General features: G+C 37.4%; 2 protein-coding genes across 4 annotated transcripts in view; one reads left to right on the forward strand and one right to left on the reverse strand.

The window, feature by feature from the left end:
* Nucleotides 1–17,509: 17,509 nt before the first annotated feature.
* Nucleotides 17,510–117,214, reverse strand: OTOG (otogelin). The gene is made up of 56 exons (XM_017807136.1): nucleotides 117,163–117,214; nucleotides 116,996–117,056; nucleotides 116,836–116,890; nucleotides 115,525–115,615; nucleotides 107,863–107,955; nucleotides 107,464–107,618; nucleotides 106,948–107,066; nucleotides 106,358–106,563; nucleotides 104,842–104,972; nucleotides 103,930–104,036; nucleotides 102,953–103,062; nucleotides 102,032–102,157; nucleotides 100,682–100,790; nucleotides 100,047–100,093; nucleotides 99,250–99,395; nucleotides 92,716–92,848; nucleotides 91,556–91,733; nucleotides 89,630–89,754; nucleotides 87,947–88,159; nucleotides 86,186–86,351; nucleotides 85,609–85,683; nucleotides 83,589–83,632; nucleotides 82,307–82,463; nucleotides 68,410–68,548; nucleotides 68,015–68,149; nucleotides 66,819–66,965; nucleotides 66,089–66,208; nucleotides 65,111–65,227; nucleotides 63,810–63,966; nucleotides 62,771–62,797; nucleotides 59,818–59,985; nucleotides 57,431–57,709; nucleotides 48,331–48,448; nucleotides 47,585–47,664; nucleotides 45,329–47,183; nucleotides 43,414–45,061; nucleotides 42,625–42,793; nucleotides 41,534–41,670; nucleotides 40,427–40,516; nucleotides 39,882–40,065; nucleotides 36,826–37,046; nucleotides 35,809–35,947; nucleotides 34,892–35,086; nucleotides 33,872–34,084; nucleotides 33,006–33,110; nucleotides 32,529–32,639; nucleotides 31,236–31,337; nucleotides 30,685–30,783; nucleotides 28,787–28,827; nucleotides 27,586–27,661; nucleotides 26,519–26,697; nucleotides 25,642–25,746; nucleotides 25,074–25,193; nucleotides 23,699–23,744; nucleotides 19,026–19,105; nucleotides 17,510–17,760 (listed from the first exon to the last, which is right to left on the reverse strand). Exons 1-56 carry the CDS (start codon nucleotides 117,212–117,214, stop codon nucleotides 17,560–17,562), a joined length of 10,302 nt encoding a protein of 3,433 aa, XP_017662625.1. The 3' UTR covers nucleotides 17,510–17,559.
* A 3,543-nt stretch (nucleotides 117,215–120,757) lies between these two features.
* The window catches only part of USH1C (USH1 protein network component harmonin), a 48,776-nt gene continuing 25,354 nt past the window's right edge, over nucleotides 120,758–144,179 (forward strand). For all 3 annotated transcript variants that reach the window (XM_017813296.1, XM_017813312.1, XM_017813305.1), the window contains exons 1-14: nucleotides 120,758–120,828; nucleotides 124,649–124,716; nucleotides 126,546–126,689; nucleotides 127,164–127,302; nucleotides 134,236–134,344; nucleotides 134,459–134,483; nucleotides 135,166–135,223; nucleotides 135,982–136,085; nucleotides 137,090–137,174; nucleotides 137,610–137,669; nucleotides 137,953–138,009; nucleotides 139,770–139,912; nucleotides 140,405–140,470; nucleotides 143,599–143,723. In XM_017813296.1, the coding sequence (XP_017668785.1) occupies nucleotides 120,793–120,828; nucleotides 124,649–124,716; nucleotides 126,546–126,689; nucleotides 127,164–127,302; nucleotides 134,236–134,344; nucleotides 134,459–134,483; nucleotides 135,166–135,223; nucleotides 135,982–136,085; nucleotides 137,090–137,174; nucleotides 137,610–137,669; nucleotides 137,953–138,009; nucleotides 139,770–139,912; nucleotides 140,405–140,470; nucleotides 143,599–143,723 (1,219 nt within the window). In that variant the 5' untranslated portion in view covers nucleotides 120,758–120,792. The remainder of the gene's footprint in view (nucleotides 120,829–124,648; nucleotides 124,717–126,545; nucleotides 126,690–127,163; nucleotides 127,303–134,235; nucleotides 134,345–134,458; nucleotides 134,484–135,165; nucleotides 135,224–135,981; nucleotides 136,086–137,089; nucleotides 137,175–137,609; nucleotides 137,670–137,952; nucleotides 138,010–139,769; nucleotides 139,913–140,404; nucleotides 140,471–143,598; nucleotides 143,724–144,179) is intronic.

The raw sequence follows: 144,179 nt of genomic DNA on the forward strand, positions 1-144,179 counted from the left end.
TTTACCCCTCAACCATCTTCAGGCCACTCAGACTTCTGTGAAATGCAACTTCTTCCTTCAGCTTTGTTAGATCAGGAGCAAGTTTGGCCTGTAGTTGTTAAGGACATTCTTTTCTATTTTTACTTTTACTTCTTTGTAGATAAAAGATATTTGTTCCAGAGATGTGGATCCTTCTCTTGATTAGCTAGATTTTTGTATATACTTTAATTGAGAATCAGTTCCCAGATCATAATTTTTAAACTAGCCACTGATGGGTGTCTGCAGCAACTCAACAGAGAAAGTATCTCCTTAAAACTACTGAGCTAAATTCACAGTGCCACAGAAGTATTTCTTGGCTAAAATATACTAATTACTATGGCTTGAACCACATGGAGCATATGAAAATTTCACCCAATACAGACTTTGTTGGGATTAAGCCAAGTATGAGCCACACCAGCACTAGGAGAGTAACCGTCACTTGATGCTGTATAGTGCAAGGATTGTAATGATTATACATTTTCTAATCCTGCTTCCTTCTGGCAAAACAATAGATTTACTATGACTTTATGGCCACTGTATGTCAATCACTTGGGTTTCTATCACCAGCATTCCTCCCTCACCGCTGACACGTTGCTTCCACTTGGCCATAAGCCGCACACTAAACCCTTTCGTGCCGTGGAGTTTGATTCAGGCAGGAGGAACAGCCCAGCTCACGTGCCCCTCTTGGAAGTGCAGAAGGCTGTGGTTGAACATCTTGTTTTTTCATTTGCTATAGACATTTGTTCTTGCAGCTGACCATGTGCAGGAGAATTTGCTCATGTTCCAGAAAAGGACAGCTGCACCACAAATTACCTTAAACCTCCTTGCTCCAGGGATTATCTGGGTACAGTGAAGTGTGTGTATCCTAGGGCAGGGGTCTTTTCTTACTATAAACAGAGTTATTAACCTCTTATTTACCAGAAGTGTTTATAAACTCAGTAATGGAAACAATTTTGATATCACTAGTCACTTCTTTCTGGTAATAATTTTTTTGGAGGGTTCATCCATTTGGACTCACAAGGTGGTTTCCTTGAATACTTCTTTTATAGTTTTCCCTCATGAATTACATCTTCTACTAGCTACCTGCCCTTAGGGGACAACATACACCTCTTGGGACTGTAGGCACGTGAGACTGAGGACTCCAGCCCCCCTTTCCCACACTCCCCTTTTTGGATCCTGCTACAGTAAGCTCTCTGAGGCCTTCCACCACCCTTATTGAGCAATCTCCACAGTAATTATGCCAAGCATCAGTCTTGGCTCTCAGCATAATTATCTTGGCATTTACAAGAACTGAAGGAGCATCATTAAAACCAAAGACAATCTAAAGAAACATTTCCATCTCTCAATTTGTAAGCATCACTCCAGAAACAATACAGCCACAGAAATAAATCTAAATGCAGGCAGTGAGCACCATCATCAGTTGAGTACTTGCTGTTCAGCATCAGGTGAAGAACCAGTCAACGGAAAGGAAAAGACAAAGATGTTGATACAGGTCCAATGAGACTACCAACTTTTCACAAATCTAAGTAATAATGAAAACATAGCTATATGGACCTTCAAGACATAACAGCATTCTGGCTATTTAAAATCAGTATCTTTAGTCTTCTACTTTTATATTTTCCATTAATGCAAATATTTTCAATGTAAAGAGGCTTCTTACATTTGCTTCATGTAAAACCATTTAGCCTCCCTCTGTCTGAAATCTGTTTACTACCTTTTCACTCCTTCTCTAAACCCAGTTCCCGCACTTTGACACTGCAGCAAATTCTCTGCTACTGCAAACAGCCCTGGTCATTTTCAACAGCAAAGGTCCTGGCTCACTCCCCTCAAAGTTCTTCTCTATTTAAAGCACCACAATAGATGAGAAGCTGACATATTTAACACATGCACAAACACACTCATTTTACAAAACATCTATCTAAAAGTAATGAAGATAAACCAAGAATTAAAGAATAGAAATGGAACTTAGTGAGACCCCCCCACAGAGAGTTCTCTGTTTTAGCATCAATGATGCATACATTTGTGCAACTAAAAAATGTATCTTCAGTCTAACTTCAAACAGGACTTAAGTGGAAATCTCATGCATTCTCCAACTTATCAACTGGGTGCCAATTAAGTAGTTTGGAAACACATGTGAATCAAAAACCTGGACCTTAAGAGATAGTGTGCAAATAAAAGAAAAAAACACAAGTAAAAACCAATGTGAAATGTAACTGCTTCCTCAAAATCATTTTTAAGAACTATTGTTTCATTAAACTCTGCTGTCCAGCTGCAGCAATGCTCCACCAAACACACCATTCATCAAGTTTAATAAGCCTGATGGAAGCATTCTCTAGTCATTGGCAGTTAACCAGCTACCTCAAGGCTTCAGCACACAGCTGAGCACTCAACAAGGTGCAGTTACCTTTCACTGCAGTTCCAAGGTTCTAAATCAATTTGCATCAGGCAGGGGACCTGACAAAATGGCAGAAGGCACCATGAACCCAAGGCCCTGACCTCATATGGCAGTGCTGGCTTGATGGCAATTCTAAAAACCTTTTAGAGCTTTCACCCAGGTTGATCCAAAATTGTCGTCCAAAATTTCTACAAGCTGCAAAATTGAACATAAGTTCATATCTGAGGCATCCCTCTTAGCATGCATATTAATCAGTCAGATTTTTTTTTCAAGACATCTTGAATCTCGTAAATAGATACCAACAGAGAGGCAAATACAGGATATGTTTAGGAAGACATTCTTTACATGCAGAAGGCACACTGGCAATATCCTCATCAAACTCAGAAATCAGATTTCAGCTGTCAAGGCAAAACTTAATAGCAGATTCTGTTAAACACAAAAAAACCAAAAAAATCCAAAATCAAACCCAAACCAACAGAAACAAACCTACTTAGCTTCTTACAAATGGCAAAAAGCTATCCAAAGTGGATTTCACCATTCTTAATCATAAGCTGCCCTGATAAAAATACTCATGACCCTCCATGTTCAATGGCACGATGTGATTTGGCAATATGTTGACTGTTCTGTGCAGAGCCAAACACTTTGTACATCCAGATAATCTTGTATTTAATTTTTAGGCCACTCCTCCATTCGTAAATCTCAGTAGGAATAACTTTGATTTATTTACATACAACTCATAGTTTCAAGATCTTATCCAATAAAAGTAAGGATATCACTACATAATAATACATCAAAGCTTTTGCAAGTACAAGCTGTAGCATCTTTCTAAGAAGTGTTTCCATTTGTTCCAAAACTTTCACTCTGATTCCAAGTGGCATTATCACTGTGATGCTTTTATCTAGGATGTATATTGTATTACACTTCTAGAAGTCAAAGGTTAGATATTGCTGGGAAAACTATGCAACACAAATTCCTGAAGTATACTGGCAGCTCACACCACATCAAGACCAGTCTAAAAATAAGTCAGTTTGCTCTGGTCCAGAAAGCAAAGTATCAACACTATCTCTTTGGAACAATCTTCCTTCCACTGTTACCAAACAAGCCAGAATCACTATATGTTAAAGAAGGAAGCACAAACCACTGCTCTTTGGTTAGTTCCTTATGAACTGGAAGGCATATTTGAAAATAAAATGTCAGTGGTGCCTCTGACATTAGATTTATCAGCCTGTTTTCATTTCACCACAAAGTCCTCCCTCTCAGCATCTGCGGTTGTCTGCAGTGTCTGTAGGCTACATACAAATCTCTTGAGTGATTACAAAAACTAATCCAAAAACAAGAAGGCCAGATCATTTCTTTGTCTCTCAAAAAAACTCCAAACCAAACCAAACCCCAAAATCAACCAACACCAAAACAAGCCACATTTGTACTAGTACTCCTTTGTATCCATATGAGCTAGAGAAAAATTTTGCAATTTTCTCATCACTGCTTCCACTTCAGCATTTAGAGAAGTCCAAGACACTGCCAGCCCTGTTAGCATTTTTTTTGTAGAAGTTTCCATTTTACTGGGAAGTATGGAACACTGGTATCTTCTGACCTGGAGCACACACACCCACTACCTTTGCCAAAACTGCCAGCTCCATTCTTCTACCAGCAGAGCACATCTACAAGGAGATCAAGTTGAATCTATTCTGCCTTTTACCTTTTTAAGCCTTTTTCTCCTCAGTGAAGTTTCATTGTTCTAACATGGATCAGCCATTGCTTTTCCACCAAAAAAAAAAAAGTCCAATCCTTACTGATTTAATACAAACCACCATCTGGGTATGGGGAGGAGAGATCTGCAATCCGGGAGTCCTTTCCTGGTGGATCAGACAATTCACAAAAAAAAGAAAACTAGTATCTTATAATGGGTACATTGAACTGGAATCAATAGGGACACCTAAAAAAAATCTACTTTTTACCATATATTTTCAGACTAAGTTTTTTTGGATACTGCACTCCCGTTTACGCTCATGCTAGAAACATTCATTGATCAGTCCACAGTTTTCCACAAGCCTTTGTGCGAGGAAGCAAACACATCTCTCATTCTGTCACAGCCTCAGTCTCCCTGTCCTCCTGTACAAGAAAGGGCTCCCCAAACAGTTGGCACAGACGCCCATTTCCAGATAACTGTGTTTCCATACAGGGTCTCAAAAGCAGCGAGAGGGATGGAATGCCCTCACATTCCTTCAAGAAAAAGGAAAAGAAGATAGCATTTCCTCCATCCAAACCAGAAAGGGAGATGAGACTTCAGCAGCTGAGGGGAAATCACTGTGCCTGAATGAGACTGGAAACCTAATGGAAATTTCCTTCCTAAGAAAGTTTGCTGGGGTGAGGAAGAGGGAAGAGAGATGGAGATTAATTTTATTTTTTTTTTGTTTCCTAGAAATTTTGGAGTTAAAAAAAACAGTTGGTGGATTGGGATGCCAAAGAGCCTGAAGTTCATGCTTTAGGTGCATTTATTCCATTAACAGGCAGTTCATATTTAAGAAGCAGAAGCTATAGAATGTATATTGACTTTTATTCCCAGGAAGGAGCCACATGACATTGGGATGTTTATGACCTTCACAAACAGCTCTGCTGGAAAGCAGTGATAGAGACTCTTTACATGCGCATCCACTGGGAGCAGAGCCCTGAGGTGGAGCCCCCCCACCCTCCAACTGGGGCAGCCAAGGGCAGAATTCACCCTTCTGATATCCTTGTGGTTATTGCATCTGTGTGATGCAGCAAAGCAGAAAAGGTAGCACTTGAAACTTCCGGAAAACCCACTTGAAGACAGCCTGAAGCATACTCCAAAGCCCATTTTGAAACATTCACCTTTTGAGATGCAGGCCCATCACTGCTACCAACATCAGTCAGTCCCCTCCTAACCAGAGGACCTTTGTGCAGAGCACACGAGATGCTGCCGGGCTGTTCAATGACAACAGGGCAACCCAAGCTCTCACAGTGTGTTTCACAGCACATCCAGTACATTTTAGCAAGACGGATTGATTTGGGTGGCTTTTCCACAAAAACTCAAAGAGTTAAACAAATCAAAGCCCATACTTCCATAGTGCTAATTACATTGTTCTGTGTTAAAACAATAAAATATGCTCCACTTGCTTTTTACATCCTTTCAGTCTTGCTTAACCTTCATTAGTTAAGGAAAGATAAGTGCTACTAAACTGACTGCAGTTTGTGTGCAAATAAGGAACAAAACCATCTCAACTTGGATATCTTTTCACCAACAGATATTAGAGCAAGTGTTGGTGTTTTCTAAAGCATCCTCATTTTTCACATGGCAAATAAAAAATGACAGCCAAGCATCAAGAAAGGTGGACAAAGTAAACTACAGTTTTCCTGGCATCTTATGTCAAGCTCCATATTGTCCAGTGACTGACCCACATTTGAAACTACAAAAGGTATTCCTATCTAAATAGCATCTCTCAGCTTTTATCTCTTTGTCTTCATTAGGTCTAAACCAAAGATCCATGTTTTAAGTGTTTAGATTCTCTTAAGAAAGAAAAATAGGACTGAAAGAGTTAAACAGTTTATTGTGCTTTTACACATTTTAAGAGATCATCTTTCAACAATGGCAGTAAAATCAGCATGTAGTCTTAATTTTCTATGGTTGAACCTTGAACGTGAATCATTATATTACAATGTATTTACTGATTTCAACAGGAAGAGGATTAAGCCCAGAAAATCAGGTTAGGAACCTGAAACTGGACTGAGGAAAATGGAATTTTTCTGGTACTAAAAACCTCTTATGTTATGTAAAATACATTAGAATTTTAAATATGAGATTTGGCCATTTGGAAAATATTCTTAACATCTTGAACTCAGCAGCAATGTGACAAGTCAGTGAACTGAAAATCCAATTAGTAACCAATGCTTTGAATAAAAAACCCTATTACTACCCATATTAGATGGTAATATCTGATTTTACCTACTTGCACAAGCACACATACATAAAATGGTGTTTTAATGGAATCTTCAACAGGTATAGAGAGAAAACATCCATGACCACTGGGTGCTGTTTATTGGCCACCAGTACCACATTACCATTGCATGCATGTATATGATATACACACATAGATTATACATAGTGTATATACATTTCAAATACAACCAGAACATCAAATAATTGAAATTTATTTTTCAGTTTTCCTGTTTTCAGTTATCTGTTTCTTGGAAGTACAAGGCTAACTTGACCACAGATGCTGGCACTTACTCCTGTTTGTTCTTCCCACCACAACTTACCTCCTTGGAGAGTAAGTAACACATTTCAGCTGCACATGCATTAATTCTCCATACATTATTGTTTGCTAGAGATGGTGGAAGCACCCCACCCCCTGAACAATTTACCCATAACCCTCTCTAGTAAAAATATTTAATTTGGAAGTTTACAGTTTAGACAAGCAAATAATTTGGATAGAAGTCTTCTGTAATGGACACAGTCCTCCATTAGTTTGCAATGTGTGCTACTGAAGTTCTCAGCTGAAAGAGTTATTTGCTTGTCTGCATAATTAGAATATGTATCTGTCTGTGATATGTCATCTGCCTGGGAGTTTCTGGTACTTACAATCTTTGGAAGAGAAACATGGAAAGGACCAGCCTGAGTGCAAAGATGGTCACTTTAGCCTGTAAAAATTCCCCCAGTTTGCCCAGACACAGTTGTTTCCACACACCCCTGTTCAGGCAATCCCAGCCCAGCCACACTCCACTATCCTGTACCTCATACATGTCAACTGGGCCATGAACAAAACAAACCACCTGAGAGGAAAAAGAAGGAAAGAGGCAGGCTTGTGGCAGACAGAAACAGAGCAAACTGGCAGTGCTAAGACAGGCTGCTCTGATTATTTAGGGCTTTTTTGTTACCATCTGTATTTCCACGGCTTTCAGATGACCCACAAAGGAGATTAAATAAAACATGATTAGAAAATATACCCATTTTAAATATGTGTCTGTGTGATGCCCCAATGTGTCACTCTGCCTTGTCTGTGCTCTTCTAACCTCTGCTGACAGTGGCAGTCCAGCCATGGGGGGACATGGCTTGCAGCATGAAAACCGGGAAGTGGCGTGAATGCTAGCACAGGCTGGTACCCTGACAGTCCCCAGGTACCTTTTATTCAAATGGTTTAGAAGAAATTTTGCTCGAATTCCACTTCCAACAGATATTTCTCCATTGCTCTGGATAAGGATTTTTCTACACAGAGAATAGCAGTATCTTAAGGAATATGCTGCAAAGATCTTCAACTGCTTTGAACTTCAAATGACCTGGTAACAAAAACAAGCTCTGTAAGCAATGAGCAAGACATGTAGGTCAGTGAGTGAGCACACAACTCACTGAAAAGTCCAGCTTATTACAAATTCTTTAATCAGAATTAGCTGTGCCAGAGAAGAGGGAAATTCATTCATTAAACTCTAGCAGGAAGACAGGGATGCTGATAGCACATTGGTGCAAATCACTCCTGTGGTACTTTCTCATTCTTATGTGAAGCAGTTTGGGGCAAACATGAAAGGCTGATAAAAATATTTTGAGCTGTGCAAGGTGATTTGAACCAGAATATGGAAGTACTGGAAGTGACAAAACTTTCATCAAGGAAAAGGAAAAAAATGCAGCAAGGATGGGAAATTAATCCAAATGCACAATCACAAGGTATCTCTCTCTATGTCCTCCCTCCCCAGCAGTCCCCAGCTACTGCACACTGGTGCTGTTTGCGATCATCGGTGAATCACAGAAACACAGAATGGTTTGGGTTAGAAGGGACTTTAATGATCATCTCGTTCCAACATCCCTGCCATGGACAGGGACACCTTTCACTGGACCCCTCCAGCCTGGCCTTGAAGACATCCACAACTTCCCTGGGCAACCTCTTCCAGTGCCTCACCACCCTCACAGTAAAGAATTTCTTTCTAATATCTAATCTAAACTTACTCTCAGTTTGAAGCCATTTCCCCTTGTCCTGTCACTACATGCCCTTGTAAATAGTCTCTCTCCATATTTCTTGTAGGTTCCCTTCAGGTACTGGAAGGCTGCAATTAGGTCACCCCAAAGCCTTCTCTCCTCCGGGCTGAACAATCCCAATTCTCTCAGCCTTTCCTCATAGGAGAGGTGCTCCTCCCTCTAATTATCTTTGTGGCCTTCATTGGACTCGCTCCAACAGGTTGATGTTCTTCCTGTGCTGGTGACTCCAGAGCTGGATGCAGCACTTGATGTAGGGTCTCACTAGAGCAGAGTAGAGGGGCAGAAGCACCTCCCTTGAGGTGCTGGTCACACTGCTTTTGATGCAGCCCAGGATATGGTTGGGTTTCTGGGCTATGAGCTCATGTTGCCAGCTCATGTCAAACCTCTCATCCAGCAGCACCCTCAAGTCCTTCTCGGCAGGTCTGCTCTCGATCTGTTTATCCCCTGGCCTGGATTGAAACTGGGTGTCACCCTCACCCATGTGCAGGACCCTGCACCTGGTCTTGTTAAACTGCATAAAACTCCCGTGCGTCCACTTCTCGAGCTTGTGCAGGTCTGGCATGGCATCCTGTCCTTCAGGTGTGTCAACAGTACCACCCAGCTTAGTTTCATCTGCAGATTTGCTGAGGATGCTTTGATCTGCCCGATGTAAGTCAGAGGCTCTTTTTCCCCACCATGACTTGGATCCAGCTAACCAGCTCTCTATCAGCTCTCACACAGAGGTAGAAAAAATTCTGTTCAATTCTGCCCAAGAAGTGCTTTGACAAATCAAGGGAAATAGATCTATGGGGTACATATTGCTTTAAAAAACACACCATGGAGGGTGGTGCAAGCCTAGAGAAAGCAATATTATCAGATTACTCCAAGTCACAAGACAAAAGGAAAATGTCTTGTTAAGCTGCAAAACTTGCCTTGTAAAAGAGCTGATGGCACAGACGGCATGAAGTTGTTTAGGATAAATTGCAGTCTAGGGTAAATCTGGACAAATACTTCAATTCTGGTTTTAATAATTCCATTTTTAATGGAGTTAAACGCATGGTCACTTGGTAATAAGCCCTTTGCACTGAACACAAAGGTTAAAAATTGCCATAAGGAAATAAGTAAACACTTCCACCAAGTAACTTTTCAAGCCTTTTCAAAGTTAAATTAACAACAAAACCAACGAAATCACAATTTTCTTTGGATTTTGGCTCTCCAAGCTTAATGTGACATGTTTCCAAAGCTCCAAGACACCATATCTCCCTAGGGAGCAGACACAGGGCAGGGCTGAAAGAACATCAGAGAAGGCAAGAGCCATGAGCACCCCAGCACCTCTGTGCTAGCTCCAATGTAGCCAGAATGGAGCAGGGTGTGGATCAGGAATGTTGATACCCAATTATTGTCAAAATGAAGCTTGGTGTAGAGAGTAGAATATTCAAGCTCCACAAAGGTATGGATAGGTTACACCCAGGGAACCTTGTCTTTGACCATAACCAGTGGCATGGCTTCCACTCAAGGTAAAAGGCAGCAATAACAGAGTTTGCCACCAATTACTCAGTCATGCATGAAGTGGAGCATCTGAAAAATGTTGCTTTCTGGAAAGATACTGCTCTTATTTGATATTGCTGTATAAGCATCGAACTATTTTGTTTTAAAAGCCATGGTAAATTTATGAATGAAACTGTGCAAGAGGGATTTAATGAGAGATCCATAGCAAGTGTTCAGTGGTCTGGATGTTGCCTGCCACCAGGGTAGCATGAAATCATTTGATAATTAGACCATGGCTATGCAGGATTAGCATACCTTAAAAATATAGGGCTGCATTATTTTTATTTATATAACAGATGGATATTTAAAAAGGTCGTGCATTTTTTAATGAATGCAACGTCACACCAGTGTTGACAGAAGATTTGGAAGTGCTACGATATGGCCAAATCTAAAGCTAAAAATGCTATTTTCCCTCCCCCCTCTGGTCACGGAGCTGAGAAACAAATGTGCAATAGTGCTGTGAATTTCCTTCCAGAAATCAGCTTAAGTAAAGTACTTACAGGGCACTAGGTTATATTTTCTTTCATTCCATTATAGGTAATTACAAGACTCCATTATTAGAGCTATCTGAAGACCCCACACTTCTCCTTTAGTCCCACAAGAAAGAAGAAGATAGGAGAGTAATTACTATTAAAAATATAATAACAATAATTTAAAAGTGATAAAACTTTATTTTTTAAGCAGAGCAGTATTTGCAATTTTTTTACCATTAAATACAGGCTTGCAGAATATTTCTTCTAATTTAAAAAATAAAGTATGTACCAGTTCCTAATACTGGAACAACACAGAAATCCTTGCATTAACTCTGGCCTACAACTCTTTATTTTGGTGTACAGCTCAAAGTTTCATGGCCAAGCTGCAACACAGAATGAACTTTGTGGTCTTGTGCAGCAGCTACATCTCCCTCAGTGCCTAAAGACAAGTCCCAAACTGCAGCCCTGAGAAAGCATGACAACACATCCCGAACTGAAAGAATTCTGAAAGCCAGAACGTTTCATCAAACATCCCATAGGCATTTGCTGGGAAAAACAGCAGCAATCTTCAGCCCCTGCCACGTCAGCTTGCTCTGACCTTATTGAGGCATCACCACAAAACACACAGACAGAGGGGCACTGGACACATGTGGAAAACCTGTACTAATACCACACCAAGGGCTGTACCCAAGCCCATTGCCATCAGTGTAACCACAGAATATGGTGGTTTCCATTCATTATCCAGGGAGGGGCTCTTTCCCCCTGCCACTCTAAAGCCAAAATTCACAATAGGTCCCCTCAGGTACTGAGTCCCACTTTCCTCTGTGTAACAACTTCAGGAGAATTGGGCTTGCCAGTCCAATTTGAAGAGAAAAATTTCTGAATGTTGTCATTAAAAATCTCATCCCTCATCTCCTTTCTATGCCTCTTCCAAAGCAGAAATGAAAGGATGAGAGTCAGGATATAAAATACTGGCATTTCAAAAGAATATTTGAAAATAAGGAGGTTTCCGGAAAAACATTTGTAATATTTTAGGGATTTTAATTAAAAGTGGAGGGTTTTTTCTATTCAAAGTTTTCCCAAGTAGATACAATAGGCATTTATTTATGTTTTAAGCCAGCCCTTTTGTTAGGCCTTCTTCTAAAAAGTTTTCATTCTTGGAATTCCAGGAAAATATATAAGCAGGAATACAATGTGAACTTGTCCTCCTTTTTCCACAGGGCTGGTCCTGCCCCGGGTGGAACTACTGTAATACTGTCAGCCCAATAGTGGAAAAATGCTTTTAAACAACCACTATTTTAAACAATAGCACAGGGAAAGGTCAAGCGGACGTCCAGCTGCAGAGCCTGAAACAAGCAGTGGTGAGGGGAAGCTATTTACCAAACAGCATCAACACTGCAACAGCAAAATCTGCTTCCAGTGCGCTCTTGGTGCTCGCAGACAACGTGGCCCTAAAAAGGGTTGTGGTGAACCTGTGCAAACAATAAATGGTACCAATAGCCAGGGCCCGTTCCCCTCCTGTGAACTGAAACCCTGTGAACTGTGAAACTGTGTATTTCTTCACAGCATCCAATTGGCCTGTGAAGTCATTTGCCACCAAAGATAACTGAAAGGGGTTTTTATGATTCATAAGACGTGGGAGACTTTGCTATTACAGTGTTGGACAGCCCATAGGTGTATTTGCTTAAAAATGAGGTTTCACAATGTAAAATTCTAAATCACTTTTTTTAATTCCAAAAACACTAATATAAAGTTTCCCTCTTCTTGCAGTTTCCTCAGGAACAAGAGGTCAGAAACCGAATGCTGGGCTGTACAAACTACCATTCTCATACAAAACCCTGATCTCTGTGTGCTACACACTGGGTTATCTGGGAACCCCTGGTCACTCCAGCAACATTTAACAAGAACACTTAACTTCAGTGGTTAATTTTTATACAGCTAACTTCTGCCTCTCACTGAAATAGCTTTGCTTGGGCAAAGTGGTTCTTTGGTGGTCGTGGGGAGGAAGAACATATATCACTGTCTTCTCTTGCTAAGAAATGAAAAGCATATTATTAGTGATGCTCCTGTCTTACAGACAAAGGACACCACTCTACATAGAGCCAGGTTAGAGATCAAGCCTATTAGTTGCATGCCCTTTTCTCAGACGGTCCTTTTCTGCCTTTCCCCTATTTAGTAAAATAAATGTGAAGTTCAATAAGGAATATTGGCCAGAAAAGACAGTTGAGGGATTAAGCACAGAGATCAAGAATGGGCATGGTCTTGGCATTAGGCATAACTCCAGCTATTCTGTCTTATATATTTCATGCTTAAGATTAGACTTCTGAATTTTTAATCAAAAAGAAATGTATTAAAGTGCTCTGCTATATTTTTTCCCAATAACTGACTACACAAGGCACATGCTGGACAAATTTCGCACATTCAATTCGTGAACTAATATCACTCCCGAGAAAAAACAAACACCAAATCTGATGCCTTTTCAAGTAGAGTAACTGAGGTCAGAATCTGCCCCTGGCCAATCGTATAGAAAACAGTTAGGAAAGGCCTGTGTATTGAAAAACCTCTCTGCTGCCCTAAACTCAACTCCAGACAATCTAAAGAGCTAAAACACAAAGATATTTCATATATCGGTTTCATCATTTTCTGAAGAATTGTATTACCTTAAAGATCTTGGAAGCCAAAAGCTTAGAAAGCAAGATCACAAATCACTTGCAAGACTCAAGCCAACATCTACACAATAAAACATCTATAAAACAGAAATATTCACTCACCTTACCAGCTAATATAGCATATTGTCATGGAAATAAACACATCCCATCTTTGCAAATTCAGCTGTACTTTCCATCTTGAAGATTTGGCTGATGACGATGTCTGTCTTCAGCTCTAGAGATACAGGGATAGTTTTATAGCTGTCACACAAAGTAAGTATACTTTAGGACACAAGGAAAAACCTTACAAGACAAATTAAATCCCATTCAGCTTCATACAAATCATCTATTACCATTAATCACCTCATATAAAGTGGTCAGATAAGACACGATTATTGCCATAATTGCTATCAGAGTAGCTGACTTTGAGCCTGTTGAGATATTTTTAACCATTAAAGGTGAACTTAATTCCAGCTAATTTTAATAACCCAAAAGTAAGGTGCCTAACCACATCTTGCCATCCAAGTTCTCTCCACAGTGAAAAAGAAAGATGATACATCTGGAGGATGATTCACCACATCGATCTTAGACATCTATTTTAGAATGGGATGAGTCACTCTTTGGATGCACATACCTTTCTTTGGTGATGGATGAAGTCTGGCCACCTGAGTTAATTCAGTTATCAATGTTTTAAACGGCTAATGTGAGCTGACATAGTCAAAGTCTTGGTCAAAAGTCCATAGAGAAAGGAGACCTGATGGCAATTTGTCAGGTACTATTTCTAAAGAGGTTACATGTCTTCATCACACTAAGAGGGGCTTTTTCCAAAAAAATCACCATCTGCATAGCAGTTGTTACCTCATTTTAATTATTCATAGCCGCTTGCACTGGGGAGAGAGATAATGGTGTGGGCAGAGATAAGAGTGAGAGCAAAATTTTTTGAATGATTTTGATCTGAGTTCATGGACTGCATACTTGAGGGCTATCTGAGGGGGTGTAAGTTAACTTGTGACTAAGAGTTCTCATTAAACTGCAGACCAGCAGATGCCAATATTTCAGATTAACTTACCAAACCACCAGGCAGTACTATCACTAATTAGAGAAAACATTACTCAAGAGACTGTTATCCTGAATCTAGATCATGTACTAATAAGCCAGACAGTGAGCATTTAGATAGCACAATTGATATAATTACATTTCTTTTTAAAGGCCTTTCTTAGGGGCCAATATACATAATACTCAAGACTTCAGCTGCCAAATTGCTTATATTTTCCTGCGAATCAAGGCTGGGTAAGCTTGCTTGAGGTAATGCAAATAAAGTGTTTTTTAAAGAAGATGACAATGAGCAATCGGCACCATAACAAACAAGAAATGTTTTCATATTTGTATACTAAATGTTTTATTTAAAGATGGGAAAAAACCCCCAGCATAAGAAAGGTTTTAAATCCTAGATTTAACAAGATACAAGCCTGTGATGTTTCTACATCTACATTAGGAATCACTTTTGGGGAGAAACTCCATGTATGCAAACATGTGTGGAGAAGATCGCCCTTGGGGTGGAGTAAAGTTCTGAGACTTGCAAAGAAATGTAAGAGGCCTCAGTTTCAAGAAGGTCAGTGCCAAGCAAAAGACAGAAGAAAGAATATAAACTTGTTTTAGGACTCAGTCACTGTTAACAGTCGCAGTACTTCCAGCATGGAAGGGTCAGATGAAATCCACATTGAGGTCCCTTTGGTTTCCAAAGATGTGGAATTACAAATAAGGCACAATCTTTTTCCAGCTGAGCTGCTTTCTGCAAATGCAGGGCAAGGTAAATACATGATAAGGGCCTGGGTGGCTTTGAACAACCACAGATAGGTTGAGGACATGTAAAGGAATTTAACACAGAGGCAGGGATAAAAGTAGCTTCCCCTATCAAGCCATAGGCAGTTTGAATCTTTCTCCTTGTTTCTCTCAGCATAAGCTTAAAGTTTAGAAAAATCAGAAGTAGGGACTTGACATAGTGCTTATTATTTTACTCCTGAAGTAGAAGCAGCAGCAGTGTTTGATTACAGTTACCGCATACGGCACAGCCTGCTTTCTACTCTCACTACCAGTACTAATTTTGCTCTTCAACCAGGAGCTGAAAGTTTCCATCTTGAATGGTTTTCAGAGTTACTGCCCTGAGCTGCTGGAAGCAATGAATTCTTTGCTCAAGTGACATGAGGAGGGACCATGCTGCAGCTGAGGGAAGCATGGTGGCTGGCCTAATTCCTGCTCTAATTCTGTCCTTTATGGCAGCTGGCACTTCACAGCAAATACTGTCTTGGTCGAGGGCAAAAGAAACAGTTCTTTTTATTAATTCCTACCCTCTAGGAAGGCATGTGCCAGCTGGCGAACTAAGGGAGGCTGAACTTTACCTTTACAAACGCCAAAGCTTGAATTTTAGGCATTTGGGTTCAAGGGTTTAGCTCTGTTCAATGTCTCGTAAACAGCACTTTTTTTCTGGTTTTCCAAAGGACGCACTCTTCCCAAATCCTGTCCTTTCTTGCTATGTAGAAGATGATTTTGACAAGGAACAGGTCCTGTGAAGTGGGTAGGGACTGCACCTACAAGTTAGATCTTAAGACTTATTTGGCCCTACGTACTGAAGGGTGATCATCACTACACAACAACTGTATTGTAACAAAATGCCTACTCAAAATACTGTCTACTGATTGCAGTCAACCCTGAGGGTCAGTTTAGGAAAAAAATGTGTAAAGGGAATGTGCAGAAATTTATCTTCTTCCCCCCCCACACTCTTTTTTCCAGGAGAGTCTATCTGACAATGTCAGATATGCATTGTTACACTTCCATTAACAAAGGTTTTCCAATTTTTGTTTTGAATCAAATGACATAATTGAATTTTGCACTTCTGAGGATGAAAGTGGTGATGGAATCAGAAAAATATGTAGATTTTCAAAACCCCCTATGCAGGTCTTCCTCCTGCTGTAGTACTACATCCTTCATGCTGTAGTATTCGATCATTAATATTAGTGATAGCAGCAAACCCTAAAACTACTTATGTGCACTGCAAAAAAAAAAAAAAGTAAACATTGTATGTTGCATCACATGACAGTAAATTGCTTGAACAATTATAGAAAAATTAATTGTAACAAAATAAGACTTCCTGTTGTTTATTAGATATTGTAAGAATGAAATGTACAGTATACAAAATTAATATCAAAAATGTTCACATGATTGATTTTTCTTTGGATTAACTGCAGACAAGCAGCTTTTAAAGACGTCATGCTGAGATCTATTTTCTACTAAAAGATCTCAGGTGTATCACTGCACGCTATCTACAGTTTTAATCTACAAAATGAAAGCTATTGAATTTTTGCTGAATCTCAGTGGCATTTTTTGAAAAAGAACAGAACAATAACATTAGCTTAGAGGAGAAAAAATAATGTTAATATTTCAAATTCATAAGCAAAATTGCTTTTGAAATTTCAAACCTTACAGTTGTACATTTTCAGTTTCAAGCACTTGCCATAAGAAGTTACATTCTACTATATAGGTGACAAAGATTTTGAATTTTGTTTTTCTTTGAGACAGATACATAATCCTCATTTTCTTTTTCCTAATGAATTTTCTTATCTTTAAAGTTAGTGTTAAACAACATTCATTCTCCTAAAGAAACAATTTAAGTATGGTTCATTTCATAAGCTGAAAGTTTTTATTTAAGGTATACCTATATAAAGGAATGTAAAATGGTTTTCATTTTTTTAAATCTGTGCATTTTCAGTTTATGTCATATTGTTTAGCAGAAAAATAAAGTAACTACTAATGACTAATCTAGATAACCTAAAATCAGCCGATCTGTTCCATAAAATACATGCTTGCCACAATGCTTTTCACTGCAATATAAAATACACTAGAAAAAACTGAAATTATTACCAGGGAATATTACATGGTTATCAGTATTGATAATGCTTCCCAGATTAAAAAAAAAAAAAAATCTTTACATGAATTTCTTATACATGGTCTACTTAGCAACAGGAATATGATTTAAACTGAAAATTCTTCTCGTATTGTCCAAACAATTTTTCTTGATAGACTCTGAATGTATTTGCACAATTGCAATGCATTCAAAATAGTGACCTACTGTCAGGTAAGTTGTCAATGATTTAAAACAGGAATGGGTGCCTGACAAAGAGTGGGCCAGCCTTCCAGAACAAAACAGATGGTGCTCTTTCTCTTGAGGTGTCGCTAACATAAATCACCTTTTAAATTGGCACATATCACAAGAACCCTTAAAACAATCCCTGTGAATGAAAATGAAGACAAATCACAATACAAAAGATGCAAAACCATTTTTCCAGAATTTAGGAGAGTCCAAAAGTATTTGTGCTCTCTTTTGCATTAAACTGGTGAAATTCAGTGGATTGGCTATTTTATTTTTAAGAGATAAACTATTAAAATCATCTTATGCTGGGAACAGCTGGGCTTGCTGTTTTCTTTCCTTTTATGAGGTTTGTTTTTTTTTTTTTTTTAAGACCATTGGCAAGAACAATCTGTGGGCTCTTGGATTGAATAGCTGACCCAGGTTGAGTTACTGGTGCAGTACAATTGCACAGTCCGTCTCTGCAGCCCGAGCTCCCTGCAGCATTTGCAGAACCTTGCATACGTGTTGATGTTGTAGTTGTAAATGCTTGCAGAAGGGCACTTCCCGTCGCATGAAACAATGTTCACCTGGTAACAAACATTATGAACAATCAGCAAACTGAAGCAGCTAGCTAGGAGTTCTCAAAGAAGTCCAAAAACATTAGGCATCCCAAATCCAATGGCAAAGCAATGAAAAATTTGGAGGTTTTTCCTCTAGCCCCTTATGAAATCCCACTACATCTCAAAATAAGCTCTGAAGTACATTGCCCAGACAGGTCTCAATTTTTATCTTACTGATATCAGTGATGACTTTTCTGTCCATTTCAGTAACAGGTTTTGGCTATTAACAGACACAAAGAAACAATTCTGGTTTTGAATTTTAAAGTATTCATAACAACCTTGGCTTGAACACAGCACCAAATGTTCTGTCTCCAACTCCCTGCAGTATTCATTTCAGTGATACACTGATGCAGTGTTGCTGTACTGGTTATCAGTAAGGAGGAATAAAAGAACCAATCCTTTGGAAAGCCAAGAGGAATTACTACTAATGACACCAAATCTGTAATACAGACTGTAAGAGAAATAGTCATAGAAACTGAATAATTTTTTCATATTTAATAGTTAAGATTCGTGTTTCTGTTCAATGAGACACTGAGACTAAATTTCCTGGCTGCTCAACAGCTTACTCTACAAAATATACTCTCAGAGTCATTTTAGAGGTTACAGCTGTTTCCCTACACTCTTTTATTACAGCTTTTCCAGGCGCTCTTACACATGAGACGTCTGTCTGCACCCTTGCTGCTGCTCACAGTCTTACTGCCCAGCAGGACATTGCTGGTGTCCTTCAACAGTAAATCCTTCGATAGTGCCTCATTCTTCCTTCACATTTTACAGCATGTTCATTCTGCTGTCTAAAAAAAGCTTTCAGGACCCAAGATTCCTTTCTTCATGAAGTTGGCATTTAAATACTTTCCCTGGGCAGATGGAAAATTATACACATCTGCAGCCGTTTTAAATGTAGAATATCAGGGGCAAGATTCAGTTATATTGAAGTTAATTTGCATATAATAATTGCATTATAGGGTGAAATGAGACTTTGGATTTGCACTAAATTAACATGCACCTAGATGCATGAAAAAAGCAGAAGTAACAGCCTCCTTTTTATTATTTGAGAAGATGATTGCTGAGAATGTAGGGAAACATTAAAACAGCTCTATGAAACAGAAATCCCCGTCTCTGTGACAGAGATGAAGACAATAGCCTTGTGGAATTTGGGTTCTTTTTCTTCCTTCATTTTATTTCTCATATTTTTTCCCTTCTACAAAAAGAAATTGTGATAGTTATCTACTTACTGGTGTGTTACTCCTGCAGTCGTTCTTGCGGATAGTCATCCTAACAGTCACCTTCTTACAGAATTTTCCATCTTCCTTACCTGCAAAATGGTCATAGATCAAAAAATATCAGCTCAAAATTCTAAACATTTCCGAGACGAGAACATTCCTGAACATTTTACTGGGTCAAGAGGTACAAAGAAGATACCCATCAGCTATATACTGAATCACTTTTAAAACTATTCTATTTCATGCATTAAAGTATCCATCTCATTATATCTTTAATAACAATTACAAAAGGTTCATTCTTCATTCAGAAGTTTTTTAAGAGTAAATCCACTGTGTTCAAAAAATTTTGCAAAACTGATCAACCACTCCTGTGAGAAGACCTGTTAATAAGGCGTAAAGTGCATTTTCTATTAAATACCTGCAACAAACTTTAATAGCAGTAATTGCATTCCAGTGGTATAAACAAAGTTTAAAATGAATACGCGACAGCAGAATCTGATGAAGAACAGGGATTCAGGGGGCTTTATATTTGGTTTTATTATGTTTTTATTAAATAAAAGAACACCAGTGAACAAATGAAATTTTTTATTTGCATTTCCATTATTTCCACAATTTTTCTCATAGAAGTATTTACAAAGTACATGAATAAAACACAAAAGATAACAAGAAATCACGGAATTAAATACGGAGTTAAGCTTCATTGAAGAAGGGAATCCTGAACATTTGAAGAAAAACAAAGATGTTCAGTATAAAGTTCAGTTGTAAGAGATCAGGAAGCACAGTGTCTTCTTAGGATGACCCTCTCTATGCTGGAGAAACCACATTGTACTGCAGATCTGTAAGAGAAATGAACAGCTCATTTTAATACAACAGCTTCCACTGTTTCACACTAGATTCTATGCGTCTTGATGCAGCCCCCCATGACATCTCCACAGAGATGTGTTTTCTTTCAGTCAAGAAACCCAAGGATGTTGACAGAAGGTGAATACTGTTAGCTCCAGAAAAGCAAGGGCACTAAAGGATTCATCAGTCTGACCAATACCCAATACTGAACTGGGACACAGTTTTATCACATCTTTATGAGCAGTATCCAGTTCCCTGTTCTAATCACTGTCAAACCAGTAATACTGCTTCTCAAAGAGAAACAATTTTTTGTTCTTTTTTTTTTTGGTTGGTTGGTGGTTCTGTTGTCTTTTTTTTCTTAAATTATCTAAGTCTCTTACTGTTCCTAGACACAACAGAGTTTTCTAGAATATGAAAGAAACTACCAGTAAATCTTCTTGGAAACAAATAAAAACCTGCAAACATAAACGGTTGGCTACTGCTTGGCTGCTGTTGAATTATATTTGCTTAGTAAAAAGTAAATTGAGAAACAAAGAAAAAATAAGTTGTTCTTGAAAATAAAAAACTCACCATTATTTCATGTTTTTCACAGTTCTTTTCACGGTTCTGTCTTCTTTTACATTATACATGGTGTTTAGGGTGGAGAATTCAGTGCAGCTGTGACTATGACTTCACCCAGGCTACAGTGAAAGTACATCATATCCCATAAAAAATAAATATATAATGTATTTCCACGCATGTACATTAATGTCCAGTGGCTTTTTATGAGCTTTACAACACAATATACTTTCCCATGAACAACCTTACAAAACGCGAGCGTTTTATACGTGTTGTATTATAGATTTTTTTTCACTGTCCGTATGGTTGAAAATCCTTGCTTGGTTTTTGGGTTGACTCATAGCACTGTTGTCACTTAAAGTGACACCAGTATGAAAGAGAAACATAGATTTCAGTTTAGTAGTCCTAGAGTCAGAAGCATAATTTAATGTAGGATGTGTCACTCAGTAATGCACAGAATTAGAGTCAACATAATTTCTCTGAGAGAAATATAGAGTTGTTTTCACAAAATAAATGCCAAAACAAATGCATTCATAATGTTACAATTCAAAGAATTAACATGCTCTATGAAAAAGAACAAAGATAATCTCCAATTTTCATGGAGTCAACACTGGATTGCTATTTTCGGTATACTGTTCTAACTATGGATGGGAAAGAAATTATTTGCTTCTACTGTATATGGCACAAAGCAAACCTGTATGATACATCACCTGCAAAAATGCTGCTTACACAGTAAAGCTTTAACAAGCAAAGCCATTATTCTCTATGTTCTACAGCACTGTAAACATGATAGTTTACTTTTTCAAACACAGCAATTTTACACATGCAGCAAGCTAAAGACTATGCAAGTGCTTACTACCAACAGTACATTGTTGGCTAACAACAATGCACCGCCCACACAGTGCAAAATGAAAAAACAAATCAAAACAAAAATGTGAGCCACTGAACCATGAGCAGTTACACTACACTGCAGCTTTTGGCATTACCGGGTAATGTGAGGTCTGATGATCCTAGCAGGGAGTACATTGTTGGAAATCAACAATGATGCTGTTTGGGTTGGTCCTACCTATTTGAGGAAAATGTACCTGTGTGACAGCCAGCATAGGCTGTAGGAGTGACTGGGCTAACAGGGAATGGGAGGAACACTGACACTGAAGAACCTGGTAAGAATATTACACATTGAACAGAGCACATGTTACAGAGGATTCCCTATAGTATGAAAACATTTGGGAATTATGACATTTTGGCATATTTGGAAACAGAATTCAACTTTAAAATGTTTGTATATCGCAGGATCACAGAATGGCTGAGGTTGGAAGGGACATTTGGTTCCTCCTTGCTTAAGCAGGGTACATTGTGGCAGCAGCTCAGGACCATGTCCAAGCATTACATGCATTGCTAAGCCTCATGTGAAAACCAGGAAGAATCTGATCTACATTGGTATAACTTAGCCAGTCTGCTATCCTGAATTTAATGTGCCCTTCGGGGCTACAACAAAGAAATAGTATAATTTCCTCTCAGCAGCATTTGTAATACCTCCAGGTTTTGATGGAACTCCTGGGTCTTAATTTTCAAATACCAATTAAAACTGAAAACAAAAATCACAATTGTTTCTAATGGTAAAGTACTTCAGAAGAAAATAAAAAACCCAATAATCCTTCTCATAAAATGTCTCACACAATTACAACTGACAGCTCTCATGACAGCAGATTTGTCTGGAGTCAGAATGAACTTACATGATTCACAGAATTAATGTGTTGTCTACCAACAGGTGTGAAATCAAAACTCTAGGACTCTACTTGTAAATGCGTCTCAAAAGTCACTGGGTTTTTCAAGGGTTTAATTTTACTTTGTTATGCATGCCACAGATCAATAATTTAATAATTTAAAGGGTGATTATGATGTTTCTCTACGCATAGTAGCAAGATCTTCTGCCCTGCTGAAAAGTAGCTTAATGGATGTTTAACTGTCTTACTAAATCTTTCAGAAGTGGCTTATTTACCTGCCAGGGCGTTGAAGGGTAATGTCAGATAATCAAAAACTGATGTCAGAGAGCCTATGGAGAATCAGTCATGGAACTAGGAAAAGTGCTTGAAACACAGGTCCACCAGAGTGAAAAAACATGAAGAGATACTACCATTCCCTTATAGTGGGAGCATAAAAAACTCCCCAGATAAATCTTCCACAGTTTCAATCAAGTTTTTAGTACCAAATACAATACAGATGAATCACACCAAAAGGTACCTCCCTGTTGGCAACATATATCCAGATCTGGTAGTCGTGACTGTGCAAGTTCCATCCCACCCAGCAAGAAATACCTGCACTTTTCTCCATCTTTCTCCCACACTTTTAGGTCACTATTTCAGCCACTTAAGCACACTGAGTCAGAATTTTGCATGTTTTTAAAGACAGCATGATACTGCCCAGTATAAAAATCTCCTTTTCAATTGCTTTTAACAGTCTCAACTTCAAGTATTTGAGTTTAAATTCATCTGGTTAGGTGTCTTCCTCAGGCTAAGTTCTTCATTAAATCAACCAAAACGTTTCAGCTATGTACCACTGTGTTAAGAAAATAAAATGTACCTAACTCCTTATTTCTATTAAGAAATAGTATATTTGGAACCTATTCCTTAGAGGATTTTTATTCTGTTTGGGTTTTTTTTCCCCAGAGAATCTTTATTGGCTCTCACAGATGTCCAAACCATATATGGGTAATTGAGTAAGGGGGAATTTTTTTATTGTAAAATCTTTTAAAAGGTACTGCCTGAATCCTTAATCTTCATTCACCAAGCCTAGCCATGATGATGACTGCCTGGAGGTTTCTGAATTATGTCTACTAATTTCTATATTACAATCTGTTTATTATTTACAAAATTAACTTACAAACTACTTGGATCAATCTTCATTTTTACCAAATATGAAGATATTTATGTAGATGAAGCATGTTTTAAGTTGCCTTCTAAAACACAGTACCTTTTATTATACTAAATGCAGTAACTAATATTTTGAGGAGTTTTACATGAGAACTACAAAATAAAGAGTATGAATTTTAATGACTCGACCAGCCAGAATCGCTGTCAGTGGAGTAATAGCATCAATGGTAAAGTATTTTCTTTTGATTTAACTCAAATAGTTTCAGTGTTATTCAAATGAGTAAAACTGGGAATAGCACAGCCTTTGAGATCAGTGAATCATGCTTTTATACAGGAAAGAATCCACCTTATTTCTAACGTAACAACAAATCAGACAGACTTGTGAGGCAGGCAGCATCATTAATTACTTACATGTTTTGCAGCATCCTTCTAAGAATGGCACAACGTAGCCTCCAACCTGACCAAGAGAAATAAAGGGGAAAAAAAACCTTGATTTTTTCAAACATTCATTCCCATATATCTTCACTCTTAGAAATATCCTCCAGATAAAGCTCTACATCATTATTCAGGCAAATGCAGCATTCTGGTTAATGGATGAAGATATGGCTGTAAATGATCTCACTTTACTGTTTTCACACAGGTAGCTTTCACCAAATGCCACTATACGTCACCAGCTACCCAAATAGCTCCCCCATTTGGAAAGAGAATGACTGTGTTAAGTCTGACTCCATCCCATGTTATTAGAGTGAAACCCTGACCTCTTGTAGAGGCTATACTGACAATCACAAAAACCTGAATCTGACTTCAGAGCAGGAAGAAATCTCATCTGAACGGGAAGCCAATGACTCCCCATAGTGGAGATTCATGTCTTAATGCTGAGCAATAAGCACTCCCCAGAATACTGTGGGAAGAATACCTACAGCTATATTAAAAGCTTTCTCAGGATTACATTGAAGGAGAGTTCAATTTTTGATGTCCAACTCAGCATCTCAAGCCATGCTAATCCCTCTCTCCGCCTTAACTTTTTAGTTTGCCTAGAACAGCAAAAAGCCTTTCACCAGCTATGTAACAGACTCTGCAAAACCAACCCATTGTTATCTGCAAGGAAAAACTACAGCCACCCAGTTCCTTCAGGACTCTTCCCCTCTTCTGTGACATCAGTTCATCAAGGAAAGTCTTCCCATCCACATGTAAATGTGGAATTACAGAGAGCGAGATCACTCCCTGCCTACATTTCCTGGCACTTAACCTAATCTCATTTTGCAAATTCAAATAGAACTTTTCTTCTTGCTCCACATAAAACTTTATGTGTCAGCACTTAAAAATTGTTCCTGATATTCAGACAATCTTTCCCTTTCTTCTATGTTTTTGACCATTGTGCTGAATCAAATCAGTTTGATACTGGATCAGTTTTCATACACAGAAAATCAGTCAGAAAGGACACACATCCACCTCAGAAAAGCATCCAAGTTCATGCAGCTGTATGAAGACTAGTTTGATATTACTAGTTTGATATTACAATTTATTTATATTATAAAAAAATAAAAATAAATGAATTCCGAGAATAAGAAGACATGACTCCAGCTGCGTAACTGGGCAGACTGGTGGTACATTATATGTGTATGGTTATAACTTTTTACCTTTAAATGGCCTGGCAAAAAGTGCAGGCATTGCAAGAATATATAATTTCTCCCTTCTTGAGGTAAAAAACATTTATTGTCAGTGTTAATCTTTTCACACCAACATAAACCACAGCTGGAATGCAAACAATGTATTGTACACTGACCTTCACACATTCAGATTCATTAAAGGGTGGGCAGCCAACTGCAGAGGAAACCAGAACTGGTCCTATTGCTGTGTTGGTGCATTCATATCTGATGCAGTTTGAAATCCAAACAGCACCAGGCTGTCAAAAATTGTAAAACAGAAATTTTACTGGGCAACTCAGCAAAAACAGTATTGCAAGTATGCCTAAAAACAGTTTCATTGAATGTGATCTTGCATGACTCAACAGTAATACTTACAACAAAATGCAATTCAGATGCATGTTAAAGTTCTGTTTAAGCAACAGATTTGAAAGTCCACCAAATACATAACGTTAAGCAGGTTCTAAAATAGTTGAGTTCATGATAATTCTCTGATATATATATATAAAAATCCCTGATACTTTTATTGACAGCTGTATGGTTGACTCTCCAAGAAATTAATGTTGTGTACATGCAAAACTACTCCTAGTATTTGGTCAAATAAAGCTCTTTTTGGCAAATTTTATATGGCAACATGCATACAGTATTTCAGAATTTTTTTTGTTTAATTATAAAGATTTTGAGGGAATAAAACACGTATAAACTCACCTTAAAATTGGAAACTGTGCCATTGCTGAAAGTGTGGAGACAAGACAAGTTCTTGCAGCTACCACAGCAAGTTGTTAAATCTTTTGGAGGTTGATAGACTTGGTTCTGCCAAAATCAAATAGATTACTCCTTGTATGAGACTATTTTGCAATTCAACTTTTTATTATTGTAACAGGCAGATTTTTTTTTTAGGTATCTGATTTTAGGGATATTTTTTAAATAACTTCCAAAACTGCACAGCTTACATTCACACACACTGTACATTCATGAAGCTTTCATGAAATACCTTTGTTCTTAACTGAAGTAAATGGGGAGAAGTTCCAACTGAGAGAATGAACTGGTCTATCTACCATTTTTCAAATGTAAAGTGACAGCTTACTTCAAGAACCACTGAAATTTTGACTTTTTACACATCTATATAATATTCCTATGGTAATGTATTATATTTTGTAAAAAGACAAAGTAACATTTGCTTATTTTATAAAGCTGTTTTCACGACTTTTAGAATTCTTATTCTATTTATGATTACTCTCTTCTCTACTCCTATTGAGATAATATCTGCCAGGAATTTGTACCAGTTTGCTCATAACGCAGCTGAAGTTCTGCAGGGTGCAAGGGGGCAGTATGCTATTAACCCAAGGAGGCAGTTTCTATATACATTAGTTTGTAAAAGATGTACATAGGGGAGAAAACAGTGAAGGGAGTGAGACTTTTTATAAACTTCTATTAGAAGTGTGGTAGCACATCATTAGAGAGAGATCTCCTGGTTACTCTTTCCAACTTGTTCCTCTGACTGTAATCTGCTCAACAAAACCCATCACAATGTAATTAAGACCACCAGTTAAAATATACATGTCTAAACTTCTGAATTTCTTACAGCTTTGCACTTGACAGCACAGTCTATCGAAGATGTGTTTATTTGGTAGTATTTAGTGGAGGGATCAATCACATTTGTACAATAAGAAATACGGCAAATGCCATCTGCACTGTGTTCCACGATTCTCTGTCCAGGAAGCAGCACACCTCTCTCATTACTCAGGCAAACTTTGTCTCTCACTACAGGAAAACACAAACAGCATGGTCAGGACAATCAGCTTGGTATGAAAACTCCATTAAAAATGTTTCAAACAGTAAAACCAGAATGGCAAAAGCTACTCCACCTAATTAAGAATTATGGATCACATTCTCAAACATGAATTGTTAGTAGGCTAATGCTTCCCTATAATCACCAAATTATTTCAAGTATAACCCTGCATGAAATCTAAATAAGCACATAATATTCTATTACCTGCACCACCCCAATGACAGTGCAGGCTTCTTCAACTGTTTTGTTTCTTAAGACTACTTCAGGATAATGTCTATTTCTCCCCACCGATTACTGAGGGCACAGAGCATAATCAGGTCAGAAGTATACATCTTTATTGTAGAAATCTAAGCAAGGACAATCCCAACTCTCTTGGCCAACTGGGTGCCCCACAGGAATTATTTTTTCTCCAAGTTTTCCCAGACACTATTTGCCACGCTTTAAGATGAACTCACATGGTGCTGAATGCTATTTCTGATCTTGTCAAGTGTGTAAGCATGTCTACCAGCTCCTGAGTAGTCTCATAAGGGTTAGTGGGACTTTTCCATATGTGGACATTGTGTGTGTGTTCTAGTTTCTTGCTGGAGTCCTTGCTTCTTAGCCAACACCACTCAACCATCCTAAAACTGTCCGTTATTTCCCTGCACAAACTTCTCACTGCAGGAACTAACAGAATACAAGGACAGGCCACAATCAAACAAATATTTAGTGAGGGGTTCTATTTTCTTGCCTTTTCTTTCACTATTTCTGTATTCTGACACATTTCTCCTTGTTGCCACGTTCAAAGTGAACACCTGATTCTTAATTTACCTTAGCACTTGAAAGGGTATTTCTTTGAATTAAATTATTTTCTGACTTACCACATTTGTACTTCACACAGTTACAGATATTTTCTGTACTGTTCTGAAACTGTTCATCTATCTGAAGTTTCTGCCCCTAAGAGTACAAAAGCAGAAAAAAAAAATGAAACTACAGTGTTTTCTTATCTGTATGATCTTTTTCTTTTAAACAACTTTTCTTCAGAACTTGGGTAGCAGTATCTCTTGCTCCTAGAAACCTATTTTGAATCCACTTTCATCACCCACAGAGACATTTAACTTACTAATAATAACCAAATGGGAATTTTTTTACACTCAGTACAGCAGACATTTAGGACACAAAAAAACTAAGACTGCTCAACAATGAAATGCAATGGCCTGCCTTTGCACAAAAGTCTCCACATGGTGTGGAGTGTATTCTTTCAGAGCATAACTTAATGGATGTAAACAGTATCACAATAGCACAGATGTACTTTTTAATTTTGCCTTTTATTGTTTCTGTGTAGGCACAGTATGATCTTTCTCCTATGTTTATGCAAGTTCTGATTCCTCATGCCCAAGTTTCTTCATCTAAGAAATGAAAGTACTAACAACAATCTCACCTTCCAAACCATATTGAATTTTCTCTATAAAAAAAATGAGTACTCTTTCCAATTTCTTCCTAGGACTCAAAATTATAATTTTTATAAATTATACCCACAGTAATATTATTTTCTGGATAAAACAGTGACAAGCAAAATCCAAGTACACCCAGTACTAACTGGGAATCTAGCCCAGGAATGCTAATAAGCACTTTTGTAATGCAGAACAAGTCACAATGAAATACAGTTTAAAGGTTCTGCTTAGTCAGCAGTCTAAGTTCATGATAAATGTTAACATATTCATCACAACAAATGATATTAACAAAACACTGATGCACTAACGCATTTAATTCTAACACTTTAAAATAAAAATTTTATCCTTGGGTGCACAAAGGCAGTTCTACTCTACTAATACTCTGGGGGAGGATATGGTAATAAACTCCAGAAATACCAGTGCTATACAATCATGTTATTCTACAAGGCATTCAAACTAAACTGGCTTCTTAAAAATGTATATATCTTATTATGGAGCAATTAAAAAACAAAACAAAGAATGATGTGGCATTTCATATTTCACTGACAAAACTATTAGTAAGATGCTGATAAACAGATTTATTAAGAAATTAATAAAAGAATACTGACAAAGAAGACAAATTTCATACCAGTTTGCACTGAGGTTTGGGGATTGTTTCACATGCACATTCTGAAACAAAACATAATAACAGAAACAGTAGTTTAGCAAGTTATATGCCCTTTGTGTAAAACAGACCATCAGAGAGAACAGAAATTCCAGATTTAAAAGTCATCACTGAAGAAGTTCTTGAAATATACCCACCTGGGGAATTCAGAATCGTGTTTGATGTCTATGCCATTCTGAAAACTAATAGCAGCTTCTCTGACCCCCTTTACTCATTACAACAGTCGACAGCAGAGTATCAACTGCAGTTCACCTGAACATATTAAAAAAATGATGGCCATTCTAGCTGCTGGCCTCCTTGAAGTGGTGACAATCATTACAATCAATATAAAGCAACTGAGAATTGTGTTTAAGGCATCATAAAGATTATGATATATATGCTACAGTCATTGTAAACTGGCAAATTCCTGACCTGTGAACCTAACTTCTTTTTTTGATAGACAAAAATAATTGACTAACTGTTGTGGGCTGACCCTGGCTAGATGCCAGGTGCCCAGCAAATCTGCCCTATCAGTCCCCTTCTCAAATAGACAGGGAAGAGAAAATATATCAAAAGGCTCGTGGGTCAAGATAAGGGCAGGGAGAGATCACTCACCAAATACCATCATGGGCAAACCAGTCTCACTTTGGGGAAATGAACTGAATTTATTACCATCTAAATCAGGATAGGATAATGATAAATAAACTCAGATTTTAAAACCACCTTCCCATCATCCCTCCCTTCTTCCTGTGCTTAACTTAACTTCTGATTTTTTCTACCTCCTCCCTGCCTGCTGTGCAGGGAGATGAGGAATGGGGGTTGCAGTGATTTCACTACATATTGTCTCTGTCATTACTTCCTCTTTAGGGGAAGGACTCCTCACTTTCTTCCCCTGCTCCAGCATGGGGCCCCTCCCATGGGAGACAGTTCTCCATGAACTTCTCCAGTGCGAGTCCTTCCCATGGGCTGCAGTTCCTCACAAACTGCTCCAGCATGGGTCCCTTCCATGGGGTGCAGTCCTTGAGGAACAAGCTGCTCCAGTGTGGATCCCTGATGGGGTCCACAAGTCCTGCCAGCAAACCTGCTCCAGCATGAGCTCCTCTCTCCATGGGTCCACAGGTCCTGCCAGGAGCCTGCTCCAGCACCGGCTTCCCATAGGGTCACAACCTCGTCAGGGATCCACCAGCTCCAGCATGGGGTCCTCCACAGGCTGCAGGTGGATCTCTGCATTCCCATGGGCCTCCATGGGCTGCAGGGGCACAGCTGCCTCACCACCATGGTCTGGATCACAGGCTGCAGGGGAATCTCTGCTCCAGCACCTGGAGCACCTCCTCCCCCCTCCTCCTGCACTGACCTTGGTGCCTGCAGGACTGTTTCTCTCACATATCTCTTTCTCTCACTCTTCTCTTTGGCTGCAATTGCTGTCATGTAGCAACTTTTCACACTATGCCAGAGGGGCTACCACCATTGCTGGTGGGCTCAGCCTCGGCCAGCAGTGGGTCCGGCTTGGAGCCAGCTGGCATTGGCTGTATTGGACATGGGGGAAGCTTTTGGCAGCTCCTCACAGAACCCGCCTCTGAAGCCTCCACCCCCACCAAAACCTTCCCATGCAAACCCAATACAAAATCCTACACTTTCAAGATGATAAATCACCCAGTTTGGACAGCAAATTCTACAGGATGCTATTCAACCTTTTGAAGCAAGAAAAATCAAAACAGGTAGATTAGGAAGTTCTGTACTGTGAAATGACTTTGCTACATCATTTGTCCATGAGCAGATCACAGTGGTATAGCTGGCTGAAACCAGACTCAAAACCAAGAGGCCAAAGCTGTTTGCAATATCTTATTGTCTAAGGCAACAATAATGAAAATCAGTGACTTTACCACATGTCCGAAAGGGGCAGCACTTCTCTGGGCTCCACACCTCCACCAAAGACATGCCCAGCATACATCTGAATTCAGGACAACGATGTATTTCACAAACTAGAAATAAAGAAGAGAAAGTTCAGTAAATACTAGGTTGTCATGTTTTGATGAATAGAAATATGAATCAAGATATAATAAATTACTTATAATAAATACCTTTAGAAAACATCTTATTCAAAAAGACTTACAACAGAAATTTAATTGTTAGATATCAGGTGATGGTAACACGGAGTACAAATACTCTAAGCAAATATTTAAATAGTTTTTAAATATCCTGAATTTGGGGCCTGAATTTACTCATTTTTCTCCATAATACAGATATTCAGATGATGCTTTACACACAAAGTTTTAGAAGTAAAGATTATTTGTTCAGGACTACAGATGATAGCATGCTTATATGCACAAGGGGAGCAGTATTTCTAATCCACAATTTTTGGCACTGAACCTCCGCATTACAAAATTGACATGCTCTCTATTATTTAGAATATCAAAATCAAGTCAAAACTTACTACATTGGTACATAGGGCAACACCTGTCAGTAGTGTTGCCATCCACAATAAGAACTTCTCCTTCTTGACATTTGGGTATTTGATCGGAGCAAGCCGGGCATGCTGAAGAAAACAATTATTTAAATTTAAAACATAGGAAGAAATTTTACTACTGCCTAAAAAACATTCCCATAAGTTTATCACAGACCCACATGAAAGAGAACAGAGGTGCTCTGCATTCATTCCTTACAGTCCCTATACAAGAGGCTAATTCACAGTGCAGCTTGCCTTTTCCTTTGTCCCCTGCTATAAAGAATGAATACATTGTGACCAAACATGATTTTCCCTCCCTTTTTTGCTATGAAAAATTTTGCTAGTTTTTCTCTCCTACTAGCTCATACTGTTGTTTTCTGAAATCTTTGATTCAAAATAAAGGGCATCTCCTGTGATCCCAGTGTTATCTTCCCACTTGAACACATATGAAAACCACAACATGTACTTTTCAACATGTACAGTATAAAGACTCATTATATCAAAAAAGAGTCAGAAGAATGCTCTGCAGATAGTGAGAAGAGCCAAACACTGCACATTGCTATCACATGATCAAAGTAATCCCCTGATTACTGTAAATAACAGAAGTGTAATTCATGTTTTTTATTAATGCCCAAATTTTTGCACATGGAAGTGCTAATCAAGGCAACTGGGCCTTTGAATCACAGATATCTGTGCAAACATAAACTCAATAGAACCTGATTATCACATTATTATGCAGAAGACAACTGTACAGTAATATCGGGGCTCTTATACTAATGCCAAAAGTGCAATTTTAATATTGAATTAAGTCATTAAAGGTCAAATCCCAAAAGACCTGAATAAATTTGCATATTACTCTCATATGGCATATTTTTCATTGATTAAGATGGACCATGGCTGATACAGCAGAATGTAGGGAGTAAAAGCATATATAACTTCAGTCTCCTTTCAGACAAAATATTCATGCAGCTAATTCACACCCTGTACATGGATCTCAAAAAGACCTGAATTCCTTCATTCCTCACCCATGGACTCCATTACCACTCCTCTTCATAACCCATGAATACTATTCAGTTGCACAAAGATGTTCTGTGACTTTTCAGGGTTGTTGCCATTTCTTATGTTTTGTAAACTTAATGCCCATTGTTTTAACCACTTTCAAGCCTTACTAGGTCAGGAGAGCTAAAGGAGGTACAAGAAGCCCTAATTTGCAAGATAATAATAAATAACGTTGCATATGCAAAAATACACTTATAATGTCAACCAGTCAGGCTACTGTACCACATATATAGGAAATGCAGCAGGTATGCTCCACCCGAGCAGCAATTAGTGTCTGATCATCCTGGCAGCTTGGTATCTCCTCCATTGGTTCACATTTTTCTGGATCACATTCTGAAAAAAGTACAACAAATGTATTTCTTTATATGAAGCTCAGAATTCCTCCTTTGTTATGCTATATTCCTAAGAAAGGCAGTGCAGAGCAGAGAGATACTACAAGCTGCTTTAGAAAAAACTTCTACCTTGTAACACAAGAGAGCAAAGACGTTCTTGCCTTATCAGTAAACACAAGACTACATCATATCTGCTCAAACTGAGGCACAGACCAACCCCAAGCTTTTAGACTAAAGCAAATTTTGTAAACGGCCAAACTAGCAATGGTATTTACACTAACTACCTTTGTGCATCCAAGTTGATCTATTTAGTTTACTGAATGTCTTTTACAGGGTGAACTTTTTTACCTTTTGAAAAGAAACTTACCACAAACATAGCTGGGACAACAGGATTCTTCCCTGTAGTAAGTGACCAACTTTTCCAAGGCATTACACTCAGGGATCAAGTGTTCACAGAGACTCTGATTACAAACTGTTACATACAGGGAAAGAAAAAAAAATAATTACCTTCTAAACTATGCATTTTTAAGTCAAGTAGATCAGTGACAAGCAGTATTTGCAGTTAGATATCCTAAATCTCCAAATAACAATATGCATATGAAACCACAATGAACTAGCAAAAAATCCCAAGGCAATATTAAGAAGTGTCCATCATTTGCAGCACTCTCCATGGAGGCAACACTAAACTAGAGTTTAGTAAGAATTGAAAACATAAAATTCTGTGGAAAACTCACTGCATCATATCAGGTGATCAAAACATGGGAACTGAAATTTGTTTTTGAAGATGGGCTTTCTAAACTGAGTAAGGATTAAAAAAAAAAAAAAACCAACACTTTTCTATCATTTTTTACTGCTCACTTCGTAAATTTGATAAACAATCACCAGAACACTTTTTCTCAGAATTACTTATATCTTTTGCTTGTATTCAGATGTTAAAAATAAAACAGTAACCTTTACAGCTGAGAGAAACACAATTCATATCCAAATAAACATAGTGCTCTTTTAGTCCTCTTAACCCTCATCTGTACCTCTGCCTCTACCCCAAAACCTACTGGATATTGAGCCAAACAGTAAAAAGTTTCTACAATTTTCTATGTAGTCTGTTAATTCAAACCAAAGTCATTTCCATTTGCTTCAAAAGTAAGATATGTAATGGGAAAAAAAAAACAACCACAGAGTAAAGATAGCTGCATATTTCAGTGGCAGTATTCATAATCATTAAGGAATACTTACTACAGATCTTCTGAGGACAACATGTCTGATCACCAGGAACATGCAAGGTCACTTCTGCAAACCGCTGACAGTCTAAATCGTGGGTATCTGAACAGTTGTACTCCACTGGAATAACAGTCTCACTGTCAACACATTTTTGCATACAGCACCCGCTCAAAGAAGTGTTCCAGATCTCACCCACTGCGTGAGGTGTTCCTGAGCTGTCTGTACAAGCTAGATCAGGACAACAGAAAACAGAAGTAATCCTTTTTTACTTCAAATTTTGACCACCATTTTCTATGAAGTCTAAAAATCCCAGAATTTTAAAGTCTTCACCCATTTCCATCACCCCACAAGAAAGTGAAAGAGCAGATAGTCTGAGACTGAGCTCCTGTGGGAAAGCAGGACACTCAGTATTCTCCAGAAGATCTGGGCCTCCACTTTGTTTTGTGTCTCCACACAAACTACTTCTGTATTTCACACATATCAAAACTATTACTAATTTACAGTGCTTTATGTTGTCTGATTTATCATAATAAATCTTAATAAATCTATATCTTTAAGGTTTGTGTTGTTAGGCATTGGTTTGCTATTTGGTGTGCTGAGGCAGAATTATAATAAAAATAAACATGAATGCTGGCAGAAAGAATATAGGACATATACATGTATTACTCAAAATGTGTAATTAACTGTTGCTGCATAACTTTTGAATGCCATTTAGTATTGAAAGGCTGGACCCTTGGCAAAGGGCTTAGGTAAAAAGGAGGCCAAAACTAACACGCTTAGAATACTAGAATGCATAAACAAAGACTTCCATTTTGAAGAGCACTCTTCAGCTGAGAGGTGAGCAAAATTGTATATCACAAGGATATTCCCTGCTTGCTCACCTGCAGAGTTAATGTCTGCTGAATATCTAGAATCCTCAACTGAATGACATATGCAAAACCCACACAACACCAAACCAGAACTCAACTTATTAATAATGAAGTATCTGACCACCAACTTGCAGATAATAAAGAAGAAAATCACATCCAAATATACCACATTTTTCTTCAGGAATACAGACAGCAGTATGAGTTCGGTGAAGGATGGTCCCTCCAGCACAGACACAGCCTTCTGTCAACACTGAGCAGGAGTGTGAATCCAGAGAAGCAACCTCATTATTCTGACAACTATCTGGAACCTCACAGGCAGCTATACAAGGCTGATAGGAGAAGTTTTCAGAGCAGGGGAAGGCTAGAAAGGAAATAAACAAATCACACATTCTGAAGCTGTAATCACATGAGGCAATATCTAAGAGAAGAAATTATTGTCTTGTCAACTTTCTGTGCTTGCCAATTCAGTCAGATCTACCAATCTGACACACCGATACAAACCAGTTACCTTCTACATGACAAATTCAATCAAAAGGTATTTTCAAGCACTTTTACTTCTCTTCTTGTAATAACATTTTCATCAGGCCTCGGTTTGCTTTTTGGCAGTAGAGATATCAAACCATGTCAACAGTGTTGACACAAAATAATTCAAACTTCAAAAACCTTTGCAAATAGTACACAGACCAGTGATATTGTTCAGAACTTATTTTTTTGTGGCTTCCTCCTTTCCGCAACCAATTCTGTTGTGTTTTGTTTTTATCACTGGGAAGTGGTTGAGAAACAAACACTACATTGCAAGAGAGAAGATTTAACTTCTGCATAAATGTACATAGTAAACCAGAGGCAGAATTGTGAGCAAAGTTCTTCCATTTACCTTTTCCATCTCTGAAATGGCTATAATGGTCCTGATTACTTTTGAACACTGCTTGGAGTGTATAGTAAAAAATGCTAAATTTATTATCTCAATAATAATTCCAAAGTACACAAAGACTCAATTGGCATTTTCAACTTACAGTAACTCTTGTACTAGGCAAGTTTTGTCTCTGTGAGCACTAGAGATGCACTTATATGCAGAATACTTACGGCAGTAATCAGAGCTCCTCCATTCTATACAAATATTAAATTTGTTGCACATTGCCACATAGGCAGCTAGGGAAATGCATGGATTTCGAATGTACTCAGTGTCCTGAACCCATATATCACAGAACAGCTCAGGTGGAACCTAACAAAGAAAAAAAAAAAAGATATGGTGCCTTCATAGAGACTATGCTAGGTGGGAAAAAGACCAACCTTTTAAAGTGCCAGCTACAAACAATGAAGCCAAAAGTTCTTGGTTTACAGTAAGCCTTCACTGGTGTACAGAGGCAATCTACTAGTATTTAAGAGTAAGACTTTCTGAATGTTGCCATACTTATATTCCTCAGTTTCATCTCTTATAAGTGACAACATAAGAGGTAATAGAGTTTTTCCAACAGAAGGCATAATTACTTGTTCTTTGTTCTTCCTTACCTCTATATTTTTACCTGGTTTTGGCTTCCTCTTCCTCAAACTCAACAATATACAAAAGGTCAAATGGCAATGCACTCATATGATCACAAATAATTTATTTGCACACTGTGAGTTTGTTATTTGCTTTAGGCTTGCTTTACAAGACCTGTTCTACCCTTTCACATGTCTGAGCTGGAACCGTCTCTAGAGCCTTTGAGAATGCAGGTTCTCAGATTACCTATTGCAAATTTGGGACTTGTTAAATTGCTGAAGGCTTAAGGATTAATTAGATTCTAAAACTATTTTCTTTTACTTTTCTCTACATCTTATAGATACAGTTGAATTAGCTGAGACTGGTTTATGAATTAGGTGTTATTTCAAAACTAACCGAGATGAAGTTCTGAAAGTGTTATTGCTAACTGCAACTCTCCTATCAAGCTGCCATACTCTTCAATTAGTTTTACCTTGCAACTGTAGATACAAGATAAAGTATACAACTCATTCAATAGATGTGTTTACATGCAGTCTCCCATTAATGAAATTATCAAGTATGCAAGATTATATCTGAACTGCAGCTCTCTCAAAATGTAAGCTTCGAAATAGTTAACATACATAAGGATGACAGCTGCTGAAGGTCTGGTTCAACACCATTCTTAAGCACTCTGAGCAGTCTGTGAGTGAGCAATTAGTTTCCTGATGCCTGTCTTCTCCAGCATACTTTAATGTGTCTGGCACTTGCCAGCTGTCTATAAAAGTCGATGGTGAACTGCTTTTGCTTAAAACTGTCCTGTTGGGTAGCATCAAGTCATTTTCCAAGGTTCTATCACAAAACCCTGTGAATCACCAGAAGGAAAAAAAAGGTTAACACCATGTGGTTCATTCAGAATGATGTTTGAAGTGGCACATTCAAATAAGTAAATAGCTTTATAAAATCTTATACAATATAACAGTATCACAACCTACAACAGATATAGAAAGGTAGAATCAAAACACACAAATTTCAGAAAAATTAAGAAAAACGAAAGCAAAGATGCATCTATGAGTGGAAATCTATTGCATATCAAAGAGCTGTTCAGAAAGTCCAGCTATGGCACAAAACTTCACCCCTCAGTTGCACAGGTACTAAACAAAAATCTATTTTAAAAAAGGTTACAAAGCACCTCTGTGTATAGCAACAAATTAAAACTGTAAATGTTGTAAGAAAAGGGAACTCCCATAAAATGCAAAGATGCTTATCTAATACTGTATTTCAGACTGTATCATACAGTATTTCATACTGTATCATTCTACTTATGGTTCTGAGCAATCTTAAGCATCTGTTGGCTGGAGAGCTACTATAGAAGTGTAGCTTTTGGCACTTCCAGGTATATCTATATTACCACACAGCAGGAGAAAAAAAAAATCCAACTTTTCTATATTTGCTTCCCAGAAGGCAGCATCACCTTCCCTCCCGCCCCCCCACCCCACCCCACCCCCCGTTTTAGCTAAGATAGCTGGCAATTTTGAAACACTTCGGAGCAAAAGAAGCAATGTAACATGGAGGGTGAGTTTGGTCAACACAGAACATCCAAGTATTACAGTAGCCTCCTCAGAAGGTCCTTTAAAAGATAGCAGGTAGAAAAAAAGCAGAATGATGGATGAGTCCCTGGTTCTTTCTTCCTAATCAGTTTCTGAAACTTTTGTATCAGACTTCTAGAATGTTTTTTTTCTGAAGTCTCCACAAACACAATCCTAAAAAAACTATTTGTGGATTTCACCCTTTTCTAAAGAACTGGTCTGTTTTACCACTTTTCACAATCCCTTATGACAAGAGCAAGTCACTGACAATCAGTGATACAGCAACAGGCATTCAAAGAGTAAAACAGCTTTTCAAATTGTAACCTTTATTTGATAAAAAATGTTTCTGGTTGAACCTTTTGAGGTTGTGAGTATATGCAACACAGATAGGAAGTACTTGATGGTTCTGAAAGACTTCAAAGGATTGCTGTCATGTCAGGGATATCTTTTTTTACTTCTCTTACACATTGACAAGGAGATTTAACATAGCAAAACTAAGGCTTCACATTTGTCTTGGTGGGATCTGGTTACAGCTAAAACTGACATTCTTGTACTCTCTTTCACCAGTTTTGCTGTAGAGATGTCAATGTTCCCTTCCCAAACCCCTCCTCTCCCCCACCAGCTCTTCACCAGCTGCCACATTTGGCCAATCCTTCTACTGTAAAACACACTTGTCTCTGACACGAATCCTTCCAAGGGAGGATTGTACCACAAAACTGCAATGGTGTCTTGAGTTTTAGCATTTCCATGAAGCTGAGAAATCAGGATCTACCAATACTGAAGTTCAGCTGAAAGACATCTGAGAAAGGTCAAATACAAATAGCAGAATTACACAGAAAGCACAGGAGATCGGAGTAGACTAATTTAGCCTGAAAAGATGCACCACAAGAAGCTCACTTAAAGCAGGCTCTCTAAGTTGCACCAGACAGCACAGTGCAGGCAGACCCATGCAGAGAATCCCAGTCATGGAGGAATACCAGAAATACACAGCACATTCTCTGAAGAAGTTGTACTCGCAACATCATCCACAGAAATGTGTTGTCATCTAGTCAAAATGCCTTGTAAACCAGGAATATAATGTTCTCAGTGCTCCCTATCACAGTAATCAAACACATAAAGGCAAAAGAGACTTTCTGGATAACTTGAATCAGGCTTACTAAAAAACCACAGTCTTTACTTTCTTGTTTCTGTTTGATCTAACCACAGTAACAACTAGACAAAGAGAGCAAGAATGGTTCTGTAAACAAAAGTTAGGGCAAATTACAGATAATAATCCAATTTCAAAATGGCACGAATTCAAACTTTGTGAGAAGCACATTACTGTCTTCATGACTTGAAACTGGACTGAGCTATCACTGGTATTTGATACTGAGCTCCAGGCATTTGCCCTTTCTGAAACTGGAAAGATATCCACTGCAATTATATGATCTCTTTAATCCCATTTTCCAGCTCCAATTTACAGCAGATAAATTTACAGATTCAGCTAACACAGTAGGGATTTACATCAACAAATACATGCTTGCAAAGGTTATAACACCCACAGCTTATTCAAGGCTATGCTTTTTAGAAAGAAAGAAAGTAGGCAAAACTATTGAACTGATCTAACAGAGGGCAACATGATGTTTATTTAACCTGTTACTATTAAGAAATTCCCTCTGAACTATTTCCTCCAACAGATAAACAAAGATTAGTTCTCTCAAGTTAACATTTCCTGAGAAATCTGACCTTTAGAAACTGAAAATAGTACATATCGCTTCCTATCAGATGGATATCAAACACTGTATCTGTAAAGGACCTATTTGACATTATGGACTTATACCTGTCTTATTTATTTGGGTTTAGTTACAGCAATCATGCCTGTGATTCAAACAGGTTACAGACAGGAGCAACACTATGGGCAAAAAGTGATTACAGGGATAGATGTCAGACATCATTTCAACAACTAAAAAAATTAATAACAGACTAATTTTAATAGTATCTTAAACTTTGCAATGATCTGCAATAACTCTTTTGGGACAGATCCTGAAATAAATAGTTTATATCATTAGGAAAATGTGTCTCCCTAGCAAAGCATCTGAATGCCTTTATTGCTTACACTCGTCTATACTTACCACACAGTCCCAAAGTGCTTGGTTCTCTGCTACTATTAAACTCAATAATCATCACACCTGTGTTGTGAAACCACTGAATTCTGATTTTTGATGGGGTCTCAACCGCATACTTGAAGCCTGAATCTTCAACTTTGTATCCATATTTTCTAACAGTAGGCCAAGCAGATCTTGAATTTACTGTTACCTAAAAGACAGGCAGAAGAGAGGTTAATTGTCAGGTAGAAGAACTAAGGCCAGATTCTCAGCAGCTTAGAAATCTAAATCATAACCAATTCCAAAAGAAGTCAGGCTCTCCTCAACAAAGATAATATAGGCACCAAAGGGACTAAGAGTTTATGTGACTTACTCTGTGACTTACCTCAGCAACTGTCCTTGTATGAGAGTTTGGCTCTTTGAATTTAGTAGGAGTTAACTAAATTACGAAATCAACAAGTTATATGAACTTTTTTGTTCTACATTAATCCTCAGTATCCATGTGAGAAGGCAGCTGATTACAGAAGTAAGATGCTATCTAAAAGGAAAAGAAAAAGCTTCATAATACTTACTTTTCTACTTAAACGATTGATAATAATTTGGTTTGATACATAGGTTAGATTCAATGTTGCCAGGCACAAAGAAGTTGAATTTGAATTACTCTGTGGAGAAAGCAAAAATATATTAACCATAGTCATGATGTGCGAAATCTTTCTACGTTAGCTGCTTACTCTTTTTAGGCACTGGGAAATTAAGGATTTTTGGGGGATATATTATTAAGAAAGGAAATCCATTGCTGATTACAGTTTCAAGTCAGGACTACAAAGTTTATCTGGATAGCATTCTTGTATCTCTTTGATATATGTACAGTACAGAAGTAATGGATCAGAAATACACGCATAATTCCTGAGTTAAAAGGCACTGAACAGAACAAAGTACTGAATGCAACAGGAAAGCAAATCTGAAAATCATAAACACATCTTTTTCAAATCAATCACATTGAACTCCTGAAATTAACTTGCATAAGGTACAACTTGGGACCAAACTTTGTAATGGACATTTATATGGATAACAAAATTACCTAGCTTTCATGGAAGAGACTGGAATTTAAAGAGTTTTGTAAAGGTTCATAAGAAATTAACTTTTCATGACAAAAGCCAATCCACACTACCCATTAGACAGGATGCCCACTAGGATTTCTCTCTTCCTCCCATGTCAGAAACTCAGAATGCACAGGGTGATCCAATTCAGTCTGGCATTCCTACAGTCTTTCATGGCTCTGAAGATTGGTGTTTTCAGTGTGAATTTCTCCACATGAACATAGTAAAAATCATGCATTGAAATACACTGGTGGTATTTGTTAGATGACAGCACTCACAGAAGTGACTGGTGCTGCGTATCCACTTAATCTCTCACCACCTTGTCTGTATTGCACATACAATGAAATAACATGGATCTACTTCTCATCTTCCAGCTGTCTCAGAAGGAACTATGCATAGGCAGTCAGGTGATAAAGTGTTATACAAACAGTGAGTGTTGTAAAATGCAAGTACAATTCATAGATATTGCACAGGAGTGAATAATAACCACAACTCTGTAGTATTACTATGCTCTTGCTTTTAAGATACATATTACTAGTAGTACCAAACACCTTCTGGTAGCTGATAAATGTTAGTTACCATTCTACAGTCAAGGACATGGATGGTTATAGTTTCATCTTGAGTTTGACTAACAATGTAGGATGCTTCTTTGAATAAAGCCAAATGATTTCCATCATAGGTTACAATGCTCAGATCAGAGAAAATGGTGCAACGACCTGAGGGAAAAAAAACAGTAAATTTTTTTCTAACTTATTTTAGAATTTCAGTAAGTATTACAAAATACGAAGATAAACAAGTAAATTTTAGAAGATTACCTTACTAGAGTTTCATATATGCAACATATATTTTCAGCTATATTTGATACTGTTTCATCTCTGTAAATGGACAGCAGAGTCAAATCCTGCATATTTCAGGGAACAACCTGCAGATCTCTGCAATTATCCTTACAGATCTTGCCAGCAAGGAATTGCAATTTTTACAAACGCTAAACTAGGAAAAATCATGAATGACAGTAGCTCCCACCAGATCCTTAGTTCCCTTCTAGTCTTGTTCCTAAGGTGGAGAGTTTCTATTTCCCAGTCTCATTGCTAAAGCTATTGTGTTTCAAAGGGCTTGAAGTTCTGCTCCGAGTTCATTCAAACTTTAGAGCACAACCAGAAATTCCAATTGCTTATCTCTGCATACTTTCCTTGCTGTTATGTACTAAATCAAACTGTCTTCAAGGTTTGGATTCCTTCTACCCAATTCCAGGTAACTGATGGGAGTGACTACTGTACAGAATCCCCAAACTGCAAACATAGATAGTTAACAGTCTGGGAAATCTTCTCATCCTCAAGTAGATATAAAATGAACCAAAGAATCCACTGGTTATATTGATTAAGTGTCCCCTGATTAGACCAATGACAAGATGGGTCTAAGTCAGACTTGGACATATTTACTGCAGATACCTAAAGCTGAGTAAGAGGAATATCCTAAATTAAAGGAGCATTTTGATTTAATTTCCCTGGATGTACAATTAGAATTATAACTTTCATTAGACAATGAGTAACCCCTACAGTGTGCATCTTCTATTTCTATGCTATGGTATAGAAGTGTCAGTTCTTAGCCTTCTTACACATGCATTAAATTGTTACCTAAATTCACTTCAAAGGTACATAATTAAAACTTACATGCACATTCCCACTTTGGGCAGCATTTGTCACCATTCATTTGAGTAGCAAATCCTAAAACTCCACAGCTGGGTTGAGTTGCATTGTATGGGCAGTTCTGGGACTTATTAACTTGGATCAGTTGTCCATCCAAGCAAATGTGTTTTATGCACTCATTCTCTGTGATTGGCTAAGGCACATTTAATAAAAGACACAGGTTACCATTCTTATCAATCTAGTATCACAATATTGTAAAGTTTTTGTTTAAAAAAGGGGTTCACATTCTTCAGGTACAGAATACTTGTCGATCCCTATGATGCTCATAGAAGCTACAAGTGAAGAGCATGTTGAAAACCTGACCATTCTGAGGACACATTAACACTGCTGTCTTGTTGTAAAGGTGAGAACAGCACTACTGAATTTTTAACTTTACTTTGAAAAAAGTTGAGAAGAAAAAATACAGAAGGGCACAAACAGGCATAATAACAGGGATCTCTGGAAAGATATATTTTAAGGAGAGCAATATGACAAAAGCATATAAAAACACCATTTTTGCCAAAAAACCCTTGTAATGGTCACACCTCAGAAAACTGAGGAATAAAACTGAGTACAGTATAGCATTTAGAAAAAAACATCATGCGCAATGAAATCATCCAAGGTTTCAGATACAATTGATAACATAATCGGGCTCCCTGTTTGATACAGATACTTTAAAATCTAAAGATCAAGGTATGGCTCACAATTTTTTTTTAACTCGGTGCGTAAAAGACATATTCCAAAACAGACAGATAAATATTTATAGCTACTCACTGTACAAGTTTGAAGAGTTGCTGTTTCTTGAGGCACCATAAAAGGTGATGCTGTGACTCCTGACACGGCTTCAGCTGTTGCCAGTCCATCAGAAAGTGTTGTAGTCAAGTCATGAAGTGGTTTGGTAGATAAATAGGTAAACGAGGAAACTGATGGAGTTGTTGTGTCATTTGGATGACCAGGTATCATTAGCAGTGAACTCACAGAAGGTGTTTGCATCTCAGATGATATTTCAGGTTTTGAACTTTGACTAGTACTGACTGATGATGCAGCTGTAGAAGAAAATGGTTTTGATTCAGAAGATGAATGTATAGTGGAGAGAACTGAAGTTTTGTTCGTGAAATATGGAGAGTAAAATGTCTGAGGTGTTTCTGGGGTAACAGTAACACCCTGAGTAAGAACAGGTTGGACTTGTGTTGGTAGTTGTGGCTCTTCAGATTTTACTGTGTCAAGGGGCACAGCTCCTTTTGCTTCTGAAGTAACAGAAGTGGGCTTCACAGCACTTGTGATGGGTTCTGTGACCGCTTCTGCTTTGCCTAAAGTTGCTGATGCAATACTAAGATTTTGCCCAGCACTGCTTATCACTGAAGAGGCTGAAGCTGCAGCTGTACTTGCTACAAAGGTGGAACTGAAGGTGGTGGCTGAAGGCGTGACCTGCTTAGGCAACACCACAGTTTTCTCTGTATCGCTTTTGCTTGTCGATGTGGATGGCCCACCCCCCATCACAATGGGAATTTCTGTTGTTTCTGGTAACAAAACCACTGAAGAGGCTGACTTAGGACCTGGTGAAGATGAGGTTGTTTCAAGTGTTTGTCTTGAATCAAGTGATTCAGAAAACAAGGCCTGGTGTGTGAATTTTAGATCTGTAGCTGCCTTTTGTGTGGAAAATGAAGGAAGTGGCTCCTTTTTAATTGTTGTTAAAGAGGAGGAAGACGCAAGCACTTTTGGTGAGAAAGAGGGAATTTTGGTGCCAAAAATAAAGTCAGCTGTTGTTCTAGTTGGGACTGTAGACTGCAAAACAGAAGTTCTTAAAACCTGTGGCTGCGTGACCGAATCAGTTAAACGCAAATATTTTTCAGTTGGTAAAATAACTTTTGTAGGACCTACTGAGGAAGGCAATATACTTGAATGAATGCCTTCCGGTAGCGAGGTCATTAAGGGGTATAAGGAAGGCAGTTTTGCTGTAGCTTCAGTTGTGCTAAAGACACGCTGTGGCTGACTGGTGGATTTTGTTAGTGTTTCTGCAGGATACTGGTAAGCTGGGGTAATGCTTTGGCTCATCGGGGAAGGTTCAGAAGTCCGATGATCAAGTTCCATAACCTTCTGAGTAGAAAAATGTGGTATAACCATGGTCTTTGTGGTCTGTACTGAAAGTTTATGTCCTGAAGATGTCTGCCAAGAGAAGGGGCCTGCTGAAGATGGAGGCAGGGATGGCGGAGCTGTAGCTGCTGTAAGTTTCACTGTATCTGTTATACTTTGGACTGTAGGTTTCAGTGCTGTAGAAACTGTTTTAGTTTCTATTGAATATTTTGGTGTGGTTGTTACTTCCGGTATCCGTTGTGTTAAAGAGGGTGAAGAAACTAATTTATCTCCCAGATACTGAGAGGCAGAGAAGGTGTAAGAAGACTTTGTTACTGGAAGTACAACAGAAGGGGACAGAGAGGGTTTTTCTTTGCCTGTCATTACTTTTGTGGTTCTTATGAGCTGGCTGCTAAATTCAGAGGATGGGGAGATTGTGGCATTAGTGATATTCAAAATGGCTTTGCCTGGTGATTTTTCATATGATTCCGTTGTTACTAGACTTGATTGTTCTGTTACAGTGGATAAAATAGAGAAAGTCAGGACTGGAGAGGTCTTTTCTGTCGTTAACATAGATTTTTCTATAGTTGTTCTTGGGTATAAAGAGATTGTTTCATGGGATGTATGCATGGAACTGAGAGTTGTCAGTGATACTTCTTTTCCATCTGAGGGTAGTGAAGGAAGAGAAATGTTTAAAGGGATTAGAGAACTTGATGGTGAGAAAGTCAAGGCAGATGGCTTTCTAGTTGAGATGGTAGTAATACTTTCCACTTGTGATTTATCAGGCTGTGTTGTCAACAATGTAGTTTCAGTCCCACTAAGGAGAGTAAGTGGAGATCCAGCGATGGATGTTCTTTGAGATGATTCTCTTTCTGTAGCTACAAAAGGAGTGGTGGTTTCTTTGATTTTCATTTCTGATGTGGTAACACTACCTGAATATGCTGAAGTGCTTGTCTTCGCTGTACTTGAAACCAGAGTTGACTTGTATTCAGTAGATGCTTTTCCAGAAAACGAAGTTGTCTTTGCTGCTAATTCAGGAGGAGATGTTATTCTGGATGTCTCCTTAACAGACAAAGGTGTCACTCTGATAGTCTCAGCCACAACAGGATACTTCGTGTATAATGTAGTCAGGAACTGTGTTGTATTTAGAACTGTGTATGAGGGGTAACCTGTAGTCAAAACAGTTTTAAATGTTTTTTTAAATTCACCTGAAGCTGGAGAAGCAGGAGTAGGAACAGACACTGAAGGTCTTTTTGTAGAAAGAGTGAAAGATTTTTCAGTTGTAGAACTAGGGTGTAGCGAATATGGAGGGAAATAGGAACTTGATGTATGCTCCACATGAGATGTTGTTTTGGGAATTTCCTTTATATGAGTTGCAAATGATAAAGTTGTTTCTGATGATCTCTCTTGAGTTTGTAGAGTTGTCTTCTTCGGACCTAGAGTTGTAGTGAAAGGTACCTCTGGAGTACCAGTCAGGTGTTGAACCATTACAAAAGGAGGTTCCATAGTTGTCTTTCCTAATGAAATAGATGGCATGGATGTTGGTGAAAATGTTGTCTTCACAGTTTGCTTGGTTAAAACAGCTGTTGCTGAAGACACTGGTTTTAATAAAGATGAAGTAGTGAGCATAGGAGAAACTGATGTTACTGTAACATTAGCTACTGTGATAAAAGACTGTTCTACACTGATTTTTGTCCCTTCCAAAGTTCCTGTTAAGTTTACTGGTGTTGTATATGAAGGCACATCCAGAGGTGGTGATCTGGAAAACTGTGGCACATATGGAGTAGTTTTATCTGTTATTGATTCAAATGAACTGGGTGTAAACCTTATAACTCCTTCTGGCTTTACTTGTGCTTCTTTTGTGGGATGTGTTCTTATGGCTATTTCTGATATTTCCATTGTTTTAGTTTTGACTGGCATTTCTGTTGTTCTAAGTATGAGTGGTGTCCCAGTAAAAACAGAAGTAGCAATTGGTTTGCTTTCTGATTCTGTGCTTGTAGTCACTGCATGTGTAGCAGTTAGTGTCTGAGGTTCTGTGGCCCTCAATAGTTTAGTGGAACCACTACTGATCACTTGTATCTTTGTGGAAGTTTCTGAACTGACAGCTGATGGAAACACAGGAGAAGTGTCAACAGAAGCAAACAAGCTTACACTAGATTTTGTTGTCCCAGATATTGCTGCAGTGCTTCCCCCAGATGTCATTTCTGTTGACTGTGATGAAACGTTTGATGATAAAGTTATTGTTGGAAGTGTTGTACTAGATGTAACAGCTGAAAATTCAGTTTTCCCTGTAGTTGCAGTGAGCTGCAATTTTGTAGCAAGTGTTGTTTCCACGTCCTTTGCTCCAGGTACAGGAAACGAAGTTAACGCTCCACCGATCGCTGCCAAACTTGCACTTGATGTTATGTGTGGAACTGCTGGTGTTTGAATGCTGGGAGGCAAAGGTGGAATATCATCTGCAGGTTCAATGCCTGAAATCAGACACAGGAAAACAGTCTGAAATTTATGAATAATTATAGTGATGAAGCTAGCTTAGTTACAGGTTAACTCATATAACCGATCTCTTCAATTGCCTTTAAACTTCTAAAGCTCGTAGAAAAATTAAAAATAAATTCATTAAATCATTTTCTTGAAATATAATGTTACTGAAATGTTTTGAAGCAAGAACATCTTTCTTAGTTTAAAATTTGTCTCATATTTTTGACGAATGAAATTATTTTAACAAAAGTGTATGTTTAGTGAGCTCAAGATTCATATAATTAAGGTCATAGTTACACAAATGTAGGCACCGATATTTTAAATTATGAGTAAAGAACTAAAAAATTAATAAGCTAAGTATAATACATAAAAAATATCATTTTTTCAGACATACAATCTTCAAAATACACGCATCTTTGTGTGATTTCATCCAGCAACATATTGAGAGGGCAGGCAGGGATACATCCTTCCACTCTAAAAGAAAAACAGTTATTATTAACTAGATGAACAGTATCTTCTGGATTGAGAATTTAATTTTAGAAAAATGGAATTTATACGTAAAGTATGTCTGGTTCACCTCAGTGTACTCCTTCAAAATGTCATTGCCATGACTTCCATTCTCACTCAGACCTAAGCTAAAGCATAAGCTCTGTGATACTCAGCCTTTGAAATTAACAGTCACAGGTTCAGTTCAGTAGTGAATACTATTGCTTAAGAGACACTAAACATTTTTACACACAAAAATCCAAATGCCAGTTTTATCAGGCTCAGCAAAAATTCCAACTGGGAAGAAAAAGCAAGTACAGATATGGCTGTTGCTATGAGATAATGGAAACAAAGGGGCACAACTATTTGAAACAAACTTGTAATAACCTTTCTTTATTAATACCACCCCCAGGCTGTACACATACAAATATACTAGTCATTCCAGAATCTGACGGTACGCTAATGACGGAAATGTCACTTTTATGTAGCTGCAGCGGCAGGTTTTATTCCATTTCTTTTCTCTTTGCCTTACCTCCTTATACAAGAACACAGTCCTGATATACTAAGCCTGTATCTGGTCACTTATATTCCTACTATCCTGCTTAAGTATATTGCCCAAATTACACACTCTTCCATAAAAATACAGATACTTACTTTGGTACTGTCTGACAGTTTTTTCCAAAAGGGTCTCTACATGTCTTGAAACAAGGGCTTGTACAGGCATCATAATGCCATTCACATGTAGAACGGGACAGAAATTTAAATTTGACATCTGAAAACCAACAAAGATCTGTTATTCTCATATATTTCTAGAAACACACAGAGAAACGTATCCCTAAAAGGCATGCTTTGCATTCACTGCAGCTGTAAGTCTGCTACTATTTCTACCTGTTTCCTCTACAAATAAAATGGGTAATATTTTTAACTACTAAGGTTTTTAAAATAGAAAACCAGTTTACATTTACGCAGTATGTATTAGAGTATGCTTGCTCTACAGTGTGTTTTACTCTTTACAGTATAAAAAAATCATTGAATTAGCCACATTTACTGTATATTACAATCATAGGAAAATTAAAACCAGACAAGTTAGAGCTGTTGCTTTTAAGTTTTAAAACTATATCAACAACAAAACTATATGTTTGGTTATTCAAACAAAGTGTAAAATTAAGATGATGATGTTTCTGTAAAATTACTGCTATTAGAATCAAAATTAAAAGCACTATTTGGATGCACTGATACACTTTATAGCATAGGCTATCATAACAATTGCTTCCTTCGTGCGTAAAATTTGCTGATATAACACAAAGGTGTACATAACTTGTACAGTACAATTGTATTTTAGAAACCAAAACAAAACGCCATTTCAAAGTAATCAGAAATTATGCCAACTAAGGCTCTTTAAAGCAGTATATCCTAACATTTGATCTTCTCAAAAGCCATACAAGATAGACACTCCAAGAGAAATTCATTCAAAGCCTCAAAATATTCTGAATCTGAAATTCTAACTGCTTCCATAATAAACAAAGTAACTCACTTAAGATGAAACACGTAGTCTTGCAAAGCTCAACACATATACTGCACCACACAAAATACCAGTACCAGTAAATGAAACTGCTACCAGTAATTAAACTCTATGGCAAATTTAAAAAAATATCCCAAACCTAACTCAACCAAAATACAACAAAAAACCACCCCAACCTGACTTCAGAGCATCTGTGCAGACGGTGCTTATTGAAAGATTTCCAAGTCACATAATGGGTACCCAAAGTACAAGTTCAGGTAGAGGAAGAGTTAAACTTCAAAGTGAGAATAAACAGAAATAAGGATCAGCTATACTTCCAGTACTTATTAAATTATGCAGAAACTTTACAAAATTAGTGTAAAGAAGAAACAGAGCGTAAAATCTGAGAGGAACAAATTTATGGCAATCATCGTGTGGGTGACACACACTTGTATGTTCAAATTCACTATTACACTTTCTTTTTCACTCCAGCCCTCCCCTTCTGCCTGCAGAACAGTTTCCCACACAATACCACATTAGTCCAGTGCTCTTCCAGCACCTGCAAGATTGACGCAATATATCTGGACTTCAGTACCTGAACTGTGACAGCCCACCCCAGCTCCTTCTAGTAGCAGTAGTGCAGGGCAGTGACCCTTCCCTACATTTTTGCCTCCAGAAGACACCATCATGATATATGGATCCCCTCTGAACTGGTAAACCTGAGCTTAGAGAAATGTTGTTCAGAGCCTACAAAGAGTAACTGCTCTTAATGTTTACATTAATCACCAGAAAGAAAATGCTAACTGCTTAGAGTTTCCATTTTTGATCTTTTGAAGTATTTTTTCTTTTAAGTTTTGCCGATCTTTGCTTGACTGAGATACAAAGAAAGTAGTTCTTTTATATCTTCTTGAAGACAGTCCATTTTTTCTGTGAAGATCTTAAGAAATTGTTCTTCCTGAAATTTAGGGACATCTGTACTTACAAGTAATTATCTCTCTGTCATTATTAACCATTAATGTCTTCTTCTAAAATACAAATAATTCTCTTAAAAATATAAGTCGAACTCAGACAAAAGGATGTGTATGTTGCCATCTAGTGTTACCCCTTTTACATCTCACTTTATCCACGGATGTAACTTGTCACTGCTTTTAAAAACATTATTCTTACGAGAGTAACAAATGCTTTTATGAAGTTATGTTCCCATAAGAAATTAAGTACATGTCATTGAATTCTTCTGTGACCCCTTTTTCTGAAATCAATTTTAGTTACTTAAATCTACTGGAGGGATCAAGAAATTATTTCCACACATTTTTCTGACTGATGTATAGGGTTTTGTATGCACTGACTGGTCAGAGTGATAAGGTTTATGAACAAAAGAAGATACATGACAGAAAGACAGAATACATTAGAAACCTGTTGGCAGAGGCAATCACCAACAATAGTAACAACCAGCAATAACAGAATAGCCTAGTGGAATCCAAGAAATCTCATTCATCAGTCTACCCTAGATTAAGTGCAGAGACCAATCCACAGGTTTTAACTTTTGCCACAAAACTCACCATTAACCACCGAATAAGTCTGAAACACAATAAAGGTACAAGCTTTGCAGAGGACATACTGTAACCCAAAGAAGAATAGTTTCTCAATTTAGCAGAACAGTGATCATGAACTAACACTTCCAAGTGCTGGGATTAACATACCATCTCCCATTCTCCAAATAAACTTTATGAAATTATAGCCATGCTTTCCTCAAGCTTTTTTACAGATTAAGTTCACAGAGTTTGGTGGTGTTGCACGCCTTGGTAGGAATTAGGGTGAATTTCTACATAAAGGCATAGCATTTGTCGAGTGGTTCATAAACACTGCTTTGAGTCAAGAATGAAGTCATGCTTGTCTGCAAATTTTGCCCCTACTTCTCCAGAAAGAACTATGGATAACAGATGAATTCATGAACCTGATCACAAAAATTGCTTTCAAAGAGCTGTAGAACCAGTTGACATTTTGTTTTCCAGTCAAGGGATTTAAGAGAATTGAGTATGCCAGTCCAAGCTGCATTAGCATGTATTAGTGTGTAAATTACATTACAGAGCACACCAAATCCCCACAGCAAGAGTTGAAGATATTGCATTGTTTTCTATTATCTCTGAAAGTTTTCAGTACGTCTCAGTAAACCCATGAGGTATAGTGAAATCTGTGCTTTGTTATGAATTATTAGAAAATGCCTTTCAAGCATTAGGAGAACTTCAGTCATTTATCATATTTAAAGTTTTTACTACTGTAAACATCACTTCTGAAATGCCTAAGCATCCCAAGGACCTAACACTGACTGCACAAGCCACTGTAAAACAAAACAAAACAAAAAACACAGCACAAAAACAACCTCTACTCTGCACTGGTACGGCCTCACCTTTAGACCACAATATATGATTAGAAAGTGTCCAAAGGAGGGCAATGAAGATGGTGAAGGGCCTTGAGGGGAAGCTGTATGAGGAGTGGCTGAGGGCACTTGGTCTGTTCAGCCTGGCAAAGAGGAGACTGAGCGGAGACCTCATTGTGAGGGGAAGAGGAGGGGCAGGCACTGACCTCTTCTTTGCAGTGACCAGCGACAGGATCCAAGGGAATGGTCTGAAGCTGTGTCAGAGGACATGTTAAACATAGGGAAAAGGTTCTTCCCCCAGAGGGTGGCTGGGCACTGGAACAGGCTCCCCAGGGAAGTGGTCACAGCACCAAGCCTGCCAGAGTTCAAGTGTTTGGACAACGCTTTCAGGCACATGGTGTGACTCTTGGGGTAGTCCTGTGAAGGACCAGGAGTTGGACTTCGATGACCCTTGTGTGTCTGTGTCCCTTCCAACTCAGGATATTCTATGATTCTATGAGGATGCAGTTCCTGCTTAAAAAGTTAAGATGAAGTAGAGATTAGACAGAAAATGCAAGGGAGGAGAAACAGAGGCACAGAGCCATGGTCTGAACTAACATGAAGTCAAGAACAAGCAAAGAGAACAATAAAGTACCTAGCTAAAATATAGGCTTTTGCTATATTTTGCTTTTCTCAGTAATCTATATATTAACTATGACCCCAATACCCACAATCATTTAATCTTTAACATATAAGGAAAAGCAGTAACAATGTGCTTTAAAGCCATTCAAGCACCTGTCTCCCTAAACTGAGGGAAATATTCCTTTCTGTCTCTGTATTGATTTTAGACATTACCTTCCACATCAGACCAGCCTCAGCTTTGTTGTTACTACAGTATTGCAATTCCCATGACTGAAACCACCACAGCACAGAAACTCTGGATTTTGCCAGTGTCATGGCATGAATTCTCTATGCTAGCCAGGATGCTAATCAGCCACCTCCACCACATGCTTTCCATTTTTTTTAATACTTAAATTCCCCCTCCAGCAACCATTAATACGAGATTACTGTACCCTATGTGACAGTAAAGTTCACTCACAACGAAAGAATGATACACAGTTTACAGACAATGAATCAAGCTTCTGGTATCAGGCATGTGTTCCTCAAAAGGATTCGTCATGGCATTTGAAAATATCCATGTGTCTCCTAGTGAAGTCTACCAGCATTTGTCTTCTGTTTGGTGACACAGCAAATCCTTTACAAAATAGTGAATTATGGCCTGGATGGCAGTTGCTGCAGTTGACACACCAACTGAGCCCACAGTTCTCCTACCTAACAGGAGCTGAGCATATCAACATATTACAGTACTGCAGAAAGCTTTTGTATGAATGCAGGTATACACACTGCCAAAGACTATATATTAAAAGATATTCCCCAACTCCATTGCTTTCTCACTTTCTTGGACATAAAAGGAGAGTTTTCTTCCCTTTAACTAAGGACTTTTTTTCTCTGTGGCTTTCAAAAATGGTACTGTGATAACAAGAACAGTTGCTACCATTTAATGAAAAATTTTAATTTTTTATCACTAACAGACTGTAGTATTCTGTTGAGTCACAACCACCTTTCTTAGTAGCTTGGCCACTTTTTTGGTGTTGACAATTCCTAAAGTTCACAAGTCCAGACTGCCTTGCTTTTCTATGCTTTTACCTCAGACAAAATTTGCCATTGTTAGAATCTGTATATTATGTTTAATTGCATGTTATGCCCCCAAGAATGGCAATTTACTTAAGAGTAAACCCTAAAAATTGAAACGTTCTAATGTTAATAAGAGGCTGTATTTAAAACCAGGGTTTAAAAAATAATGAAAAAAATTAAGTACTTGGATTTTCACTCTTACCTGATACTTTTTTCTGTTTTGTTACCTTTCCCCCAAACTCCAAAAAAATTTAATAGGTACAAAAATTGCTTTAGAATTAGTTCTATTTATAACGGTAGCAAAACTCTGCTTAGTAACTTAGATTGCCTATCTCCTCAGTTACAAGTTTAGAAACATGAAATCCTATCTACCCACTTAACGTACACAAACTACCAGCAAACTCTGCTCATGACTTCTAAGTTTCTTCAACAAGAAATGTAAGCAAACATCACTGGAAAAACTAAACTTCGTGCCCAGCCAAAACATCACTGAAAGAAAAGTGTAATTATCTACCTCTCAAATACTTAGGGTTCAGCTTACTATCACAATGTTAACTGTTTAATCTCCTCCTATTCAGTTGAAAATGGGAGGTAAAACGTTATTCTACAGTAACCTCAGTTTGATTCTGTGAGCTACCAAGCAGATGTGCTCAGTGATGTACTCTGGATTTGCAGCTTCAACAGCAGTTGCTCAGCATTATCCAGTCCCAGGGCCCATGTCATGATCTTCTGGGCCAACAAAGCACATGAGCTCAAGTTAAACTCAACAGCAACTCGTTATGAGTAAAACAGGACATTCTAGAAAATTAATTCTACTCATGGAACAGGATAAGAGTAAGTTGAAGTTAAAACAGTCAATGTTATTATGCATAAATCTTAATATGGCTTAAGGTGGAAAGATGGTTTTGCAAAAAAAGAAAAGGTTTTTCATTAAAATTTATTAAATTTTCAGTTTTGTACTGTGTTCCCAAATGTGATCCAGTTAATTAAGATACTAACATTAAAAGGAACCAAAAATGCTCTGTATCAAACTTAAACATTGAAAAATACCTCTGTGCAGTGTGCCTGTATCTTGAGCTTTTAATTTTAGCTGAAAACTCTCTAAAACAGGCCATATGTTTACAGCAAGTTAGCTATTAAAGCACATAACTAACATCATTAAGAACTTTGTTGCAAAATTTGTATAGGGCAACTCACATTTTTATAACATACATAAAAATAACCCATAGTGATCTTAAAGGGGTGATAATTATATGAAAGATAAAAAAACTAGCTTGAGCACATGATTTAAAAAAAAGGGAAGAAAACTGCAACTATATCCATAAAAAGATCATCAATTCCCTACATACACTGATTCCCCAACAATTTCAAATGTGAATCGATCACTCTTACATGACACCTCTGTGCTTGTCCATCTGGTAGGCCAAGTCCCTTCTTTCTTTTGACTGAATGCATACCAACCCATTTGCCAGTAAAAATTCCTGAATAGAATGCAAAAATGTATTTTCTTGTGAGTAAGTATAGGTTAGATATTAAAATTCAGTTATCAACTCAATTTCCTCAAATGTTTGTGGGAACAGGACAGCAGACAAATCTAAGTATAATGAACACAACTCAATTTAAAAGCTGAAGTGACTTCTCATGGAAAACACTTCACAGCCTTAGCCCATGTGCTATTATATAGTGCAATTTATAGCCAAAGTATTCCAATGCGACAATATTTATCACGATGAAACTGGAAAAAGTGACTCGTCAGCTGACTTTAAACAGATATGCATCTAATGCTGTAGTGATCAGGTCATTTAAAATTCTTCCTTTTGAATGTGCGTCACGGCATGAAGAAGTCTCATGAGGAACTTTCTGGCCAAGGGGATTTACTGGGCCTATTATTCTGCTCCCGATATTTATCCTCTGATTCCGCAGGAATAGCTGTTCCAGAGTTTCTGATCTAATATGTAAAGCATTTACAATAGTCAGCAGGAAACTCAATATGCTTTTGCCTGCGCACTCTGGAGCTGGTGTAACTTTTCCATTAACTTAAACAAATGCTGCTGTATTTTTAGACCATGTAATTACCCTACATCAGCAGCCTGGCCCTTGTGAAAGTACACTGGAGAAAGATTCGAGCCCTGTGTTTCTCTGCTTATAAAACTCTGAAACCCAAGCCCTCGGATGTGGCGATTAATGAAATACCTCTTGATCATTTGATCTGATCCTACTTGCTGAGGTAAATTGTTTTAGTTTTCCATTGGCATAGATAGGATTTTTTGGTATAATGACTGGAGGGTAAAGACTTCACACTTGAAAAGACATACCATTCTGTGTTAATGGATGACCACTGAGAATTGGAACATGTTTTAACCTTCTTCATTCCTCCCTCAAAGATAAAAGACCGAGGAGGTATTTTTGTTATGTCCAAAAAAAGTTCCTTGCTTGAAATGTTGTATGAACATCCTGGTAATAGCATTAGCTCTACAATTCTGCTGTCCAAAAACCTCAACAGCTCTGCGATTACAAGCATTTGTCAAGAGGCAACAGGCATTTGGCAATGACAAAATCTGTCATTTTTCTGAAGTTGGAGTGTGCCAGTCAACAGCTGCATTAGGCTGTCAGCATAATGTACTGCAAAACACCGGCAGATTCACAATGACACCATTAACACTTTAATTCAATGTTTTGATAACAAGAAGCTCCACGAGGCATACAGTTGGCCTCTTCTATCATAGAAGTCAGAGGCTGCTTCAGGTTTGTCTGTGCCAAGATTCAACATGGTCGCTGTAAAACACGGCCAGGCCATGCTTCATTTGATACAATATTTCATTTTCTTCCTTTGTTCATAAAACAATTTCAGTGTCAGAGAATGAAGAGATGATTTTTAAAAATGGTATTGCCAGGAGTACTTATTAAAATACTCCTGTTACCCAAATAAACAAATTGCTAATCTATTTAAAACTACAGCACAATAAAAAGCTTTAGAACATAAAAATAAATACTTGCAGTGCTCTTTGAAGTTTATATACCACACAATAGCCAGTGGATTCAGCAAGTAGTGGTTGTCGCTGAATTTCATAAACTGATATGAACACATCTGTTGTATCTGATACGTCAAGCCAAGCAGAAGCTAAAGTAAACATTGGTTTCTTGAATAATCTGCTTTGCTTTTTTTTATAGGTCAATATAACTTCTTGCATCTTTTTCTTGACCTCTAAGGCCATCTTCATGTCAGCACGTGGTTCCCAAGTGTTTAGGAATATGTAAAGACAGTTATTCCAATTATTTCTTTTCCTTAATAATCTAAAAAAGAAAGATCTTGATTGATTAATGATTTTTTTAATGTGTTTTCTTTATCAGTTCGTGTAGGAGCAAGCTCCTACAGTCAGCTCCTATGAATGGTCCTAGGAGTGAGTATCTCCTTCATTTCTCATCCTAAAGTCTCAGTGGAATGGAACTATTATGGGAATGGGAATCCCTCAAATAGGTAGAAACTCTCTCACAGCAGTCTGAGGTTTGTATTTAAGAGCTGTAGCTGCACAAGAAACATCAGGGAAATGGATATCAAGATCCTCAAGAAAAGGTGAATACCTCCAACTAGATGATGACTCAAATACTAGGGGTTAACATCCCAAAAGGCAGAGCATCTCTGAGTGTGTAGTGGATAAAAGTCAAGGTGTTTTTTACAGGAAACATGACTTCTGAGGAGGCCATAAAGCTTGGAATGAGAATGCACTGTACAGAAATATCTCTCTTGGCAGCAGGCAAAGGGAAAGGAGGAGAAAACATCATCGACAGACCTCAACTTTTAGAGATCCATTCCATTCTTTTCCCTTCATTAATCCATTATTCATGAGCACAAATTTTCTACTCCTTAAGAATTTTGTTACCATCTACAAGGCCAGTATTGCCCACAAACTGTACACCAAGACACGTATTTCCAAAACCAGTTGGCAAACAAAAAAAACCACTGTACATCAAGCTATTTACTGGCTTTTCACAAGAAAACAGAATCTCATCTTCGTTACAATGCTCAGGGACTTTAGAACCTTTTTAGATTTTGACCCTGCACATCATGGAGTACCCACAGGTCCCTGTGAGGTAGGGGATAAGTAAGCAATCTCATAACCTCCAAAAATATCAACACCATTTAGGCTGGATTTTCACAAGGAGCAAACTGCTGCTCATAATATTAAATTTTAATCACCTACCTACAAGTTTAAAAAGGGTTGACAGTCTGAATTCCTCTGAATGATGGTACTTCAAAAGCTCAACTGAAGAGGCTGAAATGTGGATGAAATATCCTGGTTTTGCAAATGACTCAAAGGAACTGTATCCTGAAAGCCATGTATTCTTGTGAATGATAAATGTAGACCTGTTGTGAAACTCTTCAGTTTTTTTCCATTTGGAAAGAACAAGAGTATTATTGGAGACCAACTGAAGAAAATAGTTTGGTCTCTCAGCTGTTTCAAATGAAATCAAGTTGGAATCTGAAAAACAAAATAATATACACAGAACTCATTTACTTGCTTATATGTGTATAATGAAGTAAGCTCATTCTGATGTACCACTACTGATATTAGTAGTGTGAGGAATGAAAACTGACTTAGGCCTTTCCAGTGAAAATAGCCTGAATCTTGTAAGCAAATACACTACAGAGTGCTAGACTGTGAAGGGTATTTACTTTTCTAAATACTCTACAGATTTCAAGAGGAATACAAGGAGATTAAGACATTTGCTCACCCCAGGATAAAGGAATATAGCCCTGCAGTCAAGCAGAACTTAATTTACAGTCTTTGCTAAACCATTTATTTAATAAAAATTTAAACTTCATTTGACTAGCTTTACAAGTAACATTTGCCATCAGGAATTTATAGCTTAAGAGCTCAGCGTTTCATTAAAAACAAATTATGAAAACATATTTTGCATTCATCTCCCTGCCCCTTCCTCTAAAAATGTTACAGCAAAGTCTGTTTTCTGGCAAATGTCCCCTCATGATACCTTACCCTGCAATCAGCACTGCTGATTTCAAGAAGCCTCTGTACAACCAACTGCAGAGCAGCAGACTTTGAGCCTGTTACAGGCATCTGTTGCTCACAGAATTACTTCATTCTATTTTGCTGTAAACTCTGCTATTCTCTTGAAAACAGTCATTAAACTACTGTAAAATCAATTAACACTCTAGGACTGGGCAGCATTACTCAAAAAAAAAAAAAAAGAAAAAAAGAAAGCATAGAAAACAAATATTTCTATTAAAAGGATACATTATCACATTCTGGTATAACATTTCTGGAAGATCACCTTGTTTTCTGACCATTTGAACTTCAATTAATCTGAAAAACCTAGCAGTACTAGTGAACGTCTTTTTATTATTTGCCTGTAGCAAGAAGCTATTAATTAAGTAACAATGGACAGTCAGAGTGATTTTTAACACCTGCTATGTAGCCAGTCAGTCCATCAATGCCCAAAACTCTCCATTGTCCACAAATGGCCTGAAACTGATAAAAGACCTGCATTTTTCTGATATATGCATAATATTGACTTGAATTTTCTATGAATCATATTGATCATACAAACTCCTCCATGACCAAACTATGAAATTCCATTTGTTCAAATTGGACTATAAAGCGCAAATTCTATTTGCCAGGTTAAATTTTGAGCAGAAGATTTTTATATGGGAATAGAGCAGTAGGACTGACCTTCCCTTTCCAAACAAAAATTGAATGCAATGTTTAAGTGCCTCAAAACTATGACTAATAAAAGAAATCTGGCCCTAGATATTCTGTTACATGAGCTCTTGTGTCAGTTCTACAGACAGCAGTATTAGTAATCAAATGCTTGTCATTTTTTCAACTGACCCATATCCCTCCTTTGCTTACACAAAGACAGCCACCTTCAGGCTGTCCAAAGAGCTGATCAGGGGACTCTGGGCAGTAAAACTCTACTGAAACTCAAGTGCTCTGTGGGCATTAAAGCTGTGCATGCAGACAACTCTAGCATTTAATTAATGTCACAAATGCTGAATATACTCTTCTAAGTTTTCTCCACCTGTCTGAAGGTGTGCAAGACACCTTTTGTCTGCTGAATAAGCACCAAGCTCCCTTAGGGGAAATCTAAGCCAGGACCTGAAGGAGACCAATTTGTAGTACTCAGCCTTACAAATCACAGGTTAGTGCCAGTGGGCATCTCTGTACAAGCAGGCAGACAATGAGCAATGGTGGCAAAGCGAGTGAAGGGAGCACTTTTCTTGCAACATTTCTCTCCTGTTCTTTCCCATGTCCCAGTTTTGGCAGAAGAAAGGTAAAGGGAGCACTTTACCAAGTGCTCCACATATCTGGAGCACTGGGCTACAATACCAGTTTGGAGCTTCTGAAGGTTGGGGGAGGCTGTTGCTTTTCAGCTAAAGGTATCTGTTTACAAAGCTGTGATCATCCAACTAAAACCAACCCAATGAAAATTTTGGCAGACATTGAGTGCACATTCAGCTGGCAGACAAAGAAAAGATTTTTTTGACCCAGGTCTATTCTTAAACATAAGTTCATATTCAAGGGCAGAATTTGCTCCGTCTTATTAAGATGCTAGGTTACTGTGACTTTACCATGTGCTTTGGGTTTATAAAGTCCTGAAGTCATCATAAAGCTCACTACATGTCCAGGAAGAGTATCGTCTTCTCTCACCGGGAAAACAACACCATCCATCGATTTCACTGCCATCAGAAATTTTCCATCCAAATAGCTGACCAGCTTGTATGGGCCCTTTCCCAGAGCTGTTGAGAGAAAAACCACAATTATCTTTCATGTCAAGTGTCACAGATGCTTGAGCTCTAAACATTAGGACAGAGCACATAATGAAAAACACATCTCACCACTCTGAAAATAGCTCTAGGTGTCATGGACTAAACTATAATGACAATCAAAATAAAGTCAAACTCTCTTAGAAAATACCTGTTCTGAAAACTGTCAAGAATACCTACCTTCAATTTTCAAGACTCATGATTAGGTTTTCTTTTTTGTCCCTCTCATCTGCTTTGGTTTCATAGTTACTTTATTAAAGTTAGATGACCCCTCCATTATTTGACTTAGAAGTAAGCAGTATGTCTATAGACCACCCTAGGATCTCTCTAAATTGTTTATTTGCATAGTCAAACTGATTATACACTTCTTACTATTCTTGAAAATCTACTTTATTAGTGTCTAATGTGTGAGCCATTTGGCAGGGAATAAAAGTTTGTTGTCATCAAGTATCAAACAGTGGAGATATAAACATAACCTCTGGGAAGCAAGACAGGAAGAAATTGGCATCATAAGCAAAGGAATGGTCATATTTTACCTACAAGTAAAAAATGTCATAAGCATGCAAAGTTATGACTTCACAAATCTTAAAATGTCACACCTTCTCATTTAGTTCACTGCAGAAAAATATTTTAAAGTTTATTTTTAAATGTTTGAAACTGTTTTTGTAAAGTTCTCTGTTAAAATCAGGCATTTTAGACCACACTTTAGCAATTCACCTCATTACAATTTTACTCACAAGCCAGGTAACCATACATCTCCCAGAACTTCTACCATTGACAACAACTACCATTGACCTTTAAAATCTGTTCAAAGAGGTTACAAGCTTGGACTGCAATTTGCAGCCTGCCTTCATATTCTGGTTTTCACTAATCTTAAAATTTATTAAGAATTTTGAAATCCTAAGGAGGTTGCACTACAACCAGAGTTTTAGATTCTAAAGCTTTAAAAAAGTAAGCAGTTAGGACAGAAGTCCATGCTCACCTAAACATGTACAATGATACCTCGTCACCTTCAGCACAGGGAGTTGAAAAACATTTTTAAAATTATTACTTAAAACATCCAGTGTTCTAGATATATTATTATATCTTTAATCTCATAACTCAGGCCCATCCAAAACCTGAGTGACCACAGCCACTAGCTGAGAATTTTCCCTTTCCAAAGACAATAGGTTCTGCTTCCTAGTAGGACTGGAACTATGTCAATATGGATTCATGACAAAGTTACACAGACAAAACATCTCTCTGGTCTAAGATGGTGCCTTAACCTTCCTCTCTCCAAAACTAAGTAATTCTAGGTAATGGTATAAGTGAGGTAGACAAGTAAATCTTCAGCATGGAGATGATTTGTTTTTTCCGCCACTGGCAGCTCTGAAACATCATACATTGAATACTGATGAGTTGGATTAGCAAACAAGATACAAAGTAAGAAGTATATGATAAACATGCTTATCACAAGGTTGGTCACATGCACAAACTCTCCACTCTTTCAACTAATTTCTATGAGTGAGAGTTCAGTAACAAATAAAACTAATAACACACCTTAAAAGTATGTGTTATCATCTAGCTTGATGATTACCACAGGTGTTAGAGGCACTGTACTTTCAATGTTAAAACTCCACTAAGATCATCTAGTATCAGACTAGATGTATTTCATTTATAAAACAAAACAAAAAACCCAAACCAAACAGGAAGTGTAAAACTTCAATCACCTCTTATGTTCAACTCTTCTTTAGTTAAATTAATTTAGAGGCTTAGATAGTGATCTAGATGAAATTCCCATGCATTAGCAATCTGACCCCATGGAAAATCTTTTCAGCAGTCAGTGCACTAGAAAATGCAGATTTCTTGGCCATATTGTTTGGGCCTGGAAAACTGCACAGGTCTCTTCTAATTTAAACTTGGTCCCTCTCTGAGATGTTTCTGGGGGTGAGCTGCTGCAATATTGAGTCTAAAAGAAGACCAAAATACCACAAACCATGTGGATAGATAAGCTTCCACATGAGCTTGATAAAAAGAGTTATAGAATAAATAGCAGAAGTCCTGACCATTCCTCACATCAGGCTGGCTTGCATGCCACGTCTAACTATGCAGACACTGGCAATGTAACTTTAAAATAGTCTGAAGATGGATTCCAGTGCTAACAGGGCATTACAGCAGCCAGTGCGGATTCAAGGTTTCCTCCAGCACCTTGTACAAATTTTGCACCCCTCACTGAGAGCCACTCTATGCAGCAGCAATGCTTGCTGCTTAGGAACTTAAGGATAGGTCAGACATACCTAAATTGAGAGTTATTCCCCATTTGGAGACAAAAAGTTGTCATACCTTAACAGCTACCTCCCTCTGGAGGCTGCACAGGAGACCATCAGTGATTTAACATACCCACTGGGGATTAGCTTTGAACCACATTATGTCTTAAGCAAGTAGTGCCCCTAGTACTATTTAGTTGAATAGTCTATTAATTACTTAATGATTTAGTTGTTTAATCATGGTCCATCACTGTAAAGAAAAATTAGCTAAACATATGCTCCTGGGAAAGGTCTAAAAATAAAAAAAATATTATGACACTAAAAGCCTTTGAAAAAGAAAAATAAACCAGTAAAACAGAATCTCAGCTACATAAGAAATAAAACATTCACAAATAAAACATTCATTATTATTTCACAAAAATAATTTGCTATTGTTTTTATACGAAGTTCTAAGGTTTATATAAAGAAACCAAAGATCCCAGTGACATTTTATCAACTCCTTTAGGACTTACCTTTGTTGAAATATTCACAATCATATGCTAAAAAAAAGAAAATAAACGCAGTTAACAGGCATTCTGCAGATAAACTGGTTTTCTATTACCCTTTACAATTAAGATGTAAGCTAAAAGCTTGACCAAATTAGATCATACACAAACATTTATTAAAAAATTACTGCCAAATATTTACTTCATTGCTTTAGGTAAAATACTAATTTAAACTACACTGATTTAAAGAAAGCATTGCTTCCTAGCAGGAAATACTAAGCTCACATACATACAGTTGTCTTTTTGTGACCTCTAGTGGCTAAGACTGAGCTGCGTTGTTTTTCCATGCTCTCACTGAAACACACAAACCTTTTCTATCAAAATTTAAGAGTAATCCGTTCACTCTGTGGCCAATTTGCTGTGCGACTCTGAGCAAGCTACATACTCTCTCTGTGCAACTGCAAAGTTAGAAAACTGCTTGTTTCCTCCCATTCTTTATATCCTGCCCTTTTTTATCACATCTTTGGGGAAATGACTGTCTCATATTAGGCATTTCCACTATACAGATAAAGGCCTTAGATTGTTTTACAACTTCTAAGCATTGTTGGATAAGGATACTAAGGTAATGCTTAAAACCTGCTGGTTTTCTTCAGAAGACCTTTATATTTCACACTTGATCTGGGGGGCTCTAGTAAGGCAGCTGTGTTTCCTAGACCTTAATGAGAAGTAAAGTCCTGCTGAAAACAGAAATCGCTTGAGCTGTTAACTTTGTCCCTTTGGTTTGGGGGATGCATGCTGTACCCTAATATAGACTTTCCATTACTTTTCCTTTCACATCATAGGGCAAAGAATTAAAAATAGAAAAGTACCGCTCACAAATACAGTGAGAAGAACATAATCCACCTAAAAGAAATCAGAGTGAGAGGCACCAACTCATCTTCCTACCAGTGTGGCTTAGTCATTCAATTCATGGCCCAGGTACTCTGATGTGATTGATTTTTCAGGTCTGTCTCTCACACATGCAGGCAGTAGCAGCCATGGGCAGTGCTGGTTTAAGTAAACTTACGACACACTCTAGGGGACCTCCAGTCCACTGCAACTCCGTGCTGGCAGCACTGATGGGCATATGCTGATACACTTGTACAGAAACACTCACAGTCACCTCCTTGGTTACAACCACACGTATCTGTCAAGCAGTTGGAATAAAACCAGGTGACGTCAATCTGGAAACGAAAATATCACTTATCAAAAATACTCATATAGACACTGCCAACCAACACCTTAATACAAAGCTATGACTCTTTCAGAAGTTAATATATCAAACTTGGAAGCAATAAACATTTTACTTTAAGTGCTTCCTGAAAGACAAGAAAAAAGGTTTATTAGAACACATCATCCTGTCCAGCACTTAATAACAGAATTAAATCAATAACCCATTAAGAACAGGCATGCTAAGATGTTGATGTGAGCTTGTGTTTTGTATGGTTTTTAATATTTAAGCCCTAACAAACTACAGAGAAACGTACAAAATAACAGATTTTCTAAGCTGATCACAAATCAATAAATCTCAGAAGCGTTGAGAAAGTTAGATACACATAAAATGTAAGAAATAATACAGTAGATGGACAACTCATGTGAGAGTGGTTCATTCTCTTCATATTATCAGACAATTTCACAAGAGAATTTGTCATTTTGCCCTTACAGTATTTTCAAGCTTTTAAGCCATGCACACAGTCTCAATACCTGAACATCTTGGGATGTGTAATTTTCCATGTAAGACCTACCACTGGAAAAGAGCTTCTCCTCCATGCTCCAACTGAACCTGAGATGACTGACCCCCACAACATGTTGAGTGGCTCATTTACTGCCTTAGGTGGTTGCCTGAGTGAGAAGACACATGCCCTTTTTTTTTTTCTAGGAGTGAGTTCTTCACATCTGATATTGCCTACCTAAATGTAAATTTATTTACATATGTGTGAAAAATGTGTGTGCTATATAATACATCTGAGGGAAATAAGGAAAATAATGCTTGTAATTAAAAAAAAAAAACCACCTCAAAATGGGTGTATTTTTGTCTGCATTAATTACAAAGGAGACTACTAGGACTACCCATATTGTAGAAGACTAAACTGGTGCCAAAGTCACTTCCTGCCTACATCAGCTAAGTGTAGACAGTCCAGTTTAACATTCACATTTTAGAATCAGAACAGGTATGGGTTAGACCTTCTTTGTGTTCTCTTCTGCTAGTCAAAATTACTATGAAATGGGAGACAAGAGGAAGATTTGAAGTGCTTCAAGTTTAAAAGTAACATTTTTCTCTACTGATATATTCACCTTCACTTGTTTCTATACATGACCACAACTCACCACTGGATGGCAAGCTTCAAATGCTTCACTTAATAGTATTCCACATTCCTTCTTGGCAAATGGCTCTCTAAGGGGATTCAAACTGCATGGATTTCGAATGTCAGAGCTGTCGACACACTTAACCAGAAAGCAAAATTAAGGTGAGAAACGTTTTTCGTAACCACTTTGTGTTTGAACTTGCAAAGCATAGTTCTATGGCTTTTTTTTTTTAAGAGATGTAAACCATGGAACAAATGTATTGCTTATGAAACTAAAGCAGGACAAAGATATACAATTAAAAGGTGATGCTAATCTGAAGAAAAGGAAAATTACACAAGCTGAAAAAATCGTTTTATTTATCTGAAGGCAGCAGAAAAACACACATGTACATGTAGGTCTAAGCAGAGCTGCCAGGCAGTCCCAACCTGCAGTCCTTACACCTGAACGGTCTCACTTACATAAATAACAAGGGTGACTTGGACAATGCACATTAGAAGAGCCAGAAATCAGATATTTTTACTCTAACTACTAGGAAGGGACATTTCTGTGAACACCACTAGACATGTGACGTAAAAAAAAAAAAGTTCAGTTTTTAACTTTACAGTGTAGGGAAAGAATTTTTTTCTTTCCATTGTTAGGTCTGCACAGTTAAATATTTCCCAGCTATGAAAGATCAGCTAAACTGACAACACAGTCTAAAGTGAACCCACAACTCCTCTATTAAGTAAAAAAATTACTACTTTACTGTTCAAATGTCTTAAAAAATGTTCAGAATATTGTACAGCATTTTTCTGTACACTATTGCACTGTGAAGGCAAAAAAAGGTAATTATTTTCTTTTCCTTAACAGATTATGGCATCTGTAAGAACCCCTGATATTGTCATTTGCATTGCTGCCTGACTAATACTTTCAGGAATGAATTTCTGATTTCATTCTAGATAAATTATATGACATAACAGCAAAAAATCTACAAGCAAACACATTCTATTTACTATGTACCTCTACAGCTGTCCAGCTGTTTCCAAACTCTTGTGAGTTTGTTAATTCAAAATTATCTGGAGTCCTCAATTCGTTTACTGTCTTCAAATCAAAATTTCCACATAATCCAGTCAATTCACCCTGGGGGAAAAAAAAAATACACACACATATATATATACACATATATAAAAACATTTTCACGTGACAAAATGCTACCACCCATAACAACTTTCAAAACTTTTGTTTTCAGTTACTTAATTATACATTTGTCAGGGTTTGATCCTTCTTTAGCTAAATTTTACCCAAAACAATTCAGTTTTTCGTGATAATAAAGCTATGGAGAATATTTTATTTTGACAATGCCAGTATTATTCCCTTTCAATTATGTATCCCCAAGCCTTTGAGAAAGGAGCTGATTTTTTGTTCAGAGAAGTGAGCTGTTAGCCAGTTACGTGCTTTTCTTTTGCTTCAGCAAAATAACACCTACTCCAGTCATGTAAGGAACTGAAGTACTGAAGGAGAATTTTTCCCCAAAGATATTTGTTTCTGTTGTTACAGCAGCTACACAGTAAAGAGTAACTAAAAAAAAACAACAATGAGAATAAATATTGTAATTGACAAGGTAGTTTGAATGTTTCTCTCCTTGATTTCTGACACATTGCCTATTCTCTGTATAATGATATATCTTATTTAATGAGATTTACATAAACACCTCAAAGAAATGGCAATAAGAACATTGACTTTCACCTACCTGCCACTGATGACCCATCTGGACATGAACTGTTGTTCTCTGATCCCAAAGAATGGTGATATGTTCATCAGGAAAATGAACAACAGTGAAAAATCCAGCTTTCCATAACTGCATTTTTTGTACGTGGTCTATGTAACTAGATAAGCTCTGTTCAAAATAAAACAAGGGAGCTTATAATGGAAGCAATGTCTTCATTCACTTCACAGGAAATGAAATGCCTAAATAAAATGAACTACATGGTTCTCAGATGTAAGTCCAAAAGCAGACAGAGGGACAAATGCTCAAGCAAAAGGGGTCTGGACTTTGTGAACCGCACTGTATTTTTATGACTTTCCTATTTTAAAAGTTGAATATCAAATTTACAGGATGGGTAACGGCAATTGGAGTGAAGGTTAAAATGTTAATGGTTCATCTGGGAGGTATAAGAGTAGTTTTAAGGTTCCTGATCATGATTTTCCCCTCAACTATACCTAATCAGTCTCAGCCACCTGCCTTTTTTTCTACTATGGATAGGTAATAAAGACGCATGGAACAACGTCCTGAAATAAGGAACTCTCCAAATATGTCCATAGATTACAATCTTATTTACATAAAGCTTTCTTCTCTTCATCCAATAACAATCAGATTCCAATTTATTTGTAGCATGGACTAAGATGTCTGGTTTAACTACACAGTATCTCAAACAGAGAGATTCAACTTCCTTTAAATAGTCAATCTATCAATTGTAAATAGTACCATTTATACTAAAAGTACTAGAAATACTAAATGCTTACAGCAATAGAATTTGCAGTTTGGCCAAAATAAAAATTACATTCAGGCTATAGAGTATACCAGGGGCTGTAATTTGGGTTTTTTTTAACTGTATAGAAATATTCCTCTTATATGTTCCAGAGCAGACTAAACTCTTAGTTATAGTGGACTTAAAATTCCCACTGACTTCAAAACATCTGGATTTTTCCTAAGATATTAAACAGGAATCAAGTCTAAACAAAGAGCTACAATATCTCAACTAACACTTTTGTCAAATACACACAAGATTTTGTTTAATATTTCCATTGAACAATACAGATATGATCAGCATTCACAGTAAAGATATTTACACCTTTGCTACTAAAGTGGCACAGTAAGTTTTTGGTAATGAAAGGAAGAAACACCCATACACTACTTTTTGATCAGTGGTAAAAGCTGAAACTTACTGGATTTCCTGTCTCATCATCAAATACTAAAAAAGATTTTCCAACATTAATGAAAATGTTTTTTCTGCAAATGATTCCAGTACTAAAGCAGTCAATATTCTCTATAATAACAGAAAGACTGGTTGAAGAAGTACCCTGAAAAAAAAAAAAAAGGAATGACGACTTTTAAATATACTAATATAAATATGTATATATACAAAGTCCGATTAGCAGAAACCTCAGTGTATATTTATTATACTATGTATGATTCAAATTCTAGACAACATCAGAAATGAAAAAATAGTATGTAGGACTCAACAGACTGTACAGATAGGAAATAAGTAGAATGGTAGATTTAAGAGATAGTTTTAAATCCAGTTTTAGAGAGGCTTTACAAAAAAAAAAAAAAATCTCACCTTAACTAGGTAAACCTTACAGGTTCCAACAAAGTCAAAAGTTAGTCCATCAAACGTTCTGTAATGCCGGTCCCCATATGCAGTACACATTGATGGGCAAGGATGGAAGGTGCACTGAAATGATCCGTGCTGGCAAATGCTGAAAAATGTATGACCAATAATGGTAATATCAGCTGCAAGCCCAGAAAAATTATTACAGCTATTACACTGAGAAGCAAAAAAATAAAAGCTATGCAAGTGTGATGAGTGTGACAGAAGCATTTTGAAATGTTGCCCAAAAGCAGCATACATAAATTGATTCTCTGGAAAAAAAATGTACATATTGAACTCATACTGTCTATGCTTCTTATTCTGCTAGAATTTATAGGCTCCAGAAAATACAGACATCAAAACAAGAAAAAAAAATATCATCCAAAGTAATACAATTTATTGGCACATCAATAACATGCCACAAGGACAAAGCTTTCTTTTTCAGTTTTTCACTGAACGTTTTTTCTGTACAAGTTGAATCTTAGAATCAAAAACTAACATGTCCTCTTACTCCAGTCTTTATGCATTCTCTGCTTGAATGAGAATTTCACGGAATTACAGAGGAAACATTTCAGTAGCATTATTTTGTTGCTTAGATTCTTTGAAAGAACCATGTTTTGGGCTGTTGGATTTATTTTTTTTCCTGATGTCTACATATTGTCACCCCCAAACCCTAGCCTAAGATCTTAGGGGCTTCCAGAACAGTTCAAGTTCTGTCTATGGTCATCTTAAGCATCAAAGGGCTTTCATCACACATATAAGTGATTGTTCAGACTTTCCTGAATTCCCTTTGCTTTGTAAGAGGCTTTGCAGCATTGGATATTATACCTCTTTCTGCATCACCCTCTTGCAATCTAAATTACATTTTCAGAAACTACTTAAGTTTTATAAATAGTGGATATAATTTTATTTCCTGTATCCACAAGTAATCTTTAAAATGTTATTTTTATGTTTTTAAATGAACTGGATACTTAAAGAACTCTCAATAAAGACAGCAGAGCTGGTGCCTCGATACAGCTTTACTACAGGTATATTTATAAATACAGGTTAAACTAAATACAGCATGTGGTGTAATTATGGTACCTAAGTTTACTTTTCAAAAAGAATTGATTTTTAATTTCCTCATTAAATGAATATTTCATATTTTACACCTAATGTATTAATCTGACTTACGGAAATAATGGATAAATTGCTAACATTTGGCATCTCATACTGAAGCACCAAGCAATATGAAGTTTTTTCTCAGTATAACTTTTTGTCATTATAATTTTTCCTTTTCTGTTTATATTGCTATCACAGGGTCAGAACACCACTGTTTTCAAAAGAGCAGCAAATATCTAGAAAATCTAGGCAGCTCCAAATACTAATATCGTCTTCCTCCTGTTCCCTTATCAGGTAACTTGCACCAACATGGAATCTTTGTCCAGATTTTTGAAGACTCTGCTTATCCCGTCATTGATTTGGCACCAGCACTTGTGTTTTGTATAGGTACATATATAAATACACTAAGCACATTGCTAAAAGAAGTTAAAAGTATGATATATGAAGTGTTTGCTGTACCAAAGCACAAGGAGACAGTAGCAAGGTTCGCCCAGCTAACCCTAGTCACCTTAAGGCAGCACCTAAGGCAGGAACCTAATCAAGGTGATCAAGAGAGGGGCAGATGGAAGGAATTATATTTGGACTGAAAGACTAAGTGCTGCTTCTCATGTTTTCTGTGAGACATTAGATTTTAATTTTACTCTTGGCTTATTCAAATCCTCCTCCACATGCCGATCTGTTAAGGACTCACGCAGAAACTTTTCTGAATATGTTAAGAGTAGGGAGCTCCTTTTCATACTTTCCTTTTTTCAGGAGTCTTAACATGTTTACAGTCAGAAGGGAGGGATTAAGAGGTACACAATGTCTTCAAAGTCCTCTGCACCAGGCTTGTTTCATACTAAGTGAACTAACATTTAGTTATCAGAATCTAGAGAGCCCTACTCGGAAAAGCAGAACTATCAGCATCTTCCAAACTTCAACGAGCTTTTTAAAAAAACATATTTCCAAGAAGTATTTGTTTAAGAACAGAAGGCCCAATTCAGCAGCCCATGGACAATAACCAGCAGTTGCTCAATGGTCTCAACATATGACAGCAAACCAGCACTGCACCACCCATCTTACCTTGCACAGCACAGCACCAAAACGCTGTCATACCCTCAGCATCAGAACCCTTTGTGTTAGAACCTTGACAGCACATGCTAAAAATTTCAGGCACTTGCACAAAAACCAAAAATCAGAAAACCTAGAACCACAGTTCAGTAAGATCCCAGAGCTTGAGTTGAAAGTTCCTGGCACTTCACTGGTAGTTTTGCCAACTTAGGAAATTATTTTTTTGCCATTTTACTGTTCAATAGATAAATCAGACTAATAGTCGTTTTTAATACTACATCTTATGTAAGTAAGATTATATTTAACATCAACATACACTGATTCTCTGCACTAAAAAACACCAAATTATAACTGCTATGAGTGCCTAAGTGGGTTTGTTTGCACGGAAGTATTCTCATGCTTTGAACATTTCCTTTAACATATCAGATACACCCCTGCATACACATACAGCAGACTCAAAGACTTCATATGTTTTGTATGAAGCAGAGCTTGTTGCAGACTCCCATCTGTCAGCAGACAACTGATTGCCAAAAAGCTATTATCACTTAATCTGTCTTTGCTTCTGGACATGGAAGACTAGAAAAACCATGACAGCCTTAAAGATCTGTACGTGAATTAATGAGCCTGGCCTGAGGAAAAAAAAAAAAAGAGAGAAAGCAAAATATCCAGTGTCTTTCTGCCTGCACTGCAGCTGCCTTTGGTGAAGTCTCATACAGATTAAATGGGATCTAATAAACTCTTTCTGATGCAAGCAATCCCACACCAGGTCCAAATGGAGAGGCCTTTGGAAATAAGGGGGTGAATAACCCGGTCGCTTTACCTGCCTGCCCAGTGGAGATGGCTTGTAAGTCGCTTCACCAGTCGACCAAAGGGCTACAAATCTCTTCTAGAGCAGATACTGAGGACCTGACGAGAGGCAGAGGTAGGCAGTCAGCACAAGGCTGGAGGGGGCAACGACATCCAGACAAGGCAGTGACTAGTGCTGACTGGAGAAGCCTTCACTGTGCCAGGTTACACTAAGCTGTGCAGGCCAGGAGCAGCAGTTCACCAGGTGACCCCAGTTACATGTTCCTGGTGAGCTACAAGAAGGGGACAAAAGGAAGGAACTGCTCTGCAGAGAATCTGGAGGCTACACCACTACCTCAGTATCTCCACGCTTGACAACTGATTTTTCTAGGGCTCTACTAAGACAAATAGCACTGCTCAGTGCCAGCTTGCAAGGTTCAGCTGTGGTCAGAGAAGAAAACAGATGGGGACCATCAAGAAAAAAGTTTGTTTCGGTATCATGCAGATGTGGAATATTGTCACACTTTTGTAAAGCTTATTAAAATGGTAATGTAACACATTCTACTGAGTGCTCAAGAAAACTTCACAGGGTAACATAGCTGTACCTGTATGCTGCATTTACAACACTGGATAGTAAAAGGAATAGGTTTTTGCATGTATTTGAGTGATCCTATCAAACCTTGCCTATTGGAACACCTCCTTTTAAAGCCAATTGATTCATCAGTTATCCACATATGCAGAATTAGCAATCAATTTATCTGCTACCATGCTCAGTACATGATGTTGCTCAGTACTCTCCTTAAATTATCATTGTAGTGGGTGTATACTTATGGCTACAGGGTTATATTTTGGTTGTTAGACTGCTCAGATTCAATGCTAAATGTGAAAATGAATAAATAAGAAGCTCTAACAAGTGTCACTAAGGTGTTATATAAGTACTTTTCCTCTACTTTAGGAACACTAGCCATTGAATATTAGTTTAGATGACCTTGACAACAAAAAACCCCAAACTTTTTTCTAAATCAAGCTTTTTTTAAAGGATAAGAATATCCCAAATAGCTATTATTTTGTTATGTTAAAAGCTCTTTGAAACAACAAACCCATAGCCAATGTCATTTTAATACCTCTTTGAAGAAATGTAAATACAAAATCAAAGTAGATGTTTTACCATAATCTGCTGTGAAATTTATGATTAAAACACATGAAGGAAAAATCGATCTACAAATAAATAACTAAAATGAAATAAGCACTTAAAGAGACCTCTGCTTACCAGGTATGACAGGAAGAAATTACTTTGTCCCCTGGAAAATATTCCTTTCCTTTCCATGAACATGGACATTCATCTGCATCCAAGCACACTTCCCCATGTTTAACAAGACTGCCAAAAAAAGAACAAAAATGCAAATTCAGCAGCAGCATAGATGCTATCTAGATACAACAGTATTTTCCTAAACTTTAAAATCACTAGCATTATTATCAGTGAAAAGCAAATAATATTTTAAAACTTCTGAAATTGAAAAGGCACAATTTTATTACTAATTATGTATGAGCAATTTGACACATTCCTTTCACAGGTACCTGAATATGTTATCTTTACTAAGTACCAGCACTTTGGGCACTAGCACTTCAATCACTAACCCTGTGAAGACTGATTCATTAATAAAAATTTTAAGTTCAGGGAAACTAAGAATTTCTAGAAATCCTCTAAATTTCTCCAAATTTCTTGTAAATAAGCCAAGTTAAATAACTTGTATTTAACTTAAGCCAAGAAATCACTCATGAGACATGGGAGCCAGCACGGCCCTTTGTTCTAGTGGTATATGCTCTCACTATCGAAAATTAGTGGCTTATTTAGTCTAAGAATTTTTAAATGAGGATTTCTTCTGGTTCTTTTATTTTCTCTATCAAATTTAAAGGGTTTTAATTTGCTGCACAGTTTTCCTGTAGCTGTAGTTACACCTCTTGCTCTGTGAATAATTCAATCAATACCAAAAGAGCTATCTTGGTTGCATGAAATTGAGTACGTATTTCTGTATGACAGGCACCTTCATGGAAGCAATTACAAATATACTCCATTTTATTGGCATAAATATCCTCCTAGTCTTTAAGGGAGATTTTCATTGAACATAGATAACCATATGCACAGCTATTTACAGTTCAAGACTAATGCTATAAATTTTTGCTTATAATCACAACTCCTAGAGTAACAGATTTAAAAAAAAAAAAAAACACAACTGTTAAAAAGATTGCTTTAATAGAGAAAGAACAGAGGAATTCTTGCCCAGCAAGACTAAATAAAGCAACTGGTCTAAATTTTAAAGTAAAATGTTTGTAGCTTTTAATAATAGCCAGAAAATCTGAAATATGAGAGCATGAAAGTTGAAGAGAGACCTCAAAATACACCAGAAGTATTGAATTATTTTATTAAAAAACTATATTTTCACTGAAGCCAAGAAAGTTGTGTTTCTTCTATTAAAAAAAAAAAATATATTGTAATGCTACTGGATAGGCAAAAAGACACTAATATAGGACCTAAAGTTCAATAACCAATAGAAGAACACCTGTTATCTAAAATCAATCTGCCAAATGACAGTTGTGAAACAAATCCTTGATAAGCTGCAGCAGCATCTTTCACTCCAACTGCTGTGGCTCCAGCTTGTTTTGATCCTGTACAGGATCCCACTTGATATAACATAATCAGCTGGAACAACCAACATGCCAGTGACATAGTAAAAGGATTCCTTACAGGCACCGTGCAATCTGTGATTATCCTTGTTTCTAACATCTGAAATGTATTTGTATTGAGAAATAAACAGTCCCTGAAAACAGTACTGTTGGGCTCATAAGATTTATTTTTTTTTCAAGGTGTGTTTAGAATTCCAGTACATTTCTATAGTAATGTAAGTTTTATACAGGTTTGCCTGTGTTCCTAACAGTTTTCTTAAGAACACAGATTTGGTGTTTCTGATGTGTAGCACTGTAATTTGGGCAAGAAATCATAGGTGTGAGGCACATGCGTGACAAACAGGATGACGATACTGTTTTGTTTCCCTGGTATCTAAAAGGAAAGACTTCATCATGGCACTTATCACGGAACATTTTACTTACTCATATTAATGAACTGGTATTTTGGATACTATGACTTAGACTTCTCTTCAGTGTCTTATTTATCAGACAGAAATTTACAACTCTGTAGTGCTTCTTAATGGGAACACACAGAACAACATAAACCCCCTCCCCGATTAAACTTAAAAATTGTTCTTTTCCTCCATGGTATGTAAATTGTTCTTTGTAATCCATATTTATTTCAAGTATTTTGTCACTTGGAGACAGTCAACTGTGAGACTGAAAAGCTCCCCAGAACTGAACAGGCCACATTCAGACACAAAGAGATCACACTGACAAGGTAACACTAAATGCAGTTTTCCCCTCATGTTATTACACTGGATTAAAAAAAAAAAAGATGTGATAACAGCTTTCTCTCTTGTAAAGCCAAGCAAATGGATAGATTTCAGTGATCTAAGAATTCACCACAAATACCCTACAGAGAGGCCTTGCACAGCTCCTCTTTGAAGTATTCGAAATTTTTCTTGATAGTTATACTTACTGCAAAGACACACAGCTATCACACTTCACCACACTGAATGTTCACTTCCATTATTATCTCATTGTTACCTGTAGCTTTCTTCACTCACACAAAGATATGTAAATAGTCTTGGAAATAATTATTGGCATCATTAGAAGCAACATGTCACCTGTGAATCACCAAACCCTTCTTTCCTTCTGCAAAGCACAGAGTTCTGGACCAAAACACGAAAAAATAACTCTCTCCCAGCTTCCAGCAGAGCAGTTCTCAACAGGTTATCTATTGCACAAGCTGCTTCCCTTCTCTCAGGCAACAGCCTACTGTCAACTGATTCTTGCAGCCACAAATACTTTTGCCCCAACAAGAAATTTGCTCTTTGAGGGTTTCACAAATCTTTCTACAAAGGTCTGTAAGACAGTTTAAGGGAAGTAAAAAAGAATGAAATAAGCAACAGGTAGCATTCCACCACCACCCCTGACTTACCTAACTAGAAAAAAGATGAACAAATTTTGAAAGAAAAGCAGATGTTAAGAACGTTATTGTAGCACCCAATGGCTTAACTGTTGTTCACTCACTGCCTGGACAGGGAGAGTTACTATAATCCAGCTGAGTGTTTTCTTTCTTGTTGGGGAGCTCTTTATAGTCCACCTCTTCTTCCCCTTTCTCCTAGCTTATTATACCAAAATATTAAGTAATTTTGTAGAATGTTTGGAAGGCTTTTAGTATCCTTGCTATATCCTTCAATGTTAATGACTGATTTTGATGCTTTAACTGACACTGCACTTGTGCAGCTTCGTCCTGTATTGGGAAACTCTCCTACAATCAGCTGTACCATCGGCACCATACTGGTGCTGAAGCAGTTTTCAACAAAGATGATTTAACCAGAGGTGGTGGGACAATGGACTTAATCATCACTGACAGAAAATAACACCACCTCTTTTTTTTTTTTTTTTTTTTTTTTTTTTTTTTTTTTTTACAATTAGACCAAGTATCTGCTGAAATTTTAGTGGAAATCAAAAATTAAACAAAACAAACCCCAAAAAGATGGCTTGACTGATTCAAAATCCTCAACTCCTCTCAAAGAAACTCACAAGAAGTGAAATACACTAATGGTTTTTTAGTATAACATTTTTCTGATTTAATTAACAAGTTCAGATAAATAACACATTTTTGTAATAAAAATAATTTCATAAAGTAACTACAAAGGTAACAGAAGTATTCCTTTCAAACCAAGTGACAGAGTTCAATGCTTCTCTTAAAAACAGAAGACAGAAGGTAATATGAAAAGGTGCTCAAGAATCTGAATTATGCTGGTGAAGTTTCACTGTTAATTGAATACAAGTACAGAAAAAAAACCTAAAGATCTGTTTGCAAATAGTGTAAACCAGAAAGTAAGCAACCAAGAGGGGTTTGGAAGTATTGAAAGTGGAAATAAGGAACACTGAAATGTATCAAAGAAAGCTGCAAGTCTGGCGAGAAGGAGAAGATGGAAAAGAACTGGGTTGTCTTGTGATGGCACTGCAATAGGTGTATTCTTTGGAAATGAGCTCCAATCCAGCACCTTTAGCATCCTGTGACTGTACGGTCATCAGAAATGGAAAACAGCATAAGATTCAGTGTGAATACTGAAGCACCCAAATACAGGAATGTTGATGTAGTCTTTGTAACAGAATTGTATTTTCCTGAGGAAATAGTGGAGTGCATAGCTATGATGGTATCCATGGAGGGATTTGCCTGGAAAACATTAAATCTTCCTGACAGACCTCTCCAAAACACTGCCTAAACCAGACGAAGCAAAATATTAAAAATACTTAGCCCAATAGCAACAACAGGGTCATCCAGAAGAGAGGTTTGAACAGAACACACTTTTTATTTTATACTAAAACCAATAAATTCTGAGTTTAAACTGAGGAGGAGTAGGCTTTTTGAAAAAGGATATTAAACACACACCAAAAGCACAGGACTTTGATTTCATCTACAGAGACATATTTGAAGACATAACACAATCAACATAATTACTTCAATAAAGATAGTTTTCTAAAATATTTGAAACTCAACTGCATTCTTCCCCCATTACTAGGTTTGTTTGTCCATTGGCATGTTTATAAGATGACAAAATTCATTGTTTCCTTTGTGAAAATTAGAAAGTGATGAGTTGTTGGGTTTTTTTTTAGAAAACCTTCCAAGAATGTATTTAAGCTCCTTATATGTTATTTGATACAGTACACCACCACAGAAATACTGTGATAATTTAGAGACATTTGGAAAGAAAACCTGGCATGATATGCCTTAGTTACAAAACTTCATTGCAATTACAGGATACCACAGCCTTAAATTTACTACCTTTTCATAGTTTTATGAGAGCAATAAGTGATTATGTTAAATTGCCCCAAATTTAGTAGAGTCCAGTTTCAGCACAAAAGATAACATTCTCTGTCAAAGTGATCACAGTTGTCTGCAGAGGTGGAGTGTTGTCCCACCACATCAGAGACTGTTGCCTTGTAACTCCACACCACTAATTCAGAAGAGAACCTGAGGCAGATACTGGAACACTAGAATCAAAACCTGGTCCCACAGATTTCAGTCTTAATGACTATAACTCAGTGTGCCAACAGTGAACTGTTTGGAAAGAAAACACTGCATAAATTGCATACAGTTTGGCATCAAGAAAATAAAAATCCCTGTTAACTTTTCCCATTTCGTGAACTGTCAACCACAAGCCACATCTGCAGAAATCCATGGGTGTAAAGTTGGTAAAATGAAATGTTTTTCTGGGAGGGGGCAGGGATAGAGGGATTGGTTTTGTTTTTCCAAAATATACATAAGAAAACAAAATTTTCAGAGATGCTGCTTAAAAAGGTGGTTCACACAGTTACAGGCAATTAAAGGATATAGTGGAGAGGAAAAAAAGAAAACTTTGATACAGCAATTCTGTCTAGTATTCTTGAGGTTCAAGCAGGCTCACAGACCATATAAATAAATCTACAAACTTGGAAAAATGGAGCACACTATTTCAAAATAGTATATAAGTGTTCCTTTCATACTTTGAATTGCAATCCCAAAATATTTGTTCTTGGTAATTGTAATGAATAATTGGTAATGATGTTGCTTTCTTTGTAAGGACAGTCTGTTGACACTCCATAAAATATCCAGTTGGGTATTGGATGTTGCTGAGCTGTGAGAAATTAAGTGACAGATAATCACTACTAGTAGCCAGCTGAGAATCCATTTTTTATTGTCTTGCACTACTAACATTGAGGGGGGAAAAAAGTCACTGAAACAAGGAGAAAATTACAGGCAGTTTTATAACTATGATTAGGAAGAGAAGTTGGTTATGAGTTAAAGTTCAAATGAAGTTAATCATGACAGCAATTTCCTTTGTTTCAAAATACTGAGAAGTTAGCAGAGACTCCTCTTTTTAGGTTAATTGTATAGCAGATGGTTTAATTAACATAGATTATAGAGGGGATAGAACCACAAAAGGGAAAAAATAAGGAAGATCTATTAGGTAGATGCAACAAAAGTAATAGAAAACATTACTGTGCATCTGAGACAATTTGTAGTGCAAGTTATTGACATAACTCTCAGAATTCTTATTTATTATTCATATTTAGGGCCTCTTGTTTTTTCCAACAAGGTGGCATTAATGTAAAATATAAATGGAAATTACTAAATATTTCAGTTAATGGAAATGTGTATGGATAACATGATCTAAAATATATACTAGTGTACATTACAAAACAATTCACGTGACTCAGTCCAAATAAAAGCATCTGTCTTCAAAAAGCCGACAGGGCTGCTCTTAGAGTCATAGAATCATTTAGGTTAGAAAAGCTCTCTAAGGTCATTGACTCCAGCTGTTATAATACCCACACAAAACTATACACCTTGTATCTAGAGTGCAGATTTTACACTGTACGCTTTATGAAGTATAGATCAGTTAAATCCAATTCACGCTTCAGTCAGAGGGTAAAATGATGTCAATGGGGGAAGTGAGAAAACACAAGTAATTCCTTCAGGAAAATGACTGTTTTTCATGGCAGCAACACTAAGAGCAGGCTATAAGGAACAATGCACAGAAGCTGGTTGTCTCAGAGATCATTATTGATCTGACTGGAGACCATGGAAAAGGAAAGGCACCAACCAGTATACATCCATTTGTGGTAAACATCACATAGTATGCAGAAATATAGGAAGATACTACTGTTTTTCCTCTCTTTTTTTTCACTCTGTCTTTGCTCTTTGTTTCTTCTTCAGTCTTATTATAAACCCTGTCCTCATGTCAAATCATGCACATTGTGTATAGTTAAGGAGGGCAAAATCACTTGAGTCATAGCAACCCAGAAGCAGAAAATGTAATTCAAAGATTGAACTTGAAAGATTATGAACTGTGCTGTAAACAGAGTATTAATTCTTTTTCTGAAATGCAGCACAGAAATATAGGAAATTTCCATCTAAATAGTGCCAGACGAAAAATAGTAAGAAAAAACAAATAAAATCTTAAAAATCATTAAATATGTCAAACAATGCAGGGTAGACCAACATTAGAAAGTAAACTCAACAACTTCTAAAACAGAGGGAAAGTGTATAATCATAATTTTTATACCATAAGAACTGTAACCCACAGAATGATCTCCTGTGAATTTAAATATTTACTTAAGCATGGTTAGTTGCATCTGATTTACTCACTACAGATTAGAAAGAAGGACAAATGAAGCACACTTGGAGACAACTGCTACTTTTCCCTGTGATCTACTTATTTTATATTTAATCTCCACTTTATGCAAGGACCATTAGAATGTATTCTGAGCACAAGAAAGAAGCAAAGCTAGAAATAGTGAAGTACTTGAAGGAATATTTCAGACTCCAGACACTAGAAAAATAAGACTGCAAAATAAAAATATTGTCTTCTTGAAATCCTAACACCTTTTCCGTAAAAAGAGGTTCTTTCCTTCTCTTTGTGTTAAGTACCTTTCATGCTATCATTGAAGAATAAGCAGCCCACTAAACAGATCAGAAAGGTCCTTCCTCATGAAAAAATGTAGTTTCCAATACAGATTTCTTAACTGTGACATATTCACTTTATTTCACTGATTTCATTAGTTTACCTAAATCAACTAATCAAATATACTAAACTGATTTCATTACTACTTAAGTCTGTTTAGCTTACAGGTAATGAATCAAGATAAACAGATACAAGATCTCAAAAAGGAGCAAAAGCATGAATAAAGGACTAAGATTAATTGTTTCAGGTAAAAAAACTAACACTAAGATCAAAGAAATTCTGTGGTTGTTTCACCCTTTTGAAGTGGACAGTGTCACCTCAGTTTTATGTTTCACCAGCAAGAACTGATTGCCTGGAAAGGTGATTTTAAAGTTGCACAAATTCACAGTGCATTTGAACTCTGAACTACTTGAACTGTTATCAACACAGGATAAGGTACTGTGTGAAGGCAATGGTATTTCATCTGTCTTTCTCTTCCAACAATTTAGATTTACCTTACTGCATTGCTCTGACTCAAACGTGGTCAATCTGCAGTATGGAGTATGCAGTATCATTGGAGTATGAATTCACTGACTGACTTAAAATGTTAGGGTTATTCAGTTCTAACAGATTCTATCCAAAAGCAGCTATTATTAAAATTCCTAAACCATTAGGATTCATTGTCTAAATAAAAAACCTGCACAGTTAAGGCATAGCAGAAGTCTCTCATGTTTCCAAAAGCACACCTACAAACATGCACCTTCAGGTTTTTTTTAGGAAAAATCTCAATTTTTCCTAAAGCAATCTCAAATAAAAACATAAAACATACCAGCAACATCAGACCACTAGAGCTGAATATTTAAGATATCAGTTTTGACAAGCTCCCAAATAACTTTGTCATTTCTACTTCTTCAGTACAGATTCTAGTTAAAACTCTAATTCAAATCCTAGGCTCCAAACACTGTTTCCTAGTTCTACCTTAAGAACTGAGGATAAAATCCTGAAAACCAAACAAACCTCTCCTTGTGTTTCCCCCACTCCCCCCCAAAAACCCCCAAAAAAGTTTATGTGAGTATCTTTACAGGCAGCGTACAGCCTTAGGAGAACAGAATTCAGTTTGCCAAAGTAAAGAAACTTTTTAATTTTCTATTTTTGTTCCTAGGAAATCATAAAACTCTACCTCCTTTAAATAAACAGCCATATTACCAGAGCTTTGGGATCACTAACACTTGACAGTGAGCCTTCCAACATTAAAAATAATTTTAATTGTTTAAATTCCAGAACTAACTTACACCAGGAAGCAGCAGAGAAGTTCACAACCTCATGGGTTATGCACAGCAGAATAGCAGAGAATAAGAAGTTTATATGATCTGAGTTGCCAGCCATATAGTGCTGCTGAAGGTAACCACTGGTTTTGAAGGGTATCTGCCAGGTCCAGGAGGGTGAGTTTTTGTGATTCTGAAAATACTCACCTCCAGGTAATTTCAAAATCTACCTCAGCACTGCACTTTTTCACCACGGTACCATATTGTGACTTGGATTAATTACAGGTTCCATTTCATGTGAACCATTTGACATTTCATGTTTCTGAATGATTAGGTAAAACCCCAGAATTCTGAGTAGCAACCTTTTATCATGACATAGAAATATCTACACATCAATCAGTACGAGTCCACAGACTTCAACTGAGCTATTTCAACCCAGGTAAAGTGAGGCTCTGGATTCTACTCTTTGTTTTGAGGTGGTTCACAAGGTATAAACAATAATTTTAAAGTGATAATTCTCAAAACCTTCAAGCTATGTGCTCAAGAAACTAAATCCCATCAAAAACAGCATAACTTAAAAACACTGTTATTTTTATACTCAAAAATCTCTCAACAATACAGTGCTTGATTCCAAAACACAACAGAAGTTCATCTGCACATTATCAACATAAATTCCCAAAGCTTTAAAGATCCTTTTGAGGGAGAGAATATTGAAAATTATGCCTATAAATGAAGAAACACGTTTCCCTCAGCAAAATAATCAAATAAGAGCTTAGATAACTGAAAAAAATATGTAGATAAACCCAGTTCTGCTGCACTACAGGGATTGAATCACATTTTGCTATTTTGGCTTTATTATTGTGAGGTATTAGACCTTTGGCTCCATTTGCCTCTTGGTTTAGCATTTATTATGACTTCAACTGACAAAATCGAGGTGTAAGCCGTCACAAGTTGGATGCTCACCCTTTGACAATTAACATTCTCCAAGCAGAATTCTGCTGAGCAGAAAACCTTAGCAGATTTAATTACTCAATCACTACTGAAGGTTATCATTTATTTTTGTGCACCAAAAGATGCACATCTGTCTGTACTCACCCTGGTGGGCAGACACAACCTGACACACAAGGAAGGTGTGCTGAGAAAGTGAGATTTAGCAGCTGATTTTCACAAGTTCTCTCTCTGCTGAGTTCAGGATCAACTTGTGGATTACTTGTGCAGTTAATATAAATCTGTCCAACTGGGCAGTTGTGTGCTGGGGGAAAAATTGACAAACACATTGATCTTCATAGTCGAAATTTTGTATCCAGTAATACTACTAAACATCCAATTGCCTCTCATTGCTAAACATAGTTAACTTCATAGAACATCTATAAGTCTCATATATAATACTGAAATTAATATATTCCTTTAGTAAGGGACATGACTTTCTAAATGGTTAGTCAGGAATCAGTCCAGACATGCAAAGTACTACGAACAGAGAAACATATTTCAACAGAAAGAAAAAGATACAAAGAATCTGAGAACTAGATATGACTTTCCATGCTGGAGCACTGACCATGAATAAAACAACTCTCTTGCAAAATTGCTGTAGGGCTGCACTGAGCATACTGTGTACACAAAACAGAAATGCCAGAAGTAGTCTCAGCATTTTAAATTGATTTTGGTTGGTTGCTGGGGTTTTGCTTACTTAATTATTTGTTAAGGAGAGAGGTCCTGGAAAATTGTAAAATTGGTAAAACCACCACCTTCAAGTGCATGGGGAATTTCTGGTCAAAGAGTTGGCAATTCCAGAATGGAAACCTCAAATAAATAAAAATGTTATTCCCAGTGAAGTAAAACACACGTCATAACACGAGTATGGACCATAATACTTAATGATATATAAAATATACTGTAATAGAAAAAGCGCTTGTAACATTGTATTGCAAAGTATGACAAAATATATTTTTTTTTCATATTTCTGTTACTCAGAGTTTGTGAAGAGAAAGAAAACATTTGTAAAAAATTAATGCCAGTATTCAATTCCTACACTCATGTTTTATGGGGCAAAGCAAATTTTTGTTTGCCCTGCTGAAAGTCTGCTGTTTATCATGCAGCTAAGCTTATCTGCATTAGCAATCTAAAAAATAAATATTTTAAAGCACTGGGGAATAAAGTTGCTCAGATTTAACAGTATTTTGAACAGTTATACTGCTGCTTTGCACCAGCCTTGTTTTCAAATACACAACCATATAATTTCTAAATTATGGATCCTCTCCTGGAAGTTATTAATTTGTACACATTGCACAATCTTCTACTACAGGCAAGAGGTTCCACAGGGATTGGAGAATATGTATTCATTGGACTTGAAGTATCTTTTACCTCTCTCTTCACTCACCTATTATGTTGTTATCACAATTCATTACTCCATCACTGCAATGGCTGCAATAAAAATATACAGAGATATAATGAGAGCCGGGAAGATCTGAAATATTAATGTTTTCTATTTAATAATGAAGCATGCAGTATAAGTCACTACAAATTAACTGTATAAATGTTTTCACTGAACATTAGAACTGTGGATAAAGTGTGCATTGCCTTAACACATGAAGAATATCAGTTACACTTCAAACTTTTGCTTTATACATAATGTTATTATGAGTTAAGATACCTGGCCTGACAAAAGAATATATACAGGAACATACCACTATACTGCTCCCTAAATATCAATGCAGTAATAATAAACCAAGCCACAAACTTAAAAAAATTGTTATTATCTGAAACAAAAATGCAAGGAGCAATAGCAACAAAACCAAACCCTAAACACATATATGCACAGGATACAGCAAGCTCTGGGTATGTACTCATATATGAACATTCTTAACACTCCATTTTTCTCACCATAATCATAGAACTCTGCTAAAAAGCAAGCTACTAGTTTAGGTGAAAATCTTGATGACACCAACAGTTCTTAAGTTATCCCACAGCTGAAGGCAAAACCACAATGTTGAATATAATAAAATCACAAGTTATTGTATCTGCAACAATATTTTGTACTAGAGCGACTTTTACCCAAGCACAACATAGTAACAGCAGATCGGTAACTTGTTCTTCTCTCAACCACTCCTAGCATGAATCACAAACAGGTATCTACCAGCAAATATCTGACAAGATCGTGGATTTCCATCTAATTTATAACAAAATGAATGTTTCAATTACTTTAGTGTTACTGCTTCACAGAAGGAAACAGTGAAGCAATTGCTAAATTTCATCCTCATGCTGTCTCAAAGTAATTTTGCTTCAGCAAAATGATAAGAATCTGAAATCACAGCCTACTGTGGCTATTATCAGAACCACCTGGAACTACAGTTCATAATCAGAACCCAAAAAATTTCAAACAATTCCAAGCTAATCAAATATTCAAAATAAAAATTTTCAGCTACTCTATCATAAAGTTGTAGCATGTTTACCCACTCACATACGCAAAATACCACACAGACAGGAACAGACGAAACATTTCTCCCCCTACGTGAAACAGTTCAACACTGCAGAAAACTCAACCCTACCAAGATACTCTATGCAGGGAAGCACCGAGAAACCTAACACTGACTGCTCCAAGCCAAAATGGTCCAGTACTTTTACAAAATGGTAGCAGCTCTGGTTGCAACTTGTTGTCAGGGAAAACTGAAGCAGTACTGGCTTCATTTCATGTCCTGTGCTTCACTAGAGAGCCTGAGCCCATGAACTCCAGCACTATTCTTCCATTCTTTGCAATGGCTGAGACATCCCCAGTGTCCTTACACTAGTCGGCAGATTCGGAATCAAATTCTGCATGTGCCACAGCCATTCTGTAAATACTTCTGGAGTTTTGTTTGGACCCCAAAGCCCTGCAGGGAAAGTTCTCGAGGACTCCACAGTATAACCCAGGCGACAGGCAAAGCAGTACCAAAGGCAACACTGCACCCAGCCTTTGCACAGCCCCATATGCAGAATGGCCTGCCTGACACTCTCCAGGAAATCTGCCCTAAGGTAAAAATCAGCCAACTTGATGATTAAGATATAGATTTATAATGATCAGTATTTATGAACTGCTGATAAAAGTGAAAATGAGTCTAAGTGCCCCTATTGCAATAGGTGTCCGAAAATACCAATCTCTTATATGGCCTTTACAACAAACCAAAGTATTATGCTGATAATACTTGTGATATCCATCATAGACATTATTTGTTCTGTTCTGCTTTTAGTTAAGTTCCAAAGAACCTCTGTCAAATATGCATAGAAAACAGGTGTACCTTTACTCTGTGTGTTTCCTTAAAAAAAATACCGAAAGAACAAAACCCAGCATTCTAGCCAGAATGATTTGACAGAACTCTTAAAGTGATACCATTTAGTCACGTGAAAACAGTTTTGTATCTTACCATTTGCCTAAAGATGTCATAACATTTTCTCCAGGGGGATAGTCAATTCCTTGAAAATAACATGGGCATTCATTTCTGGAGTAGAGAAAAAACATGAAACTGATTACCCAAACTGAAGAAAAAAAAAATTCCCACTGACATAATTGCTGTTCAAATTTCAATTGGTTGCTTTGTTGCTTTTGGTGAGGTTTTTTTTTTGTTGTTGTTGGCTGGGGGTTTTGCAGTTGGTTGGGTTTTTTTAAAAAACAAGAAATTGGTCTCAATACTGCCATATAACTCAAGCACATCCAAACCAAATCAGTAAGAAAGTAGAACCTTATGTTTCCTATCTTTCATATACCAAAAAATCAGACAAAATGTAACAACTAGTGTTGATGATGTTGGACGAGTGTCCATATTATAGAAAAACTATTTTTTAATCAATACAGACATCAGTTCTGTATCATTCTAAGACCCTGACAAGTTTACAGACGCATGTCATCTACAACATTACATGTTTATTAGCTTTTCACTCTGACTTGCAAATGCAGTGGTCTAAAAGAGCGAGTGTGACTATCGGAACCGCAGCTTTACCTACCTCTGTACACATCGTTCAGTCTTGGAATTCAAATACATTCCAGAGGGACAAGCACAGCCTTCAACACAATCACTGCTGCATGTCTCTGGCACAGACAGTGCTTGGCAGGTTCTGCCACAGGTAGATACACAAGTACTGTACTCCTTTGTATCTTCACATGAAAGAGCTGTCCAAATGAAATGAGTCTCTCAAATTACGGTGCAAGAGACTCAAGGACCTCCCAACACTTTTCTGATAAACATCTCCATTCTTTCACTCCCAATCACATTAAATTCCACTAAAATTGCTATCTTGGCACTATGTGGTGTAAACTACACAGATGTAAATCCACAGTAATAACAAGTGTGATGAGCCTGTGCAGTTAATCCAGATTTTCACTGGGGAAACTGAACAACTGAAGCCTTTTTACCTCTTAACTCTGAAAATGCTTAGCCCTTGTGCATGGGCTTTTGGAAACCCAAAGCATCTTAAATAAACTGTTGAAAGCAATACGTAAAATGTATATACTTTGCAGATGTTGCACAATACCATCTTAAAATTTCTTTTATATATCTTTATCTATCTGTATATATATGTCTCCTATGCTACTAGAAAAAAAAATCTGAAGTTCTTGAAATACTAAAAAGATTCACATATTTTAAACCTTAGAAGCATGAAGTTTAGAATATATTACAGGAAAACTATACTTGCTTCTAGAAAAGTAAAATAAAACCAAATGGTTCAAATGACCCATTCAGTCATAGTGGGCATGGCCATTCATGCCAAAATGAATGCAAGCAAGCCAGTTTTTCAGATATACATACAGAAACTTAAACTGGACCAACTTTCCTATATCATCTTTATCATGCATTACAACATGGATAATGTTGTGACATGTGTAATGATGTGACAACAACTGCTAAATCTTAAATTCTTGAATGTTCCTTAGAAAAGCCTTGTTAAACCTACTGAAACATCAGGGGTACAAATTTCATGTTGTTTTATAGGGTTTCCAATTCTATAATTTTTAAAAAATGTACATGAGGGCACTACATGTCCTATCAATATCTTTTGCATCACTAGAGGTTAATATAAATTAAAAAGCTTATTAATATTATCCCACTCCTCTACTTGTGAGGCTTTATAAAGCAGATACAATATGTCACCTTTGGCTATCTAACATTTATATTCTTCTACTCATTTTAAACTACACGTCAACAATACCAATTTTCAACACTTACTTAAGCACTCTGCGTATTTCAGCATCACTGACAGTAAGAGTATAAGCTAAGACAGACTGTCAGACAGCAGTCAGTTGGCAGTAATCCAACTAAAACTGCTGAATACATCACCATCGTTTGTCACCTCATTCATTTAAAGAATTAGATAAACCTAGCACCTCTGAGGAAACGAACAAATCTATATATGCAGCTCATGAATAATATCTACATGGTATGAAATACGCAATGGCATATAAGAGATTCAGACATATTTTTAATTCTGTGTACATTTCAAGCCCTCCAACTACTTAAAAATAAAATCTTTGCAATGTTTAACAAACCATGAACTAAAGGAAGTAAACTGTAAAGGAGCAATCCCCTAAGAACACTGGTATTAAATTCTGTCCGGACAAAAAAGAACCTTGTCCTGTGTGCAAAAGATCATGCTGGGATTAATCCTCTTCTCATTTAAAAGATTATATTAATTTATTTTATTTTCCAAATGTCATTCTAAAGTCCTCCAACAGTAACCATTTAAGACCAGAAGTGAAAGGAAACTCACCACATTCTGGGACAGCTCCTCTGAAATCTATTACAACTCCGAACCTTTGGCAATGATGAGCGTAATGGGCCAGAGCAGAGCAAAAACAAGTCTGTCCACATTTGCAAGTGTCTCTTCTGCACTGCTCAAAATAGGGAACAGGACTCAAATAGGGGTAGCATGGAGCAAAAAGATCTTTCGTAAGGATGCTACAAGCTTCCGCTGCATAAGAGGCTACACAAATAACAGATTAAACACTGTTTCAGTGAAGGAGTTTAAAAAGACTTGGAACAAAAAGTGTTTTCTATACAATGCAACTGGTCATGGTTATATACTTCTGCCATGTAATCTTTTTATCTCTGATATCTATACAACTGTACAGTAGAAAAAAAAAAGTTAGCTGCGCATAGTGTTGAGCTTGTTCTTGGTATGATTTTAAGGTGTTCAGAAAACTTTACAATACACAGATAGTGCCTACAGTCAAGTCTTCTACCTTTCAACTGATTCATGGAGGTGAGTTAGGCAACAGGTGCTATAAACTGACCAGTGCCTTTGGCAAACACATATTTCATTACACATCACTTTAGCTTAAGTCCATCACTTTAGCTTAAGTCATTCCCAATAAATACTTCAATAGGTCAGTATTGTAAAGAATTATCTATTACCCATTGCTTCAGTTGCATAAGGCTGCACCCAGCACCAGAGCTGCTGGTTTGTCACACAGGAGAGCAAGAGCAGTATCAAATAGCTATGTAAGAAGCTCCAAACACAGCACTCACCTGAATATCTCAATTCTGAATGAATCAAATAGTTGTGCAATAGTGGTAAAAATAAATAATATGCTATATTAGCATACCAATGAAGAGATAAATTTACCACCAAAAAGAGCATAATGTATAAACTAGGACTTCAAAATCCCTTTTCCAGAATTTCTGACTTCCTATACAGGCTAATTCTTTCCACATTCACGTCCAAACCCGTTACAAAGAATACAGCTTCTTAATACTGCCTACTGTATAAATACTCAAAAGACAGATGCTGTTGTAGCAAGAGGCATGATGATTCCCTAGCACTGCTGAAAGCACAGGTAAACCCTTAACATTTTACCTTTATGTCTCAACAAGTGTGTAGAGACGAAGATAAGATGTGGTAGGAACTGTGAAATGGATATAACTGATGATCTACAAAGTTCATCATTATTAAAGAATGACTTAGTGACCATCTGTGGTCCTCATGGCACCACCCACTAGCATATTTCCCCAACTGGACCCTTGTAGCTGAATCTAAAGACTGTCAGTGCATCAGCATTTTTCTCCTACTCATCCTCTTCAATGGTAGACAACTAAATCAAGTATTTAATTTTTGTAGTATTTTCAAAAGCTGCAATAGTTTTTAGTTTCCATCTTAACTAGCAGCATCACCAATACTAGACATACTATCAACCTTTAATGCATGTCTAACTTAATAAAGCATAACTGAAAACCAGAAATAAAAAGGGGGTATTTCAAGTGCCTCTGCAAGGATCCTTAAACAATACACACTATGATTTCTTAGAGGATTGAACTCAGCACATGCTACCTGTAAGTAATAATTATTTCAGTGGGTAGGACTGGTTATTCCTTTACCTGATCCAACTAGGAAAATGAGCACAGATGTACTAAGTAGAAAGTAATTTGCCAATAACAATTGGCCTTCACTGCCCACCTGCCTGCAGATGAATATCACAGGGATCCATTTGTGAACTATCATGCACAACAATGCACGCCGATGAAGTCTTCCACGTGTTTCCAAACAGCTCTGGAGTGCTTTCAGTTACTCCAACTGGAGATCTTTTACAAAACAGAGTTCAGTCAGAAAAGATACAATGAATGTACAAAATAGTCTCAGTTCTACCATGTCGATTCAAGCTCCCCTTGCACTGCTCCATATTCTCATGCTCTCTCCTCTAAAGCACTGTCAGCTTAAGCTTCAGGACTCTTCTTTCTTTCCAGGCAAAGGCCCAGGAAGGAAAGACAAGATGTGAACTAGAGCTGTTAAATACCTTTTAAGGAAGGAAAGATCAAAATAGACCAAGTTTTGTTCTTATAAGAGAGAAGGAGGATGCACCACTGTCCTGACAGTCTGCACTCTCTTATTCCTACTTTTGCTTTCCCAGTGATATCTGATCCATTTTTCTCTATCCTCTACCTATATTTTCCTGTCTGTTTCTGGGTAGCTGTATTTCCATGCTCTTTATTCTCTGCGAGGAAAAGGAAGGGAAAGAAATATAAGCATTCGGAAATATAACTGCAAAAGCAATTTAATAGATATCCATGAGGCCCAGGTAATTAGAGGGGCAATAGAAGCTGAATGATAAAGACTGTGATCAAAGTAACCAAGGCAGGTTGTACAGGGAGAATGATCAAAACTGTGCATTTAAATATGGGGTGTTTCATTCTAGGGAAAAGAGTGCCTTAGGCACACAATCAGTAGTATTTCTGCTGGTAAAATAGCTGGGTGTGGAGGTGTTGCAAAAGACACTACTGCCTATGGTAAGTCTCCCAAATCTGGTGTGGATCAGGGTTTTTTGTACACAAATCAAAATGCTTGTACACCATAGTCTGTGTCATGTCTCAGCACAATTCATAACTTCTCAAGTTTAAGGACTTTTTTCTGCAAATACCCAACTATTGAACAACTTCACACTTATATGAGAACAATCCAAAGACTGTCACCAAAAATACACTATCAAACTACTTGTCAAAGAGAAATATTTTAAGCAGTTTTACATAATCTCTTAATTGAGATCTTGTTTATATATTTCCTAGTCTCATTATAAATAATATTCTGATAATACTTTTTAATCAGTAAGATAGATTTGTTAAAAATTCCACTGGCATATTTGCGTGTGTATGTGTTTCCAAATGGGAACTATAACAAAGGTTTTTCATTTTTCAATTACTCTTGATTTAGAAAAAACCCAACTGTTTTGAGAGAAAAAAGTTCTCCTACTCTTTCTTTTCCTATACTGGTAAAAGAAATATTCTGTCATGCTCTATTTTCCTCTTCTTCTCCTAGTTCCACCTGGCTGCTCTAATCCCTCAGAAGCAAATTTGTTCTCTAGCATCTCTGAGAAATATGTTGCAAAGAAGCTGGACAAACAGTGATCTTGACTATAGTACTCAGGCAGCTCTGACCACCTTTCACTGCATCACAACCAAGAGGAGCTCAGGCAACAGCCAATTCCTGTTGCTGACCTGCAGGCACTGAACAATGGAGGCTCTGTCAGAGGCAGCAGGTTCGAAATTGCAACAGAAAATAGGAGCCGGAAAAAGAGAGGCTTGCAGGGAGGCAGAAAGTTCCTTATGTAGGCCACTTCATATTTTGGACAAAACCTTTTCGATAAATTAGCCCTCGAGCACTTTACATATTTCACTGTATTTTTATATTAAAATATTTTAAGCAAAACCTGGCTTGATATCATGCAGATTTTCTGTTAGCAAACTAAAGCCTACTATCTATCTCACTAATGGAAAACTGCAAAATAAATTATTCTTGGTATCTATCCATTCAGCTTCAGTACACATTTGATCTACCACTAACTGTACACATTCATATACTGGAAAATAGAAATCTTGCAGCTATTCATACAAAAAATCATCCTCTGTATTCCCATTGAAGGTCCCACAAAGGCCCGTGGTATCGTCCTTCCACCGTTCATCCACTTGAAGGTAAAGCCTCAGTCCTCCTCTGTCGTACAGGATCTGTAATCCAATGTGTGTCTTTACTTGCAGAAATACAGAGGACAGTTTCCGTATTTCAAATAATTCTGGTGAGTAAAAACAGATTGTTGAAAGGCAAAAGAAACCTGTTTGTAATTTACATTTTGTTTCTTGTCATTTCACTGGTTTTGGTTCATATAATTTTTATCTAGAGTTTCATTTTTTCTTATTAAGACCCTATTTTTCCCCAATCATTGATTTCTCATGCAAGGGTACACTGATTCAAACTTTTAAGAAGAAAATAAGAAACTTGTGAGTGTCACCACTTTTTTAAAATGCATCCAGAGTTCACTGAAATGTTCATGAAAGTAAACTAAATGAAATCAATTTAAAGATACAAACACTGCAGACCACTTCTTGTAGACAAAGTAATCCTAACACCAGGCACATGCTTCCTATATTAAAGTCTATACATCTTTGTGAAATTCACAAAGAGCCAAGGTCTTGCAGACATCAAATGTACTAATGATTTCATTAAAAAGCTCTCATTAAAGCTAAGGTTAAATCTCACAGAACACAGTCACATATTTTAAGTAGAATAACAGATATCTTGAGAGGGAGAGATTTAAAAGTTAAAAGGAAAAAAAAAAAAGGACCAAAATAAATTTTTTATCTGAAAATCTGTAGTTTATCTGTAAGGGGCAAGAGGGCTCCTTTCACCTACATTTCCTTGAGTTGCTTACCAAAAAGGGAAAAAGAGATTATTCAGTTCAAGAATCAGAGAAAATAATTCCCCCTCAGAAAAGAACTAACCAACCTTGCAAGTGTAAGGGGTGGCATGTGGACTTGTTAGAACAAACACAATCCTAACCTAAGAGTCATCAGCCCAACACCGCTAATGTACAACTCCTATTACGTAAAAAGTATGCCAGCAGTTAATTGGCAAAACATTCATAAAAAACTAACAACATTAATATTAAACTATGCCATTTAACTTCAGTATGTTAGCAATACTGACAGTAAACAAACGTCAATAAAATATTTCTTTAGTGTTTGATAAGAATTATATGCTTATATATCATTCCTTACCATCTGCATAAGGTAGGTTAATTTTGTATTGGTCATATATCAAAACATCTCCTGAATGAGTCAGAGTCACTTGCCTCTTGGGATCCTGCTTAAGAATAAGGCTGACTGATTGGATACATGATCCATCCTGGTTCTACAAGCAAGAGGAAAACAAACAAGTAAAGGTATACTTAGTGGGGATTAAAAATTTTAAGTTATACCTTGCTTCTTAGCAGAGTGCACTTGTAAAACATACAGTTTTATAGCTAAGTAAGAAAACTTAGTATTTTGAATGATTTCCCATATATGTTTAACAATAACTCTAACCTGCTATGCAAATACAGCTCGAAAGTGGGATATGTAAAGCGAAATGGAAACAATTCTCACATAGCTTAGTACCAAGACACCTGCAATTCATGGAACCCCCTGATTAAAGACCCACTGAGGCTGAATTACTGCTCACAAACAAGGCTGCATTATCTGTAGAGCAGTGCACCGAAATCCAAGTCTGTACTTTGAAGTGTTCTGATATACCCAGGTTCTTTTAAAGCATATTTAAGATACAAAATTCTTTTGAAGGCAAACAATAATGAAAGACAGAAGTATCTTGTGAATCATTATTTAAAACAGCATATAAGTTGATTATTTCTGAGAGGAGTTGTGCACTATGTTCATAAGCTCCATGGATGAATATTGGTAAAAGAAAGGCAGCATCGTGGAGCATACAATTTCACAACATCCAACAGGCTTGACTTGTTTATTGTTACTACCATTTACTACCATGCTTATTCTTATTTTCATTTCACTTCTCTAAGTCAAAATGAAACAGATATGAAAAGGAATACTGCATTGCAGTCCAGATAAAACATACTAAAAAAAACCCAAACAAACAAACAAAATCATCCTTATTAGGTATTTCTACATCCACCCTCTTCAGTGGAACCAATAGCAGCTAATTGACTGAAATTCTAAAAAACAGAAGTATTTAGTGTTATTTGCAAAAGTTTCACAACATAGAGAAGCTACATGCCCTACAGAAAGAAATTTCAGAACAGCTTAAAGACCAAGAATTGAATTCAAGTTAACTGCTTTCATCAAAACAAAAGTCACCTATTGTGTACTTACTCTAAGTTCTTTGGGTTGGGGTTTTTTTCACTCAGTCAAGTACTGAAACTGATGGGTACCTCAGTGAAGTCCCAAACTACTTAACTCTTACTATAGTCATCTTCAACTAGACATCACACCACATGTGGGAAGCAGCACAAGTCTGAGGGCTACTGAATATTGAACACTTGCAACACGCCACAGCAGCAAATACACTTTTACCAAACAACTTGGAAACAAGTTGGACAGATGACTAACACTAGTCAATTCAATAAAGTTTCCAGGACAGTACTTTCACCTTCCAGAGTAAATACAGGTACTTTGACCTTCAATGCCAATGTGGGAAGAAGGCTTGTTAAAGCATGTTTATCAAATCACAGTAGATTAACAGATTTTTCTTAAAAGAATTTGATCACTACTTAATTTTTTAAAAAGAAAAATGTTCTATCACAGAGAATCAGGCTCAGAGGTGGACTGAGAGATGACTTGAACTATACCATGTCAGCATTCTGTAATTGACTTTGCCACATGTTGAAAGACGACATAATCCCAGTCCACATTGTGCTTTCTCCTTGCTCGAGGAAAAAATTAGGTTTCTGCCACTCCTGCTACACTCAAATCTCTCTACTATAGCTTCTGAGACATCAGCTTATTTACACTGGCTTGGTGTAGCCGGATAAAGCTGAGAGACTGTCCACTCCCTGCCATCTACAGACGAAATGGGGAAGCACTCAACTGCTGTTTCTTCTGCTGAGCCTCCTTCCCTGCAAGACCTTGTAAACATTCAACAGGTATTCAAGAACAATGACAAAAATTGGGTCCAGTCACTTTGGTTACACTATTTGTTCATTTTACTCTCATCTCAATTATGCATCTTCAACATCTCATAATGTCATAACAAAAATATCTCTATTATTAACACCGTTTTCAGCACAACCCCCAAACAGTCTTATATACCAGAACATATACAGACATGTCTGAAACGACTTGGTCAAAGAGCACTCTAGGTCTCACTGCAGAAAATTTCCCATTGATTGGATCTGGAACGGTGCTGCAGTCCAGAAGTGTTCAGTACAGGTATGGGAGGCTGCACTGTTCAGCTCCACTGCCTTCAGTGAAGGCGTAACTAATGATGAAACCGTGAAATTTTAACAAATCTTCAGTGCTGAAAGAGGCACTGAAAAAGATACAGTTAAAATGACCTTTGGACAGTTGCACAAACAGCAGAATTACACAGTGAATAGCACCATTCACAGAGCAAAGAGATTACGATGCTCAGTTCACAGATTTACACTTTTATTCAACTCTGACTTTCACTGGGACTTGTCTAATACAGGGCAAATGTTGCCCTGCTTGATGAAAACCATTACTAGAGCTCAAGGATCTCTGAACACTACCATGTGGATTTCACAGATGCTGAACTAGCAAAGAGAGATCATTTGTCAGCTCTTCAAGTACCATGGACACATAAATACACACAATAGTATGCAAAGATTAAAAACCACATGCAGAATTTCCCTGTCTCTAGAGACTAATTCAACAGTGATCTTTCACCAACACCTGAAATGATAAAATGAAACTAGCAAATTAAAATAGCAAATTATAAAAATAACTAGAGATATTTCATCAGCTCAACCAGCTCCTCCAGACTGACAGTGAAGACAGACATCTGCCTTGTGAAGTAAAGCCTTGTAGCATATCTTGCTGTCTTGCCTCTTTACTTAAGAAATTAGGTTTCTGTGCATTTCATTCGGAAACAATGGCTATAAACTGATGACACTGTTGGCTTTTTAAGAAGCTGAAGATAAAAAAACGGCAGGTGACATGCATAGGAGACCAGAGCCAAGAAAACAACCCTCCATGGTATATACATTAGTACAGGATATCGACAAAAGCTTTATTATTCCTTCGTGCTGAAACTGAAGGAGAAATTCAGCCTGACAATTGTTCTCTGTTCCAATGAACTGTTTCTTTCACAGCACTGCCCCTGCCAGCTTTCAGCAGGTGTTTTCACAGGAATGGCCATTTCTCTCACTAGACACTTTAAAAAAAAAAAAAAATCTATATTCAGAAGACCTTCTCATCATACAAACTACAAAGCCAGCGAGGTTGTCACCTGAAACTCAGATAAGGTTAAGCTGTGCTGATCATTTGACTGATTCTCCTTCCAAAAAGTGCTTAAACAAAATTTCACATCATTTTCAAATAACTTGTTGCCTGATGACTGTTTATGTCACCAGCTCTAAGGCTTCAGATGACTGGATTCTTTGTGATTCAGAAAGCTAAAATCTCCCCAGGTATTTTCTTTCCACATTTTTTAATCTGCTTGAATAAGATAGGAGTGATAAGGCTTTTTTAAAGAAGCACATAAAATCTCAAACCATCAAGAAATATGAGATTCCACATTACAAATCTTTTAGCTTCCCATTTCAATTCATTAATTTTTATAAATGGGAAAAAAGATAATGGACGGTGCCTGGGGAACTGAAAAGCACTCCTCTGCCAAGTGGTACCAGTTAGTTGATAATTAGACACTCGAATAGCTGCACTGAAAAAAACCCACATTCTTGCCTTATACTACACAAACCGTTCTCACTACCCTCTTACCACTTGTACACTGATAACTAAGTTAGCCCTGGAATATATCACGTAATCCTCTGACCACTCACCTGACTGTTAACATCCAGAATGCTTCACTCAAACCTCTGTAAAGGCCTATACCTATTAGGGACTGATCAGGTTACCTTTGTTAAAGGCTATGTGAAGTATGAAGCCCCACATGTAGTAAAAGCCAAGAGAATCTGTTTTTTCACCTACAAACCATTTTGACGCAGAAACAACACTAAGCAGAGTTGCTAAGTCAGGGTGAAGAAGAAAGCAGGAGTTACTACAAAGCACTTTGCAGTCTCACCAGTGCTGCAGAAAGCCAACTAACTCAGTTTTCACTTTCCCCAGCAAAAAGTAACCACAACGACTAAACCAAAAGGCACAGTTCTGTCTGTTTTGCACACAGAATAACTGTTCTGTAGCACAAGGAATGAGACACATATTCATACCCTGCACATTACCACAACAGGTGTTTGCTCCAGACCTCTGTTGTTCACTGATGGGATTTTCAACAGGTCAGGCTGGAAGGTTCCTCACTGTGGGCTTCTGCAAGAAGTCATTCAGGCCTCAAGTCTCATTTGATAAAAGCGTTGCCCAGAGTGTTTCTCTGGAGATTTTCTTTGCTTTTCTTCAATGACATAGTACAGCTATACTATATACAACCACCTTTCTCAAGGTTCTTGGACTCCACAAAATTCTGAGAATATGACACTGACTGAACAGATTTATGGCTATGTTTATGTTTTGTTTCAAAGCTCTTATTTTTATTTTTTTTCTTCTAGATGACAGTAACTTAATCAGCTCCTCAGGATTCCAAACTTAGCCCAGAACAAAGCTACTTAAACTTATTTTATTAAAATAAAAACAAGCTAAGCCAAATATGCACTTGAAGTGGGGAATTGTAACACTAACCAAATATATTGTATCTTGAAACACTCTCAATCTTCCCATAAGCAGGAAATATTAGCAGGATCACTAGATTCTTCCCAATCCAAAGAACAATGCACACAGAGGTTAAAGCCTAGAAGTTCTTTTAACGTGCATGTCCTTGCCAAGATCTCATTTCACAGCCCCCACTGTAATGCTTCTACCTCAAAGAGCTAGAGACTATTAGAGCATTTTAAAGCAGCTGTATTTGCAACACAAGAATCCACTTTTTCAACAGTGGTAACTTCTAAGCCCTGTCACATACCTCACCTGGTGTCTTTAGACACTTCTCCTAGGAACCATAGAAGAGACATTTACTTGAGGATCATCTAGTTGTAAAATATATTTTGTCTCTATCCAGTTAAGCTATTTTTCTTGCCTCTCAACTTTTATCATTGAGATGAGGGAATTCCCTGCACTCAGTCTCCCATCTCTTACCTGGATCGCAAAGACATAATTTCTATTATAAAAAACTTGCCACTGCCACTTTCAATAAGAATTCTTTCTGCTTAAATGTATTTTCTGTCATACAGAGAAGTAGGATTTAGTGCAATGTGCCTTTAGAAAGTGTAGCATGACAACTTATATAACCATTTTTCTTCCCAAGGAAATCTCAAGTGCATGAACAATATAAGCTGCAGAGAAGAGTGACTGCAATCATTAATGTAAAAGGACTTGCAGGATCATATATTTATTTAGAACACAAAAGAAAATTAATACAATGAAACATAAGTAGCTACCTCCACAGAAGTACAAAGTAATAGCACTAAATCTGATTTTATGTGAATTATGTAACAATATAGGCCTAACACATAGTAAGTAGGTGGTCTAGAATTACAGCAATGTTATGTTTAAGGCGATATACACTTCAAATACCTGTACAGTTGCTTCTAAGTAAAAATCATTACAGACAGAAGAGAAATTTGGCCAAGATACGAAATCTTTTCCCTACTGCAAGTCCAGCAACTTAGTAAGTAGGCATCCACATTGGCATCATGACCCTAACACAAATGTGGGCCAAATTCTGCCCTTACAAACACATGTAGAACTCAGCCAGTGAGAAAAGCCTGATTCCAGAAAACGGCTCAACTCAATCAACTATGCTTCTCATCCTATCAAGACTGTAATGAAAATGTAGTCAAAAATCTTACCAGTGTTCCATACCTCACACATAGCTTTATAATACATGCTCAGAAATCCACATGCACAACAAAGGAAAGAGAACAGGTCTTGGATATAAGGCAGATGAAACATTTGGCAATTTCTGTGTACAGTACCTTCAAATATAAAGTAGGAGCACCCTTAATATCACCTTTAGTAGCACTGTTAGTATCAGCTACCTACACACGTGGATGCTTGGTTAAAAACAACTGTAAAGGCTACCAGCTTAGCAACAGTAAGACAAATGCATTTATATAAACAAATCTGAGAGAGCTGACCAAAAACCTAACCAAATGTTTTCATATCAACATAAGTAAAAGCAAATTTCAAGTTGCAAGAACAAAGACAAAAGAGAAATCTATATTGAAGACATAAAGCCATTCTTCCTTCAAGCAATAATAAGCAGCAGTCCTTGTACTGGCTGCAAGTTCAAAAAGATGTACTCAGAAAGCTCAAGAAAAGAAGTCATCATCCAGGGTGTGCTGCACGAACCCCCACATGTTACTGAATGACCTCAGTGAACAGTCAATCAGAACACTGGCATAATCTTTCCTATTGTCCCAAGCAAACATGAGAATTTATGTACAGACTTTCTCTGTTCTGTTGCTGTCCAACTACATCATTACAGAAAGTTGTTGCTACTATTTATTACATGCAGTTGCAGGTAGCTCGTTTGCCTTTTTTTTTTTAATGCTTTTTCCACAAAATAATAGACGCTTGAAGATATAAACACTATAAGAAAATTCTAAGACTTACCTGTCCACAAGGAGCATTTTGCAAGGATACGGTAAATGCTCCAGACGTACGGCTCTTGGCTAGAATGTACTGGCAGGGAGCTTGGAAAGTGTATTTGCGCCCATCAAAGGTCATGAAATGAGTGTCTCCTGAAACCGAGCATTCAGCTGACAAACACAATAAGTAATGCGTTTAAGTACGCACCAAAGACAGTGCACTCTCAACAAGTACTACTGCTGTAGGGTTTATACACTGTGATAATATTCCATAACTTATGAAATTATATTCATATTACAACCAGGCACTAGGAACATAGTTAAAGAGCTGAACCTTATCCTTGCTTTTGTAATGGGGTTTGTACCTGATGCCTGGCTGGGATACCTCAACATCTCTTCCCCCAAGAAGAAGCAAAAATGTGCGTAATCCTTACATTGTGGGTATTTGATTTGTGGCTCTTAAAACTGATTTTCAGAAACATTAAGCACTCCCACTGTTAACTGATAAGCCAGCAACACTGAGTAAAATAAATTAAACTTGCCATAATGATGTCAAGTGAGGGCTGCAGTGAAAAATTTGGTTGAAAAAAATAAATGACCAGGTAGTGTCATCTACCAGAGACATTATGGTGATGTATGGGCTGCACTAAGCTGAAAGGCAGATGCCTGCTATTTAGATCATTTTAATATTTAATCTACTTAGTCTGTAGATGCATTTATATGTAGATGGAAATAAAATGCAAATTATGTAGTGAAATATCATAATATTTTACCTGAAGAACTCAGTTATCAAAAAGTTAAGTATTCAAGACTTTCACATACCTGGACACGTAAGATTTGTACAGATCCACTTTCCTCCAATGCAGGTGCTGAAATCAAAAAAAAAAAAAGGTTTCATACTTTTATTTTGTGAATTACATACAGTTGTCCCTCAGTTGTTCTTCCTGGATTCCTTCCCTGTGAAATGAGCACGAAGTGTCTTGCATCTTACAAAAGGGTACAGAGATATCACAGTCATTAGAATGCCTGAAAGCTGTGGCAAGAACTTGTCATGAAGATACAATAAGCTGAAATTTCATCCATGCATCCAGTAACTTTCATTACTTTTTAGCTCCTTAATAACCATTAAAAAAGTTAAGGAGTAATAAAACTGAGAAGAAAAAACACAAGCAATTTGAATCCTATGACTTAAAAATAGAACTCTTGTGGAAAAAAAAGATGTGCATCTGCAAGCTCATCCATTTTCTTCAATAAAGGTGATCCAATGAAAGGCACTTTCTCTTCCTATGGATTTTTCTTTCAAATGTATAAAATTACCTTATAAATTCTAAAAAACATCAGTTTAGTGTCACATTTACATTAGGCTTGTTGTGTCCAACTGAAATAGGCCTTGAAGAAGTTGTCTCTTATGACCACGAAAGGATGAAGTCCACAGCATAAAAAGCAAAACTACTCACCAGTTATTACATTCCTCATAAACCACCGAACCCATTTCAAAGGAACTTCCATGGTAGTCACAAGGACAGTCCATAGGTTTGACACACAATTCATTTTCATAAATTAAGCCTAGAATAAATAAAATAACAAGAAAAAAAGAGAAATATCCCTACAAATGACTGACAGAGCACTACTAAGTATATGCAAGAACAACACAAATAGTCTTGCATGTAATATACTCTAGACTAATAGTTAGTAACTGTCACCAAAAAAAGGGTGCATTTGAATTATATTTAATAAATTATATTACATGGATCAAATCACTAAATTGCCTGAGATACACTAAATATAGTATGAATAATAAATATTTAATACTGGGTGAGAGGGGGAGGAAACCACACACACAAAAAAACCCCAAAACTAAATACACAAGCCACACTTCTTTGAGAACCTTTGGCTTATTTTTTAAACACATTTACAAATCTTTGCCCGTTTTAAGGTCCTTATTTTACTGAAACAGGTTTTTGCTTTGGTGTTTTCTGGTTGGTTTATTATTTTGTTATTAGAGAGCCAGAAGCTAAAAGGCTTTACAACCCATAAAAAGTAAAATGATTAATAAATAATAAAGATGATCAAACTTATAAATAATCAGGGTACATATAAGAGGCATGACTTGAAGATCCATGGCATAACTTCCTCTATCCTCTTTTATATAGAATTATGTACCCAAGAGAAGCCAGTAACTAGAGGAAAACTGGACATCAATGTCTGTTTTGGTGAAGAGGGTAAAGTTTTGCTATAGGCCACACTGTAAATATGTCACTTGCCAGAACCATACAACAGTGTAAGAATCTCAGTATGAAAACCTGTTTATGGCCACATGGATGAGTTTTACTTATGGCATGTTTTTGAGCTCTCCTAAGCTCTGTAATCTTGCAGGTAGTCTTCAGGAAAAAAATGCAGAAAAAAAAAAACAAAAAACCAAAAAACAACAAGCAAACAAAACAAACCCAAAACCCAACCCATCAAAATAATCCTCCCTCTCCTCAAAAACCAAGCAGCAACCACCACAATCAGGAGGATGGCTGTCCTGTAACAAGAGAGCAAACACCATTTTTCATTCAAACTGTGGGTCTGTACAGCTAGAATGGGTATCTGTGCTGAAATCTATTGCTACTTGTTAGAAGGAGGAAAGGGTTGTTGTCAGTAAGGAAAATAAGGTCATTCATCCACACACCATTGGAACATCATTTATAAAGAGCTCCCGGGAATGCTTTAATCTAGTCAGGCCATATAGAGACAAACTTGGGGAAGAACAACCTCAAAGTTACATGGAATTAAAGAATACGTATTTGAGAAGCAAAACTTACCATCTGGACAGTAGCATCCATCAACACAGGAAAGCTCACTGTCAATGCACTGTGATTGCTGATGACATGAAACAGGACAGCAGTTGATGCATTCATTGTAGGTCAAGGGTTCAGCACAGGTAATGACTAAAAAATAGAAACAGGTAGAGAAAAGGTATTGTGGTAATGCCTCAGGGCTTAAATAGATTGCTCATATTTCTTTCAGGTATCTACTTTTTGGCAAGTCAATTGAGTATCTGTTGTCTAGAAAAATGCCTTTCATAACACACACTCATGGAATTGATACATATTTATATATATTCACATTTTGTCCATTAAAGGTGCTTTAAGAAGGAATAATCTTAAATTACACCAAGGGAGACTCAGAAATTTTCTCACAGCAGAGCTATTCAGATACTCAGACCATCACAGTCAGAACATCCATTAACACAGATTTTTGGAATCATAGGGGAAATCTGTCCTGGATGACAAAGCAGTTTGGGTCCTGCGTTACAAGCAGGTGAACAAATCAGATAATCTCTTTCAAACTTACTTTACGTGACTTATATAATGAAGACTTATGCAAGTGTAATTTGAATTTATTTTTAAGACTCATGACACACATATCAGAAAGCCATGAAGATTTGGACATTTGAAAGAGTAGTTCTATGAAAATAAAAATATCTGATTTAGTAAGAAGGCTCCTAAATCACATTGTAATAAGCTTAGTACTTTAAATACATTCAGTACAAATTACACACATGAAAGAGAAATCCCATCTCATTTATGTAGCCTTGAAGGAGTTTCATTCACTCAACGGTTTCATTAAGAGCTATATGAATCCAAAATAAGAGGAAGGACAATAAAGTAAAACTATGAAGAGCATCCTTTTTAAAATACAGCTGATAAGCAGCGCTTCCAAGTACGAAAGCATCTACGTACCACACTGCTCAAAGTGCACACGCCATCCATGAAGTGGCTTTCCTGCTTGGGCACATGCTCTGGCATATTCAGTTAGTGCTCGACACCAAGTTGCATTATCAACTGCTGACCTTACACGAATAAAAATTGGCATATTATTTTCTACCTACATTCAAACATGCAATCATAACCTCATGAATGCTCCTGCATTGCGTACAACCATCTTGTTTGAACCTACTTTAAAACTGTACTGTGTTGGTGGTCTAGGTTAAAAGTCTTTAATGGATTAGACATTCTGCCACACTTGAAGACACATCGTCAGTATGAATATCAATATATTTGAGACCTCACACTAATTTCTTTAATAAATCCATGAAAGACAGACCTACAGCAGTATTAACAGACTTGAATAAAGATCTTGAGTTTTATTAAAGGGCTAACACCCTGCAGAAAATTCACAAGGAAGTGTAAGATTTCCAACAGTGAGTCACAGTGGTACTGCGAATGGAAATTACCTTCTGTCCTGCCTGTTGATTTAACTGGTAAAAACTGCTTGGGCAAGGAGCATAGCAGATAATGATATGTTAGCATAAGTTCAAATAGTAATCAAATTTCTCTTTACAGTGGATTACCATATGGCTTGCAGGTGCCAAAAATGACCTTTTCACTATTACTTTTCATTATAGTAATACTATACTAATACAAAGGATGTTGCACACTCAGAATCAAAACAGATGCCATATTCACAGGAGATACATTAACAAATTATGAAGATATCACAGCCTGACTTTGGTCACCCTTATATCAAAGAAAATAGGAACTCCACAGTGTTCCACTGCAGTAAAATAGAACAAATGAGCAAAGACAAAATAATAATGTTAGATAGAAACAAATATGCAGAAAAAGACACAAATCAGTTCCGCTAACATTTACAATTCATTCTCATGATAGAAGGACTTTTTTTTTATAACAGCTTTGTTACCAAAACATTCACTTACATGCAAAGATCATTTGTGCAGCTTGCCATAAAAGAAAGAGGACTCACATATTCATGACATTGTTTAAATGGGGGATGTAACAGGATATTACACAGAGCATATGTCCTCTGAAATGAAAGAGACAGTTGTTGTGAAGTTTGTAAAAAATAAACATAAGATGAATATTATAGAATACTACAGAAAATCACAACAGACATCTGTGACTAGGAATCACTTTCCTCTCACCAGCTAGAAGCAGTGTCTAGCAACATATTGCTCTACATGCCAGAGTATCCATAACCAGTATCATACCAGTGAAGTAAAACATATTCCTTCCCCAAGGAAACTACAACTAAGCCAAAATAACCTGAAAAAGGTCTTCATTTTAATTAAATTACACAGTAACAGGCAAGAGAAATAAACCATGCTTGTCATCAGCTTTAGTTTCAAAGTACTTCATTTAAGGGTTATATCCCGGAAATACTACTTAGAAGGAAAAATTACTTCCGTGTTATGGACAAAAGTAACAATAATTCGTTTTTAAACACTGACGAATTAACTGTGCTCTCATTCTAGTTTTGCGTCCCTGCTTCTTTCTATGCTTCCTGAGGGAAGGAATGGGAACTAGCTCTAGAACATAACCCTATTTTACAACTTTTCACTCATTTAGCTTCATATTCAAACACTTCTATTGGCTGCTATGCAGATAATATAATATTTGAAAAGATCAAGAAATACAGAAGAAAAGGGGAGGCAGGATGAGATGACAAGAGATGATCTGCTGCAGCAATCATTTTAATTCATCTCTCCAAAGAGCTTTGACTATTTCCAGTGAGATTGAATATTTCCAGTTTCCTTCAAAGCACTAAGTCAAACTCTTGCTCTAATTAGAATCACCAATTATTGTAATAATATTTTTGTGTTGATCCAAACCTGTAGAGATTCATGGGTTTGTGTCAGGCACGGTGGTTCATTGAGAAGAGATTTATCCCAGTTGGGTGTTCCTTGTGGAGGATTTTCCTGCCAACTCTCTACAAACTCAGTTACATCATCTGTCAGTTTTCCTAAACAAGACACACACATACAGTCACACAGTAACTTGGAAGAACAACAATGTTTCTATAGGATTTCCCAGGGAAACATCTCAATAATCAAAACACATTAAGAAGAGAACACCCAACCCTTCCTACTACTAAATGAATCAGCTGAAATCAATCTGGTACTTCCAAGAAGCAAAAAATACTTTTAAAAGGAACTACAGGAGGGGTTTTAGAATAGCAGAAGGCAGCTTACTCCAGCAATTTGGCAAGGAAGGGCTTTAAGTGAGGAGGGCTGTGCCTCCCTTAGGCCATCAATTGGAAAAAAAAAAAGAGCTTTAATAAACTGTATATATATAGGTCTATGCTTCTATTTTATATGAAACTCCTAACAGAGAGTGTAAAACCGAAGAAAGATGAGGCATTCATGGGTCATTGCAATAGTTCAAAATGATTGTCTGCATTAGCCAAGCAGGGTGTGACACTTTCACATAAGTAGAAGTGTTCACACTAGAGTGAAACTAGCTAATCATTATTACTATCATCCATCATGGACAAGTGGTGGCACTGATTACTGTTTGGATTACCCACAAATGCATGTCTTGCCATATCTTCATGGCAACTGCTCCCCAAGGTAACTGGATGAAGCTCATATGTAGTGTATTGACTTGTGAAACTGAGTGGCCTGTACAAACAACAGAGGAAACCTAGCACATCTACTCTGAGTTTTGGAGTAGAACTCTACAGAAACACCCTAATCTTAAAGGGGAGCAAAGAGCTAAACAGCCCAAAGCAATGATTTCCAGAAGTTTTTATAGCCTAACTTGAAATACCTTTCAAGAGACCTGTTCTTTTTTCCCCTGTTTATTTTATTGAGGTCTTCACTCAGTATTTACTGAAAGCCAAGACTCTTGGAAGTGTCTGAAGTTAATAATGAAGGATCACTAGTCAGTTCTGAGAGTGTTATCATAAATGAAATGCCAGATCAAAAAGGATTCGACAGTTTTCATTTATTTGATTTAGTAATTATTGATTTATTTCCAATATCAATATCTCAGGCTTCCACAGGCTGCACAATTGCTAAGAGAACAGCAAACATTTAAAACCAGATTTTACCTTTCAGGTCCCAGGAAACTGAAGTACAAATGCCATTGCAGGTAATTGAGCAAGACAGCTTTTTTAAGATGTTCCTTCCCAGAGCCCCAACTGTATTCAAACTGGTCCCCTTCACTAACAGTATCATCTACCAGAAGTATTTCCACATCGTATTTCCCATTACAAAAGTTGCTCATCCTAAATTCACTTAGCATTATAATTAAAAACTAAGCAAAGTAACATTTATTTCACCTGAAAAAAAAAAAACAACCACACATATTATACATTATACAACAGGAAGCATCTTAAATACTCACCATAACTAGTTTCAAGGTCATCCTGCAGAATAGCATTATTGTTTCCACACAGTCCATGTGTTTTGCCCAAGTACTCTGGTGCCATTTTGATGTACACTGCAGATGTACCATCCCATGCCAGAGTAAAGGCATACTGGTGCCTGACTAGGAAGTATCCAGCTAGTTTCTGGATGTGTAAGTTTCCAATAATATGAGGTAATCGTACTCTGAAATGACACAGAATCAAAAACAACATTACATTAGAAAATATAACCATTAAAAATAAATTATTTGCTGATGTAATGACTTCCTCACGCATCTGAAAATTCCTGATGTAAATACCGACTAACTCCACTAAACCAAATGAAGTTGCAAACAACAGCAAAAATCAAAGTATGAACATCAATGGTTATATTTCTTAATACTGTATACCACCAATTCAGGTATCACCTTCCTCAGACACCACTCTGTAGATGAGAAGTAATTATTGCATTTGTGATCTGGATACTTTTTCAAGCTACCAACAAATAAGTTTACATCTTTGCTATCAAAATGTTACCATGACATTAATTCTAATGTAACTAGAGCATCAGAAACATGATTGGACTTACCCAAAGCCTTTATAGGTGACTTCACTGCTCATCTTTATCTGTTCATCTCCAGAAAAGAATAAACTAATGGACCTTTTGCAGGAATAAGGAGAAGAACGGCATTCAGGATCATTATTCACCTGCCAAATAAAAACACTAGTGTCAAAATCAAGTTTTTAATCAAATTCTTTGTAATCCGCATGTCACACAACTAATACCCCCAATCCCACACTCAGCAGTGAACAAGTAGTTTGGTCCCACTCTAGCACAAAAAACTGAATGATGTTTTCATAGCCGTGGCCTTTTCGCAGCTTTGTGCAAACAAAGCAAGCTTTGGTAGTACACACATCAGTTTTATTCCAGTTGTTTATATTCTGTGCTGTGGTAACTGGCAGCCCACAACACGTTAGAATTACATCTACCTTACATTCTACAACCCCATAGTATCATCTCAAGTAATTTTTAATCTCTTAAAATTAATACATCATTAGCATGTCCAATAACATGTAAAAGGAATGTAGAAGCATGGTTCCCTACCTGTATGGAGAAGCTCTGTTCATCTACTTGAGCATGTCTCACAAGTGCGTATGAAGATTTCCCAGAAAAATAATAATAGAGTCCATCAAAAGTTTCAAAATTATACTGGCCCCATGTTCTGCATATATGATCTCTTTCAGCACCTGTGTTATATACTAACAAAAGGAGAGTCACTTTAGACATAGCACTGGGTTTTTTTTTTTTATTCATACTCAAGTTGACATGGTGTCGTATATGTGGCGTGCTGTGAAATATTATCACTTCGAATAGAGTGATAATATTTCGGAGAGAAAAACACTAGAGCACAAAGGAATCTTTAGGCAGAGGGTAGTCATTCTTGTAGCTGTGGGAACCCAAGTACAATCTCAGAATTGCAGTTAGTTTTCTCTTTTTACACACCTGTCTGGCATCTCGGTCCAGTTGCATTAAATCGACTGCAGTTGCACAGCTCTCTGTAGACACACTCACCTCCATTAAAACATGTAAATGAATCTGAGTGGAAAAAAACCAAGGCATATTAAAAATAAATAATGATAATTTTCTTTCTTAAGACCTAGTGCTTTCACCAAAGCTGAAATTCACTACATGAATGACAGGAGAGGCTGACTTAGCATTAAAGGGTCCTGCAGAATCCAACTGGCCTCCACAAAAAGGAAAAATACTGCGAAAGCCTTACCTCAAAACAGACATCCAGTTTAGCAAATACATTACAGATGTAGAGAAGCCAAATCAAAACGACTGTTCCATGTGTTAGTCTGACATGTTTTCAGTCCCCTAAGCGATGAATACATGAAGTGAACAAGTACTGCACCAAAAAAAAGCAGTGCCTATATCCTTACTTATACTAGTAACACCCTATGGGTAAGCTCTGCCGGGATGAGAGCAAATACAATACATTAGAAATACAAATGTTCAGATGCCAGCTGTATATCTTTCACCTGCCTCTCCTCCTTGTATCTTGCAGCTTCTAACTATGCGAACCACAAACACTTTCCATAAAGACACAGATCCCTGACTTGCAACTTGACAGGTTTGGGCTTGGGGCAGGGAGGTGCTGGGTTTTTTATTTTCCCTGGGAAGATCCCCATCAAAATATGACCAAACAAGTTTTCACAGTTTAAGGAAAGATGCGCACAAGCAGAAATAAAGTTTCTTGCTACTAAATTCAAACTTTGTGCTTGAATCTTTTTTTAACAATTATGATCTATTCACTTATTTTGCTAATACTTGTTCTTATAAAGTTTTATTAGGAAAGGATTTGAATTTTAATAATTGCCTATTATATAATTATGTAATTTTTGCACTTTAGAACACAAATTGAGATTGCATTTGCTGCAGACAAGTTGCTCAGAAGAAACTGTTTCAGGAAGAGACAAACTAAAGACTCAGCCTTCTTTATCTTTATAAACACATCATTCCTGAAAAATAATCATAGAACCATAGAGTGGTTTGCATTAGAAAGGACCTTTAAGATCATCTATTCCAATCCCCCTGCCATAGGCAGGCACACCTTGCACTAGACCAGGTCACTCAAAGCCCCATCCAGCCTAGCCTTGAACACTTCCAGGGATGGGGCATCCACAACTTCCTTGGGCAACCTGTTCCAGTACCTCACCATCCTCACAGTAAAGAATTTCATCTTAATATCTAATCTAAACCTACTCTCTTCCAATTTCAAGACATTATCATTACGTCATGCTAAATACCATAATGTTAGAATGAGGAAGACATCAAGAATATTACAGCAAAATACAATTAAAGAAAAATGCTTACGTGTTCATCTACTTAAAGCCATGTGATTTTTACAAAATACTATCTTCAGTTACAAGTTTACAGAACCCTTACTAAGTTTCGACAAAATTTGACAGTAGATTTCATTAGTGCTATTTCCATTTGCAATCATCTTAAAAATACTAATGAGTTACTTGAAGACTTTAAAAATATCCAAACCATTAATTTTGATACCTTTGTTTTCAACATGCACCCCACACATACACTGGGAAGAAAAAAAAAAAAAAAGAAAAAAAAAATAGAGGCCATGCTGAAAAGAACAAAGCAGGTAGACAAAGCAAAAGGCAATGCTCCTTTCCCTGTCTGGCCAACCCAAGTTCAATAAAAACTAATGCAAGCAGCATGTAGAAAGGTTCCTACTTACTCTGACTGAGCAGTCTCATTTACATACTCACAGTGACCAATCTTGTCAATAATGCAAAAGCCTTGTTCCTCTTGTCAAGAGAGGCAGACATTCTGCTCTTTCATCTTGAGCATTGTGAGACTTGAGTAACCAGAGCTCAGGCCTCCATTCTTTGCTTCTCTAAGATTCTGCCCTATTGCCTGTCCAGTTACAATGATGTGCAATTAGACTGCAAGTCATGTTCCTCTTGGCTGTAGAGGAAGTTAGCCCCCTTTTGATGTTTCAGGTTGAATGATTCCCCTCTAAGTGTGGCTCAGGTAACCTGCTTCAAGCCATGTATATTCAGATTGTGAACACAGTCAGCTGGCCTGGGGGCCCTTGTTGTCATCAGGAAGGATCTCCCTGGCTCTCTTTTAGAGAGAAAGGGAGTTAAATCTGAATTGGAGGTGAAATGACTCAGTGATGAGTGTTTTCTTCTTTACAAAGTTTTCTTCTGAGTATGTAAGATTCTAAGAAAATATAATAATCATAGCTCTTGTATTTCTTTATATCCCTGTTTACATCACTGTAAAGTATGTTTCCTTACACTGCATAGAAGAGCTGTGTGTGAAATAATAGTTATCCTTAGACATGTACTGAGAAAAGCAGCATTGTTTCAGATCACATTTAGTGCTCCTACTACTGTAAACAAAGTGGCCTCCTTCAATCATATAACTCCACTCAATTAACACAGAAATACTTCCTATCAGGAACAAATTCTGATCTTTGTCATTAAAGGAATATAAACTCCCTAAACAAGCTAATCCATATGACCATGTCAAATGGAAAAGTTTATGGAAAGGTTATGTCATGTCTGCCCCAGAGATGTGAGAAACATTTTAATATCTGCAGAAAAGGAAAAAACATCAAGACTAAATGAAAACTAGAAGTGGGAAAAGTTATGGAAGAATATTGTGGCTTTCATTTACCTGAAAGTGACACCTACTAAAAAGTTCTCAGCTCCTCTTTCCCCTTTGACATTATGCCAGTTGAGCGCATTGGGTTGGAATCTGAAACTGAAAACTTGTGAGACTTTTCTAGCAGAAAATGGTAGGCCTAAGTAATATGATTTGACTCACATAGGTAATTAAGGGATTTCTAACCTGTTGCCACTACAACCTGCAGAATATGACCACTGCAGTCATGAAGCTGCTCATCCCAAATTCCCTCTTAATTGAGCAGGATCATCTCGTAACACAGGCCTGAATTCTTCTCTCTCCTCACAGCTTAAATATTCTAATCTGGTAATTACTAAATAGGCTGCACAATATGCACATAGGGTTATATTAGTCCCTTGGGTGCATGAACCTCCTTTTCAGTTCATCCTCCTTTTAAATTCTTCAGTGTCGGGCAGTAAGAGCCTCGAGGCCAGTGCTGCCACTCTAGAAGCAGTAGCTGGATCTTAAATCCATTATTTATCAGAGCCTTTGAAAAAGTGTGACTGTAACGTCGGCTGTTTACACTTCACTGCAAGGGTTTCTGGAGATTAGTGTCCACCTTCACACAAGTGACTACTGCTTATGTTCTCTGAAAAGACATGCTTTAGGAGCATCAGGAAAACTGTCCAAAGCCATCTTGCATCTTCATCAAAATACACATTTATTTTGAAATATTATTATAGATACATGTATTGCACCTATGATATTGTGCACACAGTTTACTTTACTTTCTTGCATTACTTCTTCTCTAACGAGTACTTAAGACCTCTTGAATTTATTTCAGTTGCAAATGAACTCTATGTCCTGGCTTGCTTATCCATGATTTATTCTTCTGATCTAATGTCTACGAAGAATAAAATAAGCACAGCTCAGAGTAATTTATATAGTGTGAAGCCCTTCAGCATGAAGTGAGATACAGTCACTAAAGAACCACTCTTACCCCTCAGAGCACAAAGATCTAACTGCAAAGCAAGCATGTATATGTATTCCACACAAAAGTTAAGATACTAAATCAAAGAGCCATCTATTGCACTTTCATTCAAGAACACAACTGACTACTGAGATTACCATGCACATCAACTTTGAAATAGTTGATTTTGCTTTAACCGTCATGTGAATACAGATGCTCCAACTCAGTTTTGACCTCACTGTAATACACCTTTATCACCAGCACACCTAATTCTTGAAGAGTTATGGCTGAGGTGGACTTTCCTCTAGGTTATTTTTCTGTAAAACATTAAGTACTTACTAGTGTTGAAATTCTGTGTTTTGTTACTGGTTTTTAAGACACGGCATGAAAAAAAAAATTAGTTTAATGCAAAGCAATAGAAACAGGTTTCTCCTCAGAATATCGATTACTAGATTCACTTGGACAGAAAAGTTTAAGTATGAAAGACTAATTTAGAGATCTGAAAGTGATAAAGTTTTACTTAAGCAAGGTAAATACAAGGTCCAACCTATGCCCTCAGTTCATATGATTGTGCCTATACATCAACTTTGACCCAAACAGTTTTAGAGCCCCAGAGAGTCATTTACAGAAATAGACAAATAGAAAAAGAAATATTTTTCAGGATTCTTTAAAAAATGACATACATTAAAATTCCATGCAAGTGTAGAAGGGAGGGTTGTCTGAAGGTAAAATACTAAAATGATCAATTAATTAAAAATTTAATTTTATTCTGAAATGGAAAAGTGAAAAAGAAAAGCAGATCAGGATAAGAATTTTCAAGAAGCTTACGTTAGACCTAGAGTCACACATTAAAAAAAAAGTAAAGTTATGTTTAAAATGGAATATTTAAATTTTTGCTGTCAACATTCTGTAAATTTTATGTTTTGTAATTCTGCATAATTTCCATCACATACTTTCTCCAGGTGCAATCTTTCACTGCCTTTGACTGTGGAGAAATAACACAGCAAGTATTTCTTGCATTATCTTTTGCCTTTCAACTTCATAGTCTGTGAAAGCATCTGCCTGCAATATCTGCCTACAGTGGCAGGCAGATGGCACATGCTTCCACAGGATGCAATACAGCCCTGGGCCACGCTAGGATCTAAAATTTTCTTCGGGATTCTGAGGTGAATGAGTAGGATGCAATTTTAACCTTTCAATTCCAAGACCCTTCCAGTTAGCTGCAGATGTTCTGCTCCTGTGCATCTCCTCAAATCAGTCTTCAAGCACACATTGTAAGGGACAAGTATCTTCTATGGTAATAGTGACTCCTGCCTGCTACTGCATTTCAAGACAAGAAATTTGAAGTGTTTAACATACTATAAATTCCCAGCAGTAGTTTGAATACTTCCACAAATAATTTGTTTTGCCTGTCCCAGGTTCTTTATATGCTTATATATTAGCCCTGCAGTTTTCTGTTTGGGGTTTGGATTTTTCACTTCATTTATTGTTTTTTAACTTTGCACAAAGAACAGATTTGTGCCAAAAAAAGTTCAAACTTTAACAGCTATGTAAACTATGTGTTTGTCGATTATTATGATAAACATTTTAAATGCCATGCTCCCTAGGTAGAAGAAACTAACACAAGAATTTATCTCTTGGCATTTGTTTGTGCTGTAGCAACTTTTTTGTTTCATTGACAGATAAGACATGACCTCACTTTCTGAACTGCTTTCAGTTGACTAATATTACACAAAGGTAAAGAGATCTATTGCACAAATCATGCATTCATTCCACATAAAACATGTTGGTTTATCTCCATAGAGCAACTGAAAGCAAGAAAAAATATTCTTGCAAAAATAATTGCCTGTGATTATAATGAACTTATATTTCATTCTATTATAGTTTTATTTCAAAGATTATTTTGTTAGAGACATTGCTAAACTAGGGAGAGCAGCTGACAGCCTACCTTGCTGTTCTGTTTTGGGGTTTTTTTGGATTTGTTTCTTGTTCTGGGTTTTTTTGGTGTTTGGTGAGTTGTTTTTTCAACAAAAAAAAGCATTACTATTTCATACATCCTCAAATGGATGCAAATCCCAGTACATGGGCAGATTTATAGCAGCTTGCATCTCTTCAAATTGGAGAGGCCAAAATGAAACTATTTTTCTAAGTATTTGGAGCATGATACCTAAACTCTCGTATGAAGCAGATCAGGTTATTCTTTTGTTTTGTTTTTCAATATGTCTTTCACATGCAGACAACAATGGATTCCATTTCCCACACAGAGTTTACTGGAATTTAAAAAGGAAACTTCCAGGTCTGGGTATTACACTGTTTAAAAAGTTTAATAAGACTAATTTTATTTGCCTTCAAGTATGGGCAATCATTAATAACTTTTAAAGCAGGTCTTCAACAACATTGTCTTTCCAAAGCAAGTCCATCAGAAATGGAAAATCCACACGTAATATTTTTCCCTCATAGAAATAAGAGTTGGAAAAAAACAAAAAGGCTCTACTATTACATCTGCAGAGAGCAATGAAATCTATTTTTGCCATTGTAATTGCATCCTCCTTTAGAAGCTTAGACATGTGATGAGTTACCATGAGAAATTTTCTACCCATTTCATTCTCCCTTGTTCTAATTTTTTTCTCCCCTTTCTTAAATATTAGGCCTATTTAAGAGGCAATAAACTTGCACATAAACCTTTGCAAGAGTTTTTTAATAGAAGTCTTGCAAAGGGTTTATGTACATGTGTTTTATTGCACACTTGAATGGTAACATAACGTATCTTAAAAGGTTTTTTTCCCCAGCTGGTTGCTCTGAAGCAAAAAACGAAATCTACTAGTCCCATTAAAGGAGTTTTGACTAGAAAAAAATAAACCCAGGGAAACAAATGATTATTATGGCAGCAAAATTCTCAGCATGATTTGCTTATCTTCTCTTTGTAAGCTGCTTTATTTAGTTTTTAAAAAATGAAATCATAAGTACTTCTTGGTCAGTAAGCAAATGCAACCCTCAAAAAGAGGGAGTTTTACTAGTATAGAGTGCTATATTTGTAAAGCAACTTTATCATACGCAACATATATGACTTTTTCATATATTGGAGAGAGGTTCATAGGTAATAGTTCTTATTTGAGCAATACTATGTTTCTCTAAACTCTTGCACTGTTCCTCCACATCCAGCTGCACACTTCTCAAAAGCTTCTGCAAACAGTGTGTATTAAAGACATTAAAAGCTTTTGGAGATAACACAACCCTAACTACAATTGATGAGTCCATTCCACACATCTTGCCTTTTGTGCTATAAAGCTATGGGGTACAAATCCACACTATTCACTATCAGGTAGGTCCCACATCCAATGCAATCCATCAGGCTAACAGAAGAGAAACTAGAGGTTTCACATCACTAACTAAAACTACTAGGAATTATTTTGCCTCATACTTCTCCTCTGTACAGAACAAGCATAACATGGACCTTTCTGTACAGTTAACACAGAGGATCTTTACCCTTCAGCAAAGATATTTTAAGCCTGTCCACTTCATTCGTGAAAATAAGACGAACCAAAAAACCAACACACACATTCCTCAAGAAAATACCCACCACTGCAAGCTGGTGGCTAAGGCACCCTATCTTGCTAACCCATAGATTATACACACGAAGAGCATCCATAGATCACCTCAGCAAAAACATAGCAAACAAAAAACCTCCAAGCACAGCAAAGGTACAGGGCAGACAATTTAACGGCACCCAGCAGCAATCCACCTTTTTAGGTATATCACTACAAGAGCAGATTTCCCTAGTAAAAGCTTTTTATTAGAAAAACTGCAGTTAGAGACAGTCTTTCAAATGATCAAACCAGAACCAGGTATAAACCTAAAGTTAAGTTAAACCCCATAACAAATTATCCCACTTCTATGGAGCTTAGAGACTGATCAGAGCAGACCTCCTTTACCACAAAGACCTGTACTAGTTATTTTAGGGCTTTTTCTTTCTAAAAAATAATTAAATTATGCAGAAAATAAAGTTCAAGAGATTTCATGTGGAAACATAAATAACTTACTGGATGGTCCGCATTTCATACTGTGAAGTCTCCTGGTCCGAGACAGGGACATTGTAGTAGATGAGGTGTTATAAATTGCCATTTCAGACTCCTTTCAGAAAGAACAAATAAATCAGCAGCTATAACCAAGAAATTTAAAAATCTCTTCAGAGTCTATCAGTAAATTTACCAGTTTTAGTAAGCTCATTGCTTCATATTTGCTCACTACAACGTTATCAAAAAACTCAGTTGTGAAGTAAAAAGTACAGTCACTCTACTGAAGAGTGCAATAGTTCTTTTTTCTTTTTCCAGTCACCCAAACATATTTCTTACTGAAGATTCCTGCTCAGTAGGCTAACACAGAAGGAAACAAAGAGTCTATTGCTATTTCTTGAATTCTTAGGGGGAGAACCTCAATCTATTAGCATTTGCTGTTATTGATGGTTGATTTCATAACCTGTTTGCAGTTATGTGACTTTTTTTCTTTGCTGAACTTTTCCCAGAAAGAGCAGGAAGAAAGCAGAAAGAAAGGCAACTCCTCTGTGGAGCCACAAACAAGGACAACAAAGCAAACTTTCCTTTTCCCACCCTCAAACAAGGGAGTAGGAACCACACACCCTAATTACATTTCAGCAACGTGCCATGAGTGATATAGTCGAGTTGCCAAGATAAATCACATCCAAAAACCTGAGTGCTGAGCTGTAGTGATCTGATACTGCCAGCTCACTTACTTTTACTGAGAAGCAAAAAGGCTCCCACAAAGCAATTGTTGCTGGATGAGCCAGACCAGACCTCAGCTTTCCCTTGAGCAAGGATGCTTCCTACAAAAAACAGCTTTCTGAAGGAGCTGAAGCTCTAGATACAACCATACAGTTTTTCCTCATTGCTTAAACACTTAAAACCCCAAGTTTTCTTTCATTCATAAATGACGCTCCTCGTGAGTGGGATGAAATACACATTCGAGGACAAGTCTTTAAGAATTACAAAGAACAGCCACCAGAAATACTGATGGTATCACAGTAATGTACAGACGCATTCAAGCAAGATTTGAGAAGCACATTATCCTGATGACAGCCAGCACAGCCATCCCTCGATCTGACGCCACCTGCCCCCTCAGAGGGGTCTCGCCGGGCAAACCTGCCACCACCTGGGGCCACGAGCGACGGCACCGCATCACCTCATCAGCCCTGGTCGCATCGCGGTCGATGCTCTCCTCCCGGGGCTCCTCGGAGGGAAACTGCACATCCCAGCCTCTCCGAGGAGGTGCCGCAGCTCCCGGCCCCGCCGTGCCCGCCAGCTGCCCCATCACAGCTCCCTGCTCTCCCCCCATACCTGCATCGCCGCGGAGAGGCCCTCTCCTGTCCGAGGTCCCCCGGTGCTGCCTCGGCTGCGGGCAGAGAACAAGGCAGGGTTGGCTTGGCCCGGGCAGCCCACCCGGCCCGGCCCTCCCGCGGCGGGGAAGGAGCCCCGCTGTGCCCCGGCCAGCTCTTACCTGCGGAGCGGCACATCCCCGTCGGCAGGGAGCTGCGCCCAGGCGCCCCATGGAGACAAGGCTGGAAGGCAAAGGCGGTAGGTTAGCGATGGCCAGGACTGCCCTGTCCTCTCTGCCACCCTATCCCATCCCACCTCATCCCCGCGCCCTGCCCGGCAGGAGCTCACCCGACGGCAGCCAGGCGCACAGCAGCGCCCCAAGCACGAGCCGAGTCTCCATGCGGAACAGCTGGAGAACAGGTACAACTTCCCGGAGAGCTCCGGCCGCTACCTGCGCTTTGAGCTCATCCCGCCCTTCCGGGCGGGGCGGACTGGGGGTTTATCAGCCACCCGCCCTCCGCCCTGCCCTTCCCCAGCGCCCACCCCGGACACCGCCTCTCGCTGCGCAGCCCGGGGCTGGTTGTGTCCCTGCTGCCGAGCGGCCCCGCTATCGCTTCTCCCTTCTCCTGTCCGCCCGTGCCGCCGCTGACCTCGTCGCCTCCTCGAGTTTATTTCTACTTTTCCGCCTTTCTGGGCTTCCCTGCCAGGAGAGGCTTAGGTTGAATATTAGGAAAAAGTTTTTTACAGAGAGAGTAATCCGACGTTGGAATGGGCTCCCCAGGGAGGTGATGGATTTACCAGATGATACTGAATGTGGCACTTAGGGCCATGGTCTAGTAACCACGGCGGTGTTGGATCAAGGGTTGGACTTGATGATCTCGAGAGTCTTTTCCAACCCGGTTGATTCTATGATTCCGTGATTCAGGAAATGATTCGTGTCCCGGTGTCTGAGCGGGAGCCGGGACCCCCGCGGTGGGGTGCGGTTTAAGGCTGCGCCTCACCCCAGGGCGAGAGGAGCCGGGGCTGCTCCCGGAGCTCCTGGCAACGCGCACGGACCGAGCGCAGCCAGCCCGCGGGGAACCGCGTGCTCCCAGTGGGAAACGGCAAAGGTTGTCCGTGCTCAGCATGGAGCATTGGCCCCGACCCATTGAACCAGGTGTCAGGACTAGAGTAATGAAAGGCATGAGTAAAACATGAACTGAATGCAGCATGAAGCTAACCTGTATGGATGGTTTCCATAGCTTCTGATAAATTTTTTTTATTAGTATGAATTTACAATGTGGAGCCTTTTCCATATTTATTCCTCTTCTTTTTTCACTCTTTTTTTTTCCTTGTGATTAAAGTTGCTTCCTTACATTATGTTTCTTTGTTTTCTCTTCCCTCTTCCTATCACTGTTACCTTTTCTCTTTTCTTTTCCCTTTCCCATCTGCTGCTGTCTCTCTCCCCATCATTCTTCAGGTTTGCATATCTTATGTCAGAAGCTTTAGAAGCTGCCCATACCAGGTGAGAAACTGTCTCAGATGAAAAAGGGCCTTTTCTGACTGCTTTGAGAAGTCTGTTAACAGTAAGTCATTAAAAAGATCTCTTTTCTGCCTTTGTAATTTGTCCCTGTGTATTGTGTTTCTTGCTGCAACAAGGGTTTCATTTCTAATGAAATGATGGAAAACTAGCAATATTTTCACTGAGAATTCTGTTCTCTCCTGTAAGCGTTGGAGGGAAAATGCATATGAGAGAAAAGGAAGTGAGAAATAAAAGATATTCTTTAACACAGCCTCTTCCCAATAACTGCAAACAGATTTCTAGAATTATATGCTAGACTCTGCCTGCAGCAGAACCCATCTACTCTTGAGTGCCGCATGCACTTGGCTTTGGTGCACTTTCTCTGGTCCATGTTACATTAATGAAGTAGAGAAAGTAGATAAAAAGCCACAGGAATCAGGTTACTCAACACACACTTTAATGTATTTCTTTGCCTACTAAATGGGCTGCTCCTTTTATTCCTTTTCCCTTAATGCCACAACTAGCAAAGAAGAACTGAAACTAGTTTAAAGCCAATTTAGATGCAATTTAGTTTCTTCTTAGATAGGATTTAATTATCTAGAAATAATAAAGAGTCATAATTTTACCATCTTTTAATATTATATATTTGAAGTAATGAAGAGTTCAGAACCATGTTTAAAATTTACTGATTATGGAACTTACAGTTTTGGAGCATGGGATAGCTTTGTGGATTTGTTTCCTTTGTATTTATGCACAGTAAAACACAGGAATTCATGTAACAGCAGACCAACAGCCAATCATGTTTGTCATCCTTTCTGTGGTCTGTCCTTTACATGAGCATTCAGAGCACCTTTCACATCACCAGGTGAAGATTATTCCACAATCATTTACTACATGGAGGAGTTTCTGACTCCTGGAAAGTTCATCTGTATTGTAAAATCCAGTTGCTTTCTTTCAAATGTACATGACTTCAAGCTTGTGAAAGATCTATTCTTGTAAAGCCTTCTAGAAACAATTGGTAGATATCAGTACCGTTATAGTCTATATGTAAATTTAAAGGACATGTACAAGGGTTTTAATGTATCTTTTAGATTTCTTGTGTTTCCTTCTTTCTCTTTTCAAATATAAGACAATTTTGCTTTGCATATGCAGGGAAGTCCTATAGCAGTGTGTTTAATGCTTGGATAGAATAGCTTTTTGATATAATGTGGTACTTGAACTCAGGTAGGAGATGTGATTCATGTACTAGTAGTTGAAATTTTGAGAGAAAATTGTTTTCTGAAAACAATTGCATTTGTTTGTATGCAGGCTTAAAATGCATTCCTCCCTTATTCCTGACACCTGATATGAGAAAGAAGTAGTCTCCATCAAGTTTGAAATGTTCCAATACAGCAAAGCCATCTTCTGAAAGGGGTAAGAGCAATTTCTAAACAAGCTGGTATAGCTCACAAAAATTACCACACAGAAATAATAAAACAAAATTTGTATTTGACAGTGTAGGGGTATTTTTTATCATGCCTTTATATGTATTCCACTCTGTTGGAAGGAGGAGCAGGTAACCACCTGTGCTTAAACAAACCCTGTTCTCTCTGAAGTTATATAGGTAAAGGTGATTCTGCAGGGAGACAAAGGGACATACATTAGCAGGTGTCCTCATCTTGCTTCCAGTCCTGATTGCAGAAGTCTATAATTTTGTACAACAGTAGAATAAGCCCAGGGCAAAATAACATAAAAGGGATTAGTCTGAAATAGTCACCTTTTCAGGTGCTCCGAGTTTGATTCTTCTGCAGTTACTTACAGGGGCCGTGTCAGAGGCTCTATTTGTAAGCAACAATATTCTGTTAGTGGGAAAGGCTGGTGGAAATCAGAAAGTGCTACATTAGATTCGCCCTGCTTACGTTTAAAAAAATAGAAAAAAAATTTGAGGTTATTTACAATATGGTCATTTATTGAAGCAGATTTTTCTGTTTGCTTGGGCTTGGGTTTTGTTTGGATTTTGTGGGGGTTTTGTGGTTTTTTGTTTGTTTGGTTGGGTTTTTTTGGTTGGTTGGTTTGTTTTGGTTTGGGTTTTGTTTTTTTAATCCAGGTGTTAGTACGCTTTAAATTTCACATCTTGGTGCTTTTCTTAACTGCTAGGGTTAGTGACATACATACATACCTACAAATACAAGAGACAAGTCTGGATTGGGAGCTCCGTGCAGTACGAGAAGCACCGGTTGTAGAATCCACCCCAGGGAAAAGAGCAGGTAACGCTCCGCGGGGGGGTGCGTGTACGTGTATTATATTTTTTTTTTTTTTAATTTTACTTTCTCCGTCGTTTTGTCCTCAAACGGCCCCAGCCGGGGGCGGCAGGCAGATTACGATACCCCCGGAGCAGCGAGGCCGAGGATGCGGGAGGCGGCGGCGGGAGCGCGTCCCTCCCACCGCCCCGGGGCGCGGCCTCGCCGGCGCAGCCGCCCCGCCCGCACCCGCGCACGATGGAGCGCAGGGTCGCCCGAGAGTTCCGCCACAAGGTAAGGCAGCGGGGACGGCCGGGGTCGCCCCCCCGAGGCCAGCGGAGGCTGCGTGCAGAGCAGCCCCCCCTGGCCCGGGAGCGGCTCCCGGCACCGGGGCGGGCTGGCGGCGCTGCCGGAGGGAGTGGCGGGGAAGGGAGAAGTTCGGGGGACTTTGCGCGGAAAAGCGGGCGGCAGCCGCCTGTGAGAGGATAGTTAAAACCCCTAAAAAGGGAGGGAGAGAAAGGAAGAGCGTTTCCCAGCGCAGGAGCTTTTCCGGAGCTTGACTGAATGTGTTATGTTAATACCACGTCGCGCCCGGTCCAGCTCAGGGCAAGGCAGCAGCCCAGGTGCTGAAGTCCAGGCGCTGGCAGTGCCCATCCCAGCCCTGCGAGCACCCAGTTCCACCTTAACGTTCCCCAGTGCAATTGTGCATGTGCAGTCATGTGCAAATGCATTTGATACATGGAGCTACTCGGTCTGCCTGGCACGTCATTTTGTCATTTACCCAGTTAAATAAGTGCTCAGCAGAGCACAAAATTGTATGAGCAAAGGAAGCTCAAAAAGCTCTAATTAAGGAAAGGAGGAGGAAAATAGTTTGCATGTTTAAGAGATGTTTTTTGCGAAGCCATTTAGGACTCTCTCAGATTAAAATTTTTATTACTGCTTTGGGGGGTTGGGGTTTTGTTTGTTTGGGTTTTTTTGTTTGTTTGCTTGTTTTTATGAAAGAGGTTATAGTTGGTCTCGTTTGGTTTTTTTGTTTGAGTTTTCTTTTAGTCAGCTAGAAAACACAATTTCTTCAAAGTAACGTAATGTTATGTAGAAGTATCTGTCACCTGGTAATAAAGCATTAACTAAGAGATTGTTAGGTTGAAGTAGAGGGAATGCAAAAAACACTTTTACATCAAACTGAAGTTCAAAACCGTTAAGGACTGTAGCCATCTACCACATTATTTCTGCCTTGCTACCTATTACTGTATAACTCAGCAGTGGGTTGTGCAATGTATCTATACAGACTCTGTTTTCTAGGCAGATGGTTACCAGCTTGAACTTTAAACCTTTTCCCTTTCATTGGTGCTATAATTCATACATCATTCAAGTCCCACCCCGATAACGTAAGATGTATTTTCAGCTTTACTGCAAATAGGTAGGATGCAGATATAAGTGGAAACTTTATCTTAGTTAGAGGATACTGTAACAGATCTTTTCTTTAAATTAATTTGTATCATCCTGCTTCTAGTGGCCTCTGTTGCATCCAAAGGCTTGAATGCTTGCTTTTTCTATGACAAACCAGTAAAAATGTTCTGCCATAGGATCTGAATTTTCTTTGTCATTTTCTTTTTTCTTTTTCTTAGAAATTTTAATCAGTTTTCCCTATCAACGAAGTACCAGTGTAAAGTATGTAAGATATCCAAATATATTGACCAGCTCTTTCCTTTCTTTCAATAGTTTTTCAGTGTCTGTGTAGCTTAAATAGAAATGTATATTATTCTTTGAAAGCTGACAGATTATGCTTGTTCTACAGTAGTGCATTGTAATCTGAACTTTTTCCACACCAAAAAGTGCTTTTTACTCCCCACAACTTCTATTTTACTGAATAAACTTATGTAGACTTGTTGACAGATTCAATTTTTCTTTTTTATGTAAGTGCAGGTTTTGTGAACACTTCCTATTAATTTTTATGAAAAACAGTGCACATTCTGCAGTAATGCGTCAACAACTATTTATGTTCTAGGATTTTAAATAATTCTACTACAGTGAGGACTATTTAAATAATCACAGAAAGGCTGAGTTTGGAAGGGACCTCTGGAGGTCATGTGCTCCAACCCCATGCTCAAACACAGCCACCAGGAGCAGATTGCCCAGGGCTGTGTCCAGATGGGGTTTTTTTAATATCCTTGGTTTAAAAGGTGTGAAAATACCTATCCCGTGCCTCCACAGTTATTTTCTTCTGAAATAGAGATATACTGAAATATTTCTGTGATCCAAGTTATACCATGTCACCACTGTATTTTTTTTTTTTTTGAAGATGGGGCCCATGATTTTTTAGGATTTATGAAATTTGAGTCAGATTTTAGAAGCTGATGATAAGCCTAGGTAAAGCATATGTCTACAGTAAGTTTCTATCCCAAAGAATTTAAGAATTAGGAAAATGGTAAGAGATGCAGGTGGCTATGATGCAGTGATGGTGGAATAGAGGGCAGTGGGAGAAGAATGACTCATGTGGAGAGATGGCCCAGGAGGGTTAACCCAGCTGTAGCATTCTGAATATATAAGTCATTCGTGCATTTGTTTTTGTCCAGAGGATGAGGAAGTTGCTGATGCAGGGTGAGAAGTGCAGGAATCAAACAGCAAGACTGACCATTTTGTGAGAAGAAAGAGCAGAATTTAGATATGGATCTCCATTTCTGGAGAGGGAATGGGGACGTGTCCATCAGTTGGCATACCAGGAGAAAAATGGAATGTTGTTACTCCTTGCTTTTCCCATCAGGAGAAGAGATGGTGATGGTTTTGCCCTTAGCTGTGTAGGGTTGATGTGCTTAAACATTTAATATTCTTCGTGAGACACTGCTCATAAAGTACCTTAGCTAGCACTGGAAATTGAGTTCTGTATACCAGAGCCAAAACTGACTTATATGTTATATTTTTCCTGTTGGGGAAGTGAAAAATGGATGCTGGACTCAGTTTTACATGTATCACCTTGACTTGAGTCTGTGTACAGTATCGTGGCCCAGTCAGTTTTGATTACAACTGTTTCATTTCCTTTTAAGGCATACTTTATCCTCTATGTTTTGAAATTCACTGTGAATAAATTGGTTTGTTCACTAGTATTACTGTCAAGCAGTCTTGACCTGCATGTAGATTTTTGGCCTTTCGGTGTTTTGAAAGTTTTTTTCCAGAGGAGACAAGTAACAGAAAACCACCTGTATGTGAAGTCTTGCTGGCTTTAGAGAGCCAAGTGGGACAAAAGGAATGTAAAGCATGTATTGAGTTTAGAACATAATGCAAACCATTGGAAACCTAGAAAGAAAGTGCCTTTCTTTAAGTATGCAAATTGCTCCTCAGTCTTCACGTCACAGTAATATTAGCCTTTAGGTCAGATGTAAATTGTTTTCCTAAACATCAAGCTTCTTCAGATGTAAAACTACTGTGATGTGACCTCTTGCTGCAAATAAGATTAGTGGGGGTCTCACTATCACTGAATATAAATTGAACTCCTCATATAAGAATTTGGGGGTTTTTTTTGCTTTAATTTACTGTAATTATGCAAGAGCCAGCATAGTAACATGACACTGGTTTAAGTAAATGTACTATTGGTGGGGGAGGAAAGAATAACTAGCAAGTTCTATCAGTTAGGAGCTGGAGCAGAGAGGAACAGAGATGCAGCAGTTTGCATAATGTTATAAGTGAGATCCTGAAACTGGTGGTTTGGACAACAGAACATAAATTATATCAGTGTAGTGGTTTTATCTGTGACAGCATGTGCTACATTAATGAATGGCCCAAAAGGTTTCTGAAGACATTTATTCAACAGTACAGTGATTTTCAGGTAAGACAAATATTATAATATTGTAATGATATTACTGCTGCATAGATATATATCAGCATTTGCCACCTTGTCCAATTGTTGTAATACTAATTTCAGAAAGTCTTGTTATAAGTGTGACTTCGTGAGGTAATGCTCTGTTGCAAAAAGATATTTATCTTAAAAATAAGTCTTAAATAAGTCTTTCCTTGATGAAGTCCTTGCTCTATAGCTTAAGAATCTGCGAAACTCTCTTATGTTTAACATTTGTGGCTATTTAGTCAGAGATTTATGATAATGTCTTTGGGTTTTCAGGTTAATCTATTAATTGACAATGAAGCGGAGAAGGATTATCTTTATGATGTGCTGCGGATGTACCACCAGTAAGATCTAGTTTTTTATGTGTTTGTGTAGAATTTTACTAATATTTTTAAATTTAAAGAGTGAATATTCAAGATTTTAAGTTGTCTTTCTATATGCTACTAAAAAATTAGTCGAAGTAATAGTTTTTATCTTGTTTAATGACATCTTACGATTTCACAGTATAACCTGTAGGCACCTATAAAGTTACTTTGGTTTTTTGACTTGGTAGTTTTCTAAAAGAATTTGGTGGATTCATATGTGGGAGGTGTGTGGGGGGGAAGTACCTGGATGATAAAACTGTTCTTAGGAAACAAATAATGGTTACCTATTTGCTACAGAGGTTTCTGTTGATATTGCTTTGCAGAAATTTTTGCTAAGTATTCAGATAAAAAATTTGCAACTGTTTTTTCAGAAAGCTGAAAAAATTTTGTCTTGGACTCTGTTTATCATGTTTAATGACTGGCTTATTACAACACAGTGGTAAAAAACTGGTAAGGTGATAGGCCTATTATCAATCCTCTTGCTGAACTGATTTAAAGCACAGTTGCTTCAGACTTGTATCATTGCAAATTACATCAGTCTCTGATCCATTGTTTTTCAAAGAAGATGAGAATGTATTTTCCACTCATCATAGAGAAGTGGCTCTGATAGACACTGTTTCCATTCATATCGTAATTAATAGCATCTCAGCTGACTGAAATGTAGCCGTTTTCATCTGATGTTTGCCCTGAGCTATAGTTATGGGGGTATTCAGCTGCATATCTGATTCAGTTTCACTCAGGTCTGTCTAATTGCTTTTCCATTCATAAAGGCTGTTGTTTGGAAAGCTGGTTGATTCAGTAGCTCTGAATTATTTAAAATCTCCTTGCAGTTAGAAAATTAACAATGCATATAGCAACTTTTCTTTAATTTCCAAAATTGCAATGACTTGGGCAAAATTTTCAGTATGTCTGTGAGTGTACGTCTATGATGTGTCACTTTTTGGAAATACATGGTGAAATATTCCAGGGCAAAAATACATACAGTTGCTGTTGAAGACTTAATATATTCTTCATTATGAATACCATTTCCAGAAGTATTTGACCTCTAATCTGTAATACTGTATGCCAGGAAATGTAAATTATAAGAAAGGGAGCAGCAAATAATGCAGAATAAATTTAACTTGGTATTGTGTAGGAATAACTCCACTGAACCTTAGGGAGCTCCTCCACCTCTTGCAGCTGTACAACAAAGTATATTTTGTAGACGTATAACTATCACAGTGCTGACAGTTATCAGTAGGTTTTGTTTATTGGTTGATCGTCCTTCAAATTTGATTTGGAAAAAAAAATTAAAATTTAAGCCAAGTCTTTGCTCTAGCAATGGAGTATTGTGATTTTTTTTTTCCCCTGGATTGAAACAATTTTTCAGTCCCCTAAGTTCAGGAAAGAAAGGAGCCTGTAGCCTAGATTTACTTAAAAGGATTCCTAACTGGTAAGGAAACAAAAATCTAGTAGGCAGGTATATCTAATCTGGAAAATTATTTCTGAACAGTTCCATAAATCTTGTGGGGACTCTGAGAATGAAATTAAGGATGTCACCTATAAATGTGATGTGCATGATCTTAAAAGATAAAGTCAGCGTATAGAAGACTTCAGTTATTTTGGAGCAAGTAGTTGTTATTCTTCTTTACTTACAGAAGGCTTGCTTTCTGAGAGACAGTTTTGCTTTGGCTAAACCAATATCTGCATAAATAACTTTTTGAGTAGCTTGAAAGGACATGCAAATATTGAAGCCACATGTACAGTAACTTTTAAAACAATGCTTTGTGTTGTTTACCTGTGCTTGTTTTCTCACTGTGTTTTTGCAGATCTATGAATCTTCCGGTGCTTGTGGGGGACCTAAAACTCGTGATTAATGAGCCAAGCAGATTGCCTCTATTTGATGCTATCCGCCCACTTATCCCCTTAAAACACCAGGTGGAATATGATCAGCTGACACCCAAACGATCACGGTAAGAAAATGCAGAACAGTGCAGCTGACTTATATCAAGCAGGAAATAATGGGTTTCCAGGTAAGTTCAGAGTAAAATATTGGTTTAGTGTTGAGCTGGGCATAGTTATTTTACTGTTGATTTATTTGCTAGAAATACAACTACCTGAAATTGTCTGCCACCTGCTTTAATCTAGTAAAAGCAGGATAAAGGAGTAAAAAAAAATATTTTCTCGTTTTTCCTGCATTTGGTAATAAAAAAATTCTCATAGCTCTAGCCCTCTGGAAGCAGACACATTTAGTGGTTACAGATGTCTTTTTGTACGAATAATACTTGATGTCTTTAGCTAACACACATCCATCCAAACTTCAGTCAACTTGCTTTTTTAAATGCCTGAATCATATAGTAGGAAAAATAATGTCTAACTTCCGTATGAAGCATATTTGCCACAAGGTGTTACTCAGTTGAACAGTCAGGTATCTTCTGTTTTTGCAGAAAGCTGAAAGAGGTGAGATTGGATCGTTTGAATCCTGAAGGGCTTGGAATAAGTGTGAGAGGTGGACTGGAATTTGGCTGTGGCCTCTTCATCTCCCAGTTAGTTAAAGGAGGACAGGCAGACAATGCTGGACTTCAGGTAAGAGAATTATATTCATGTAATGTTAGGCACTAAGGATTGTTCTTTAACATTTAGAAGTTACTATTGCTAAGGAGCTCTTTGTCTCTTCTAATAAAATCCATAAGATATGTAAGTCAATGCCATAGCCAATACCATTATACAAGTGGTAACACTGTTCATTTCACCATTTTTAGTGATATGTAAACCTTTTTTTTTCCTTATTTGGGATATGATAATTTTTGAAGAGTAAAGATTTTTCTGGAATGTTTATACTTCATGAGTAGCAACAGTTAAATGTACGCAGATGGAAAGAAAGATCTCTAGGCTGTGTAAGAGTGGTTTACATTGCCAAATTCTGATTAAATGTAGAATAGATCTTATAAATACTAAAAGTGTTAGTTCCACTTTACACAGATATAATTTCTGTAATGGAATGTTTATTTGAAATCATGTATAAATTGTGGAGGTTTTGGTTTATGCAATAAAAGAAAGATGCTATTTTTAACTATTTCCAGTGTCCTTTGTACTGTATGGAATTGCACTTCTGTGATTACATTTTAGATACACAAACCTACCAACAAGGTTGGCGAAAATAATTATGTATAGAAACACTTTTTTTCTAAATCAGTACTTATGCAATTTGCATTCCTGAAGTTTTGAGTGTTTAGCTTCTCTTTGAATGTGGCATTGCTTAGTGAAGAGAGAAGTGAGCAATTGCTGTGGCAGATGTCTGCATCCTTCTATGACTTTGAATCTGATAAGGTGTATTAAAGGTCTGAGTTTGAGTGGAAGGACTAATTTTAATTTGTCGAGTCTGAATATTTACTGAAAGTATTGATGGTTAAGGATTATGTTTAATATTAGTACAAAATATATTAGGCTGGCATGACTCATTGCAGTTTAGTCCCATCTTCTGTCAGTCTGCTCTGGACTGATGCATGACTGGCTCCCTGGGTGCTTTAGAAACTCCTTTGTAGAACAAAACCATAAATTCTGTATGTAATTAGAACTGAGGGGGTGTTTTAGGACACGACAAACACTTTGCTGTATGTGTTGTCAGCCTACTTTTAAGCCTGGGATTTACCAACCAGTAACTCCAGAAAAGGGCATTAATGCACCGTCTCAGAGTTTGCACTGCACAAATTCATGGACCTCACCTACTATGTTAGACAGTGAGAATAGGAAGTATAGACAAGAGTTGTTCCTGGGTTGTGGTTAGCTCATCAGAGATATTCCAGCTGCATCCTTCTTCCATGCTAGAATACTGAGAAAAAGACAAAGACCAGTTGCTTGTATGACTTTTGAAAACATCTCCTGGAAAATACTGGAAGACATTAATGATGCTGAGCAATAAAGGACTTAATAGCCACTGTCTTAAATTGTCATGCTGATATGTACATCTTAATGCTGTTTTGCAGCTCTGCTTCTCAGCTTGTTTCAGGCTAATGTTTTGACACGGTCACTAGACAAAGAGTTAAGCTCAGTTGTGTTACTCTAAGGATGTCAGTTTTCCTGATTTCTCAGTACACAAAAAGGCTGTGACTGAGGTCATTGCACTACATGTTAGTGTCAATGAATGGGATTGTAAAGGATCTTAGGGCTGGGCTGTACAAGCTGTATTGCAACTCAGGACATGGTTAGAGTTTGCACGCATAGTAGGGACAATAAGGGGAAAGTATACTTGAGACTGACTGAATTTTTTAGGCTTAGATTATATGAATTAATATGAGCAGATGGTGCTTTGCAGCTCCTGCTTTGCAGCCTGATTTCTGTTTTTTGATATGTGGTGTTAAAGCTCAGCCTAAAGTGCCTGAATAATAGGCAGCACTAGGCACTTTCTGAACCTCACTGAATAACAAGACCTGACAGGCAGCCCATTGTTCTAAATTACTGTCTCACAGTAAAGCCAACTGCTTCTGAAATTTCACCTACCTGCTTTATTTAACTAAATCTCTACGCATTTTCTATCCTAAAAATGCTGTCTGAGAAAGGTATAATGATCTTCTATTATACTGTCAGTTTTACATCCTGCTGCTTTAAAAAAAAATCCAGTTAATTTTGCATGATTTCTCCTTGAAGTGCTTTCCAAGTTACATTGAAATGACTGAATAATCATGGAGGCTCACTGTGGCACTTGTAGTTTTGTCCCTTTTTTGACTACAGTTTCTCTAAAAGGCTGCAAGTGTTTTGTTCTTCCATGGAGAAATGTACTTCATTCTCCCCCCCCCGCTTTCTGATACTTATGTGTGTGGGGATTCTGGTGAATACAAAGAGATGGAGGTTGGTATGAGTGATGAAAGTTTCATCATATGAATGTTTCAAATGTGAAATTTGAAACAGTTGATATTATTATATAAACCCTTCAATTTTCTAGAAGCACTATATATTATATTTCTTATGTTAAAAGTTGCAAATAATAGGCATTTCTATTGGGAAAAGTTAGGTTTGCATCTTTTTATCTAAAAATTCTGTCATCTCCCTGTTTAATAGGGAAAGGAGAAACTGTGATATATAATACCAAAGTAATTGTTAGTGTTCTACTCTACTCAATCCTGCAGACTTTTGTCTCTACTGCTTCAAATTCATTAGACTGGTATACCAGTTCAAAAGTAACAAAATATATGAAAACAACTATTAATTACCCTAGTATTAGACAACTTTGTTCAGGAGAAGCTGTTCAAGTGTCCTAAAGAGAAGCAGTTTGTTTTGTGCCTATACATCTCCTATAGTTCAACCTACGTTGGGTTATTTCTAAAGCACCATCAGTAATTGTCAGTCAATAATACAAATATCATTAGGTTGAATGAAGAGTGCTGAGTTTCAGAAATTAAATGACAGTCTAGTAAAGAGGAGTATTAAAAATATCTGTATGGGGGAAGCTTGTTCCCATACTGGAGGGAAAAATAAAATATGCTCTTGTGTACATTTATAATTTTGTAAGTGTGTGCCTCTTAGGGAGATGATATAATACTAACAGATATGACTGGTTAGTGAATGATGACATCCTCAGAGCAGCACAAGTTCTGCTGATCCAGAAGCCCCATGATGGCACTGACATTTGCAGTCCTGAAACTGGGGTACTTCTGTGTGTTAGGGCATTACAGTTAAAAACATTGTTAGGTTATCCTTTTAAAGAGTTGAGTTTGTGCAAAGCCAGACTCCATGGTCTATTATAGCCTGCATGATGTGGAAGATGTGAGTAAATGAGGGATCTTGAACTAAACAAAAACCAAACAAAAAGAACCCCTCCCTCCAATACATAAGATCAAGAGAAAAGTTATACACAAAATTCCAGTACTTTTCCAAGTGACTAATCCAGAGAGAGGCCAGAGATGGGAGTGGAGAAAGTATTTTGAGCATTTTGTCACTAAGGAACTCTACCTTCCTTTGAAAAGCAGAGGTCACTTGCTTTCCTACTAGTGTAACCAGCAGAATCCTAAATAGGCTGAGAGTCTTTATGGTTTGTAGAGCTTATGAGTCTTTATACACAGTACCACAAGTCTGACTTGTCTCTGAGCCATTTTGCTTCCAGTTCTAATCCCAGTCCTAAAAACATGCTATTCACAGTGAGTTTCCTAAGTGTCAAGGGCAGTGAAACAGCTCTAGAGTAAATTTTTAGAACTGTAGAACATCCTAACTTGGAAGAGGCCCAAATGGATCATCGAAGTCCAGTTCCTGGCCCTGCACAGGACAGCCCCAAGAATCACACCATGTACCTGAGAGTGTTGTCCAAACACTTCTTTAGCTCTGGCAGGCTTGGGGCCATGACCATGTCCCTGGGGAGCCTGTTCCAGATAAACCCTCTTGGTTTTGGGGTGTGGAACTAGCTTAGAATTTAGTGGTGTATTTTCAGGAAAATGAGGACTGCAATTGCATGGCTACCAGGCTTGTGGGATGAATGGATGTGGTTTTGAACGTTTGGAACAAGTTGGTTGAGTGTTCTTTCATAGTGAGAGCTATCAGCTGTGCAACTCTAGACTGCAGATCCCATGTGCTTTTCCTTGTCAGATTCTGCATTTCTATTACAGTTTGAACGTTCAAAACCCTTCGTTACTGACCACTTTCTGCTCTTATTAGAGATAATTTTAAAAGTCTGGCTGGCTTAAAAACATTCAAACTCTTCAGAATGCAGGTCATTGCCCTGGGTGAGATTTTTTGGATGCCCAGCAGAGGGAGCGGATGTCCCACTGTCAGGGGCTGGAGTCAACAGTCCTCCTGTTTTGCCCCTGCCGTGAGTTCTCTCCTGCAGCACAGTCACATACTGTGTTTTCTGTGCTTTTGTAGCCTGCTGATGCTGTTTTGTGTCAGGTAAAAATCTTCATCTTCAGTGGAAAATGTGCTACATGAGCTATGATGGTAGATTGGATGTGTTGTTAATGTTTTGTGTAATATTGCAGAGCATGTGGCACTTCTCAGAAGAATTAGAAAAGCTTGTGAAACAAGTAAAGAAGATAAGTGGGTAGTTTATTGTTTTGTTGTTTATGGGGTTTTTTTTCAATTGAACAGATCACAGTAGGAAGATTCAGTAGTACTTATTACATATGAAAAAAGGCAGAAGGTGACAGCCCAATGTCCTGTCACGCAAGGGTAGACCTGTCACAGTGTGAGTTAATGTGACAATCTCTAAGACACAGGCTATATTGAGGAATTCCTACTCCCAGTTCCACTCATTCCTCTCACATAAATCTGGTGATGCAAATTTAGGCCTTCAGCACTGAGCTGTGCAGTGTCAAAGGAGGAATCTCCAACTATGGCCTTTTTCTTTTTCTTAAAACTGTTGCCAAGGTACAAGGAAGCTACCACCTAAACTGTGACTTCAAGTTTTTCAGTCACAGATACTCCCATCATCCTTGTGTGATGGAGAAAACAGTGGATACACTGTGTGATTTGGTCTGTACAGCCACAGTAGACCACTAAGACTGATGCCATTACCTCTGTCATTTCAGTGACAGTAAAGTTGGACTAGAAGTATCTGGCTCAAAAGAAAAAACCAAAACTGTTATGTTAAAAAAATAGGTCCTGGGGTTATCTAAGGTGGCACAGTCTTGACAAATGCATTAAAGATTACAATATTTATTGTAATACTCTCGTGAATTCTTTATGAAGTCCATTCTGTAAGCAGATAGCGGGGTTTGGGTTTTGCACAATGGCAATTTTTTTTGAGTGGTTAGGGCTGAACGAAACTTCTCATTTCTTCATGTTCCTGATGAGTCTCCTGTGCCTCTGGCATTCTGGAAGAGCCAGCTTTTCTGATCTTCTGCAGCAGCAGTTGAAAGTATGTTCACAACTGATCTTGGTACCAGGGACTGGTGCACTAGCAGTCCCAAAGCAAGCAGATGAAGGGGAGGTTCCCCCCAGATCAGAACTAGTATAGCCAGTCTTTATTCACTTTCATGAAGTGTGTTTTGATGAACCTGCCTCTTCCCCTAAACTTTTTAGTCAATAAAGATCTTCACTAAGACTGTAAAAATAGTAGTCTTAATTTGTAACATAAGGACCTTTTCCAGACCTAAAGTGAAAGCACAGAGCCTCGCAACAAAATAATTGTAGATATTTCTTTTTAACGAGCATGACAATGCATTCACCCAGATTTCTTGATTAAAATGAGTTGCTTTAGCTTTGCTGAAACTTGAAATCAGCCTGATGTAGATACCAGCATGGAAGACTTAAGCCTAAAAAGAAATTTGGGAGCTTGAAACTTGAGTCTTCAAATGGAACGTTTTAGGCAATCATTAACCAGCGGTAATGCTGCCATGAAAGCAGATGCATTTGTGAGGAGACACACAAAGTTTCATTGATTAAGAACAAAATCCTGTGCTGTTGACATTAATGAGAAAAGTCCCGTCAACTATCAGTGTGGCATTTTGATACATTTCACATAGTAAATATTCATAGTAGTTTAGAGGAAACGCTATGGGAGAGCAGTGAAGCCAAAGTATTTGACTTTGTCCTTGGAGAGATCAAAGTACAGAGGTATAAGAAGATACTGTTGGTGGTTTGTTAAAGTCGTTTCCTGGTAATTATTTGTATATCTTATTGTGCAGTGGATTGATTTGTGGTGCCTAGTGGAAGAAGTCGTGCTCTAGTTTTCATAGTGCCATGTCGCGTGGTTCATGTTAAGTAAAAGTCTTTGTTAGTAAAGGTCTAGCCAGGACCTGCATTTTTCAGTCTTATCTTGAGCAGCTCATAAGGTTCAACCTTAAATGGAGTGGGCAATGTTTCCATCACTGATTTCTTCTCAGCCTCCCTAGCTGAGGGAATCATTAGGCAGAATTTATAGAAACTTGGAAATTTCTAGTCTAGTCATCGTAGCATATCAAATTTGGATTTATACTAGAGGAAGGGAAACCTTTTGATTGTATTCTGATAAATAAAATTTGAAATTTTATAGAAGTGGCCACCCTGTCTATTCTACACGAGTAAATTGAACACTGCCAGGGAATGTTCTTGGGGTGCTGCCATTTGACTGCCAATAAAGGTTAGCATGGTCCCCAAAAAAAGACAAAGAGATGCATTTTCTGAATCCAGAATCGGGCAAGGTAATAAGACCAAGTGAAAGTTTCCTATTGAAGGAAGGTCTCTCAGAAAACGGATAGTAAAAGCAAAGTTAAACTGCTGAAGTGTAAAGGAAGAAAATCACTCCAAAATTATTTGAATTAACACATGGACCTTGTATTTAAGATAATCTATGGAGTACAAATCTGATGTGTAGAGACTAGATAGTATTTATAAAATTGTGATTTGGCCCCTAATCTGCCTTTTGGTGTTCAATATCAAGTCCAAACAAATATGGGTAAATCTGATCTAAACATTACCTGAAATTCAGAAAGTATTCAGGACTCAACAGTATCAAACCTTTGCATCAAAATTATTACCAGATTGTATTATTGCTTGCAAACCTTTTAAAATATTAATTCACAATTATTTTTTCTTCTCCCTTTCATTTTTGAGGTTGGAGATGAGATAGTTCGTATAAATGGATATTCCATTTCATCGTGCACACATGAAGAAGTCATAAACCTCATTCGTACAAAGAAAATAGTGTCCATAAAAGTAAGACGTAAGTAACTTGAAAAATCACCTCTATCACCAAAGATTATTAATAGATTACTGACTCTTATTAATAGATTGCTGATGATCTGTAGAAACTTAACAGAGGATTTTTCTTTTTCAGATGTTGGCATGATACCTGTCAAAAGGTAAGGGTATTTCACTTATTTTCACTTAGCCTTTTGTATCCAAAGAACCTGTGTTTATTATGAAAATGTTTTGAATGCTGATTAATATGTCATTTTCTTTGTAATAAATGGGCAGATGTGTTCTTTGATGAATCTGACTTTTTATGCCGGTTGTCTCCTTAACCCTTTTCTATTTCCTCGTTTTTCATGGATGTTTCCTGGAAATTTCATTATCAATGTACCTACCTTAACAGAGAGATCCACTGCTTCTTTATGTATGTAGCATCTAAGACTTGCTTCAGAGCTTGGAAAAATTTACAATTATTGTCCACTTGTAATTTTTGTTGAAAAGTTGAATCTTTAAGTGGAATGTTACAGAAATTTTAGTGATGGGAGATGTCTGTCTGCATAGACATTTATATAAGATGTTCGAGTTGTTATGGTTCTTTTTACAGTCTTTCTTAGAGTTTCCTAAAATTGTTTCACTTGAGGAGGTTTGATCAATTTTATATTTGACTAGTTTACTAGCTTAAATAATTGTACTGTTGTTTGATGTTTTATTTAAATTGATGACAAATAAACCAGTTGTTGTGAATAGTATCCAAAGAAAGTTGTGGATGCAAAATAGAAGACCACATTCAAAAGTAGTTTCTTGAGTACATTTTTATTTGTGCCATTATTTTAAATTGTTTTCTTCTTCCAGTTCAGCAGATGAACCCCTTAAATGGCAATATGTAGATCAGTTTGTGTCAGAATCTGGGGTAAGAGATCAATATTTTATTAACATATCTTCTGGGAAATCTGTAATGGTTCTGAAAGAGTTTCTCCTCTGACCTTATCATAGAAACTGTTGTTTGTATTTCTATGATGCAATATCTTATTACAAGTGTTCTGTTAGAAACATCTTTTGTGATATGAAATTATTCTGGAACCATTAGGTAAAAAAAGGGCAGGACACAAATGAAATAGCTTTTACTCATTAATTGGTGCTTTATTTTGCTTGAGCTTATTGACTTCCCAGCCTGTAGTTCTACTGTATAAATGTTTATCAGATTATTTTGCCTATATTAGGTGTATCAGTGGAGGAATGACAACTTTGAATGCAAAGGGTTGCAGCAGTGAAAAGAAATACCACAATTACTGTTCTTTCACTTTCAGGAAGAAAGACTTAGTTCAATAGCGAGCACTATCGTGTATTTCTCCAGCCCTATTGTCAGGGAACAGCTAAATGGTTATTTTGCCATATCACTTTCCTCTAATTTTTCTTCAGCCTTTTCTGAAGACCAAGTTTGACTATTTAAGTAATCTTCTCCAAATAGATAAGTTCAGTCTTTCACCTTAGCCGTGCAGATCCACTGAAATGACTCTAATTCACATTCATTTCCAGTAGCATAGGACCTTGGAGGAATCTTATCTTGATGTTGACAGGGTTTCATTTTGGCTATAGGAAATTTTATAGTAATCTTGATATGAATTCAAGACAGAGTAACATCTGCAACATTTTTTAATTCCTCTATAGGAAGCAAAGGGCAGTGTTGCTGGACTTGCTTCTTCTGGAGGGAGAGACAGTAAGGAGAAGAAAGTCTTCATTAGCTTGATAGGTACAAAAGGCATGGGATGCAGGTGCGTAGACATTTGTTATTTAATGTCACTGGTTTATTAAGTGAGACATTCAAGGCAGTTATTTCCATCCTTTGTTGCTATGATATCATGAAAATAAAAATCTATATTCAATCAAAAGGCAAACTGCAACAGCAGGATGTCTGTGGCACATATTACTTATTTTTAGACAAAGCATAAATACCTGTGTTAAAATTTCTGATATAAACAAAACAAAACAAAAACCATCATAAAGCTATATATCCAGTTCCTAAAATTAATGTTGAATCTGCAGGGGTTTTTTAGAAATATGATTCTCTGATTCTCAGACTCTTGTCCTCGCACTAGTTATGGAGGTTTTGGGGTAGAAGGGATATTGTAGAATTTTTTTATGTATTTAGGAATATGTAGTTGAAATTGCCAGGAGTTTTCTTTCATGTTATCTGGAGGATATAAAGACTTCTAAAAATTATTTACAGACCTGGAAGGGTGGTTCAACATCACTTGTTGCATATATAATCTACAAAAGTAGTTTCTGTGTTTGGGCCCAGCTTAGATGGCAGCTTAAAGTTTCCAAGCTAGATGTTCCTCTGGTTGAAACATCCTTCTTGCTTCTAATACAAAATCCTAAAAAAATAACACGGTTTTATACATAGAATATACTGCAGTTCAGTGAGTAAACATGCAATTAATAAGTAATTCTTCATTGGGTTGCTCGCTTTCAAATACTGTTGGTGTCCCTTAGAAGGTGTAGGTCAGTATACTGTGTTAGTTGCAACATCTGAGGCAAAATCTAGAAGCTTGAATATTTTTCTTTAACTTTTTCTTAAATAAGAGTTTTGTGGTGTAAAAAATAAAAAAGCAGGATGATAAACCTTTATGGTGTTTGTTTCAGAGTAGGCTCATGCCATAAATATTCTTTTCTTTTAAGTTATTTTTGATTAAACAACTAAAACTACTCACTGTATTACAATGTATTATTCTATAAGTATCATCCTATAAACGTTTTGGGTTTTTTACATTACCAGTATTTCCAGTGGTCCGACACAAAAACCAGGCATTTTTATCAGCAATGTTAAGCCGGGTTCTCTTTCAGCAGAGGTGGGCTTAGAGGTGAGTATGTCACCTTCCAAGGTAGGTACCACAAGGACCTCTTGTTTGGTATTTTTGACTTCAAGGATTCTGGATCACTGTAAAGTGACTAGCTGGGTTGTTTTTTGTTGTTTTGGGTTTTTTTTTTCCCATGCAAAAGGAATACCTTTTGCTATATTTCAAATGAAGCTAGTTTCCTAAAATTTTAAGAACATGAATGACCTGGATCAGACCAATATTCTGCCAAGCTCAGGATTTGATCTCAAGCGGTGGCAATAGGAAATGCCAGTATAGGAGGATGTGCAAGCCTGACCAGTTTCTGGTCTGTTCCCTTTGTGCTCTGCCAGTACCCATGATTATTGTATTAAGGATGTTAGAAAGCATATCTCTTTCTGTTTTTATTTAATCTATGTAGTAACTTAGCATCTGTACTAAAATTTGTATTAATTTCTTTAGGTTGGTGATCAGATTGTTGAGGTAAATGGAGTGGACTTTTCTAACGTGGATCATAAAGAGGTAAGATCAAGTCTTTCTAATTCCCTGAATTTGTAGTTGTCAGCTTATTAAACATCTCTCTGATTTTCCTGGCCACAAAAAATTGATTTTCATACTAGGCTACTAACTCATGGGGTTGAATTGAGCATGGGAATGTGGAGATTTGCATACCTACCACCCTGATTAGTTCAGGTGGGGCTTCTGGAAATTCCAACCTTGACAACCAGCATCTTCCATTGAATATATACTGGCCTTTTTTACCGCTTGTTTCAGGCTGATTTTTGCTTTTTTTTTTAATTTGCAGGCTGTCAGAGTGCTCAAAAGTAGTCGTACTTTGACTATCTCTGTGGTAGCAGGCGCTGTAAGTAGTATATTTGTAAAAGCAGAACGTTGGTGAAAATTCCTATGTCCTGTTTCTTTATAAGATCTGTACCACTAAATTCTGTCAAACCAGGGCAGTGTTGAATGGCTTTCTATTATTTCATGCCATCCAAAGTGTTCTCAAATGAAACTGTTTCATGATTGTGGGCCAATGCAAAACAGTTCCCTTTACAGTAGAAATTAAATTTACCGTAATGGCTTCTCGTGTTTGAGAGCTTCTGTTCAAATAGATATCTGCTTCTGCTGAAACATAAAAGGTAAATTGGATTGGAGTCAAATCCTGAATAGATGATGTCTTAGTCTTATTCCAAATTAATTCGTTGTGTAACTGTTTATCTGATCTATTTAGTGTATCAACACATTGAAAATTGTTCAGTTTTCCATTTCCACTGTTTTTAACAACACAACTTTAAGCCTTTGGGGCTTAATCTAAAGCCAGTTGAAATTAATTAAATCTTCTCTCTGACTTCAGTGTGACTTTTAATAAATGTTTGAATGTTTTTACTGCCTTAATTCTTCTTACTGCAAAGTGTGTAGTTATGTACAAGAGGATAATCAAGTTCCATAGACTAATCAAAGATGGTGTTTTCTAATTGTCTTGCAACTGAATTAAATAGGGGAAAAAAAGATGTAATAAATCACTTCAACTACTTCCTAAGGGTTGAGTGTTGCTACATTAAGGAATTAATGGTTTATTTAAACTGCTCCTATGGTAACAAAAGATGCAGTTTTCCAAAGACGTTGTAGACATTGTTTAAAAAAAATACTCCAGACCCAATTATTAAGATCCAGAAACTCAACATCCTAAGGACTTAGTTTCAACTTCCAGATATGTTACCAACTGTTAGAAAAGATGAGATCTACTCCAGCGTGCATCGCTGGGGTTCTGTCCTTAGAACAAACTGTTGCTGTGGAACTCTTCTGTTCCACATTGCGTGTCTCTCCTTTCCTCAGTACATGTCTTTGTACTGAAAAAGAGATAGCAAAAGGAAATAATTTCCCTACTCCTGGTTTTCATTAGCAAAGACCAGGGTGCAGAGGCATTCTTCAATGGCTGCTTTTGTTTAAGCTGTCTACTTTGAGCCTTAGAGACATGAAAAATCCTGCCTTCCTAATTAACGTGGGGTTTTAATTTCAGAAATGAAAATTAGATAAATGTTATCAATGCTCCTCTATGGAAATACCTTTCTTGAATAGGAAGTAGTGGTGTTGTCTTAGCTGTAAAGCAAATGAAACAGGAACAAAAACAACTGAAACACATCGACTATATAATGTTTTGGGAATGTGTGTTCCCTGTGTTTGGGTTCCCTGAATGACGGTACCTTTCAGCAGCAGCCAGGCATAAGAATATTAAAACACAGTAACTATGTAGTTGTCTTCACACTGGGAATCATTCAGTGTGCTGTTCTCTGACATTTCATTGCTCAGTTAGGTTTCAAGAAGGTATAATGTCAAGTTTTTTCTGGGTGACACACTGAGCAGGTATTTGACATTACCCCTACACTGTTGTTGCATGACTCCTGTGAGGTGTTAAGCACATCGTAACTTGGAGGATGAAATTGGAATAGCTCTTTGGAGTGAAGTGGTCAGATCTCTCAGGGTCTTTCAGAATGCATTCCTCAGAAAAAGTGAGGAAATGGCAGATGTGCTAGTATGTAGTTGATTTTTTAATTATTTCCTAAAAGAACTACATTCATGAGTTTTGCTCACAACTGATTTGGGTGGTGGTTGTGATTGCAGGGAAAGGAGCTATTCATGACTGAAGAAGAAAGACAAAGAGAAGCACGTCTCCGTGAGCAAGAACGCCAGGAGTTAATGCATCAGAAGCAGCTTGCGCTGGAGACTAACAAAATCATCAAAGAGCAGCAAGAGAAAGAGAGACTGTAAGGATTGTGTATAAGACAGTCTGAAAAACTTAGCTTGGGTTTGGAAAGGGCATGGGAAACAGGAGCACACTGTGATTTCTGTGACATTTCTCACAGAAGTGAGAAGATTCCCAACTTAGATTAACTTGATTTTGCTGTTGCAGAATCTCTGTTCATAAAATGCTTATCCTGTGGTGCTCTTGACATTCTGGGTTTTCAAAGGTGATGTCATTCAAACCCATCTCGAGTAGAAGGGTCACTTTGCTCCCCGACTGTCATACCTCTATGATTCAGTGTCCTTATTATCCAGATGGTCAGGAATCACCTCAGGGTTCCTATGAAAGCATTCTGAACCCTTGGTTAGCTTTAAGATGACTTTTAAAAATTTTCCCCAGTATGTTTGTATTTATTGTCTATATCTTTTACTAACTATATGCTGACACACTTTGTCCAAGCTCTTACTCAGAAAATACTATTTTTATCATGGTGTCCTAATTCCTCTTATTACAGAAGAAAACTGGAGATTTCCCAGAAGGCTGCAGAGGAAGAAGAGAGATATCGCAGAGAAATAGAGCAGTAAGTAGAAATCTGACATAGGTAGTATGCCACCTGAAAAAGAGTCCTTTTGTATTAGATCTGGGTAAAAACATTCTGCATGTTCCTTTCTAATAAAATTATGTAATGTTTCCATTTAGCTAAATGTAGGGTCCAATACGTATCAGTAAGTACACCACAGTTACAGAATAGGAAACTGATCTGAAAATCAGCACCTGGGAAAACATGAGGCTTATGACAATAATAAATTCAATGTGAAATTGAAGTTGAGCACTTATTTTTAAAATATGTTATTAACATATAGAGAAACTTAGGCTTAAGGAAGTTTTGTGTCTCTAAACTTGTTTACTCTGTTGTCTTCATTTAATTCTAATAGAAAAAAATTAGTACTGCTATGAAGCAGATCAGGTTAGAAACAGAGAAGAATCACTAAAGAGTTGGGAAACATGTGTATACTCGGGGGGTTGGTGACGTATCCACTTACCTTATATTTTAAAAAAACAGAACACAGGTAGTTTGTTCATGATTTGTAAGACAGAATTTAATAGTCTTTTCAGGCTGTCAGTCAGTTCTGACAACAAAAGCTATGTAGAGTTAGACAGGGGAGGTTTATGTTAGATATTAGAAAGGAGTTCTTCACCCAGAGTTTGGTTGGGTACTGGAACAGGCTCCCCAGGGAAGTGATCACAGCACCAAGCCCGACAGAGTTCAAGAAGCGTTTGGACAATACTCTCAGGCACATGGTGTGACTCTTGGGGATGGTCGTGTGCACAGCCAATGATCCTTGTATGTCCCTTCCAACTCGACATATTCTGTGATTCTGTAAAATAAGGACTATGTGCTGCTAACTGACTTAAGTCATAAATTTTAACTAGGCTTTTGCTTTTCTAAGGTGATAATTAATTAAAACAGTGGCACCAAAAGCAGGCAGTTCTGTAACCTATTTTATTCAGGAAATCTGATTTTTATTGTCACAGTCTCTTCATCATGGCTAGGTTTTGCAAATGAAGATTTGGGAAGGGCTCACAGTCTATTCTTGGTTTTAAAAAGCTATGGTTCTAGAACAAGACACATTCAAAGATTGTATCATAATATAGTCGCTACTATATTTGTTACTTCAGCATTTTTTTACATTTGGAAGTTTGAAATTAACCAGTATTACATATTGTTATTTTCACAGTACTTAATTTCCTTTCTAAATGTTGGGAAATTACATGAAAGAAGAGTAAGTTACACAGTATCTCTTTTGATCTGAATCTGTAAGGTGCAAAAAGGAATATATTTCCCAGCTGTCACAAGAGAAAAATTTTCTGTCAGTCTGGCCTTGGGCTCTGCTGCAGCACATGGATGAATTCTTATGCCTTTCCCTTTTCTAATTCCTGGGGAACTGATAATCCTGTTCTTTATTATGGTCTATAATAGAAATCCCTGCAAAAGCCAAAAGCTGCTATAAAAGCAGACCATCACAGATGACGAATGACTCTGTTCTCCAAATCCGGATTGCCTGTCTGTTATAATGAATGTTGCATATCTGCAGTGCTCTTCTGAACTAAGTGCATCTTTACTCACTATGGGGGGGCTTTCATGCCTTGAGGCCTTCTCATTGTAAGGTGTAGCGTGGCTTTTTACTTCCTTGTATAATTTTCAAGTGCTGCTCAGGCACTGTAAAGCTTTTCCATATTACAAACCAAAATGTTAAGTCAGTGTCAATCTCCTTGGTGAGGAGGAGGCAGAATGGTAGTAGAGGAACTTAGATGAAATCTAAAGCTTAGATTTAATAAGCAGTTGTGGCAGGCAGTTACACTAGAACACAATGCTTTCCTGCATTAATGGTTCGTGAGGATCACTGCTTGGTATCTTTTAGAAATCCTTTCTGCAGTAATTCCTTGTATAAAGTCACTATTGTGCTGGTTTTTGATATCTTGCATGCATTTTTGGAAAAATTTTCAAATGTGCTTCAATGGCAGGAGTCCCTAACCCCGTGTACTTCAATGTAACCACATTTTTTAAAATTTAAATTAAATGGAAAACATTCTGTCCATTGTTCCTTGCTATTGACTATGCCTCTAAATTTAAATACTGAGCTCAGCTACAGATTTAAGACTTCTTTGACCCCATGTGAATATTTTTTTCAATTTATTTAGCTAATTTAGAAATGCAAAAGATAATCCAAGTATAAATAGCATCATATATATCTAAGACCTGGTAAATTTTGGCACCATATATCAGCTTACCAGTTCAAGACCAGCTATAGTCAAAAATAGATCTTGGATCACTTAAGGCCCCATATATGAAGCTACAAGCTGTTAGGTTATATGACACTTCTGTTGTGACCTTCTTGGTATTTGCTGAATTTTCCTTTGAAATGTCCTTTTTTTCGGATCACGGTGCCATTCTAGGTGCCTTCTAGGTAATTTACTTGTTCTGCAAGCTTCTTTGTCCTGAAGTGTGACACTCCCTCTCTGCCCCTCTGCCCTCTCTCTCTACCCCTCCATTCCCCTCTGTTCTCTTTTTTTATTTCTTTTTTTTTCATTTTTTTTCTAGAATCCTGAACTTAACGTGGTTTGTGTTTCAACAGTATTTAGTTCTTTTTGGGAAGAGTCACTTTTTAGTGCAACATAGAACTATGTGTTTGGGAAGCAATCATCAAAATGGATCTAAGATATAGAAGGAAGATACGTACTTTTTAGGTATAATTCACCATTGTAATGTCTGATTTAGGCATGTGGTAGATGTTCTGTCATCCAGTGTTATAGTTAAAACTTACTGTTTTTCTAATAGGTACTTCCAGTTCTAAAAATGAAAAATTAGTAGCTGAGAAATGTTTTTTACTTCAGTCAAGGGGACAGTCAGTACTGTAGTGTATCACTCTGGGCTTGGTATCTGTGCAGGTGTTTATATAATTGGCCTTAAAAGTCTCAATATAAAATAAGAATATTTTACTCAGTTACACTGTATTTTGCAAATTATCTTAGTAGCTTAGTAAATGAAAAAGAATGATGAAAGGAATTTACTTTGGAAGAAGGAAGAGTTTATTATGCTTTATATTAAAAGAAAACCCAAACATACTAAACACAAATAATTATACTGTATATATTGATTCTGTTGTTTTGATACTTGGAATTCCTAGCTGCATTTTTTTCCTCTAGGATAACAGCAGAGGAGGAGAAATTTAAAAAGGAGTGGGAAGAAGACTGGGGTCCTAAAGAACCACCCAAGTCTTTAAAAACTGTAACTGCAGAAGTGCATTCTGTCCCTCGTTCCAAACACAAAAGTAAGTAATTGATTTCAGCCTACCTCCTTGTATTTGTTTCAGCCATATCACTGAGCTGTATGGAATATATCACCAGTTTGTGTCCAAGCCAAGTTGGTTAGAGCATGGTGCTAATAACTCCAAGGTTGTGGGTTCAATCTCTGTACAGGCCATTCACTTAAGAGCTGGACTTGGTGATCCTTGTGGGTTCCTTCCAACTCAGAATATTCTGGGATTCTGTGACTTGGTTATTTTCAGAAGGCTGGAAACACACAGTAAATTAATTTAACAACTCTTATTTAACAGGTACCTATCTTGCAAAATTTACATCCACTCTAATAGTCATGGTTGTTAACCATCAGCAGCATAAGGCAAAAATTAAAAAAAAAAGCTTATGAAGAAATCGTCTTGAAGTATAAACCTCTTTAGCTTGGGGTTTTGGTGCATTGTTTTCCATGTTTTTTCTGTTCAACGTTT

Source organism: Lepidothrix coronata, unplaced genomic scaffold, assembly GCF_001604755.1.
Source record: "Lepidothrix coronata isolate B3197 unplaced genomic scaffold, Lepidothrix_coronata-1.0 Scaffold1, whole genome shotgun sequence".
Classification (NCBI taxonomy): Eukaryota; Metazoa; Chordata; class Aves; order Passeriformes; family Pipridae; genus Lepidothrix; species Lepidothrix coronata.

What these genes read in the sequence shown, in the direction of transcription:
- OTOG (XM_017807136.1), bottom strand. Translation starts at nt 117,214, where the DNA reads ATGGAGACTCGGCTCGTGCTTGGGGCGCTGCTGTGCGCCTGGCTGCCG. An exon ending in GGGGATGTGCCGCTCCGCAG is followed by an intron (nt 116,891 to 116,995) that starts GTAAGAGCTGGC and finishes CTCTGCCCGCAG; the next exon opens with CCGAGGCAGCACCGGGGGAC. An exon ending in AATACAGAGGATGATTTTTT is followed by an intron (nt 89,755 to 91,555) that starts GTATGAATAGCT and finishes GTTTTGTAAAAG; the next exon opens with ATCTCCAGTTGGAGTAACTG.